The sequence below is a fragment of the Sapajus apella genome, unplaced genomic scaffold (genome assembly GCF_009761245.1).
Source record: "Sapajus apella isolate SASKATOON/1434 unplaced genomic scaffold, GSC_monkey_1.0 scaffold134, whole genome shotgun sequence".
In the NCBI taxonomy this organism is placed as follows: domain Eukaryota; kingdom Metazoa; phylum Chordata; class Mammalia; order Primates; family Cebidae; genus Sapajus; species Sapajus apella.
The window spans coordinates 526,347-670,525 of NW_022437074.1; the positions used below are offsets into that span (position 1 = coordinate 526,347).

General features: G+C 42.9%; 3 protein-coding genes across 5 annotated transcripts in view; 2 read left to right on the forward strand and 1 right to left on the reverse strand.

The window, feature by feature from the left end:
• ECRG4 (ECRG4 augurin precursor) overlaps nucleotides 1-2,172 on the forward strand; it is an 11,973-nt gene extending 9,801 nt beyond the window's left edge. Inside the window, exon 4 of the mRNA XM_032262989.1 lies at nucleotides 1,772-2,172. Within this exon, the coding sequence (XP_032118880.1) occupies nucleotides 1,772-1,933 (162 nt within the window). The 3' untranslated portion in view covers nucleotides 1,934-2,172. The remainder of the gene's footprint in view (nucleotides 1-1,771) is intronic.
• A 15,709-nt stretch (nucleotides 2,173-17,881) lies between these two features.
• On the reverse strand, nucleotides 17,882-109,780 carry UXS1 (UDP-glucuronate decarboxylase 1). Of its 3 annotated transcripts, none has more exons than XM_032262997.1 (15): nucleotides 109,541-109,741; nucleotides 83,935-83,962; nucleotides 82,619-82,682; nucleotides 81,554-81,597; nucleotides 74,887-74,947; nucleotides 62,550-62,730; nucleotides 53,527-53,631; nucleotides 49,534-49,593; nucleotides 46,828-46,949; nucleotides 36,759-36,878; nucleotides 29,258-29,301; nucleotides 25,474-25,534; nucleotides 23,173-23,230; nucleotides 21,250-21,353; nucleotides 17,882-18,729 (listed from the first exon to the last, which is right to left on the reverse strand). In XM_032262997.1, exons 1-15 carry the CDS (start codon nucleotides 109,632-109,634, stop codon nucleotides 18,598-18,600), a joined length of 1,278 nt encoding a protein of 425 aa, XP_032118888.1. In that variant the 5' UTR covers nucleotides 109,635-109,741; the 3' UTR covers nucleotides 17,882-18,597. The 3 variants fall into 3 exon arrangements, with proteins under 3 accessions (XP_032118888.1, XP_032118890.1, XP_032118889.1); XM_032262998.1 differs by having other exon boundaries at nucleotides 17,884-18,729; nucleotides 82,619-82,667; nucleotides 109,541-109,780; XM_032262999.1 differs by lacking the exons at nucleotides 21,250-21,353; nucleotides 23,173-23,230.
• Nucleotides 79,692-80,177, forward strand: LOC116539830 (ubiquitin-like). The gene has a single exon (XM_032263000.1). It carries the CDS (start codon nucleotides 79,788-79,790, stop codon nucleotides 80,019-80,021), a length of 234 nt encoding a protein of 77 aa, XP_032118891.1. The 5' UTR covers nucleotides 79,692-79,787; the 3' UTR covers nucleotides 80,022-80,177.
• Nucleotides 109,781-144,179: the final 34,399 nt, after the last annotated feature.

Below are 144,179 nucleotides of genomic sequence, written 5' to 3' on the forward strand. Positions count from 1 at the left end.
ATATTTAAGCTAAAACCTCAAATTTCTAAAATGAGAGGCCGGGCATGGTGGCTCACACCTGTAATCCTAGCATTTTGGGAGGCCAACGTGGGTGGATCACCTGAAGTCAGGAGTTAAGAGACCAGCCTAGCCGACATGGTGAAACCCTGTCTCTACTAAAAACACAAAAAAAAACATTAGCCAGGCGTGGTGGCGGATGGCTATAACCCCAGCTATTTGGGAGGCTGAGGCAGGAGAATCGCTTGGACATGGGTGGGGGCAAAGGTTGCGGTGAGCTGAAATTGCACCACTTCTCCAGCCTCGGTGAAAGAGTAAAACTCCCTCTTAAAAAAATAACATAAAGTGAGAAAAACCAAGAAGCAAGAATGTTTCACCATGGCCAAAAATGTTGTATAATGGGAGAAGCAAAACTAGAGATGGAGCCAAAGAAGTCAGTGTCCTCCTTCCCAAGGCAGAGGCTGAGGTGTGCTCAGATGATTCAGACCCCAGCTGTAGAGAATGACAGTGAGACACTGGAATCATGCTCCTTAGCCCAGCACTAGTTGGCCCACTAGCCACCAAGAGTGGATGACCACTGAGCCCCAGAGACCACAGTCATGGGCTAGGCTGGGGATTTCAGCCTCACAAAATTCTCATATGTCAATTAATGTTCACTGGCAGTTTTGATAAAATAAAAACAGGTTGCCGAGACCCAGACACCAGAAAGTTCCATGCAGGAGGCATGGAGCGGCTGGTGCCTGACAACCTGCATGTGTGATTTGGATGTAGGGGGTGCATGGGCCACGCACGGAGAAAAACTCCCCTGTACCCCACACTGCATGACCCGTTCACCCAGCCCATCTGTCATCTCCCTGCCTTTTTGCTCTCACACGAAATCTCTTGCCACGTCCTGAGCATCATGTGAGTCCTAGTCTAAATTAATCTTGCACCTTCACCATCACCAAAGAAAATTTAGCCTCTCCTTTAAAAAAAAAAAAATGTATGAATAGCAAAGATCAGTCGCCCAAACCAAAAACCTGAGCATCACTCTACACTTCTTACTTGGCTTTAGCTCCTCCATCCCTTTTATTAGCTGCAACTGTCTCTTCTCGTATCTGTCTCTCAGGAACAGTAGGCTTTTTGAAGGCAGATATCCTGTTTTTGGCAGTCCCCCCAGTGCCCAGCACAGGGCCAGGCCTGACACACGGTGCCCATCTCATAGTGTTTGTGGAATGAATAAGGACATCTGTATATACTCTAACCAACCACATACGTATAAGAGTCACCATCAACTATACCCCCAGTTCTCTGCCCTGGCACTGTAATAGGCCAGTGCGGTGGTTGATCTAACTTGGGCAACATTTATTAAGCATCTACTACATGCAATATAAAGAACCAGGCACAGGAATGGGGTAGGAAGATAAAACAGTATTTGCCACAATGAGATGTGGCCTGAGGGTCAGGCCAAGTTGTTACTCTATTTGGGCAGCTGTCCATTTGATTTACCAAGAAAGAAAAGTTTAAGTCTGGAGTATATTTAGCAAATATTTTACAAAACGTTGCAAAGGTATGCGCCTGTGCTCCTTTGGAAAAAGATAGCTTTTATCAGAGTGAATACTGCTGGCCATGTTGGCCACTGAGCACAAGAATACGGTAATGGAGAGTTATTCTCACTAAGGGTTGTTAATTATTGAAGAAAAACCACCATGGAGAAAAGCATAGGTAAGATTAGGTCTTAGGGGACTGTGTGTGCTTAAATCCGTCCTCTATCATTCTCTCTCTTTTTCTCCAGAAATTTGAAGATGATATCACCTATTGGCTTAACAGAGATCGAAATGGACATGAGTACTATGGTGATTACTACCAACGTCACTATGATGAAGACTCTGCAATTGGTCCCCGGAGCCCCTACAGTTTTAGGCATGGGGCCAGCGTCAACTATGATGACTACTAACCATGACCTGCCACATGCTGTACAAGAAGCCAATATTGATTCTCTTCATGTATCTCCTAATGCCTTACACTACTTGGTTTCTGGTTTGTTCTATTTCAGCAGATCTTTTCTACCTACTTTGTGTGATCAAAAAAGAAGAGTTAAAACGACACATGTAAATGCCTTTTGATATTTCATGGGAATGCCTAACAATGTATCTCATTTAAAGATAGAAATAAAGCATTTTGTTAAAAAGAAAAGTCTCAGAATTCATTTGGGTGCAAATTAAGCTGGTGACATTTCTTGTTCCCTTGATGTTTTGAAGTTTCATTTGAGAGGCATCTCTCTGTTACCACCCTGAGATTCTTCACCGCTACCCAGGCAGACCACGGGCCTGGTGAGAGGTCTTAGTTTGTTAAAATGCAGCCTATGTGAAATGCCAGACATACAATCAGCAAGAAAGGCTAGTTGAAAATGATTTGTGGTTACGGAACATGGTTTGGAGGATTCCAGTCATTCGACAGAGAACCTTTCTGGTTCTGAGCTAGAGCTGGACCTGTTTAACATTTCCATCGAGGAAATGAAGGGCAATAGAAAAAACCCCTGAAATGTGGTTGATTTCAGAGCCACAGTTATCTAAAAAATAAAAAATAAAACCTTGTTCCAGGAATTTAAGCATATTAAAGAATATTCTTTGCATTGTAAACAACCTGAGTGAATGAAAGAAAGGTGGCATTTGGGTGAGAAGAGGGAGAAGAGGAAGTGGGGGGGTGGGGGGTGCAGCTAAGTGAAGGATCTGAGCCTCTGCTGATAGGAGGGGGTCTGGTCTCAGCCTATGCAGAATTGCAGGGAATGAGATGGGGGAGGAGATTAACAGCATTAGAGGGGCCACTCGGAATGGGTCTTAGACTTTTGTGTGTCACAGACTCCTCTGACAGTCTGATGAAAGCTTTATGCTCTTTCCCTCGGAAAAATTACATGCAATTTTGCAGATAGCCTCTGAAACACCCTCCCATTCACAAACCCTATGTGATCAATAATCCTGCACCCAGTAGGAAGCACTGGATTGAGAGCAGCAGTGTTTACGGACAATCATAAACAAAGGCCATTCTTTTTTTCCTTGAGGATCCAAACAAATTAAAACTGTAGTAAAATATACACAAAAGTTACCATTTTAAGCATTTTTAGGTGTACAATTCAGTGGCTAAGTATATTCACATTGTTGTGCAACAATCACCAGCATCCATCTCTGGAACTTTTTTATCTTCCGAAATTGATATTGTATCTTTTAAACACTAACTGCTCATTCCTACCCCCAACTCCTAGCAACTCCCATTCTGCTATCTGTCTCTCCAGGAGAGACACTGAATGTCCACTTTAGGACTTCATATAAGTAGTCTAATACAGTATTTGCCTTTTTGTGTCTGGCGTATTTCACTTAGCATAATGACCTCCAGGTTCATCCATGTTGTAGCATGTGTCAGAATTTCCTTCCTATTTAAGGCAGAATAATATTCTATTGTATGGATTCACCACTTTTGCTTGTCCATTCAACCACCAATGGATACCTGGGCTGCTTCTCGGCTACTGTGAATAACACTGCTGTGAACGAGGGTGTGCAGGTATCTTTTTGTATCCCTGCTTTCAATTATCTTTGGAAATGCTGGATTATATATTAATCCTATATTTAATTTTTGAGGAATCGAGCCAGGCATGGTGGCTTATGCTTGTAATCCCAGCACTTTGGGAGGCCAAGGTGGACTAAAATACAAATATTGGCTGGGCATGGTGGCTGGCACCTGTAATCTCAGCTGCTAGGGAGGTTGAGGCAGGAGAATCGCTTGAACCCAGGAAGTAGAGGTTGCAGTAAGCCAAGATCATGCCACTGCACTCCAGCCTGGGCAACAGAGTGGGACTCTCTGTCTCAAAAAAAAAAAAAAAATTGAGGAACCCTCCATACTGTTTTCTACAGCAGCGTGCCATTTTACATTTCCACTCTTAAAATTTTTGTTTCTTTTTTTTTTTTTTTTTTTTGACTATACAGAGCTGGCTCAAATCCCAATGCAATCTTAAAGAGGAGTGAAGTGGATGATGGAGGACATCTTTGCTTCATTCCTTATCTTAAAGGGACTGCTTTCTATGTTTCTACTTAACTTCCTTAACTATGCTTGCTGGATTTTTTTTTTTTTTTTTTGTAGATCTCCTTTTTCAAGTTAAAAAAATTTCCTTCTAAAAATATGCTTAAACTTTTAAAAATGTCATACAGTATATGGATATTTAATTCTATTTTTTTTTCTTTATTGAGATGTTTTCCTTTTAAATCTGTTACTAAGGTGAATTTTATCGATAACAATTCTAATAGTAGTCAAGTCGCTGGAATAAACCTAACTTGATCATGATGTATCATCTTTTATTATTCATTGCTGGATCTGGGTTGGTGACTTTTGCTCAGAATTTTGCATCTTCATGTTCATAAAGATTGAATTGGCCTGTACTCCTCTTTCTGGTTGTGTTCTTACAGTTTGGCTGTCGAGATTATATTGGCCTCATAAATGAATTGAGAGTGTTTTGTTTTCTAGTCTCTGTGTAAGAATGGTGAGAATGAAACTGTTGTTTCCTGAATGTTTAGCAGCATTCAGATAGAGCTATTTCGACTTGGTTTCTTTATGGGAAAAATTTTGACTGTTGGTTGTATTTCTTTTACAGCAAAGGATGACTCTGATTTTGTGTTTCTCTTTGAGTTGGTTTTGCTAAGTTCTGTCTTTCTAGGAAGTCATCCACGATATTAAAGTTCTGAAGTGTGTTGAGAGCAGTTCTTATTCCCTCGTCTTTCTCTGCAGCATCTGCACTTACACTTTTTTGTTCCATTTGTGTGTGTTTTTTTAAACGAATCATGCCTTTTCAAATATATAGCTTTTGTCTTTTGTTTTGTTGATTTCTTCTTTTGTGTTTCTTTCACTAATTTCTGTCCTTTTAATTTCCTTCCTTCTACTTCTGTGGGTCTTTGATTCAATTAGAGCTTAGCTCCATTTTGAGCTTTTTTTTTTTAAGGCAAACACTTAGTGCTCTATATTTCCTTCCATGTATTGTATTCCACGTGTCTGATGTAAAAAACTAGATGGTGAAATCTTTTAATTTCAATTATGATTTCTCCTTTGACCCATACGTTGATGTGTTATTAAATTTCCAAGTGAGTGAACTTTTCTAATTATCTTACACGCTTTGTTTCCCAACTTAATTGCATTGCAGTAAGAAGTGTGGTCAGGAGTATTTCAATCCTTTGAAGTGTATTGGTCAAGCCTTATGATTAGGGTGTGTCAATCCCAGCAACGGTTCCACGTGTGTTTGAAAGAAGCATGTCTTTTCCAAATGTCAAAGGCAGTAAAAGCCCATTAATGTCAAAGGCAGTAAAAGCCCATTAATTCAAGCTCTGTAGTGTTACCGTTCACATTTTCTACTTTCTTACTGATTTTTGGCCTGTTTGATCTACTAATAACTGAGACGTGTGTTAAAATCTTCTACTGTGATGATGGATTTAAAATTTTTCCTTTTAATTCTGTCAGTCTAGTCTTATATATCATGAGGTTATACACACTTCATATATACGGACATTTAGAATCAATACCTTTTCCTAGTAAGTGGAATTATCATTATGTAGGAAATTTCTTGTAATATTTTTTGCCTAAATTATCCTTTACTATTAATATGACTATACTTGCCTGCTTTGGGTTATTTTCCTGGTTGATCTTTTCCATTGTTTGACTTTTAATCTTTCTGTATTTTAGGTGTTTCTGTTTAATAAGCACATAGCTGAATTTTGTTTTGTTTCTAAAATATAACAAAACCTTAACTGGAGAATTTAGTCCATTTACGCTTATTGTGATTAGTGACTTGGTTTTATTTATGACATCACATTTTGAGCATTTGATTTGCTCTAGTTTACTTGTTTTTTTCCCTTCTCTTCCTTCATTTGTACTCTTTTATTTTCTTTTGCTTATTGACTCTTTTCTCTCTACTTCTACTGACGATATACACTGAATCTATCCTATTAGTGTTTGCCTTATTTCATACATATTAATAAGTTAATATTGGGCCTTGCATTCCCCCTTCAAACTTATATGTGACTGAAACTTGGCATTTTACATCTAGCCTGCTTTATTTTTCCCCACAAATTATCTTTGTTTCATAATCAACGGTTTCTTTAGATTGTCACATAATTATCTTAGTTCACTGTTTCTCCTTATAACTCAGACCATGCGTCTGAGATTATTTTCCTTCGGTCTGAATCACATCTTTCAGAATCCATTTAGTGAGGGCCATTTGGTGATAAATTCTCAAGTTTGTTTGGCACTTTCCCTTGTTTTACTTGGCATAGAATTCTTTGTTATTTAATCAATACTTTGAATTATTTTACTGTCTCTGGTTTCCATTGCTGATGTTAAGAATTTCATTATTCATTTAATAGCCACTTCTGTAAGTGATACTGTCCTCTCCAATGGTTTTGATAGGTACTTTTTTTTTGTTATCTATATCTACGTCTATAAATATTAATATGTTTGAGGTTTGTTGGGCTTTATCTGAATATTGGAGTCTTTCAAACAATTTGGAAAACTCTCCATTTTTTCTTTGAATGGTGTCTCTTCCTCATTCTATTAGTTCTTTCTGGAATGTTTTATTCAAATATGTAAATTTCAATTATATTTTTCCTTTCTTATTAAAATATGCTTGATTCTATCTCTTGTTCCCTATACAGATTTTCAAGTTTCTTTTTTTAAAAATGTATAAAATACTTTTATATTTTTGTCACTTCCAGGATCTGAGGTCTTTGTGAATCTCTTTCAGCCTACCATCCATGGTTTCTCTCTCATAGTGATTGTCTCCTTGATTTTATGTAATTCCTAACGATGACTTGCTCATTCTCTTTGGAATGTTGTTTCTAAGAAACACTTGAAGGCTGAATTAAGTTGAATTTCTCCAGACAGCACTTGCATTTTCTTTTGCTAGTGGCTTGGGGTGCAATGGGTCTACCTAACTGGGACCACCTTAAATTCTGTGCTTGTGGATTTACAGACCACACCTTTTTTTACAGGGACACCTTGTACTTAAGGGTTCTCAGTCCACTCCCACCAAACTGAAATGTGAAATAAAGCATCCTCACTGCCCGCTTCTGTGTGATGGATTTATTTCTCATCGGCCCCTACACCAAGGTAGAGCCTTTTGGGAGCTCAGTGTGATGTAGAGTAATCTGACCTAAACTTTATTTCCTGTGCTGAGCCCTCTGCAGCCTTCAAAGATTCTCAAGCTCTGCATGATTCTGCAGACATTTTCAAGCAATAGTTGGTTTTCCCTGCCTTTTGGGACTCTGCAGATTCTTTATCATCTAAGGAAAGTGTATATAAAATCATATTCAGCATTTCATTTGCTCTCATTAGGGGATTTATTTACACTAATCTGTCATACTGCTGGAGATGAAACTCCTATTTGGTCATTTATTTCAAACCAAACATTCTTTACATTTTTTGTCTCTATTAAGAATAACATTTTTAAATGCATAAAATCAAGTACACAGGATTACAAAGAAAATAAATTATACTGAAAACGTTTCCAACCTTTTAAAAGACAAATGTATGAGATAGTAATAAATATGTTTCTTCATGCTGTAAGTAACAAGACTTACTGGTAGGTCTACAGCGATTGTGATTTCAAAGTAAATGACATTTTGAGACATCTATAACAACTATAATGTGATGATATATCTGATTTCTATATGTGGCAGAATCACAGCTAAGAGATGTTTCCATCACAGTTTGTTGCCTACATTTATAATTGAAGAAAAGGCTAAATTTGAGTTAGGGTTAGCAGAAACAAATAGGTCCATTTTTTTTCCCCTATTTAAGTTCATGAGATCTCTCATTTAAAGGGATATCCATTCCAGTTCCTGTAATACATCCAGAGTGAAAGTTTCCAGTTATTCTTAGGATTAAGATGAAAACCCTTCATGTGTTTTACGAGACCTGGCCCGCTCCCTACCTCTTAATATTCCTGTTTTCAATCTCCCTTGCTCTGCACTTATGCCAACCCTGCCAGACTGTGAACCCCAGGAAAAGCTCACACCTGTTTTTGCTCACTATAAAACCTTCAGAGCCTAGCACAGAGCCTGTCAGAGTGAGTGCACTTTAATACGTGTTGAATGGATCCTGACTACACAAAGGTAGGGAAAAATGGATCTCTTATTTTTACAAATGAAAAAGACGATGGCCAGAGAGGTTGAATGACAAACATCTCCTGGGATACAGGGTGAGTTAGGAACACAGCAGGGATCATGACTCCGATGTGGACGTCTTTCCCACACCACATTATTCCTCTCCCTTGTCCCCACCACCCATAAGCTTATTTATGCCCCATCACAGCAGGGTCTCAGCTCCTTCCTCCAAAGTATGCCTCTTGGACCTGGAGTTTCCTGAGCCTAAACTTGGCTTGGCAACAGCAAATTAACATTCTCCCACTCAACCACTGCCCTTGCAGCTAGCTGCCTCAGAACAGGAGTAAGCTGTGGCCACAGGAGAGATTTCAAGCCTGTCAGGTGTGAAGCTTGTTTCTGTTTGTTTTTTTTTTGACAGGGTGTCACTCTGTCACATAGGCTGAACAGACTGAAGTGCAGTGGTGCGATCATAATTCACTGGAGGCTCAAACGCCTGGGCTCGAGCCATCCTCTCACCTCAGTCTCCTGAGCAGCTGAGACGACAGGTGTGAGCCACCATCGCAGATAATTTATTTTTTGTAGAGACAGGATCTAGCTATGTTGACCTGGCTGGTCTTGAACTACTGGTCTCAAGTGATCCTCCTGCCTCAACCTCCACAGTGCTGGGATCACAGGTGTTAGCCATGGTGACTGGTAGTAGTTTAAGCTTGGCCAGAAACCCTTGGCCGTCAGCTTTTCAAATTATATCATCTGCTCCCCTAAGGGTCTATTTTCAACAAGCAGCACTGTCTTATTCTGTGGATCAGAATTACTCTCCAGGAGTTTATAAGCCAGACATTTTCTATAAAGCTGATTCTTCAAGAGGACAAAAGCCCCTACTGTAATATACTGACCAAGAGCTACAGATTAAAGACAGAAGGACGGTGTGTGGACAGGCATTGCTATCCCTACCCCCATCTTTTTAAAGAGAAGACTGAGTCCCGGGGAACCCATGCTGGGGACGTCATGCCTAGGAGAGCACAGTCCAAGGACTGGCCTGACTGCTCATCTTCAAACATCTGAAGGGCTGTCAAGAGGAAAGTCTTTGTCTCGTGCTTGCAGAGCCCCAAGGGCACAGCCAGGCCCCAGGAGTGGCTGCTCAGTGAGGCCAGTTTTTGCGCAGAATTCTGAAAATGGAATGGGCGACTTCACAAAGCTAAGTGCTTCCAGCAGGGTGAGTGAACAGTTGTAAAAACTGTTTATAGAAATTCCTGCATTTGAAGATGAAAGTTGCTTAAAGTCTGAAGCCTTGGGATGCCCAATGGTGATTTTAAAGTACAACAGCAACTCACTTTTCCATCCCTGCTGAGCCTTTATGAAGAGATCTAACCCCCGATTCCTCTGAAACTTTCATTAAAATAAAACTAGTAGTGTACAAACATAAGGAGCGGTGGCAAGGCTAGATACAGGAAGACCCACCCCCCCGCCTCAGGTTACAGACAAGTAAACAAAAGCTCCGGGAAGGCAGCTGACTTGCCTGTAAACCAGGCCAACACTTTCCTAGCAGTTTCCTGATATACCCTGCTTCTTCTGTCAGGTTACTGTGGCAAACAGGGAAACAGGTAAGTATAATTGGGAAATGGGATTTATAAAGAGTGTGTCTTTCCAATGAAGTACATTTTTTTCTGCCCGTGCCTAACACAGCTAACATAAGATGACCTGGAGAGAGAAAAACACAATACTATGTCATTGCACCTCCATCAGGGTTAAAGTGGAACAAGATGAAGCAGAGGTAGTATCTATGAAGAAAGCGTGGCGCAGACTCCACCGTAAATGACGTGTCATACCTTTGATGTGATTTGAGGCTTTGCTACTTACCGTTTCTGTTGTTTTTAAACTGAGTTCTCTCATTCTACTCTTTTCTGTTTTCAAGTTCCTTTTCTCTTCTTGCTGAGAAACAAATTTTGTGAAAATAAACTGGGACACAGTAAGCATCTGTTATTGAAGAAGCCCAAATGCACACAGGAACACCATTGAGTGGGTCCTTCCTGCACAGACAACAGATGGATTTTATCTCTTGCCGTTGTGGGAATAAAGAGCTTGGTTAACTGTCCAGGGTGGGTGACTTCTCCAGTTGCCCAGCATGCTCAGACACAGTTGTTCTGGGAAGTAGTGAAGAAACACCAAATCACTATTTCTGCCCCACATTTGCATATTATATCACTGCAACCTATCACCTGTCAAATGGGGAAAAGTCAGGTGTTCTCACCTTTACCTATATATTTGCATTTTCAATGACAAGCTTTTATTTCATTAACACTTAATGAACAAAATTCCATTTTTAGTGATTACTGATTCCTTAGTCCTTTTCAATGCCTTTTAAGTTTTCCTCCCTTTATTTAAACAAAATCTTTCAAATTCAAGCTTTGTCAGATAGACAACAGGTATAAAGCACAGACCATGATATAGGTGAAATAGTTAACATGATTTGATTTTTCAGCATCCCTTGCTATGATCATGAGATTTTTTTCTTTAGCCTATTAAAATGATGGATTATACTGATAAATGTTTTCAAATATTAAGCTAGTCCTTGCATCCCTTGAATAGTCCCCACTTGGTAATAATATATAATTATTTTTACATATTGCTGTATTCAATTTGCTAACTTATTAAAACTTTTTGCATCTGTATGGATTTGGGATACTGGTCTGTACTCTCTTATACTATTTGGTTTTAGTATCAGGGTGATATTGGCTTTATAAAGAGAGTTGGGTAATGTTCCTTTCTCGTCTAGTTTCTGAAAGGGAATGTATAAAGTTGGTGTGAATTCTTTTTTAAATGTTTGGCAAAATTCTCCAGTCAATCTTTCAGGGCCTGGAAATTTTTTTCTTCAGATTTTAAATTACGATTCCAATCTGATATAAGGCTATTCAAATTACAAATTTCATACTGGGAATTTCCCCTAGGAATGTTTCCCCTAGGATGTTCCCTAGGAATTTATCCATTTCATCTGAGTTGTCAAATTTATGTACATAGAGTTGTAGCTAGTATTTCCTAGTTATCCTTTCAATATCTATTGTGACATCCCTTGTTTCATTCTCATTAATGGTGTTTTCCGTTTTGCTCATTAGAGGTTTGTGGGTTTCATTGTTTAAGAAACCACTAATTTGTTTCATTGATATTCTCTATTGCTTTTTGTTTTCAATATTGATTTCTGCACTTATTTTCTTCCTTCTGCTTGCTTTGGGCTTACTTGGCTCTTCTTTTAAATTTCTTGAAGTAGCAGCTCAAATTACTGAGTTTTTTTTCCTCTACTGATAGAATTTTAGTCCTTCAAGTTTTCCTCTCAGCACAACTTTAGCTGCATCTCACAAATTTTGATTTTTTTTTTTTTTTTTTTGAGATGGAGTCTGTAGTGCTTTTCACGTGGTATGTGGCTACAGTAGAGCCATCTTTGTTGCCCAGGCTGGAGTGCAATGATGTGCTCTTGGCTCACTGCAACCTCCACCTCCCAGGTTCAAGTGATTCTCCTGCCTCAGCCTCCTGAGTAGCTTGGATTACAAGCGCCTGCCACCATGCCTGGCTAATTTTTGTATTTTTAGTAGAGATGGGGTTTCACCATGTTGGCCAGGCTAGTCTTGAACTCCCGAACTTGTGATTCGCCCACCTTGACCTCCCAAAGTGTTGGGATTTTATGAGCCACCACGCCTGGCAAATTTTGACATGTTTATTCAGTACAAGATATTTTCAACAATTATTATTCTTGAAACTCCCTCTTTGGCTCATGGCTTATTTAGAAGTGTGTTGCACTGTTTCCAAGTGTTAGGAGATTTTCCTGTTATCTTTCTGTTACTGATTTCAAGTTTGACCCCATAGTGGCCCCTTAGTATTATTCCAGTTCTTTTAAATGTGTTGAAGTTTGTTTTATGGCCAGAATAGAGTCTACCTTGGTATGTGTTCAGTGGGCACTTGCAAAGAATGTGTATTCTGCTACTGTTCTGTGGAAGAAGTGCTCTATCAATGCAAATTAGATCTTGTTGGTGGATGTTGAGTTCCATGTCCTTGCTGATTTACTGTCTACTTACCCTATACATTGTTAAGAATGGTGCTTAAGTCTCCACATATTATTTTGGATTATCCGTTTCTCTTCTAAGGTCTAACAGTTTTGCAGCTGTGTTACTTGCTGCACACGCCTTTATGATTGCTGGGTCTTTTTGGTGGACTATCCTTTTACTATAATGTCATGTTCCTCTCTGACCTTGGCGATTTTTTTCTTTTTGCTTATTTATCTTATTTAATATTAGTCACTCCTGCTTTCCTCTAATTTTTGCACAGTATATTATTTTCTATCCTTTTACTTTCAACCTACATATATTGTTTTAATGAAATTTCTCAGAGACAGCATATTGTTGGACAACCATTTAAAAAATATACCCTGCCAATCTTTTTTTTTTTTTTTTTGGAGACAGAATTTTGCTCTTGTTGCCCAGGCTGGAGTGCAATGGTACAATCTTGGCTCACTGTAACCTCCGCCTCCTGAGTAGCTGGGATTATAGGCATGTACCACCATGCTTGGCTAATTTTGTATTTTTAGTAGAGATGGGGTTTCTCCATGTTGGTCAGGGTGGTCTTGAACTCCCAACCTCAGGTGATCTGCCTGCCTCAGCCTCCTAAAGTGCTGGGATTACAGGCGTAAGCCACCCACACCTGGCCCTTTGCCAATCTCTTAATTGGTGCTGAGATCATTTACATTTAATGCAATTATTGTTAAGTTTAAATCTGCCATTTTACTTTGTTTTATATTTTTTATTTCCTCTTCCCTGCCTTCCTGCAAGTTATACTTTTTTTTTTTTTTTTTAACCATTCTGTGCATTTGAATACATTTCTTTCTATAGCTTTTTCGTGGTTGGTCTAGGTATTACATTACATATAGCTTATCAAAAATCTACTGTGTCAACTTTTGCCCATTTGGGTGAGGTGCAGAAATGTCACCTCCCTTTAACTTCTGGTACTTATAATATAGTTTACTATTTCCTCTACATAGATAATCACATGAGAATGTTACAATTTTTTGCTTCAAACATCAAACATAATTTGGAAAACTTACAAGGAGAAGGAAAGCCTATTGCTTTTGATATTTTCATTCCAAGTTCTTTCCTCCTGCTTGACGCTACAAGATTCCTTTATTGTTTCCTATTTAGATAATTGTCATTAGAGGTCTGCTCATTTAAATTCTAATAATTTTCCTTCATCTGAGAATGTCTTGATTTCCTCTTCATTCTTGAAGGACATTTTTGCTGGATATAGAATTCTGAGTTGACAGTTTTATTTCAGCACTTGTGTCACTTATTTCTGGTCTCTGTGGTTTCCACTGAGAAACCTGCTACCACTCTAATTGCTTTGCCCCTAGGGGTATGGTGTCATTCTCCTCTGGCTGCCTTAGGGACCATGTCTTTGCCTTAAATTTTCAGTTTAACCATGATACATCTGGGTGTAGATTTCTTTGGGTTTATCTTATTTGGTGTTTACTCAGCACTTTTTTTTTTTTTTTTTGTCAAATTTGGGAAATTGTCAGCCCTTCTTCCTTAAATTTTCTTCAACTCCGCCTTCTTTCTTCTTTCAAAGACCCCAACGAACAGGACAGTTGCTTTGTTCCACATATATCCAGGATTCTGTTCATTCTCTTTGTCAGTCTGTTTTCTATTTGTTAGACTGTGTAATTTTGATTGTTCTGTTTTCTGCTCTGTCCACTCTGCTGTTGAACTCATCCACAGAGCTTTATTTTTTCAGTTCTAAAAATTCCATTTAGTTCTTCTTATGTTCTCTTTGCTGAAATTTTCTATTTTTTCGTTTCAAACATGTTTATAATTGCAAATTGAAGTATTTTTACAATGGCTGCTTTAAAACTTAATTTGTCTGATAATTCTAATGTCTATGTGATCTTGGTGCTGGCAACTGTTATCTTTTCTCATTTACCTTGAGATCTTCTTGGTTTCTGGTGTGATGCATAATTTTTTATTTAAACCTCATCAGTTTTGAGTGCTTTAAAGACTCTGGGTCTGATTTAAATCTTGCATTTTAGCAGGCCTACTCTGACTGCCCCACGGAGTGAAGTGGGAAGCCTGCCTTCTTACTACCAGGTAGCAGGTGGAAGCCCAGGTTTCCCTCCAGGTCTCCACTGGTAACATTCAGGCTGTGCGTGGTGGGGAGCTTGTTACTGATCCCCATGTGGCCTTCACTGAGGTTGCCTTATTATTGCTGATTATTGTAAGTGCCCAAAGCCCTGACTCTCCACTAGGTAGCTGATGCCATGGGGGTGGGGTCATTACTACCCAGTGGAGATGCAAATCTCAGCTCAGGCCTTCTAGTACCAATCCCCTACAGGCCTTTGCTGACAGCACCAGAGCAAAGAGTGGGGCTGTGGGGGGAGGCTGAAGCTCCAGGCCTCACTTGGTCTTTGCTGAAAGGGATGGGGTGAGGCTGTAGTGTTTTTCACGTGGTGTTTGGCTAGAGCCATTTCTGTTTAAAAGAAGTTTTCCTTTTTACTAGGTTGCCCTTTCCCTTGCATGCTGGCAACAGCGAATAGGCTTCTACTGGGGTTTTTGACTGTCTGTTAGCACTCTTGGGTTAATGGCTTATTCAGCTCCAAGGCTGGTGTATAGAAGGCAAAAAGAAAATCCAGGGAACTCACGACTTGTATTAGTTTGCTAGGAGTGCCATGACCAAATACCACAGAGTAGGTGGCTTAAACAACAGAAATTCCTTTTTCTCACAGTTCTGGAAGCTAGAAGTCCAAGATCAATAGATGTCGACAGGTTTGGTTTCTCCGGCGGCCTCTCTTGTGGGCTAGGAGATGGCTGTTTTCTTGCTGTGTTCTCACATGGTCTCTCTGTGCATGCATACCTCTGGTGTCTAAATTTCCTCTTCTTATAAGGACACCAGTCAGACTGGATTAGGGCTTACCCTAAAAACCTTCTTTTAATGTATTCACCTTCAGAGGCCTAATCTCTACAGTTACAGTGTGTTAAGACGTCGACATAAATTTTAAGGCAACATGGTTCAGCCCATATCAGCACTGCATTCTTCCTCAGGTCCTGAGGTCCCTGGCTGATCTATTTTTTTCTATCTACTTTTAGCATCTTATGCTTGTTTTATATATAATGTCCAGAATTTTTTATTGTACTTAATAGGAAGATGAGGGAAAGTATGTCTATTCCATCTTCTAAAAATGATAATCTCTTCCTGGCATTTTTCTTTATATTTATTGAAAAACTGACCTTCCCTCATTAGGACATGGTAGAGCCCCTATATTGACTCTTATATTCTGAAATTCTATACCACATCACATTAGTTTAACTTCAAGTAAAATGTATATAAGATACAGACAATACTGCTAGGATTTCTCTTTAAAATTCAACAGCACCAAAATAACAAGACTTCTTAAAAACAGTGATGTTCTTGATAATAACATCTTTACTTTTTTCCTTCCCACAACACAGCTGTAGGTAAAAATGACTCTTGTTTTCCAAAGTGGCCAAGGTACAAGCAGCACACAATCAGGCAGGGCTTTTTAATATGGAGAAAACACGTGGGTTAGCCCTGGTGATTAGAACCAAGTGTTGCTGCTAACTCTGAAGCACAGTGCATTACAACCCAGATACTGTGGCATCGGTTCTCAGGGTAATATAACCTTTCAATTTCCTATCAAAGGTAACAACCAACCGCTGAGAAAAATCTGCATAAACAAACCACTTAAACAGACAAACTGAAATGTTGAAACTCACAACTCTTCTGCCTTAGGAAACTGCTGAGGATGTTCTAGATTTCCCAGTCGTAAGATACCAAACTATAGCTTCACAGTTATTACCGGACCAGCATTTCACTCAATACACCTTTTGGGTTGAAAACAAAGTCACATAACTAAGAACCATGAACCAGAACGGTGGCCCAGGCAGTGCCAGAGCTGTCATCAAAAACACCGTCAGGGCTGGCAGAGGCAATGCCACAAGTCACAAGAGTCTACCTGGGCCAGTGGGCTGGGCTCAGTGTCTAAGAGGGTGTAGTGGAAATCCAGTGTATTCACTCTCTAATTTGCACCTTGCTTAAGCCCACTATGACTGTCACTGAAGTTCATAAGAGCAGTTGTACCAGTCTCATCCCTGCAAGCAATAGCAGTGACGCCTCAACCGGAAGCCAATCCTGAGATGCAGGAGCACCACTGTGTTAGTCCGTTCAGGCTGCTGTAACAAATACTTCAGATTGGCAATTTATAAACAGCAGATATTTATTGCTGACAATTCTGGAAGCTGGTAAGCCCAGGATGTAAGTACTGGCAGATTTAGTGTCTGGTGAGGGCCTGCTCCTCATAGATGGCACGTTCTTGCTGTGTCCTTACACGGCAGAAAATGCAAAAAAAAGCTCCTTTGGGCTCCTTTTGTAGGCACTAAAGGGCTCTGCCCTCTTGGCCTAATCCTCTTAAAAACCCCAACTCTTAATGCTATTGCATTGGGAATTGGGTTTTAGCTCATGAATTATGGGGGGACACAAACATTCAGACCACAGTAACCATGCTCTGTCTACCCATTCATCCTTTCCAGGCCCCTCAACTCCACTTCCCTCTCTTCCCAGGACATTCATGGGAATCAACCTTACACTATATCCTTGACACATTACTTCTTTCTTTAGGGTGAATAAGATATAACTCCTCTTTCCCTTCCCCCTCCCTCCTCTGAAAATATTTTATGAAAATCACAGGGAAGAAAATCAAAAGAATGAATCCCATGGAAGAATTCCACATACTAACTAGCAAGTAACAAGGTAAGAGAATTCTGGACCCTGGTGCCTTTAGGTTCTCCCAAATTGCACTGCACAGCCTAGCCCCCCAAGATTCCCAGCTTTCCCGGTCTACACGCCTTCTTTGACACCTTGGCCACCATTAGCAGTTCCCGAATAAGCTTCCCAGCTCTGTTCATCCTATCTCAGTAAATGGCATATCACTTACTTCTGGCCAAAATAATTAAAATTATAAATAAGAAACTACCTTTGATTTCTCTTTCTCTCTCATACCACATCCAATCTAGCACTGGCCCTAGTTCCAGAATCTTCTAGAGAATTTAGCATGACAAAGAAACAAAACCACATCCTCTTCTGCCCTGTCCGAGATTGTGATTCCAGAAATATGTCTAAAGAAGAATCCCAAGGTGGGGATTCACAACCGTGAGGGACAAGCAAATCTAGCTTACACTGGTCCGGTATCTTAGGATCTCTCATTTGATACATAGAAACCTTTATCCTCTCAGTGCCTGCTCAGGTTTGTGCTGCTCTCAGGCAGAGCCAAGCTACTTGGAAAATGCGGAGCTTTAACTTATCGCATTGTCCTTCCCACTTATTAAAAAGAAAAAAAAAAATGCTAACACTAAACCTTGAAAGCGTTCTTATTGAAAACAAAAGCTCTCAAAAGTTTTCATTCAAGAAGCCTAGTTCACAAATCTCTCCAGGGAAGACAATTTGTATCTCTTTTTCTCCAGCTGGTCTATGTTGTCAAAGGACACAAAAATGATTCTAACCCGGGCTAAGACCTGAAAACTTCACATGGCAGTTAATACTGTATGCGTACACTCAGCCCAAGCAGCATAAAAATGTTTTCAATAGCCACATATCAAATTACATAGTGCACAAACCTGGATGTTTTCAGAATTTTCTTTTAAACAAAATTCCCCAATATTTTCCTTAGAAATCCAACAAGTCCTATGCAAAGCAGAAAGACAACCTTTAAAACTGAAAGTCCATGACTGGTGAGTTTCAATATTTTATTAAAATAGCATATTTAACCATGGTTAACCAAGAATATGTTAACTTTGTCCCCCCACCCCAACCTGCCCCAAATACGCAGCACAACACAGTAGTGATTTCAAATATCCTTGATCATGATAACCAACAGAAATATTTCAAAGTCAAGTCGGCAACTAAAAAGTAGGCCTTGGAAAAACTCTGAATTAAAAGAGAAACATAAAGCTCTCAAACAGAACTCTTTTATCTGCCCTAAAATCAATGCCGGTGCACCACCTACCTGACAATACTGCTGGGATTTCTCTTTATGCGTAGTATAATGACTCATTTATTAAGTACCCACTTTTATAAATAAAATCACCATTTTTCGTCCTGTTTAATGTTCCTTTTCAGCTTCACAAAGAAACCAGTAAATAAAACTGTCAACGACAGTCACAACATATGCTCTCACAGCAAGATAAAAAACTTGAAAATACGCAGAGATGCATTTACGCTATTTTACATAAAAAGAGAGATTCAAAAAGTGCAAGGCAAAATCTGCAGTTTTTTGAAGGGAGCTTTTAGGCACATCCATTTCATTAAAGCAAGCTTCAGAATGAAATTCCAGTTTGTTCTTCATGACACCTGTTAAAGTCTTTCTTTAAACAACAAAAAAAGCCAGAAATACATCCCATCAAGTGTACAATGGTAGTCTTGTGTCCTGAAAGTGAGGAGTTCAGTTGTGGCGAGTCCGTCCTTTCTTTATTCTGGCAGGCTTTGGTTTGGGGATGTACTGATTATTTGCCTGGTACTCAAGTTCTTTACGGAAGTAGTGAATTGCTTTGTTTAAACCTTCCTCCAGCGGGACCTGTTTAAAGGGAAGGTGAGAAAGAGACATGGTCATACTGACAGAAGGGCATCGCAGGAAGGAAGTGCCAACTTGCAGCCAGTCAGGTCTCCTTCAGGGGAACACTCACAGAACCACGTTTTGGTCGTGACAGAATCCAGCATCACCACCCATCGAGAGAAGCCAGAGGTCTTTCAGGGCTGCTTTCAGAATGTGCTGTGTGACTTATCAAGGGTGACTCTAACTGACGTAAAGTGAGCTTCACCCCACAAAAGACCCCAACTACCTCTTGCTGGTACAATGTCTACTCCAGTTTGAATCGACTGCCAAGATTGTTTTTCAGATAATGCCCATGTGCCCCATTCTTTCAGAAGAAATCCACCTTGGAGTAGAGGGAAGATGCTTTGGGAAGGTGATCTGCATCTGATCAACATGCCTGATTCTCCCACGTGACATCAACCCTTTGTACTGCCCAGCAGATCATGGCCCAATTGCACCCCCACCATCCTAAGAGGCTGAGTCTGAGAGGGCACCCAACACAGCCCAAGCCACAGAAAGCAATCTTCATCTGGAGCTGCCTTGCAGCCAACAGGAAACAAGTCAGATCAACTGCTGATTAAGAGCAGACAGAGCAAGGGTGAAGGGAGGCACTGCCAAGGGGTACTGGGGAACGCTGGGGAGGTCTGTCTGTCAGCTTGACTGTGGCGATGGTTTCACAGGTGTCAAAACAGATGAAAACTTATCAAACTGTATGTTCTAAATATGGGCCGTTTGCAGTATGCCAATTATATCTCAACAAGCTGTTAAACACACACACTTGGGACAATTAAGATGGATAATGCCTGTAAGTTTCTTTGGATCATATCCCTCAAAATGTATTATAAATTAAAACTACTACTAGAAAAGAAACCAGTGGTAGATGGCTCACATTCCAAGAATGTTAGAATATTGTAGGTCAAAATTCCAGAAAAATAAAGATACTGAGCATACACACACCTCACAAAAAAAGCAATAGTTAATACATAGTGAATGCACATTTAACTCTTCAAAAAATATTTTGTTTAAAATATAGGTTCTCGTTACAAAGGGACCAACAGCCCCTTACAAAGCTTCAAAAAACAAGAAACTACCTATGCTGCTGTAACTTGTTTTACACAGTTTGTGATTATTAGATTTTGTGAAGTCTGGGTCTAACTGTATTTTAATTTCATTCGACAAATTTCTGTGGCTTTTTAGCAGATCACTTAGACTTGTACATCACAGAATAAAATAAGGATCAGGCTGGAACTCTCATGTCCTTTTAAAGTTCAATATTCGAGGATCCTACTCAGCTCTTACTATGCACATTTCTTAAATGTACACTGAGCTCTCCACTGCATCCCTGCCTCTCTGACTGCGCCGCAACCCACCGGTCATGCCAAGATATTCCTACATTTGTTGAGCACCCAGTGTGTGTGTCAGGCTTGACAGCCACGGGGCTCCTGCTATGCACAGGAACACACGTTGTGCCTGAGGGGAGCCTGAGTTTCAGCGGCACACCTGAGGGTGGGAGAAGACAGAACGGCCAGGCAGAGCAGACAGTAAGCGAGGTGGGCTTGCTTCTGTAGATGCGGCCGGCCCAGCTGACCTCCCTACACAGGTGGTCTTCAAAGCACACAGACAGCCCTGGGGGTGAGCGTTCTCCAGCAGGGAGGAGCATACAGTCACCTGAGGCAGGAAGGGCGCCGCAGGCGCAGAGCAGAGGCGGGTGGGGATCAGGCTCAGCCCCGGAGAGAGTGAGGCAGCCCCGCCCCCTGCACAGGCCAGGCCAGGGTCTTTGTCTACAACAGGAAGGAACGCATGCAGTTTCCCTTCCTCCACACCCTTCAGCCTCACACACTTCCAACCAGGGGCTCTACTGCAGGGCTCATGTGAGCCACTCGCCCCTGACTTGGCCCCACACACTGAAGAGGCAGGCAGCTGGGGCTACACAGGGTTGTGAGCATGCGCTGCCAGTGCCCTCGGCACAGCGTTCACGGAGTCAGCTGTATATCTGTGTGTGTGTGTATGTGAGGAAGTCTATGTATATGGGGGCAGAAGTGTATGTGTGTGTGTGTATGAGTTTGCGTGTACACATGTGAGAGTGTATGAATGTGAGAATGTGTATGATAGTGTGAATGTGTATGTGTGAAAATGAGCATACATGTGTAAGTGTGTTTGTATGACAGTGTGTATATGATTGTGTGTGAGAGAGACTGTGTGTGTATGAGTGTTTGTATGACAGTATATGTGTATGAGAGAGTATAAGAATGTGTGTGACAGAGATTTTACAAAACCAGAGCCCAGAGCAGGGGCTTCCAGCTGCTTCCCAGGTAACATTCTCTGAGCTTCCTGATACAGGAGAAGCTATTTACCACTTAGAGAAACCCTTCTATCTGCCTGGATGCCAAGCCCGCCTTGCTTCCCCGGGAACTACCTGACAAGGGTCAGTGCCTACAGGACAGCTGACATGGGACACGGGAGGCCCCTCCCCACGAGGCAGCATTAACTCCCCACACTTACCACGGGCTCCCACCCCAGCATCAGCTTTGCTTTTTTGATGTCTGGTTTTCTTTTCTGTGGGTCATCCTGGGCTTCAGAGAGAAACTGAATTTCACTTCCGCTACCTGAGATGTTTAAAGAAAAAAAAGGTAAGAGAATCACAAAGCACAGGGAAGCATGGCCTTACCATCCACATCAAAGTCAAACCCATCTGCCATGTGAATAGGGTGCAGGCGGTAGAAATGCAGCTCCTAAGAAGCCCCAGATCTCCTGAGGGGCTCTCCTGCGTGCACGTACAGGAGCACTCCTGCAACTGCTTGGTGGGGGGTACGTTACTCTGCCTCAAGAGGCCTGAGTTACTGCCCCAGGCAGTAACTGTACCTGAGTACTGCTCCTAGATAGCCCACCCACACCAGGTAACAAGTACAGACGTCCCCACCAAGCATGACCCCAGTGTGAGACCACAAATGTATTGTGGGGCTGTCCCTGAGGTGGATGCCCCAAGTAGGCCACACCTGGGTGCACGGAGCCTAGACAGCCCGAGACTCAAGATGTGCAGCCACCCAGCTGGAGGGACCTCTCGGAGGACGGCAAAGCCTGGCCTGTTCTACATCTTTGCTGGGCCCAGGCCCCACTGGCCAGCAGAATACAGCCTCACCTGCGACTGTGGGCCAGATTGGCAGACGAAAGCCTGTGGAGGCTTTCCCTGCCTCCCTGTCCCTGAGGCCACATCACAGACTCTGCAGTGAATCACCACCATGGATGGTTTGGGATGCTGTGTCACAAAGCTACACACAGAAGCACAGCAGGGAAGCTGCGCCCCCACTTAGGTTTCAAACGAGTTTCTCATGCATCAGCATGCAAAGATCAACTGAAGAGCCTGTCAACATGCAGACCCTGATGTGGGGGACTGGGCTAGGGTGTGAGAGTATGAATTTCTAACACATGTCCTGATGATGCGGCCATGTTGGCCCATGCGCTTCACTCTGGGCAGTGAGGGTGTAAGGAGTAGATCTCACAGAACTGTGATCTGAGCCTGCCCCTTCCTCACACGGAAGGAACACGGATTCAGGATGGAAAGGCTGGGAAGTACATGGAAGTGGCTATGGGAACCACAGATGCTGAAGGCTACGTTTGAGGAAGACCACCGCCTCTACTGCCACAAGCAGTAGAGGATTCCAGCCATCATAGTTATTAGACCAATGCCAGTCAATGGCAGCCTGATGCCAGCAATTAACCCAGCCAAGTGGGATCTGAATGGTCACCTCAGGACACACTGTGGCAATGTTCCTCCCTGGCCTAGCCCTCCAGTCCAGTCAGGATATGTCTTCACTCCAATTTCTGGATCAACCCCAGACAACAGACATCCTCCAAAAGCCTGATGCTTCAGAGCCAGGATGAGGCCAAGGGCTCACCCACTCTATGTCTGCAATCCAGGGCTGGTCTGGAAGACCTGACCTTCCCATGGCCTAAGAGTCCACATTGATGGGGTGCTTCCAATGCTACACTGCCCCCAGTGGCTGGTGACCAGGATGGCCAGAACTGCAAACAATTTCAAACTTGCCTAAAGCACACAGCTGGTGGTTGCTGCCTCTTGCTGTCCGAAATTCTATGCCTGACATGCATGACCAATTTGGAAATCCAATAGCTGTCACCTGTGTAGGATGATCTAACACAATCCTGCCTCAAATACTGGAACAAATCTCCTCCTCCCTCCCACTCCATGCAAACCTGCAATGAAAAGTGTGAACGAAACCAGTCTTGCCCTCCTTTATCTTTTCATTACTTAAAGAATTAGAAAACACTTAAGTGTTCCTGATAAAAAGTTCTGCTTTGATCCAATTCAATTGGCTTGGATTAATTACCCACTTTCTAGTTAAGGTATTATCAACAGACAGGGCAGGCGCAGCCGATTCCACTCAAGAAGTGATTTATCCTACTTACCAACAAGGTTTTTAATTAACTGAGCAAATTCTAGGATTGTGTGTTCTTCTGGGTTCCCCTAAGGAAGAAATGGTTTCGGTTATAAGCGTCATGACAACAGCAGCGACCCGCCACACAGACCACATGCCTGTGTGCAGAGACGTCTGCTGGCCAAGTCTCACCTCCCTGCACTGCTTCAGCAAAGCTCCGTGTGCCAGCAGGTACTCTACTTCCAAGATGCCAGTTACTCACCTGGCAGTGCTAAACTGCACCATTTATACCTTCAGCTCCTAGGCTGCTGTGTACAAGGCTGGGCTTTGGCTAGGTCAAGAGTCTCAGATGAAGGCACACATTCACTCGCTGAGTATCAGGCAATTTCCGTATCTAACCCAACTTCAATGTCACTTTTACAAAAGCTTGGGTTTACAGAATTAGCTCTTCTAACACCATCCATTTCCCTCTGGGTGCGCTGTGTTAACCATGCCAACGATGAAGGACTTGCAATCTCACATCTGAAAGCTAAGGCAGAAATGGCGAGTGTCCTGGGCAAGCCAGAGGACAAACTCGATGCATTTCATCAAGTGGGAATATGTGTGGGGACTTTAAGGAAAACCACTTGCTCTTTTTCTCCCTTCCATCACATATCAGAGCACCTGTTACTCTTAATCTGCCGCCACTGCCCCCAAACATAAGAGACCACCATAAAGTCTGATAATTCTATATCCTAAAGCCTCTTCATACCCAGGTCTGAAGTTAGATGGTAAATGTGAAGGGAGGGGCCCTAGAACTCACTTGAGCACAGAGGGGACTGACTAGCAAAGTGGAGCAATGGGAATTTGGAAGAAAAGTGATTCTACTTTTATCGGGGCTCCTGGCAGACACACAATTCCAATTTTAGGAACTGTCCCTGTGCAAAGGCCTTCCACAAAGATGGTATCTTCAGAGAAGAGCCTGGCTGCCCAGGGAAGTCACAGACAACGCCCCTGCTAAAGGGCCTGCAGCAAAAACAGAGAGAGAAGGGGCGGCTCCCGCCTCTCCAGCTTACGCAGGAAAATACTGCAGGCAAAGTGAGGCTTTAAGTGAATGTTTTTTCAAAAGTGGCACACTGTATCTCTGAATTAGCAACAGTCCCAGGATAGAGTCAGAACTCCATGGCCCATTCTTTCCTATGTGATGAGACCTCCCTCTCACCCCAGGGAAAAATGTATGGTCTCCAGTGTCCTTGAGATGGCTGGTTACAAAGACATTCATAAGCAAAAGTGACAAGGTTTGCAAGACATAGGTCACATGGCCAACATTTTAGAGTTCCTCAAACTTTAAAATGTTGTGTAGAAAGCAGGAGAGGTACAGTTTGAGAGAAGCACCTGAAATGACCCCCAGGCTTCATCGAGGTGGGGTTATGGGAGCTCTCTAGTGAGCTAAGGGGTTCTTGTGTCCACTGCCATTGACAGAAGCAGAACATCTTGAATGCTGGACAGTCCACATTGGACACCCTACATTTTAAATGAGATGGAACAAAACTGTTCACAAAATCACTCAGTGATAGAAAGGGTAAGAGATCCTAGCATAACCCAGCCAAGGAGGAGAAGGCTTTGTTGGGAAGTAGGACCATGTCCTTCAAATCCTTGGAGAGCTACCACAAAGTAGAGGCATCACACTAGCCATGAATAGCCCCCAGGTGGAGAAGTGAGGTCAGTGGGTAGGCGTGCAGAAAGTGAGATTTTTCGTCCAATATAAGGAAGTGCTTTCTGCCAGCCAGAACTGTCCAAAGATAGAATGAACTGCTCTGAGCAAAAGCAAGTTCAACAGCACTGAAACTGCTCAAGGCTGGATGAACCCTCCAACTGGGAGGTTCTGGGGCCGTGGGCAGGCATGCAGGGAAGGCAAGAAGCCATGAAGATGGTCTGTCCGGCTAAATGGCAGACTTCATCAGCAACTAGAAAACTTTCTCTCTGAACAACCTCCATCTTCTAAAAAGTCAATCAGGTCTTAAATGAGGACCTGCCCGTTAAATAGAGAACAAGATACATCCACATGTCCACCTACTACCACAAAAAGACTTCACACATTTTTAGTCCTGGGCCCTTCAGAGGGTGGAGGGGCTGATTACATCACTCATCCATGTCTTGCAGATGCTTTACTTCTTTGTATACTGTTACTTTGTGTGTGTGTGTTTTTTTTCCTGAAGTATTTAGCAAGCAACAAACATGAATGCCTTATGTGTGCTGACAGCAAATGAAGCAAAGCCTGGTGCTGCTCATGGTTTCACAAATGAACAAAAGTCTGAGCTGTCCTGCAGAGTGGAGGGAGAGGAACACTCACCAGGTTGACTGGGCTGCTGACATTGCTGTTCATGAGAGCCACGAGGCCGTTCACCAGATCACTGGAAAAAAAGGGGAGGCGGGTGAGGCTCAGCCTGCTGGAACATGCTAGTGCCACGTGCCACGCGGAAGCCCTCCCAGAAGAAAAATTACCACCCCCAGAAGAAAATAAAAACCCAAATGGAAAACTGAATGTCAAAATAAAATCCTACAAACTAAGATGGTGTTTATAATGCGAAACTTTTATGGATGAAATGATATATTTGACGTCTGGGATTTGCTTTTTGTGGGTGTGGTGGAGATGATTAAATAGGATGGAAGCTGAGAGATGGGGTTGAGTTCGGCACAGTATTTCTGAAGTCCTTTAACAATTAAAAACTAAGCATAATTAAAACACGCACACACTAAAAAAAGATGGAGTTTACATAAGTTTCCAAAGAAAATTCATGTTTAATGTGAACCCAGTAGTTGACCTGTACGAAAGCACATGATTACTTTTAAAAACAAGATCCACAGAAATGAAGGAACTCCAGTATGTGATCCCCATACTGGCAAATCACAGATAAAGCCAAACAATACCGAGGGTTAAAATAAACGGAAACGTCACTCCCTATTCCCCCAACCTGGAATTTACCACCCCGAAAAACACCTCATATGAAACGGTCAGGGATATTTGGATGTTTCAAATGGATTGTGACCAGCTGGGCCATGAAGGTGAAGATAAGTAAGCAAACTTCCGCTTACCAAGGTTTGGTTCTTATTTTCAGAAGCTTTAAAGTGTGGCTCTGTTAAAAAAAAGTTACTTCGTAAAAATGACACCTCACTGCTAAGCACAAGTACTTTTTCTAAGCTGATTTTTCATGAGCTATAATTCTTAGAAGACTTTTAAAGCCCTGACCCTCCTCCTCCTCCTCTGTCAATACCAGTGAGAAGCAGGTCACTCTGGGTCAGGGTAAACTTCCAAAAGAAAACCCCAGATAGGTTTTGCTTTCCTTTCAATTGAAAAAAACTATTGGGGGTAGGGTATTTAGTTAATAAGATATTTCTGCGTTTTCCTTTACGACAAATGAATATTTCATATGAACATGCTTAAAATGTTCTATTCTCAAGGATCAAGCATAAATGCAAATCTCTGCTGACCTTGGATGATTTCTCTTTTATATAAACTGGCAAAAAGTCACTTCATCACTATGGCAGTATAGTTACAATTGTGCACTCATGACATACATCTGTGCATGTTTATAGAAAGACATTAAAAGCTGCCATTCCATTGCATCCACAATAGGTTTTAATATTGAAACTGGGGGTTGGGGTCTATTTGAGTTGGAAAAAGGCTGACTCTCAAGCAGTCATCCTCAGTGGGGCAGGTAGGAGTGCCATGCGCCTTTTACATGACAAACTGGCAACTTTTAAGGTCAAAATTGCATAGATCACACTCATTTAACCTGAAGTTCTTTAAGAGTGTCATTTTGACAAAGTGACTTTTAAAGAAAATATAGCATGCCTTTGTTATGTAAATGAGGACAAAACCCGGCCATGAGAATATTAAACACAGTCATGCCAAAATGTCGATGCAGATGGCCACCTAGACCTCAGAATCCCTGCAATGTTGTTTCGAGGCAATCGTGGATTTGGGGAGCGGTTAATTTGGTTCAGTAATGATGGATCCAGACATTGTGCATTACTAAAAGATGCTCAGTTCCTAAAAAATTGCTTCAGAAAAACATCAAACGAATGTTAATGAACTCGGCTGAGTCCTCAACAATGAAAATGTTTAAGTCGGGAAACCCTTGCCCAAGTGTGGCAAAGTCCCTGAAGCCTTGTCATCTCAGATTCTGCTAACGTGAAACCAGAGAGGATCACCAGAATGGGGAGTAAATACTACAAAAGTGTTACAAAACAGGGTTTTCTAAAAGGGTTAACAACCATGCGCCTAGGGGAACTGCTCAAGCCCTCTTTCCAAGTAGTCAAGTGGTATGGGAGAGGATGGCAGCTAGGCACGTGAGCCACGATAATCAAAGCAGGCATGGGACAGTGACCAGGACACGGAGAGAGCGACGGGGCAGAGACCCTTGCCCACCAGAGCGGGCCAGGCACCCTGGGCGCATTTTGTCCTGAGATGGGACAGCACATAGCACAGGCATCATCGAATGCTCAAAATATTTTAGTCCCTAGCAAAAAGAAAAATCTCTGAGGCTACGTAAAATGAATTTTGCAAGCAATGCCCTTGAGATAATCACAGCAGGAAGAAGAGTGGGCTCTGCCTGGTTTCCTTTTCATCGCATAACATCTCATCGATATTCCATGTGGTGTGGGTCTGGAGAAGCCTGGGGGTCACTGGTGAGGCAGCGCAAGGCAGGCCCACATAACCCAGGACAGCAAGCCTCCCTCGGGAAAGGGCACAGCTGGGTGGGTGGAGGATGGGATGAGAGTGAGTCACTATGGAAAGACGGTACTCAATCCACGGGAGGCCCACAATTTGGTCCCCATACAGAAGTGTGCCATGACGGTTTCCCCCTGGGACATAGTGCCTATGTTAAGTGCTTTGAAATGAACACGGTCCTGAAGTGGGGGCAAATGTCGTTTCCCTGTTAAATCGCTTTTTAGAATACGCATGCCTATTTGGGCAATGATGTTGGCTATAGTACACTTCTGGGCTTTTTGCCCCTTGTGGTTAAGATATTAATGGGTGGGGAGGGAAAAAAACCACTGACTGTATAAATGTTTACTCACAGCTTTCTTTTAGAGTAAATGGAAATTCACAAATACTTTCAGCAAAAATCTATAGTGGTTGTTTTGGATTCTTTTTAAAATTTTATTTTACTCCCAGTTCCATTTCTCCAAGGGACTCCTACTCTTACCTAAGGGTCCTGGGTAGACAGAAGTTGATGTGGTTGCTTTGGCTGAAGTGGGACTGGGGGGGGGGGGGCTTCCCTGACCTGCACCACAACAGCCACCATCTCACCCTAGTGCCCCTGGGATGGCCCCAAGACAGCAAGAACAGCACTTCCTGACTGACAGGCATACTGGGGTCTTTGCAATGAAGACTGAAAATATATGGGGTCAAAATTGAGAATTGGAGGATACAAGAAACTTTCAGAAAATGTACAATAGCCACATACTGTAGATACATTTTGGCATATGCAACTGCTTCTATCCTAACTACTCTCAGAACTCATACTGCCTTGTAAAATTAATCACCGATGGAATGGAACAACAGAACAGTGGATTTATAAGGATTGCCGAGAAAACAATAAATATCACCCCGTGAATCTATTAAAAAATATATTTTAATCTGCATTTAGTTTCAGCATGAAATTCAACATGCGAACACTATCTACCTTGTGACCTTCACAAGGGCTGTCTCCTCCAACCCATAAGCCATGCTTGCCATGGGTCAGATTCTGGCATTCGCAGGTTTGCTGGATACATATGGCCATCTAAACTCAGCAGGTTTGCTGGATTCATACGGCCATCTCAACTCAGCCTGCACTGAAGTCACCCAAGTCACTCTCTGAGCTGGGCAACTTCACCCACCCACCACTAGGTGGCAGTAAAAGATTAGCACATGAGTCACAACAGTCATGGAGATGAATGCAAATTTTAACTTTTAAACAGAGAACAGCAAGTTTTCCCATCGTAAAATTAAAAAATTGTAATCAATATATAGTGTTAGTGTTGTGGAAATGGTTAACATATACAAGACGCTGAACTGTCAAGTCTGCATGACCCCTACTCCAAAGCACTACTAAGTTTGGGGTCAGGCAGTAGTGGAATGCCCTTACCTGACGTACTGGAATGCCCTTGTCTGAGATCCGGATCCGTACACCTGGAAGAAAACCAACAGTTAGGCATCCTGAGAAAACCACATCAGAACTGGGTAGGTAGCTGTCCTTGAAATTACAGGGGACCCAGACTGGTCTTAAAACTGATTCCAGCGGGCAGTGACGCTGACTCAAAGCATCTAGTGCCACATCCCACACTCTATTTCGAGACCATGCCCCGACAGTGAGTCAGTGGCAGCAATACCTAAAGTATGCACCTGGAATACATGTGTAAAGTTTTCCCTCAAAAGACAGTGCCTGAAGGAATTAATTTCTGCTAGAGTTGTATGATGTGTCAGGCATCATGTGAGGCTCTGGGGACTGTGACCTCAGAGTCCAGCTGGGTGACTGATCTACACATAAACAGTAATGCATGTATTTAACTTGGGTTCCCCACTCTGACTGCCCAACAGCAGAGCTAGGAATGCAGCCCAGGCTGGTCCACAGGCTCTTTGGGATGAGGCTGGTATTGTTACAGCTAGCTCCTCAGGAGAGTCTAATGTAAGGCCAAGGTTGAGAATCACGCAGGAGACTCTTAAAGTGATGCAGAAGTGGCAGGAGGGAGGGTCACACTCCCCTTTCTGTCCACTGCGCATCTGCTCCACACTTCCATAGCTTGGCTTGTGTTCTTTGCTCTGCTGGCCAAGACCCTCTTGTCTACTTTCCACCTGGCAGAGGGCTACTCATCCTTTAGGGACAAGCTCTGGTGCTGTCTCCTGAGGAAGCTTCATCTGGCTCAGTCCCTAGAGAAAGCCCTTTGCCAACTCTTCCCAACTGTGAACTCCCCAGAAGGACTGGTGTCCAGCCCTCTGTGGCCCTGCTGGAGCCCAGCACAATGCATGGTGCAATACTAGTGTAGGATGAGGATCTGCAGAGCGCCACGGATCATGCCACTCACTGAGGAGGAGATGGCAACAGAGGCACTTGAGGAGATGCCCTTGGAGGTTTTGTTTGCTTGGATGCCTCCCTGTGGTGGAACTCAGGCAGCTGGGAGGAAGGGACTGCTTTTGGGAACAAGCCTGATTATAATAACCCTGGGGCCTCCTCCCACCTGACAGCAAAAAGGAGCCCCTGCCAGCAGCTCTGTGAACAGTCCCAACGGTCCCAGACACTCAGCATGGATTCCCTGAAGCTCTTCCCACAAGCTCTGAGAAGGAAAAGGAGAAGGAGCAGGTAGGGAAAAAAAAGCACATGCTTCAAACCCCCTGAATGCCTTTTTTTAAAGCAGGTTCAAATGCTATCTCTGTTTTCTTAATAAGCATTTACATATGCCAATTTCACAGGTATATTAGTTCCAACTACGTGGGTTCTGTTCTTGGAGGGAAGGCTTTCCACTGAGAAAAGGCTGGGGATACTGAGGAATAGAAATTTCTGTCAATATAGAAACTACAGCTGTAACAAATCTCAGTAAAGTAACATTAAGGAAAGATGGCAGTGGGCCTCTTGGAAGCACAGGGCAGTCCCTTGACAGTTTTGCCTGAACCAGATTCTCTGGCCTGGCTGATACTTCTGATACATGGGAGGAAGACAGGAAGCACTGGGCCTGATTTGGTAGGAAAGGAAGTCCACTCACGGCCAGCTCCGTCAGCGGGAAACTCCCCTCCACTCTAGTGCTATAGGTATATCTCTGTTTTTTGTTTTTGTTTGCTTTAAACAACCTTATTTTGGAGATGAGGTGATGGAAGGTCAAACCGCTGGAGTGACCTACACCCAGCAGAGTGAAATTTGTCTTGACCCCAAGTTCAGGATTCTTCCCCCCCCCCATTGTGTTCATAATTTCAGAACTGTATGTTCTGAAATTTTTTTGCACCCCCAAACTGTGGCTCTCAGACTGGCACCAGACCATTCTCCAATCTCGCCGTAGTGAGTACTGGATTTAGTCAAGTCCCACGTCACAGACGCTCCTCCACAGGTGGGTTTGGGGCTGTGCTGCTGTCCTGCCCGTTGCCTCTGCCTGCATCTGGGGCTCTGCCCTCAAAGCTGAGCACACAGACGCACCTCTGCTACTTGTTTTGCACCTTCCCACTGCACTCAGTCAGGGTCACTGTGATGGGCTCATTGGTCTGCTGGTGCATTCCAGCCACGTTCACAGAAATCCCACCTCTGTGCAGAGTGGCAATGGCCTTCAACAAGCTGGCTGAAGCCAGTCGTCAGTAATCTAGAGCCCAGGCTTGCCCATCAGAGCTGCAGTCTCTCAGAGGGGAGCCATGGAAACGTGCAGAAGTAGCTTTTGATTCCACCCAAACATGCTGACCCCAAGCCCTGGAGGGAACACAATCCAGGGCACTGCATGCTGGGTGAGTCCCCAGACCTAGACAGGTTAATCCAGGCTGCCAGCATCAGGATGTGAAGAACCACGCCAAGCACCTGCTCTGCCAAACTACAAGGGACTTATGATGGAGACACTCAGCAGCTTGAATGTCACTTAAGCCCAAAGGGAACCTTAGGGCTGCAGCCTGGGAAGTCCAAAAAGGCTCCTGAAATAACCTGCAGTCTGCTGGGTACTTTCCACTGTTGCCTCATTCAAAGCACACTGGACGGAGAGAGTTACGACTGTGGATGCATTTCCCTGCATGACTCGCCAGGGGCAGCTCCCCACCCAGCCAGCACCGACACAAGGTTCATCTGGAGGCACCATGGTCACCAGGTAAGCTCTGCTCCCTTCAGGTCTGGTGACACAAGCCCCTCAGCAGCACCCACCCTGAGGTCCCACCTGATGTCCACAAAGCAACCAGGCCTCAAGGAAATAGTCCCCAGGACAGGAGGAGGTACTTCTGCCTGGGCTGCAGTGGAAAGGTGTGGATGTCATGGGACGCCCACTGCACACCCCCACAGGCCTTGCTGATACAATCTTGAAGGTGTGTATGCTCCATTGGGTGCATCAGGCTAAGCTGCAATGTGAGTGGAGCCTGGAACCCTTCCTTCCTGGTATCTTTAACAGTCCTGCTGGATTTCAGTTTCTACGGCACATCACATCCATCATCTATACTTTGGTTTAAACTAGTCTCCTAGTACTGTGCAATATGGGGACTTATAATTCATATGTGTAATATTCACTGTGTGCTAATGTAAAAATGTAAAGTAAAAGAAAGGAGTGTGTGTGCAAGAGAGAAGATGCTACGTAATTATACCCCATCTAAAAACATCTGTCTTCCTTGGGCTCTAGCATGCACCCTGTGTACAGCCCTTACAGTGTGGTCTGAGGCCCTCCATCTCCCCCACTCTAAGATAAGGCCTGCAGGGACTTGTAACAAATTGGGTGTGCAGCAAAATCCAGGGCATGAGTATCACAGGGATCTGGTGTGGACACCTGGCATCAGCAGAGCTCCCTCAGCCTCCTCATTGTTCTCCTTACAGAAGACAGTGTGAGATTCGGTCCCTCCAGCTTCATTTCACAGAATAGGAGAGATGCAGGGAGATTCATGCAAGAGTGAAGACTGCTACTGGGGGCCGGGGAACAAAGGGCTGTGTGCAGGTCAAAGAAGCATGATGATCAAGGAGTCACCAACAGGGGAGAGGACCAGCCGGGGGTCAGGGGCAGCAAGGAGCTCTCTGATGATCACTTGGCAATGTCTCCAGCCACTGTGCTCTATGTGTTTAAGATGTAACAAAGATTCTTTGCTTGGCTGTACTTCACTCAGGCTCCTGTACCTTCTCCTAGGCCCATTTGTGCGCTTCCTTGTAAAATGTTCTTGTTCTTTTAACAAGAACCCTGTTAAGTCAGTTTAGCAAGAAACCCGTACCCTGGGTATCTGTTCACTGACATTCCTTACCCCCCACATCACCCTGGCCTGTCTTCAGGAAGAACCCTGTTAGGTTGATTTAGCTAGACTCCTCCTTATCCCTGATGCTTCCCTTAATGAATTTCCATTCACTCACGTCCTCCCTGCTCCTTGGCTATAAATTCTGCTTGCCTGTGCTGTATGTATTTGGAGTTGATCCCAGTCTCTCTCCCCCTGTGAAATCCCATTGCAGTGATCCGTATTCCTGTCATGATGGTCCTGAATAAAGTCTTCCCCACCATACTTTAACCAATACCATTGAATAACTGTTTAACAGATCCTGAGGCTTCCTGCCACAAACGAAGGCCCAATGCAAGGATCACTTAACACACCACAGTATCAGTAAAAGGGCTAAACATCATACTAGTTTTGAATTGGTCTTAGAAGTATAGTTTCCAAAATTTCCCTTTGGAAGAATAGCAACGCTTTAAAAATGACATAGAACTGGATTGAAGCCCCAATTCTGCCACGTCTGAACTGTCCTGGGCAAATTCCTCCTGGTGAAGTTGTTTTCCCCTCTGTAACCTGCGATAAATCATACGGGGTGGAAAGCAGAATGAACCCCTCCTGTGAATGTACATGCTGTAACTGAACTGAGAGCCGAAGCCTCTTCAAAAATAAACTTACCACACTAGCTCTACCTGAACCATACTCGTCTATTTTCTAAACTGAGACGCAAAATTTGCTGAACTCCTACGTGATTCCACTTAAAATACAACTTTGATGTATGATACACTTAACCCAGCGACATCCTCCATGAGCCTTCATCACAGGAAATCTGGTACAGCAGCGAGTGAGATGCTAAGACACGCATCAGCAATCTGCTCAAAAACACAGCTGCAAGGTAAGCAATCACACCCACCCAGCCTGGAAAGGGAGGACAAGACACTGAGCTGTTCCTGACCACCCTGGAAGAGGTCTTCATTTCGGAAGTGACTTCTTGGAAATGTGGCAGAAAAGGAACAAGATGGACACGCCTCCTTATTTCCCTTCCTCAGTAAGCCAAGTGTTTCTAAAGGTAGGCTGGCGGAAGCAGGCCTGCGAGTTTCTCTCCAGACCGCTCCACAGAGTCATCTGATGAGCAAAGGATGGTATCTCAATTGGACAGAAAAGAATGAAGTTAGCGACTTTATCAAATTCTTGCTGGGAAATAGAATTCTGTGTGACAAAGGTAACAAAACACATTCTGAAAGGCTTCCCTTGGGACTTCTGCCTCCCGCCACCAGAAGGCGCCTACAGAGAATGAAGTCCGCCATGTTCTGGATTAACTGCAGAGATCTTCTCCCTTCCATCTCTGGCACAAAAGCTTGCTCAGTGTGAAGGCAACACATGAGTTATCACCTCTGCCAACAATGCATGCATTCTTGGGGAGGGCAGCTAGGGGACAGCGGGGGCCCTGGCTGCTGCCAAGGAGGCACTAAATCAAGCTCCTTCTTGGAGGCTTTCACAGTTTATTCTGCAAACAAAGCAGCTCTCATCTCACAGCATGAGGGACTTTCTGAACACACTGGCTAAAAAGGCACTAGGCTGTCCCCAGATGTGGAATTCTCAACTGAGCAGGTGGACTGAGCTTGTTCGCAGGGCATGGCACGAGTTCCTCCGAACCCCAAGTAGCAGCAAGAGGGGAACATGGGATGACAGTTTCACTACTTTCACTTACTGTAAAGGAAAGTGGCCACTACAAACCCAATCATTAGTCCACCCAGCATCTCTCTCCTGCCACCCATGTGCCTAGGGGTCTTCTTTCTGGAAGCCAGGGACACAACCATGAATGAAATAAAGTTCCTTGTTTTGAAGAGCATACACTGTACTAACAGGGATTGGGGGCTGGAAAATTCGTATTTCAGTTGGTTGCAAGGGCAGTGAAGACAATTAACATGGTTATGGTAACCAGCCTGGTACCATGATGCAGAGAAGCGTCAAGAAGGTTCTCTTATGTAGAGGAAGAATGAATGAGGAGAATGCCCGGAAGAAAAGCAAGACGCTCCTGGAGCAGGCAGGAGCAAGGGAGCGAGGAAGCCTGGCCTGAGGGAGAGCACAGAGGCAAGAAGGCCATGTCCCGTGCTCTGCTGGGGCTGCAGAGCCACTCGAGTTTCTGACCTCTCTTTACAAGGCTCCCTCCAGCTGTGGGGGTGAGAGTACACAGGACAGGAGGAATGAGAGTGGCTCCAAGGCTACAGTAACAAATAGTGGTGGGGCAGTGGCAGTGTAGACCAGGGACTAGAGAATGGACCTACCTAGGTAAGGCAAGATCATTAGGATGTGCTGGTAGATCTGTGCATGAAGGAAGGAGAACAACCATGTGTGGCCACAGAGCCTCCATCCAAAGGCATCAACAAGACACCACTTAGTGACAAGGGGAGGCGGGAGAGCTGGCATGGGCTGTTGAGAGCCTAGAGCTGGGGTTTGAACTCACCTCTCCCCTGGAATGCGTTCGGCAAAACTCAGCTATACAGTGCAGCTGCTCCCGGGGAGTCATCTTACTGTGTAACAGGCTGAGCTTTTGGTTCTACACTGGTAGTGGAGCAGCTAATACAGACAAGGAGACACACACACCATGAAGAATGCTTACGAAGAGCAGGGGCTCTGGGTTCAAAATCAGGCTACACTGTGTGGCCACCTAAGCCTGGGCAACTCATATAACCTCTGTGCTCCAGCATCCTCACCCGAAAAAGGAGGGGAATAATGTCACCTGCAGATCATAGGAGAAGAGTGAGCTAACGTTATCAACTGATCAATGGGTAGGTGTATACGTACTACACAGATATACACATAGCTGTAACTTTTCCCCCTGGTATATACTCAATTGATAATAAACCATCTTGCAGGATTTTCAGAGCAACAGGATGCTTATCGACTCTTAAGTCCCGCCAAACACCATGCTGGAAAGGGCTCTAGGAGGCTATGGATCAGAAGAGCAAAGCAGCCTGGGCAGATGACCATGAAGAGGAGTGGTAAGAGAGGAGCAGGTGGGAGGATTAGCAAAACCAAAGATGCGGGCAGAGCCTCTCACCAGGCAGGCTTGGGGCGCTCCTCCCCAGGGAGGCCAGAGGGCTGTGGGGACAGGTAAGGAACGAGCAGCCCGCCCTGACCCGAGATGATATCTGAGGGTGTCAAGCAGTTAGCGTCAGCACAGACATCCCTGCCACACACTTGGACCACTGACCAAAGGTCACTGGGACCTCTGTTGGCTCCAATAAGTTTCCCTGGGTTGAGGGTGGCCAGTGGAGGACATCACTGAGGGCCTGCCAGCATTGTCAAGGTGACGGCCCAGCTTGAGCAGATGTGGCTCACCTCCCCACCATACCTGTCCAGGCTTCTTGGCACCCCCAAGGACAATGAATACAGGCACATCCCTGGCTACAGCCAGCAGGCCAAAAATGTCAGGGAAGGTCTTCACAGGCCAGCTGGCACAGGCAGGCAGACCAGGAGGCATGGGCAGGGGCCTCAGTGGCCATGGGGGGCAAGGTGACTCGAGTCAGGTGCAGCAGCTACTCGTCTGGGTTCTGTCCCCGTGGCTTGTCTTCCCCTTAGTGGAGGGCAGCAAGTATGTACACAAACACTACATGGCAGCTTCAGAAGTGTCACTCCCCAAGCCGAGATGCACTCATCCCTCATCCCTTGTGGGCAGACTCCAATTTGGTTTGCAAGGTGTTCCCTGCGCCGAGGCCAGCACCTACCGTGAGCGGCTCCCCCTGGAGTGCCTGCAGGATGAAGTTGCTGACCACCCGCCCATCATTCATGTGCATGCGTGGTCCGAAGGTGTTGAAGATTCTGGCCACTCGCACTTCCACGCCTTCCTGGAACAGAGAGAAGAGGAGGTCAGGCGTGCTCCCCGGCATGGTCCACGCGTCCACTTTGCATTTCCAGTGCCCTGCATGCAAAGTGTGTCAGGAAATGTTCTGCTTTCCATTCCAAAATAGAAATGGCTTTTTGTTCTGATTCCATAATGTGCTCATTATAAACCCATCAGGAGACTACACAGAGCTATACCAAAGAGAGTCAAAGCTGTCCCAGGTCTTGCCACTGAAAGGCCACCAGCATTAATATTTTGGCAGAAAACCAGCTAGATTAACAGTGCAAGGAGAAAAAAAAGTATGCTTATATAAAGTTTTTCCCAGTTGAATATGTATTTTCCAAATGTGATTATGTTATGAATATGCTTTTCTAATCTTTTTCACATAATATATTGTGCAAGTTTATCACTTAACAGAGATTTAAATGTCAATGAATATTTGATAGCTAGAGAGACATACAAGGAAAATCTCTATTTTGGGAAAAGGAGACATAGACATGTTCTTACTGAGTGACCCCGCACCTACACTCCCAATCTGTTTTACTGAAAAACATCTGTTTTAGTGAAAAACTAAATACAACTTAGTGCCCAGTTAATGGTTATTAGCTAATGGCCTGGAAAGAGAAACAGACTGACGCTGTTTAAAGCAGTCATTCCTCCTGTTCATTTTCATCTCTATGATCATTTTCTTCTATGTATTTTTTAATGCTTCTATTTTTACTACAATAAACATGTATTACTTTTGTAATCCAGAAAAGCCTGTTTTCAAATATGCAATCAGGGAAGTGCATATTTGAATCACAAAAGCCTTCTCTAAATGATCTTGTTTAATTATTAATTTCACACACTGCTTTGCCATGGATGGAAAAGTTAAATGTTTTTATCAGAAACTCTGAATTAGTGGGCATTTACAGTGTACATGTATCTAATGTTTGATCCGTTACAGAACAAATATGCACTTTCTGGGCATCTGAGGGCAGTGAGGACCTGGGGCTCGCACCTCTCACTGCGCCCACATGTCGTGTCTGCTGTTCCTGCCCCACCATTCATTGCCCAGGCCAGCCACTGGCTCAGTTGCAGCGAGACTGGGAAAGGAGCGCTACTTACCTGATCGCCTCAGTGTTCTAAGACCGAAGCACAGGCCCAGTGGCTGTATTGAGTGCCAGTTACCACTATCAGCTGAAACAGGTCTTTTTTCAATTTCTACCAACACCTTAGGCTGGCAAGGGCTGGGAATAGGAATCCAATGGATCCTTAGCTAACAAGGCTTACTTAGCACAGAATTTCTCCACGAGTATAGTGAGTCAAAGGGCATGAGCTGCGAGCTCCAGAAGCCCCATCAGCCCTCTCAGTAGCTGGAGTGACACAGCTGCCACCTCTGCCCACAGCAGCCCCGTCAATTTTCCCCAGTGTTCCACAAACCCGGGCGGGTTTTTATGTGTGCTGTGATATGACAAGAGGTGGGGGGCATAGAAGCGCACAGTTATCTTTTAGAAGCCAGAGTGCTTTATTTGTGCTAATTCTTCCCAGCAATACACTATAATGTTCTCACATGAGCCATTCAGACACTCACGACAAAGATATGCGCTAAGTCCAAGAATAAATCAACTCTTTTCTCTATTGAACTAATGAGTGTATTAAAAAGGGTAGGGGAACAAAGATGCTGTTCTCAACAGGAAATAACTCAGAAGTACCCACTTGCATTTAATTGATAAGAGGAGGAAGGAATCAAAGTGAATGGATGTGGCTTTATTCTAGGAAGAGTCGGGAAAAACCTCAACAAATTTACAATAATCAACCCAATGAGCCTGGTAGGGAAAAAGCTGAATGGGTTAGGCAAAGTTTGCAGCAAATCAAATGCTTTTATCTTGACCTTCCCTTTCCACAAAACAACATTCCAGAACATGGCCTCATTAGGACCAGCAAACATTAACTGGCCAGCCCATCAACAAGCTTGCTTGCTATAGCTTTTCTATTTGAGTCTGTAATGGTTCAGCAACAGAGGGCAGCCCTTCTACACAGGTGCAACAGCTGTGAATGCAACAACACTTTCAAGGATGCGAGCTCTCAAGGCCAGTCTACACCAGTAAGATGAGCTACTCGTGAAGCCTAAACTTACATGACATAGAAACTCGGGACTCAGTCCAGTTAAGACCTGCTCTCCTCTGGGATGATGGTGTTTTCTGGAGTTTGTATGCCCATCTATCCCTTTCTAGATAGCATTAGGAAACACTTGGTCTTCACACAAAGGCGACCTCTAGTCAATATGTATAGTCCACTGGCTGCTGGATCCTTATCCCACTGGTCCTCACGGTGAGACAACATGGACAGGAGGGAGGACAGTCAGTGGGTATGGACACCACTATTTATGGTGGCAGCTCAGTCACCACCCACATGGCATGGCTTACAGGAAGTTATAGTTATTCCTCAGAGGTCCAGGGACTGACCCAAAGTCACCTCCCTAAGAAGGGAAGAGCCAGGCTAAAAACCCAGGAAGTGCATACCAGGCAACACTGTCTCATTTAAGGGAGAGCCCACTTCTGAAGGACCAAGAAGCAAACACATTAATGAACTCCTGACTCCCACGCAATGTTCTGCCTGTGAGTGGTCAGGCCCTGCTGACACTGAGCTGGTGCCCTGGAGCATAGACAAGGCTGTCAGTCAGAACACTAACTGTTGACTCATCCTAGGCATGGCTGGGTTTCACTTTATGCTCTGTGGTTCTGTCCCTTGTGGTGACCCATGAGTCATGGACAGCTCCAAGCATCAGGAAAGTCAAGACAACTCCTACAAGCTGAGCTGCACCAGCGTAGAACCAACAAAAACTTAGAGAGGATGGATGCTGAAGACCTTGCACAGGGTGGAGGCCGGAATACCTGGATGGCCTCACTATGCCAAGAAAGTCACTTCAGTTTCTAAGGCTTAAGATCCTAATCTTTGAGATGAGGACAATAATATCTACTCTACCTACAACACTGGGATTAAAAGAAAACACTGAAACTGTTTTGAAAACTGCCATCATTATTATCTACCTCCAAGGAATGGTTCTCAACCCAGTAATTGTCCTTGACCACTCTCCTCAGTGTTCTGATGACACTAACTTACCTTGAAGTAACGGTGACCACGTTGGGAATAGTTCACACACACTATCACCAGGACACTAAGATTGCAAGGCACAGGCTGAGGCTCCCAAAGGCCTTTGGAAATACCAACTAGGCTGGAACAGTGTGAGCTGGCTTCAAATGCCTCCTTGCCCCATTCGTAGCAGCTGAGAGACGGGTGAGGGCTTGGGTGTGCAGGTCCTGAGACCTGGAGCCAGCTCACAGCAGGCCTGACAGGCAAGATGTGATCCAAGAGGAATAATGAAGGGACAGGGATTCCTCCCTTCCCAAATATCTCCCAGGGACAGAAACATTACCAGCAGGGATTACACGGTGTACAGAGCACCTCTGACATCAGTGATTTTATCTTAGAAAATGACTCCATTTCACATTTCAAAAGGCATCAGCCAATACGGTCCAGAAGTTTGCGTAATCAAGAGAGACAATGCCCAACTAGATTAAGGGCAGAACCCTTACTGCTAGTCCTCACCAGAGGGCTCAAGGGTCATAATGAGGAAGACTTCTACAGCTCAAGATGGCCATCTTGACAGACCCTGCCCTGCTGTCACTCATGGTCAGCACCCAGCATCTGCCACCAAACACTGCCCAAATCAAGGGCTCTTCCATGCAAAATGTTGCTGTGTGTCCAGATCAGTCCAGGACCCTCTCCTTGTCCATATCACTGTCCTTGGACTGGTTCATCAACTCCTTTTCCTCTCGATGTTAAATGTTACTGTTTGATGTGGAATGTTTAATCTAAACATTTACATATTAAGTATACTACTAGGTATGGTTTGCAGTGCTGACTGACCTGTGGAGTGGCTTGAGCCTATGTGCCCACAGCTCTGACTACCGAGTGAATGGAAAATACTAAGAAATCCCTCCTTGGAAACTCCATGGAGCAAGTGGATTTTATGACTGAAACAGCATCAGTAAAAGCCTGACCCTGTAGAAAGACACAAACATTCATAAACCTGATTATGTCTGACTTTGTCCTACTCACGACACGTGGGTTCTCCCTCAAAATTTCTTTAAAATGAGTTCATTCAGTGGAGAGTACAACAGGTCCCCCAGATAATATCATTTCATTATAACACTGATGAGATAAAAATCACTTCCTGGCTGGGGCTACTGTCTGCATGCAGGTGGCATGTTCTCCTCTCTCGTCTGCGTGGGTTTTCTCTGGGTATTCTGGTTTTCTCTCACATCCCAAAGCTGTGCATGTCAGACCAGACAAGTGGGCTGTGGTCCCAGTGTGAGTGAGCGTCGGTGTGTGTGAGTGTGCCCTGTGAGAGGGTGGCACCCTGTCCACGGTAGGCTCATGTCTGGAACCCGGAACTGCTGGGATAGGCTCTGGCCACCTGAGGTCCCATAAATAACTATCTTGTTCTTATTAATCTTCCTTAAGTGTACAGCTCACGTTTGTTTCAAATGCTTAATACTAGAAGTGTTTTAGTCTTTATTTAGAATTTTGGTGATGTTTTTGTGACCAGAAATATGCCTAGGAACTTAACTCTTGTTTATAGCAATTAGCCTATGGTACTGCTGATTTTGTTCTATGTCCGTCTGCTTAAAGTCACAGTTTCCAAGAACAGACTGATGATGTTAAGAAATAATTTACTGTGCTACAGCAAGCCACTGAACACTGTGACATAATCACTATCTTCACTGACGGAAGGCACTATTGATAGAAAGTGGAGGAACAAAGCCCTGCATAGTGGGAGCAGGTTCTGAAGTGCACCCAGGTACAGCAGCCCAGGCTCTGATGCTTCCCTCAGAAGTATGTGCACATCCCTAAGGCAACAGGGTCAGGCTGTGAGGGCCGAACCTTTTAACTCCCCTAGGGCCTCTCATGCATAAATCTCAATGGGTTCTGCTCCCTACTTGGGGATAAGACTAAGGCCACTGCAGAATGCAGAACTCACTGTGCTGAAGCAAGATTCTTAAAGGTGCCAAAAGGTTCAAGTTCACTCTAGGGGCTGACCGAGGAAGGGGGTCCGGAAGGGATGTGTCTGCATCTGCCTGGCCATCTTCCTCAGCAGTCCTGCTTCGCATCAACACTCAGCTGACCTTCTGAAGGTTTGTTCTGCAGCAGACCAGGAGAGGCGGGTATCACTCTGCCACTGTCCAGGTGGGACACATGGAATGTGGCCACTGGGTACTCTGAGCGAGTCACAGGGCCAGGAAGCCAAGCTGCTATTGGGCAGGTCCAGAGGACAGGACAGGCCCCCTGGGGTGTGAGTCCTACCCATGGAACACTGCACCTGGTTTGGCTGCTTATTCAATTTTTATTTTTTCAACTCAGGTAGAATATACATACCAACTCTCTGACTTTTTCAAAAATACTCTGATGCCAGGAACGAAAACAAAACCATACCTTCAGGGCCATTAGACTAGGTGACTTCTGAGTTTCCTTTTTTCCACTATGCCATTTGCTGGCTTTATGAATGATGGCCTGTTTTGCAGATCCAACCCAGCGGGTGGGCCGCAGACTTCAGAGTCAGACTCATGAGGGGGCGATGAACTCAAAGGCCCAGTAAGCGCTGACCACAGCCTACGGGGGAGGCCCCACATTTATCAAGCCATCGCGTCCAAATGCACGCGGAAGCAGCAATTTAATTCCTCCCTAGCAAGTTCAAACTATTTGGGAGAGGCTCTGTCCTTTGATCCCCAACCTCCCTTGCATTCCATCCCACGAAAAAAAATTCCAGGGAGCTTCTCTTTTTCTAAGGGATGTGTGGTAGATTTTTCTGGAAAATAAAACTCCATTTTGAATACATTAGGACATTTCATTCATTAAAAGAAACTCAGATGAGAATCCTTGGGAAAACGAAAATTTTTCTATAAAAAATTATTCATACCTCTATCTTGTTTATATTTTCAATCTTTACATATTATTCAGAGTAAGATCCACATACTATATAGGATCTTGCGAACAAAATGACAATTCATACTTAAGAGGGGATATGTTATTATGTATAAGAAATTAATTAAAGTTGTTAAAATAATGAATTTTAAATATGCCAGACGTACTAGTCCACCTGGTTCATCCTCCTTGATTTTTTCGTTTGTTTCCAGATAGCAAAACAATCTCAAAAGGTTGCACATGTAGAGCTATAAACTGACAACATCACAGTGCAGCTCCTGCTGCTGAATCTCCCAGCTGGGAGGAGCAAGGGTGACACTGGCGCAAGGTGTGTGAACCACTGGTTCCGGGCACTGTCCCACGACTATGCAAGCTGCAAAGGAGCCTTGGCGCCCTTGGACTTGGAGCTGCGTGGTCTCCTCTTGCTCACTCATGCTTCCTTACCTGCTTCAGCCTGCAGGGACAGCCAGGGGGTGTGGGGAGGAGCAGGCCCCACAGGCAGCCAGCTGAGGGTTCCAGGCCCACTTATGGTCTGTGGAGCTGGAAACCCGTTTTGGAGCCCATCCTCCCATCTGTGAGATGGGCTGAACACTCCCACCTCACAGTGGGCTACAGGGAATTAACTGAGATTAAATGGACTGACCCCTAACAGAGGCTGAGCACACAGCAAGCACTCCAGCCCCCAGTTCCTGCTCTTTCGCAACACCCACAGCAGGCACACAGAGCATCCTCAAACAATATCACCTCCAGACAGCAGCACATTCAGAAAGGCACAACACAACACCCTGCAGGGTCACTGTGCTCAGAACACAGTCACGGTCCCAGAAAATAACAATCACTTTGGAGTTGGGGGCCCCAAAGGGGTCCAGTGATTTGCCCCAGATCGGGTCACGGACAGAGGGCAGACCCAACATGGTAGGAGGTGCTTGCGCCCACCCTTGCTGCCAGCTGTCACAAAATCCTGAGTTAAAGAATCATCTCAACGTCTTCATCTCAGCATTTTATATCCCGTACAATCTTTACATAGTAGCATTTGTTTTATTTTATTTTTAGCAATTTTTCTTTCTTCTTGCTAAATCAGTGTTTTCTTATTTTTCAATACCTGACAAAATATCCTGCGGTAACAGGAACCCAAACCTGTCTCAGCTGTGAGGTGTCTGCTCCTATGGGGAGAGAGGAAAGGCACCATTTTCCTCCCTCCTCAGCACCCATTCAGACAAAAGTGGTAGTAAGTATTCGAGTACCAATCTTAGGTCCCAGAGGGGCTTGTGGCCGTGGACCCGTGGTTCTTCCTTACAAGTGAGCACAATATTCACAACATGAACGACAGGATGGGAGGTGGAAAGAACACACTGTGCCTTCTTCAGAGGCCTCCTGGAACTCAGTCAAGACCATAGTGACCCTTGCAGGCCACGTCGTTCCTTCCTCATCAGAAAACTACAACCTCCACCTGTCTGCCTCTCAGCCACCAGAACTGGACAGGGCCCTAGCACCCCTAGGGTCAAGGGCACAGTCACCCCCTGACATAATGACCACACAGTGGGAACGGGCAGGGGCCACGGGGAAGGGTGGCAACATCACACCTGCTTACATGCCCCCTGCAATGTGCCACCAGAGGTGGGCCTTCCTCAGTGCCATTTCTCACCTGGGCAGATGCAAGCCCTCAGCACATGTGCTAGAGGCCCCAAGTTCCACAGTCTCCTTCCCAGAAAGTGCAGCACTTGTCTTCCACGGGGCAATTCTCAAGCATCCCAGTGTGATGGAAAGCAGCAAGCGTGGTTCCCACATGCAGAACCCATGGCACGCCTGTGTGAAGTACACTGTGAACTTGGCCACAGAAATGACTCTTGCAGCCATTCTGCAACTGTTTGTTGGGGACTCCAGGGTCGGAGGCACATGCCTGGTGACTCCATACAAGGCACATCATGCCAAGTGAGTGACAGGGACACCCTCCCAACAAGGTTCACGTCAGAGATGCTACCTTGGGCAGGAGGAACCAGCTGACCACATGGGGGCTTCTAACAGGTGCATTATTCATAGTTTTCAGGGCAACACTGCCCATGCCATCAAGCTCCTGAGACCTATGTGAGCAGGAATTTAAATGCTGATGTTCCAGAGTTACTAGGTGCTACCTTTCTGAACCCCCAGGCACGGAAGACAAGAACAGATTCAATGTTAGCATGTGTGCGAAATGCAGACCCTGGCTGGAGTCCAGGCCCCTAGAACTGTGCCTGGCATACAGTCAAGGTTCAAGAAATGCTCCCTCTATTATTACCAAATAGCAGAACTATCATGAGCATATACTTAAGGTAATATGTATACTCACAAAGTTATCAACCACATTAGCCAAATAATCATTTAATTCAAACTAAAAGCTCAATCAAAATGTCCCATTTGCCCACCAATTTTACCTATATAAAAATTCACTAGGTAAGAAATACAAGCATAGGACTGAAAGCAAAAAGACTTGAGAATCATGTCACTGCTGAAAACATATTCTAGAATAAAATGCAATTATGTGCTCCTGACACTCTAGTCAGTACTCCTAAGTACCCATGCACACAGAGGTGGTCCTGTGTATCTGGGAGATCATCTGAAACTTTTGAGTCAAGATATTCTGGGCCCCAAAATGATGAAAGCATGTTCCTACTAAAACTGATCAGCATTTCTTAGAGTAAGTAAATAATAATATGCCAATAGACTAAAGTAGCTTAGAAGGCAATTAGTTCTGCTTCTGGCTAAGAAATAAAGCAGAAAAGTTTAAATATCTACAACAGCTAAGGTTAACTTATGGGTCTTTAATGCTGGCATTTCATTAAGCACATGATAAGAAAGAGAGTCCTCGGCATTCTCTTCAACCCCTCAGAGAGCCTACGTGGCTTCACACTGCCCTGTCCTCTGTGATACCATGGGAAGGGGAGGCAATTTAAGTCTCAACCAGAGGTCAGAAGCAGGCGACTTGGCCCTTGGCACATGTCTGACTGGGGGCTCTGCCGAGGCCTGAGGCAGATGGTCAGGAAGACTCCTGGACACGGGCATGCTGACAACACTATGCCCTCCCAAAGAGCACACAGCCGACTGTTCCCTGAGCTCACCTGCAGACTGGACCCTGGGCCTGAGAGTACTGCTCCCGGGGACAGACACTGCATCTACCAACAGCCTGTCCTGGACCAATGTTCCACAGCCACGTTGATTTACCTGCATGTCCCACTATACCAGAGGGCATTTTCATGAGGATGTAGAAGTTCAGACTCAAGTCCAAGGACACATTCAGTGAGCATGAATGGGATATCCTGCGCCCTGGTCTATACCCTTGGGGCCCCTCTCTGCACAGTTCATTGGCTCCTGCACTGCAGGGCAAGCTACACGAACTCTGTGTCAGAGATAAGAACAGAGAGACTGACGGGTCATGTCTTGAAGTCACACGGCAGCATAGCCAGTGTGGCAACCTCGGCCTCTTGGTCTGTGAGCAATTTCTGCTACATGTGGGTGACCAAATCTGTGACATAAAATATCCTGGCAAAAGCACCTCAGCACAATGAATAATGAAGACAGCATAAAATAACAGTAAATAAATATCAATAATAATTCCTAAAGAGGTTCAAATTACAGCAATAACGAATCCATTTTTACACTTAATTCATAGAAAAGTAAAAAAAGAAGATCCATTGATTTGAAGGCTTTAGGAAAAGAGGCACTTCTTAGCTGCTGGTGAGCAACTAGCAACAAAGAAGCATTCTGTTCACTGTCATAAAACAGTATTCCAAACCCAAGAATTCACCTCCAGGAAATCATTTTTTAAATAAGGAGACAAATGGAAAAAGCGGTTGATAATACCATTAACTTAAACTATTGGGAAACTGGGCTTCCCAAACACCCATGCCCGGACAAAATCAGTCATGGCATTCATTCCTTTACAGCACTTTACATCTTAGGGTGGAGTGCTCTGCATGTCTAAACCACAAGCCCAGCCCCTGGTGAAATACCTGCTTCATGTAGGCATAGCACATGGTCTCTGCGACACGTTTGCCTTCATCATAGCAGGCCCGAGGTCCTATTGGATTCACGTGGCCCCAGTAATCTTCACTTTGAGGGTGGACTTCAGGATCTAAGATGGGAGAAAAGTGAGACTGTTTTCATCTTTCCTTTTTCCAGTTCACATCAACGATGCATATTTATGATGCAAAAGGGAACTTTGGAAGGACCCATTTAGAGATGGAGCAATGTATTCAAGAGGCAACCTCAGGTTTCCAGTCCATTCTCTGAATTCCAGTAGGACATGATGGTCTTACTTCTGATATTAAGCAATGACAACATTTTACTTACAGGAAAAAAAAAGATCAAGTCTCCCAATTTTAAGTCTTCCCTCTCTTCCGCAAATTGTTTTTAACTTTTAGAGTGCTACACAAATTACAATGAAATAGAATCTATGTGAAGAGCTACACGGTTTTGTTTTATACTTATAAAACTGGTAACTGGAGCAAAACATGTATTTATTGAAAAAATAAAAAACGCAGCATCTCTGGAACACTATGACTTTCACATGTGCCATCAGCAGAACAAATCTGGGACCCGTGATGAGACAACGTGGAGGCTCTTGTAGGGCAGGTGGAGGGATGGGGTGTCCCCTGGCAAATGGCTGCCTGTTCTTCTAGCACACATTTTACACTTCCAATTCCTGTTTCTCCAGCTTGTACATCAATCACACTTTAAGAAGTACCAGGGGAACACACTATTGAAAGAAAACACGTAACAAATTCTTTTTTTCACACAAGTATATTTCTGGAATGTGAATAAACACCTAATTATATTTAGTAACCAAGAATTTTATACATACTTGAGTACAACTATGATACAAAATGTTTAAGTCTTTGCCATGAAATCTGGACCAAAAAAAAGAAAGCATTGTTACAAATTCCCATCTTGTTTATCTTACCCCTGAGGTCTGACTTGGGACTCAGTGGGCCTGAGCAGGTGCAGGGAGGTAAACAGACAGGTATCCTGCCAGATATCTGCTCGGCCAATCCTTCCAGGTCAGCATAGCCTCTGTGGCAATGCAGAAGCGTGCTGCAAAGAAAGGGCTCTGTATCTGCTGCTGTGGTTTAAAATTCCCTTTAGAAAGGCAAACTTCTCACTGCTCAGTGAGAGAAGAGTTCTAAGGAAAATACTTTCTGAGAGAAGGGAACCATTGACTTAAATGCACAGAGATGTATCAGATGATTGATCTCAGACCTTTTTCTGAGGATCTTTGACAAGAGCTGGGCAAGCTACACTCCAAAAGAGACAGTCATAAATTTGTCAAAGGACAAGAAAGAAAAGGCTGGGTACGCCCATCTGTCCCTGGACTGGCACCGTCTGGACTGAAATGCCCAGGATGCCAAGCTTCTAAATAAGCTCCCTCACAAATCATTGTGGAGAAAAAACAGGGAAAACTTACATTGTTAATACAAAAATAATTTTCGATCATCTCCCCTTTCTAGCATTCTGTGAGGCTAAGACATTAAGCAAATGCTCCATGAAAGTTTACTTTGGTTATTCAAGGTCAGAGGAGAACACCTGTGACTTCCACAAATTACACTCTACAATTATTTAGGAAGCCTAAGGAACACAGGCTCCTGTCAGACATGCAGATAATAAATGAGACAAGTAGGGGAAGCAGTGTGGGAAATGTCACTGTGCCCCTCTCAACAGATACCACAAGTAGGGAGGGGCACACTCTGCTTTTTTATTAACAACTGCCCAGGACTTCAAAAAAGTAGACTATGATATAAAATATATAATCTCTATGTAACCTTTTCATAGAGATTACAAAGAATATAGCAGAATTTTTCTGTTGCTATGATTTTTTTATTCAGTTTTCTTAAAATACATATACACACACAGACACACACACACACACACACACACACACACACACACACACACACACACCCTCTTCCAATTTTACCCTCTTATTTCCTTCTCTTGTCCACAACAATAATGTAAAATAGAAAAATTACACCATGCCAGGATTTGGCTTCCACTGCATCAGCTAAGCAGTTCTACTAACCTTGCACACCCAGCTGGTTTGGGGCTGAAGAGAAATCAGTACAAATTGAAAATATAGCCCCTGGTCCCCACTCCTCAACTTCTTTCCAGGCAGTGGGAGAGAGGAAGGCTGCATCATGGTAAAACAAGCTCATGAGTTTTCTGACACTACCTGCTTAAAGTTCTTCCACAACTCGTTATACAACAGGGGAGGCAGTCAGTGCATGTCTCTTCTCCCAGGAAGCTTTAAAGGTCAGTCTAAAGGCTGGCCCATGAGCTCTCAGGAGGTCAGGCATACAGCATGCATGACTTACACAAAAGAAAGACGTGCTAGCCAAACAGGTAAAAAGATCCGCAGAGAGAATGATTTCTGGGGTGCTTTCAGAGCAGAGTGGCAGAAACGCTTCTGTAGAGTCATTAAATGGTGGGTCTTTATTGGCCAGGTGACAGGGTACAGTCCTCCAACAGTGTGTGATCAAACAAGAGAAGTTGTCTCACCCAGAGGAGGAGCTCAGCGACCCAGGAGGCTGACAGGCAGCCTCTTGAGCACAGGAGGAGGATGGGCAGGCTGGGCCTCCTCAGAAATGAACCTTAGACTCATCTGAGACAGGATGAGAACAGTCCAAGGGCTGGAGTGTGCATCCCCTGAGAGAGCCCCCACTCACCTCCATACACCTCAGATGTGGAAGCCAGGAGCAGGCGGGCGCCGACTCGTTTTGCCAGCCCTATAGAAAGCAAAGACAAGATAAAAGAGACTCAATTTACATGTGCAGGCACATTTTTTGCTGGCCAATTTAACCAATGTTTTAGTATTAAAGACATTTAATTATCTATCCAATTATCTGCTCTTATTGCATCTGCTTTGGCACCAAAATAAAAAACAAATGCAGTAAGAAAAACACAAATGGATTCTCAGAAGGCTAGTATTTTGTTGAATACTTGTTGTAAGCGAGGCCAGATACAGAATCTGTTAGTTTCATAAAGTGTGATTTGAGGAGTTTTGTAAAGACTCCTCTGCCACAGAATATTACCCAATATATTATTGGGTAACTTTACCTTGGTTGGCAGAGGCAAGGCCCTTCTCTCCTTAACTTCCACAATGGTCCACCTGCCACTTCCTGAACATGTCCTGGGCTCTTGTAACTGCCCATGCCACCCTGTCTGGGTAACTCTCCACCCATTCCCCTTCCTCCTTTGAGGTTCAGCTTAAACAGCACCTTCTCCAAAGCAATTGCCACATTCCTGAATGCTGCTCTGAGCCCCTTTCCTGGACTGACAACTCACATATAACTGACTAGAACATCCTTATCTATGGTGGTCAAGTAAGTACACAAAGTCTTCCAAACTCATTCACAGAGTCCCAGTATGCAGTGGTTCATTTGAGGCTCCAAGAGGCCCCCTGACCTTCACTAACCCTGTACAGGGGGACATACTCCTTTCCCAATTGCCACTACACTACAGGGGGGCTGTGCTGGACACCCCTCGGCTCTGCCCCCTACACAAAGCAGGGGCCAACACATGCCCACAAAGCACTGCTAGGAGAGCAAGATGAGGCAGGCAGATGCAACCAATACGCACTTCTAGGTGAGGCTGGGTGGGGTGGAACAATTCTAGTGTGAGGGCACCAGGGGTATTAGCATGTCTGACAATGTGGTAACAACAAAATGAAGGATGCTGAAATCTTTTTTCCTGATTGAATTCTTTATTTTGAGATATTTGTACATTCAAATTTAACTGTACAAAGTAATACAGGGACCTCATGTATCTTTTATACAGTTTCCCCCAATGATAGAACTTGCGAAACTAGATTATGTCACAACCAGGACATTGACGTAGATCTGATCAGAGAATATTTCCACTGAAACAGACATCCCACTGATACAAGTGATAGAGCATTTCCATCTCCACCAGGATCTCTCACATAGCCCTTCTATAGCCTCTCCTCTCTGCCTCCCCGCCGTCACTGACCCCTGGCAACCACTAATCCATTCTCCATGTCTATAATGTCATTTCAAGAATGATACATAATTGGAACATGACCTCTTGGGACTGAATTTTTTCACTGGGCACATTCCTCTCAAAATCTATCCAAGCTGTAGTGTCTATCAACAGTTCCTTCCTAATCCCTTGCTGTGTAAAATTCCAGAGGATATATGCACTGCTATGAACCATTCACCTAATACAGGACATTCTGGTTGTTACTAGTTTTTGACCACTACAAATAAAGCTGCTATGAACATTCATACAGGTTTCTGTGTGAACATAAATTTTCATTTCTCTGGGAGAAATGCCCAAAAATACAATTACTGAGTCATATGATAAGTGTGTAGTTTTTTTAAGAAAGTGTCAAACGGTTTTCCAGAGTAACTGTGCATTTTATATTCCTCTACCTGAGGTCTTCCTAGTTGTCTTCTCTGAACTTTGGTCAAATGCACACATCACAAATGCAATGTATTGTATTTCAAAAACAACTGAGTTTAAAGATTTTGAAACCAGGAATATTTCTGTATCATTTTCATAGAATGATTTAGGCAGGATCCAAGGAGGCAACTGTCAGAGAGTGAAGCCAAGGAAGCTATCCTGCTGCTGTAGTATCTGTGTGTTACGAAAAGCTTTTATTAGAGGAAGAAGTCCAGCACAGGGTCTGCGAGATGGGCAAGTTACATAGGGGAAAGAAGAAGCCAGGCAAAGTTCATGGCATCACAAGATGGTTAATGAAAGCTCCTCTCAGTTCCGAATACAAAGTCCCATTTGGATTTCTTTCCAGCCTACCAATGGTCTCCCTTCACCTTTTGTCAACATCATTCCTGGAAGACTCTTTACCACTCCTGTGAGGCCTCCACATTCAATCTCAGTTATAGTTCAAGCCGTAGCTCGAGTCATGTTTGCCTTTAATAGCATTTTGCTGAGGCCTCTCTTTGGAAGCCTTTCCTACCAGGTATCACTGATGCCTGTGCCCATTCAGCAGTCCCTGTCTCCATGGGGCGCCGAGTGCAGAACAGCCTGAGTGTAACCCCATCTGAATCTGCCCCACAGTGACAAGACCCACGGGAACAGTGACTGCATCCCCTAAATCGGAAGAATAAATGGAATCTCTTTAAACACCAAGTGCATGATGGGCTTTTCCTCTATGGTCTAGTTTTGGTATGATGGAGGGGGGCAGGGCAGAGAGTGTAGGGAGGGGTGGGCACTTGTGATGGCAAGAAGAAGGCATCACACTTCTGAGCAGAAGCAGCAGCACCCTGTTCTGTCTAGTGACCAGATCAGGGGACAGTAACAAAAAAGATAAAGCTCTTTCCAGATTGGAAGAATGAATCATCTTACTCCAAACATTCTTGTGACCCATGTGATGGTTCATTTTATGTGTCAACTGAGGCCATGGGATGCCCAGATAGCTGGCTGAACATTATGTCTGGGGGCGTCTGTGAGGGTGTTTCTGGAAGAGATGAGCATTTGAATCTGTAGATTGTGAAGAACAGACAGCCCTCCAGAATGTGGGTGCATCATACAGTCCCTTTGAGGCTTGACTAGAACACAAAGATGGAGGAAGGCCAACTACTTATGTAGACCATCGATCTTCTGTCCTTGGCTCTCCACTTCTCAGGCCTTTGATCTACACCCCCAGCTTTCCAGGGTCTCCAGCTTGCAGAAGGAAGATGGCGGGACTTCTCGACCTCCATCTTCATGTGAGCCAATCCCTTGTAACAAATCTCTTTAAATCTCTACACATCCCATCGGTTCTGTTCTTCTGTGGAACCTTGACTAGTACAACACCCTAAAATATTTGGCCTAAGAGATAAACCAATCTCTGGCTGTCCTTTCACTCCCTTGACTCCATGCTTTGTTCAAATTAAACTTTAGTGCTGTCTTTCCCAAGTCTATTTGTAGAACCTGTATTAAATGTTTCTATACTTAAATCTATCATTTACTTGCCATTTTAAAAAGTGGTTCCTTTCTTCCACTTTGCAAATAATCAGAACCCCTAGATTTTTTTTTTAATAAACTGTGCCAAATTTAAGCACACCTCTAATTTTAAACATTAATATGTGCATATTACCCACAGCTATAAATCTAAGGTATGTCATTTGTGAATATACACATATGGCCACCCTTAACAATGCTCTCTCTTCTATCTTTCATGAATGCGAAACCTGAGGTCCAATCTAGGACAGGTACTCAGTCTTGATAACACCCCATACAGACATCTCCACCCACTTCTTCAAGGAGCGCTACTGAATCACCCCTGTGTGTAAGGTCATGCCAACCCAACCTCGGGATCAGAGTCACCAGTGCCTCTTTCCAGCATGAGGCATGCCACTTATCCTCGGCATTCAACTGGTTTCAGAGGCGAGGAGTGGGGAAGGCTGGGTGGTTGGTCACATGAAGAGCCTGTGGTCACTCCCAGGGGATCTACACCAGGGTGCTGCAGCCTGATTACTACAATGCATGAAAGTTAGACCATCTCTTTTATGGCATATTCTGCTGACAAATAAAGTCACACTGAAATAACACTGCAAAACTGCCAATACCACAGGCAGGGTAATAAGGGAGGGGGGCAACACCCAGATCAAACTCTAGTAGAACATTCAATGGCCTATGCTTGCAATCGTCTAAAATATCTCCAACAAGAGCCAAAAAACAAGAAAATGACAACTTACCCAACATGTTTAATGTCCCAATCGTATTGGTCTTTAATGTCTTGATAGGATTATACATGTAGTTTGGTGGGGAGGCTGGAGACGCCAGATGGTATATCTGGTCAACTAAAGGAGACAAAACAGAAGGCTATTACCTAAAAGAAAAAAGTGCTAAAAAGAATTCTGACCTCCTAGGAGTTATACTGTATAATAAAGTTATTAGTATATCTTTCACTGACATCAAGTTATCTTATTCTTTATATAAACTAATTTACATTTGTAATTAGAAACGTGTTAAACAAAAATAGTCTAATTATCTGGAAACAAAAACATGTGCTGGGTCAGTCATTTCAGTATGTTCTCATGTAATCAGAGTCAATTCAATTACTGAGTTGATTGTTTTCTGAAATATTTGTCCCAGATAAAACATTCAAATCAGAAGGAAGACTGTTTTTTTCAGACACAGAATTAAGCATGATTTTTTTTTTTTAGGTCTGTGAGGCAAATATGACTTAAAAGCAAAGACACAAAACAATGGGAGAAAGTAGCCTTTCCTTTTGTTTTTATGCATCCTATATATATAAAACCAGACCCTTCGACGAATGGGGAGGTAGGGAAGGAGGTGTTTAAAGTCATGCATGGCAAAGCAATTCAGATTCCACACAAGCCCTAGCCCCTCCTGCACAGGCATTCACTTTAATGTCACTATCCACAGCCCTCCAGCACTGATCCAGGTCAGGTTAACACTTGCACACAGCAGAGAAATCCTCAGGGACCAACCTTTCATTGTGGAATGGCAGCAACAGACAAACACACAGAAGGAATGCCATCCTTCCAGACAAAGTCCACATCATGCCATCCTACTTTAGCCACAGGTGGGGAAACAGATCCACCATCCATAGGAGAGTAAGGAACAGGGATCTGAAAGCTCTGCTGCCAAAATGAGTCCTCCCTTGCACATGGATGTGTAAGAAGACCTGCAGGTGCCCCTCTGCCGGGCCTTCCGGGCTCCTCCTGACCAGCGGACTGCTGCTGTCCTCCCTTTCCCAGTCCTGGGAATGCAAGAGCTGAACGTCAAGCCCTTGAGCCACAGCAGGTCAGTCTGGAGGTTCTCAATCAATCCTGATTGTGCACTAGTCACCCAGTGAGGCAATGCCTGGGTCCTCAACACCCTGAAGCAGGCTGGGAGACACTGGACCTTCATGTACATATTACATATATATATATATATATATAAACATTTGAAAGCCAAGTCTGAAAACTAGTGAGTTTATTTAAAAATAGAACCAATGCGTATGGAAAGAAAAATCTTTTTGTAAAGAGAACCAAGAAAACACAAAATCTTTAAAATTATTGATGGTCTGTCAAGATTCAAGTTCACTGAAAGGATCTGTCCAAGTAAAAGGAAATCCTGTGACTGCTGTTCTTACCCCCACAAGTTATTCTGAGCTAATAAACAGCTAAAAATAAAAGATAAACTAACATTCTACTATACAAATTGTAATTTAACATGATAGTTTTTAAAAATCGGTTCTCACAAAATCCCATAATTCTAAAGCCAAGCTATCTTTTGCAGCTTCCAGCTAGGACCAGCACAGACCGGGTCAGTTTCCATACACCTGCTTCCAAGCTCAAGGGCTGCAGGTATAAGCAGCAGACCATTAACCCCAGAAACACCTTCATCTGAAGATGCCTTCTCACACCCACTGCCACCCTGGAGCAGGACCGTGCCAAATTCAAAACCAAATGAGGGCCGGGTGCGGTGGGTCATGCCTGTAATCTTAGCACTTTGGGAGGCTTAGGCAGGTGGATCACTTGAGGTCAGGAGTTTGAAACCAGCCTGGCCAACATGGTGAAACCCCGTATCTACTAAAAATATATATAAAAAAAGCTGGGCGTGGTAGTGGCTGCCTATAATCTCAGCTACTTGGGAGGCTGAGCCAGGAGAATCACTTGAACCTGGGAGGTGGAGGCTGCAGTGAGTCAATACTGCGCCACTGCAGGGCAGCCTGAGCAACAAGAGCGAAACTCCATCTCAAACAAACAAAACAAAAGAGCCTAGCCAGACCTTTGGAATTGAGTATGATACCACGGAGCCCACTCAGGTGTGCTAGACCTGGGGCCTGCTGCCACCTGACTCATACTCACAGACATTTCTGCTTACATAGACGGGGTCATCCTACGTTCCTCAGAGAGAGTGTAAACAACTCTGTATGGGTTCTGATCTTATAAAACAAACTATTCATCACTATTTTTATTCTTGAGGTGACAAGGGATGCAGGGAAAGACAGGAAACAGCATTAAAGGCTAGGAGGGAAAAAGTGTGCCTTGAGAGTACAGGATACCTCCCTGACATCAAACAGAAAGCCACTACCATTAACCCTGCACTCTTCCATCCTCCTCACTTGCTCCAGTCCTGGCTTTCTTCTTCAAAGCTCAATGCAGAGGAGGGGGGAAGGCTGTCTGTGGGAAACCTTCTCCCTGTCCCTGGTCAGAAAAAATCCCTTGTCTGCACCGCTAGTCCTCCATGGCTCAGCGCTGCCTTGTCTGGAGATTCACACATGCCTTTCTCACTAGACGATGAGCTGGCTGAGCACAAGACACAGGCCTTTCCCTTCCTAACGCTCTCCACACAGTGTGGCCTCTGCAGGGAGGGGAGGCCCCCTCGGTCACCTTGGGCACCCACAAATAGAGACTTCTGAGCCCACTGCAGGTCTCACGCTTCAGGATTTCCAGGAGGGCCTGGAAACCTTCCATTTATAACAAACATCCCTCCACAGTGCTCTGGCCCAGGCCAGTCTGGGAACAGGGCTCCACAAAAGTTAGCTGAGAGAAGAGTAAACAGGGGTTTTTCCATCCTCATTGGACAGGTCGGCCCCACTGCTGCTCTGGAAGGCTGAGGGCTGCCCTATTAAACTGTCGAGATGTTCAGTTAAGTAGCGGCATTGCTGCATCCTCCCATTTGAGAGTAACCTGAAAACCCTATGAAAATCAGTTTCCCACCACCACTCTCTCCTCTGAGAACGCATTTGTCCTATAACATTAACAATAACTCCAGTTCCTATCCTAAAAAGGGCACTGCATGAGAGTCTTTTGGTTAAATAATCTGGAGAGAAATTCTGACAGGCAGAGAAAAGGGGAAATTCAGAGCAGGGACAAACAACCGGCAATGAGAGGTGCCAGGTAAACACTAAGTAACATTAATAACAACCGGCTTTGGAATGTAAATAAAGCAGCAAAGTTAACCCTCACAGCCCAGGACAAAGGCCCTCAGAACGTTATCAGCTGTGCAGTTCAGAGTACACCAAGAATGAACTTGACGTTTCAAAATCCAAGCTGAGGTGGGGAGAGGAAGTCAAAGGGGGACAGAATGGCAGCCCATTAATGGATGCCTACACAGCCGCTCCATGCTGACCGCTAAGAGACCCTGCCACAACCTTTCACACATTTACAAGGCCATGTGCCAGGAGCTCAGCTAGAAAAATAGAAGTCTCAAGAAATGAGGCTAAAAGAGCTCCAATTAATGATGAGCAGCATTCCTACCAGAATTCTATGTTGGGAAGAGGCCGGGTGAGGGGACAGCTGTGACTTACTCCACCCTTCTGTGAATTCTGACCAGAAAAACCCAGCCAGTCAAACCACAAATGAACTCCCTTATAGGGTCTTAGGTTGAATTTCACTGTGCTTGAAACCCACATAAATGACACATAAATAGGGAAGAAAAAAAATCACTGTAGGACGAGAACAACTCAGGATAACCCAAAACCGCTGTTCAGAATGCATCGGAGAAATCAAGCATTTTCTTCTACCAAAGGGGACAAAGGGGAAATCCACATAAAAACTGACTGCAGCTTCCACTCCTTTGCTGATTTGCTTTTTAAATTTTGTCTTAAGTTTGTGACATAGTCTGTGTCAAGCCTCCTTCTGTACAGCGCCCACGCTCTACGAAACTGCCAAGGGCCAGTTAAGGATTTACACCGTGAAACTCAAGACTGTGGAAACACTAAAATGCAAAACAACGGGTTAGTTCTTTCTGTGAACTCACTTGATTATTTAGCATATATTAAATTCCCAACATAAAAGACACTTGCAGTAGAATTCTCTTTTGCTACACTCCGAGACAGAGGCCTTGCAGAAATTCTCCCCAACAAGATGTCCCCCTCTGCAATGTGAAGTCCCACAGCATGGCCCTAGCCTTTGTCTCCAGCAGCAGTATTTAGGATGGAAAACAGGAATGAAGAAGACACAGAACTTCTCAAAGTATAAAGACCAAATTTCTCTCAGCACAAAGAAGCAAAAGAGCAAGATTTTGCCTTGAGTTCATGTCAAATGTATTTACTTAGGACAAAGGCTGCACACGCTAGAGACTGGCTCAGCCCCCGGGAGCTGGGGTTGCCTGCCAGTGCTGCTGGCTTCTGACAGAGGGACTCACCTTCCCTGTGAAGCCACAGCAGGGGAAAGCATTTCCAGCATCCTGGGCTGCTCCATAGGCAGCCGCCACAGGTCCAAATTAAACAGAGGGCGGTCTCCAAGAGACACCACTGCCGTTTTATTTACGTTTGCAATATAAACTGAAAGTTGAGAAAAAAAAAAATTCTAAATGATACTTCAACAAAAATATTCTAATCAGAGCTGCATGCTTTAAATGTGTACATCAACACTGACTCAATCCCCTTGGCAAACCCTGTTTCTACCCCACCTCTCTAGGGTGGGTGCCCAGGGTTGATGGCTCAGCTCTCCTGTCTTCCCTCTCCTGGTGCCCCCTCACCCTCTACAGGAACTGAGCATCCAGGTAAAACGCAGGTAATGGAAAGGGCTCCATGCACTGGTTCCCTCACCTATAAAATGAGGAAAACAGCTGCTTATCTCACACCAGTACTGAGATAATTAAACTTCCGAACCATAAACAGGGATTAGAATAGCACTTGGAATATAGTTAAGTGTTAGCTATAGTCACTTTCTTTTATTTTCCTGGACCTCTTCACCAGAGATACCACAAGTTCCCAGTACTGGTCTTCCCATGACACAATGCACATTTCTGCCTTTTCCTGTTCCCCATGGAAATGCTGCTCTCAGGATCCCCGTTTACACAGATGGTAGAAAAGTAAATTGCGACAGCATTTCAGGGAACCACAGGTGCTCTACAGCAGGACCCTGGGAAAGCCAGTGTCCTATGAAAATGATGACAGAGACACAGATGTGTGGCTTTCTGAAGCATGGTTTACGATGACTCCAAACTGCAATCAACCTAGAGATCCAACAGCACGGGACTAAGGAAATTACAATGTATTCATAAGAAGGCAACTTGCTAACAAGTAATGCTGAGGGGGAAAAATCCGTGTGTTTGCAAAGAGGTCTAGCTAGCATAGCAACAAAACAGAACACTAAGCAGCTGCCAAAAAAGCTCTCTGTAAGATATAGAAAGATCACCAGGACACAGTAAGTGGGAGAAAATAAGACGAAGGACAATATATAATAAATTTATAAAAAGGGAGAACTACAAATACCTATCTGTATTAGCTGGGTCACATACAGACCCTGCATATGAATACAAAGAAAGGACCAACAGCTGTGTCCTGAGGACAGCTGAGAACTGGCAAGAGGGAGACTTTACAGTTTTATCTTTTCCATGATTATGTTTATCATTTATGTATTGATTTTTGAGACAAGGTCTTCCTTTGCCCAGGCTGGAATGCAGTGCAGTCATGGTTCAGTGCAGTCATGGCTCACCGGGCTCAAGTGATCTTCCCATCTCAGCCCCCTGGGTAGCTGAGACTACAGGTGCACGCCACCATGCCTGGCTAATTTTTGTAGAGACAGAGTTTTGCCATGTTGCCCAGGCTGGTCTGGAACTCCTGGGCTGAAGCAATCTGCCTGCCTCAGCCTCCCAAGGTACTCGGATTACAGACATGAGCCACCACGCCTGGCCATCTCTTATTTATTTTTTAAAATAATGGAACCATATAACCATATTGCCTAGCAAGCATGTTTTTAATTTGAAAAATATCACATTTAGGAAAACAACTGGATGTTAGCTTCAACAGTTTTTTGTTTTTCTTTTTTGAGATGAGGTCTTATTCTGTCACCCAGGCTGGAGTACAATGGCACTATCTTGGCTCACTGCAACCTCCTCTTCCTGGGTTCAAGTAATTTTCATGCCTCAGCCTCCTGAATAGCTGGGACCACAGGTATGCACAACCACACCTGGCTAACTTTTTGGAGTTTTGGCAAAGACCGGGTTTCACTGTGTTGCCCAGGCTGGACTCAAACTCCTGAGATCAAGTGATCTACGTGCCTCAGCCTCCCAACGAGCTGGGACTATAGGTGTGAGCCACCGTGCCCACCCAACTTCCTCAACAGTTTATAGAAAAATTAAAAATAATTTTCTATTTGCTTTGCAAAATAGTTTTCTACATTTTCTTTAACATGTATGTATTATTTTCTTCAATAGGAAAAAAGATTCTTTTGAAAAGAGAAAAATATTTCAGATTCTCTTCCATCTTATTCTTTATCAAATATATAAACAAGAAACATAATTCTTTCATTTAGTTCAAAGTATTTTTAATTTCTCTTGAGATTTCTCCTTTGTCCCATATGGTACGTAGAAGTCTGTTGCTTTGTCACTAAATATTTTTGTAATTTTCCAGATATCTTTCTGTTACTAATTTCTAGTGTAAGTCCACCCTGGTCTGAGAGGACACTTTATAGGATTCTATTCTTTCAAGTTGGTTGAGATGTATTTTATAGCTCAGAATGTGATCAATCTTGAAGAATGTTCCATATGAGCTTAAAAGGAAGGTACCTTCTGGCATTGTTGGATGAAGTGGGCATTGTGGGGGGGGGGGCAGGAAGAGTGAAGAGATGGAGGGGGAGCAAGGGGAAATTATCAAGCACACAGAAGACCTGATGCTACGGTTGAGGACCCACTGAAGGAGAAAGTAAAAAACAGGCTTCAAACTGTGGAGGCAGAGAAGCATCTCATGCTCTCCCAACATAAATGTCAACTGAGGGAACGCAATACTCCGAGCAAAGGACCAAGCAACAGTCATTTATTGTATGACTTCATTCAGTGTGTGGGTGTGCATGTTATTTGTATGTATGTGTGCATGTTCTACACACAGTCACAGAATTGGTGGAAATGGCCTACTGCAGCTTTGGTATCAAACCTCGCAGTTAAAGAAGATAATTTACTTATTAAAACACCATTTTTACTAAGTTCTGGCTTCTCAGTAGCACTGAAATTCATAAACAATAGTGTCATAAAATAAATGTTTCTTGCCATGTGCAAAAAAAGATAAGAGAGTAATAATATTAAAAGGTAGCATTTGGAGAGCACTTAGTGAAATGAGGGCCCAGTACTGTGTTAAGCCCACATGGTAGTTTTCTATTGCTGCCTAATCAAATTTACAGGCTCAAAAAATAACCATTCACAACCTGACAGGTCTACAGGACCAGGCACAGTGGCTCAGCTGGTTTTAGCTGGTTCTCAGCTCTGCCTCTCCCCAAGAAGAAATCAAGGTGCCAGCAGGGCTGTGTTGCTGTCTTCAGAGGATAATGGCAAAATTCAGTTCCCTGAGGCTGTAGGACTGAGGTCGCCTTATAGGCTCTCAGCAGGGAGCCGTTCTTAGCTTCCAGAGGCTGCCAACACTCTCTGGTTCATGGCTCCTTCAAAGCCAGCGAGGGTAGGTCAGGTAGCTCACACATTCTCCGGCTTCCCTTCTGTCTGGTCTCCCCATGATATCTCTTCTATCCAATCTCTCTACCCGACTCTTCCATTCTCTGTTGCTGCCTTTGACAGCTCAAGTGACTATATTGGGGCCCACCCAGATAATCCGGGATCATCTGCATTTTAAAGCCAGCTGGTTCATAACCATGATTCCATCAGCAAACTCCCGTCACAGCAGCACTTAGCATCTTTGGTTGAACATTGGGAAGGGGCATCTTGGCAGGGCACTGTGAGAATCCCACCCTGTCACATGCATGACTTCAGTTAACCACACAGAGATCCCAGGAGGAAGTCCAAGAGGAGAGTGAGCCCACTGATCTATAATCTACATAGCTTGTTACACTTTATAAAATTACCGTACAAAAACTACAGCTTCACCCCAAAATGAATCCCAAATATATTACATAATTGAATGTTTAAAAATGAGGCAAAAAACAAACCAACAAAAGAACACCATGGCTGTTTTCTAAATATGCAATTAAATATTTATCTAATCTTGGAATGGTTACAGCATAAAGAGAACAGAAGAAATAGCAAAAGGGATATGAACAGATGATACTATGTTACACAATTTCAATCAAACAAAAAGGTAAAAACTACATTGTGGGAAAAATGCTAAATACAAGCCCAACAGTTAACATTCCTATTACAAAGAATGCATACTAAAAGAATATTTTCAAAATGGATTAATAAAACCATTCATGTTTCTTTGATGAATTAACATGTAAAAGTCTAACCATATTTAGTAACCAAAGAAATGTACATTGAACCACTGGTTTTCTATCAAATGAGCAAGATCAAGGTGTTGGCAGACTGGGTGCTGGTGAGAATCTGCTTCCTGGTTCATATATGCATCTTCTCGCCATGTTCTCACACAGTGGAAAGGGCAAGGGGGCTCCCGGAGGCCTCTTTTATAAGAACACTACTCCCATTTGTGAAGGCTCTGAACTAATCACCTCCAAAGGTCCCCACCTCCTAATACCATCACCGTGGTGCTTGGGATGCCAACATACGAATTTGCGGGGACACAAACAGTCAGACCATAGCAGATGTGTACTACGGGAAGGCACTTTGATAGGTCCACGAGGCTCAGGACCAAGGGTGCCATGTAGGAGAGAAGACAGCTATTCACACTGTTATAACCACTCCTTATCACAAAGACTAGGACAGCACTTCATACACTGTGAGACATTTCAAAAATAAAACCCAACATAGCATTCAACATGCTGAGTCAGACAGCTTACCCTTGGGGATCCCATGGCTCTGGTGAGGCCACCTGCAGAGCTCTGAATGATAAAAAGGTGCTGTTTTCACTCACCCTCGATGTAGAGGGGCTCCACCACGTCGTGGTTAATCAGCTCGAAGTTCTCATGTCCAATCCAGTGCTCTACATTTCTCTTCCTGCCCGTGAAGAAATTGTCCACCACCGTCACCTCGTGGCCATCCATCATGAGTTTGTCAGTTAGATGGGAGCCCACGAACCCTGCACCTCCGGTTATCTGCATCCGGACAGCATGTGCAGAACATTCCCAGAAAAAGCACATGAGAACGCAATAAGGACCAGCTCCACGGAGAGACATCTCTGGTGCAGCCACCACTTAAAACTCAGGAGCAAGGTGGGGAAGGAAGACAGCAAAGGTTTTAAAGTAGCATCTTGACTCTTACTGCAGAACAAAGAGGCCACACTATCTGTAAACTCCTAAGCAGCCTTAAATTTCAAACTACCACTCTGGGAAGAAACAGAAAAATCGCAGTTACAAATTTCAAAATGTTTTCATTGACAGAGAATTTCCCATTAGTCAAAGGTTCTTGTTTTATAACAAATGGGATGCTAGACATAGCTTACATGGCTTTAATATTACTGCCGAGAACTTTAAAAATTACTTTATAGAAAAAACGGTTAGCAAAGTGCAGAGATTTGGTGAACTACCAAAAAAAAAAAAAAAACCTTAATATTTAAGTTAGATTAAAAAACCTCATGAAAAATGAGTATCTTTTAAATTGTTTACGAGAAGGAATTAATAAGGAATACATGCTGTTTGTAGACTAAAGCCCTAAACGCGTAAGTCCATCGTATGGTTAATTTCTGAGTGCTGATGTGAACACTTCGTGGTGTCCACTCCTACCCACAGAGTGTGGTGAGGCAGCTGTGATGGGTCTTGACAGGAACTCAGTAACAAAAAAACCTAGATCACTGCAAAGGTGAAAAGTCAACTACGCTTGAAAAATACTTTTAAGTTGAACACAAGTATTTTATTCAAATGAAATGGTGTTAACTAGAGGAAGATAAAAGGGAATTTCATCTGGGGGAAGGTTATGGGCAGTGGGAGTGAAAAGAATAGGCTCAGAAAACAGACTTGCCATGTGCAACTCAATTCTCTAACCTGCTCTATCTTGTTCTCCACTCTGCCTTCTCTTCACCAAAATTCTTGTTCATTTCGCCCTTCTGTTTCAAACCGAAAGAATTAATGGGAAAACAGCAATCCTTTCTACCTAAAATAAAAAGTACATGAACTCCCAGGTCTACGGTTTTAAAATATGTAATTCACCATGAAACTCCTATTTAAAATAAATAAAATCTCACACGTGATGAAATATTCATCACGGGTGAGAGTAAAGCCACCTGGATTTGTCTGGAAAGGTAGTTCACACCTGTAATCCCAGCACTTTGTGGGGGTCCAAGACAGGTGGATCACTTGAGATCAGGAGTTCGAGACCAGTCTGGCTGACATGGTGAAATCCTGTCTCTACTAAAAATACAAAAAATTAGCTGGACAGGATGGCACACTCCTGTAATCCCAGCTACTTGGGAGGCTGAGGCAGGAGAGTCACTTGAACCCAGGAGGTGGAGGTTGCAGTGAGCTGAGATCACACCACTGCACTCCAGCCTGGGTGACAGAGTAAGGCTCCATCTCAAAAAAAAGAAGCCACCTGGATGAAAAAGATCAGGGATAGCAGAGGAGAAGGGGAGGCTATAACGAAAAATGAAATCTGGGCTGGGTGCAATGGCTCAAGCCTATAATTCCAGCACTTTGGGAAGCCAAGGTAGTGGATCATTTGAGGCCACGCATTTGAGATTAGCCTAGGTGACATGGTGAAACTCTGTCTCTACTAAAAATACAAAAATTAGCCAAGTGTGGTGGCACACGCCTGTAATCCCAGCTACCAGGGTGGCTGAAGCACAAGAATCACTTGAACCCAGGAGGTAGAGGTTATAGTGAGTTGAGACAGCACCACTGCACTCAGGTCTGGGCAACAGAATGAGACTCTATCTCATAAATATATAAATATCCTAAGTCCCCCTAACTGAGTAGACCCCCTCTTGGCCAAATGAGACCCCAGAGAAACCTGAGAGTTGAGTTCCCCGCCATGATGGGAAGGGAGATTGGACACACCTCACTACACTTTCTCTTCTGGAGTTCAGACATAACTGACCAATGTTAATGCTAGAACAGAGATCATAAGCAGGACCTAGCGTTGTGCCAGACAGGAGGAAAGTCACATCCCTCTGGGTTGCTCTGACCCAGTATACTGGTGAACCGACTTCCTTGTCATAACTTAAACATTTCTTTCTGCTGACTCCAAAGTTTTAGGCAAAGATTAACTCCTTTAACTAATTACAAAGTAAAAAAAAATCTCTGACCCAGGGAAGTCGAGGCTGCAGTGAGCCACAATTATGCCATTGTGCCTGGGTGACAGAGAGAGAACCTGTCTCAAAATAAATAAAATAATAAAATAAAATAAACAATCTCTGAACCCACCTATACCTGTCAGCCCCATTTCAAAACAGCCTTTTTGAGCCAAATAAATGTAAAAGCCCCATATATTGATTAATGCCTCCTTGTAACTTCTGCCTCCCTAAAATGCATAAAACTAAACTGTAACCCGACTGCGTCAGGCACACTTACTCAAGGCTTCTTGGTTTTGTGTTTCCCAGGGCTGCAGTCATACTGGCTCATAATAAACCTCTAAAATATTTTACAGTTTTGTTTTACGGTTAACAAAGCCAACCTCAAGAATAACCATCCCTCAACCATCACCTAAATATTTACATATACTCTGAGGAAATGCAAATAAAATGGTTAAAACAGGATGGGTGAGAGCAGGCAACCTCATGCTTGATAGCTTTCATTTAGCTTTACCAACAGCACCATTTTCCAAATCCCCTTTGCCTTAGGGATAAGAAACAGACTCCCAGAGAAGTTATGCCTTTGACTAAAATCCTCAGAGATCACTAGCTGGGACAGACTAAAGCTACAGTCTTTCTAATTATACGCTCTCTACCACTTGTTAAGTTGTCTAGTTGGTGTTTCATCTTAAGAGCTCCCACATTCTACCACTATACCTGAACAATGACTATGAAAAAGGATTTTCCAGAAAAATAATTGAAATTCAAAGTTGACTCACCACTAGAGCTTAACTCACAGGATGAGATTTCATTTTCTCTTCATGTTATTGCATTTTCCTAAGTTTTCCATGATTTTTACATTTTATAAAAACTGCAACTTTTAAAAAGAAATTTAGCCCCTTTGGGCTGGGCGCGGTGGCTCACACCTGTAATCCCAGCACTTTCGGAAGCTGAGGCTGATAAATCACGAGGTCAAGAGATTGAGACCATCCTGTTCAACATGATGAAACCCTGTCTCTACTAAAAATGTAAAAATTAGCTGAACATGGTGGCACGTGCTGGTAGTCCCAGCTACTCAGGAGGCTGAGACAGGAGAATCGCCTTAACCCGGGAGGCAGAGGTTGCAGTGAGCTGAGATCATGCCACTGCACTCCAGCCTGGCAACACAGCGAGACTCCATCTTGGGTGGGGGAAGGGGGTGTGGAATTAACCCCTTTTAATGTAACTATTTATGTGCAAATATTCCTGAAAACAAACTGTTCAGTGGCATTCTAACATAATCTCTGTGCCCAAAATACCTGGCGGACAGTTCTGAGATAACAGAGGTGCAGCATACTAAATTATACACAATCACCTCCAACATCACACTAGTCTTAGTACTAATGTAAAATTGTTAGAAGCACCTTGGCTTGACTAGAATGCATTGGAATTGTTTTTCTGTAGTAATTTCCTTCTACTTAAAATACTTAAGATTTATATAACATAGCTGGATGATTATACAATGTTTTTATCCTAATCAATGTGAGCTCATAAGGCAAGTGTTTCAAGTAGAAACAAATCTGGTGAAAGCTTAGCACTTACAAAGCTTCATCAGGAACATTAATCGCCAAACCCAAGGATACTCTTTGAATAACAAAGAGCTAATATTCAAAAGAGAGTAGGAGAAAAGAAGTAAGGCCTCTTACACTGAGATGGATTAGAACTTACACAGCTTTGCATGGCTTTCCAGAGTAGGGGTTTATCTCAGTGTGCTTTCTTGCTCACTTTTGTGGGTACCAATAGGCAGCTGAAGTGGTCTAGTTCAAGGTCAGCATTCAAACTCATGATGCCTGGCAAATTAGCAAAAACGATGTATTTCAAAGCAAGCCTCCTCTTTCTGATGAAGCTGTCCTAAGGCTTACCAATTACTGAAAAGGCTTTAAAAGTTATAGCAACAATATGTCAGACCTCATATGCCAAATGCCTCTGAAATGTTTAACCTATGAGATGATAGATGAGGGGAAAAAAACTGAGTCTGCTTGCTGTGGTGATGTGTAAAGCAAAATAAATTCCATAATCCTCAGCACTGACAGGAAGATCATTCCATGTGCACATAATAAAAATCATGGCAAGATTTTGCAGCATTCATGGATCAGTGCTGCTGTGCTTTTAATGTGTTGACCAAAAGCATGTTTTGGTAACAATCCCCAATGCAACAGTGTTAAAAGGGGTGATTAGGTCATAAGGTGAAGTAAATGGATTAATGCCATTATCAGAGGAGTGAGTTTGCTATTGTGGGAGTATGTTCCACACAGAAGCACGAGTTCAGTCCCCTTGGTCTCTCTCTTGTCCTCTCTTTGCCCATCTACTGTGTGATGACATAGACATAGCAGGAAGACTCTCACCAGACCACAATCCCTTGATCTTGGACTCCCAGCCTCCAGAACCATGAGCCAATAAATTTCTGTTATAAATTACCCAGTCTTAGATACTCTGTCATAGCGGCACAAAAAGGACTAGGACAGAAAAAGGGCACCAGAGAAATGGGTTGTTGCTTATACAAATACCTGAAAATGTGGAAAAAGCTTTGGAACTAGGTAACGAGCAGGGCTGGAAAAAGCCTAGACTTCTGTGAATGGAGTGTTAAAGAGACGGTGGTGAGGGCTCAGAGAAGAGCTGTAGGGGAAGTCTTGAACTTCTTAGAGATTACTTGTAATATGATTGTCATCAGAAAAACTGTGGAAATATGGACAGTAAAGGCCATTCTGATGAGGTCTCAGATGGAAATGAGGAACACATCACTGGAAACTAGGGTAAAGGCTATCATTATTACAAAGTGGCAAAGAAATTTGGCTGAAATGTGTCTGTGTCCCCTGGCTTTATAAAGGCAAAATTTACAAGCCATGAGCTAAGATATCGGGTGGAAGAAATTTCTAAGCAAAATATTAAAAGAATAGTATGGCTTCTTTTAACTACATAGAGTAAAATAAGAGAAGAATGATTTAAAGGCAGACTGTATAACTAAAAGGGAAATAGAACAAAAAAATTTTTTTAATCCCCAGCCTTGCCATGTAAAGAATGAAAAAGTGCACAAGAGTGCAGACAACTGACCCTTTGATACACAGATTAGCATGGATAGAAGGAAGTCAAATTCTGTTATGGGAAAATTACCCTGAAGGCACTTCAGAAATCCTCCAGGCAAGCAGGAACCTTGAGGTTTCCAAAGAGGTGCTCGAGGTCAGTATTCATCGCCTTGTGCTGCTACAAGTCTCTGCTTCCCTTAGCACTCCTCAGCCACCACAGCTGTGGCTCCAGCTACCACTCCAGAAGACATAGGCTTGGTGAAGACACCTTGGTGACGTGCACATGGTACTCTAAGTCTGCAAGTGTGCAGAATGCAAGAGCCATGAGAACATGGCTTCTTCCACCTAGTTTTCAAAGGATGTCACAAGTAGCCCAGGAGCGGGTGGGAGGTGGCAGGAGGTAGGCAGACTCATTACAGTGATATAGCTGTCATCAAGACCCCAGAGCTGTAAAGTTACCAGCATGTAACACCAGCATGGGGAAGCTACAAGCACAGAACTCCAACTTGTGAGAGCTGCCAGGTGGACTGAGCCCAGCAAAGCCACAAGGTTGGGGTTCCTCAAGCCCTTGGAGGTCCAACCCCCACCCCAGTGTATCCAGGACTCGGGCCACGGAGTCAAGATTATCGGGAGCATTACAATCAGATCTTGTTTGCCCTGTTGAGTTTTGGGCTTACTTGGGACCAGTTACCCTGTTCTTTCCTATTTCTCTCTTTTGGAATGCGAATGTTTATCCTATGCCTGTTCCACCATTGTATTTTACAAGTAGGTAACTTGTTTTGATTTCACAGGCTCAAAGCTGGAGGGAAATTTGCCTTAGGATGAATCATGCCTTGAATTTACCCAAATGATGTTTAGATGGGACTTTGGACTTTCGCGCTGGTGCTGGAACAAGTTAAAATGCTGGGTTATTGAGATGAAGTTAATATATTTTGCATGTGAGAAGGACATAAATTCGAGAGACCATAGCCAGAGTGCTCTATGGGTTTGAATGTGTCCCCCAAAAAAGCATGTGCTGGAAATTTAATTCCCAATAGCATTGGGAGGTGAGAAGTTATTAGGCTATGAGGTCCCCACCCTCATGAATGAATTTCTCATTATTGTGGCAGTGGGTTATGTGTAAAAGGATGAGTTGGTTCCCTTTGTCTCTCTCATCCTCTCTCTGCCCTTCTGCCATGGGATGATACAACAAGAAGTCCCCTTGATATTGGACCTGCCAGCCTCCAAACCGTAAGCCAGTGGTAAATTTTTACAGCAGCACAAAACAAACCTAGAAAAGCAGACTATAAGATTTGTGATCAATCTGACAACACAGCAACAAAAGATTAGAAAAATTAACTTTTCTATGCTACTTGTGACACTAATATATTTCCAAATTCATACTCACATGCAAATATCTTTTTGATGCAATAGAAATAACCTCAAAAGAGGGACATAGAAGAATTAATAGACTTCAGAGTCTGCTCACAGCGAGAGTTATGTAAGCCATCTCAAAAAGGCAAGAGGCTTCTATAACTTCTAGAAGAACAGAGAGATTATATGGGGCAACAGTCTAATATCAATTCAGGGCTGACAGTAACGTTTTACGGATTCACAGTCCTACAGCCTAGGTGATGGGTAAAAGAACAAAGCAACCTGTGTACTAGTCATTTCAACATCAAGGTCATATGTAAAACATTGCTTCTTGAATTGCAGTGTAAAGTGTTCCACAGACCTGTTCCCCAAAGAAACAACCAGAAATGGTCCAAATTGTTTTTTTAAATTACCATTAAAAGTCTCTGGAAATTGCACTAAGCATGTACAGCAAATGAAGTAGCATGTATTCAAGAAAATGTAAAATTCACTGCCAAGGAGGGTAGATAACCTGAGGTCAGGAGTTTGAGACCAGCCTGGCCAACATGGTGAAACCCCATCTCTACTAAAAATACAAAAATTAGCTGGGCGTGGTGGCACACGCTTCTAATCCCAGCTACTTGGGAGGTTGAAGCAGGAGAATCACTTGAACCTAGGAGATGGAGATTGCAGTGACCCAAGATCATGCCACTGAACTCCAGCCTGGGTGACAAAGCAAGACTCTTTCTCAAAAAAATAAAATAAAACATAAAATTGAGTAAAAACAGCAAGATTCTGCAACACTTGAGTCCATTCCCCACAGTTTAGAGTGGGGAATGTGCTGCGTATGGTCAAGAAAATGAGAACCCCAGTCAAAAGATATGGTCTCTCACCAGAAGGGCCACTTGGCAGTACTTCCCAGACAGGGAAGGCTGAGAATAACAGGATTCCAGTCACTGTTGCCCCATTTTGCTTAGAAGGGAGAAAGTTCCATGCCAAGAGAGACAAGGGAAAAAAACCAGGAGCTACAGCACCCTGATTATAAAACAGAGGTGTTGCTCCCACCCCAGCTCCAGGGCAGTGGCTCAGAGGTTTTCCTGGGAAACAGAGGTGGTGAAAATAGCGCACTCAAAAGCTCTTCCTAAAAGAGCTGACTTTATTTAAAAGAGAAAGTGGGGAAGTTCAAGCATAAGGGTGCTCTCAAGAACAATGGAGAAGTAGACGGTAAGCAATAAACAGAAGGCAGTAGATCTATGAGAATAAAAAGCTAAATCTGAGGCCATCTTGTCTAACAGAGAGAACCAGGGAGAGGACACTTAAGAAACCTTCTGGCATCAGAACAAACCTCAAAGACTGGTCTCAAAATCTGCCTCTGCCAAGGGGACAGAGTTTAACTGGGTCAGGCTGAAGAGCAATTTAAAACCCACAACAATGATAAAAAATAAAGCAACTAGTGAGCAACCACTGCAGCTTAACAGCTGGGTGAGATACTGCACAGGCTTAACAGGGAAATCGGGGAAGGAGACTGTCAACACAAGCCTGTTAGAAGCACCATGATCCGAGGGGGCGTGGCCAAGGCTACATCCCTCCGAGAAACAACAGTTAAAGCTTCACGCTGGAGTGGCAGGGGAGGGAATAGGAAACACTTTACTAAAACAGACCAGACAAGTCACTAAATAAATAAATAAGCAAATAAAAGAAAAACAAGTTGGGGAAGGTGGGGGTTGGGATGAGGGCACAATATCCAGAAGTGCTACAATATACTACCTAAAATGCCCTGTTTTCTACAATAAATTACAAGACATGCAAAGAAACAGAAATGTGTGACCCATAAACAAAAAACAACAAACAAACAAACAAAAAACAAGCAACAAAAACTGTCTATGTGAAGGCCCAGATGTTGGATATAGTAAAGACACCAAAGAAACCACTGAAAATAGTGGGTTCCGGCAAAAGTCATTGCGGTTTTTGCCATTAAAACTAATGGCAAGTGTTCAAAGAACCAAAGGAAACCATGCCTAAAGAAGTACAGAGATAATAATGAGAGATTACAAAATAGAAACAAATTGAAATTATGGGGTTGAAAAATATCATAATTGAAAATTAAAAATTAAACAGAAGGATTCAACAGTCGATTGGAACTAGGCTAAAGAATCAGCAAACTTAGATTGAAAAGGGTTATGGAACCCAAAGATCAAAGAAAATACAGGAAACTAAACAGTCTCAGACAAATACAGGACACCAATAAGTGCATCAACACGCAGGCTGCACTGGGTGTGCAAGAAAAAAGAAAGGAATACAAACTATATTCAAAGAAATAATGACTGAAAACTCCCCAGAAGTGATGAACATTAATATACATATTCAAGATGTTCAATGAACCACAAGTAGGATGAGCACAAACAAAAATAGATGCACACAGATACATCATTCTAGAAATGCCACAAACCAAAGACAAGATAAAATTTTGAAAGCAGCTACGCTAGGTTGAATATTGTCCTAAAAATTTGTCTGTCCCAGAGCTTCAGAATGTGACCTTATTTGAAAATAGAGCCTTTGTAGATGTATTTAGTTAAGATAAGGTTATACTGGCTGAGGGTGGAAATTTAATCCAATATAGAGTCATGCAAGGACCCATGTGCTGCTGGAGGCAGAGACCAGAGTGATGTCTCTACAAGCCAAAGAACATGAAGGCAATACAAGAAGCTGGAAGAAAGCACAGAAAAAAAATTCCCCTCAGCCTTCAGAGGGGGATGGGTATGGCCTTGGTGACACCCTGATTTCAGACTTGTAGCTTCTAGAACTGTGAGGGATTAAATTTCTGTTGTTTTAAACCACTCAGATGGTGGTAACTGTTACACCAGTCCTAGGAAATTCATACAGCAGAAAAAGAAAAATGACTTGTCACATATAAGGGAACCCCAATATGATTAACAGCTGGCTCACTGCAACAAATAATGGAGAAAGCAGTGGATGGCGTATGTATTAGTTCATTTTGCGCTGCCATAAAGGAATGCCTGAAGCAGGGTGATTTATAAAACAAAGAGGTTTATTTGGCACATGGTCCTGCAGGCTGTACATGAAGCATGGCTCCAGCACCTGCTTCCAGTGAGGGCTTCAGAGAGCTTTCAATCATAGTAGAAGGCTAAGGGGGAGCATGTATGTCACATGGCAAGAGAGGGAGGAGAAGAGGGTCCCATACTCTTTTTTAATAATCAGATCTCATGTGAACTCATTACAGTGGGATGTGCACCAAGCCATTCATGAGGATCTGTCCCCGTTACCCAAATGATTCCCACTAGGCCCCACCTCCAACACTGGAGATCAAATTTCAGCATGGGATTAGGAGACTGGAACAAATATCCAAACTCTATCAACATATTTAAAGTGTAAAAATAAACTGGCAGTCAATATACAACTGACTTATATTCAACCAAAGAATCTTATATACAACCAAAAATAACTTTCAAAAATAAGACATCCCTAGCTAAACAAAAAATGAGATAGTTCATTGCTAGCAGACCTACTGCACAAGAAATACTAAAGGATGTTCTTCAGACTGAAAGTAGTAACTGGATTCCACAGGAAATAAGAATAGTAGCTAGATTCCACAGGGAAAAAGAAGGGAAAGGTACCAAATACAAAATTAGTTAAGTACAAGGCATTTACTTAATGACCCACCTAGACACCCAAGTACAAGCAGCAGAAGAGAATAAAACAGACTTCATCAGTATCTAAAACCTTTGTGCTTCAAAGAACACCATGAAGAAAGTAAAAAGACAATCCACAGAATGAGAAAAAATATTTGCAAATAATATAACTGATAAGAAACTTGAATCAAGAATATATAAAGAACTCAATAATTAAAAGCAAAATAACCCAATTAAAGACCAGGTTAAGTAATAGAAATGACCAATAAGCACACAAAAACATGCTCCACACCATGAGCTACCAGAGAAATGCAACTCCAAACCACAAAGATATCACTTCACACCTAGTAGAAAGGCTACAATAAAAAAGACAGTAAGAAGTGGTGCTGAGGATGTGGAGAAACTGCAACCCTCATACACTGCTGGTGGAATGCACAATGGTGCAGCTGCTCTGGCAAACAGCAGTTCCTCAAAAGGTTAAACAGCGTCACCCTATGACACATATAACAAACGTACAGTTGTCCCTCAGTATCCACAAGAATTGCTTCCAGGACCACACCCCACTCCCCATACCTAAATGCAAGGATGTATTTCCTCATATAAAATAGTGTAGTATTCGCATATAACCTACACACATCCTCCTCTACACTTTAAATGATCTCTAGATAACTTATAATACCTAATACAATGTAAATGCTATGTAAAAATGTTATAGTGTGTTGTTTAGGGAAAAATAGCAAGACAAAACTCCGCACATGTTCAGTACAGACCTAACTATTGTGGGCCTAACTACATTTTCAATTTGTGGTTAGTGGAATCCACAGATATGGAGGGCCCACTGAATAAGTAAAATGTGGTACATTCATATAACAGATTATTTGGTAATAAAAATATATGAAATGCTGATACAAGATACAACATGAATGAAACCTAGAAACATGCTAAGTGAGAAAAGCTAGTCACAAAAGGACAAATATTGCATTATCCCATCTATAAAAATATCCAGAACTGGCAAATCTACATGGACAGGAAACAGATTGATGGTTGTCTAGGGATTGGGGTATGGAAGGCCTTAGGGAAAATAGAGAGTGACTGCTAATGGGCACAGGCCTTCTTTGGGGGGTTCTAAAATTGGATGTGGTAACGGCTGCACAACTCCGTGAATACATTAAAAACTACTGAATTATAAATTTTAAGAGTGAATTGTATGGTATGTAAATTCATCTCAATAAAGCTGTTACTTAAAAAGAAACACAACGAGCAATCTTTTTGGACATAATTTGTTACCTAACAGTTAAAAGGGTTTCTTTCATTGGTAAGTTTATACTGATGTTTAACAAGAGCACTATGAGCCAAGGAAGCCCCCTGGGTATTTGTCTAAAAGGTTAAAAACCATTGCTCTAGAGTTTCATACTTCCTCAAAAAGTTAAACACAGGGTTTCCACACAATCCAATAATCCCACCCCTACGTATACCTAAAAGAACTGAAAATCCTATGTCCACACAAGAACTTACACACATGCATTTATAGCAACATTATTCATGACAGCTTCAAGGTAGAAACAACTACGCCAAACATCCCATCAGTTGAGAAACAGGTAAACAGTATGTGGCACATCCATACAATGGACTATTGTTCAGCCATGGAAAGGAATGAAAAGTACTGATTCATGCTACAGCTGAGACTTGAAGACAGACCAAATATCGCATCATTTCATTCATATGAAATGTTCAAAAAAGGCAGATTCAAAGAGATAGAAAATAGTTTTAGTGGTTTCCCAGAGCTGGTGGGAGGGGGCTGGGAATGGGAAGTGACTGCTAATGGGTGCAGGGCTTCTTTTTGGGGTGATGAAAATATTGTGGAATCAGGATGTGGTGCTAACTCTGTGGACATACTATAAGTCACTGAATATGTGAATTCTCTCTCAATGAAAAAAGAAAGTTTCTTAACATTACAAATACTAATCAGGTGTACAAACTTACCAAAATTCTTTTCCGATCCTTTTCTGATAAAAACTTCACTGGTGGGTATTTCTGGGTAAAGCTGTATAAGACAAAGAAATTCAAAAGGATAAAGTCAAATATTTCATTTGAATATTTTCTCCGTTTACTGTCAAAGCATATGCTAGGTTTTGGGACTGTTATTGTTTGTTCCTTCTCTCTACTCTTGAATGAGTGCTGGAGAAACCAAGGAGTTACAGGTTAATTTGAGGTCAAGTGCTATCTAACCTGCTCCTTTTTTTTTCTTTCTTTTTTTTTTTTTTAAGACAGTCTCACACTGTCGCCCAGCTGTGGTGCAGTGGCGTGATCTTGGCTCACAGCAATCTCTGCCTCCTGGGTTCAAGCAATTCTCCTGCCTCAGCCTCTCGAGTAGCTGGGACTACAGGTGTGTGCCACCACACCCAGCTATTTTTTTTTGTTTTGTTTTGTTATTTTTTTAATAGAGATGGGGTTTTACTATGTTGGCCAGGATGGTCTCGACCTCCTGACCTCGTGATCCGCCTGCCTCAGCTTCCCAAAGTGCTAGGATTACAGGCGCAAGCCACCGCGCACAGCCTGCTCTTTGTTTAGAATCAAGCTAAGGATATGACTCGAGATTCTGTCTCTGAGAAGCGAAAGCTTAAGAAGCTACAGACCTCCAGCAGCTGCTAAAGCAGGGCAGGCACTACCTCTAGCAGTCCAGGTAAAACCACACCATGAGGAAGATGGCCATGAAACTGCCTTTGCAGAATTGTAAGTAATGAGAGAAACCTAATATGACTGGCTCCATCTTGCTTCTAACCTCACAGTCTAAAGTTTTGTTTTTATTGTTTTTGCTTATTTTAGAGGAGAGGCCAAGATAACTAGGTGAGGAATTTATAGTTAAACGTTGAAGCAAGGAAAACTGACCCTCCTCCTTGTTTCGAGATTGAAGCCACACTTCTAAGCCGAGGTTAGAGTTATGCTAGGGTCTGAACTTTGCTAAAGAATAAGCATAGTTCAACTAGGACCTGCATTGCTTAGCTGAGCTTGCTTTTCTATATGTTCCTTACTGCCCCAGAGTCACGCAAACAGAGGTTGCAAGACTTATAACTTCTCCAACAGCTTCTATAGGTGACATCACTATCGTGAATCCTAAAGAAAGGGTCTTTTCAGATAGCTTTCAGATTTAGCATCTGGCAGACAGACAAAGAGATGTCACCTGGTCACCTGGTCCTCAGACTCTGCTTCCAATAACTGTGAGAAGACAGCTTAGACACCCCTGTGATTTCACACCCAGCCAATTGTTTCAGCTCCCCAGCCCCCACCCACCAAACTACCCTTAAAAATCCTTGAGTTCTCAGGGAGGAAGATTTGAGAAACCTCTCCCATTCTCACACAAGGCTGGCCCTGAGATTTAACTCTTTCTTGGCTGTTAACACTTCCTGTTCTCAGTGCCTTGGTTGTCTCAGGGAAGTGAGTGAGAAGAACCCATCAGGCTATAACTATGGCATTCTCCAGATGCTGTATGGGGCCCAGATGGAAGACAGCAGTTTCGTGAAGTCACAGGCCCAGGCAGGAGCACCACCCCAGAAGAGAAAAGATATTAATGAAACTTTGTCTCCTGTTCCCGGAATTTCCACAATCACAGCAACCTCTTTCTGACCTGTGTCCCTGTTAAAACAATTGGGCATCAGCACCATCTGTCTCTGTGGGTCAGTTCTGACCCTGTTTAAGTCTCACTTATCTTTTGATGCCCTCTTGCCGCTCTAAGGTGCCATGCATTCCCAGTCCACACTGATGTCCCAGGAGTCGGGCAGTGTGATCAGAATATAAAACGTCCAGTGAGAGGTGATAAACACAGAACTGAAATATTCATTTTTAAGTTGATTCAGTTAAGAACAAAAGTGCTTTAAATAAAATCTGAAACATCAGCTTTATGGTCGTTATACTAATTGGAGAGGTGTTGGGCCAGGTGGCACTGTCTCCATCCCCATCCTGTCCCAGCACCGACATAGCACTAGGATACCAAATGCACTTCCTTAATGGTTGCTCAACTGAACAGAATATGACAGGTCATTAGACAGAAGCCTCTGAAATAGGGGTTTCTCATCTCCAGAAGGCCTGGAAGAGTGCTTAAATTGATATGAAAGGGTTTTCTATTACAATGCAGACGAATTCCCCTATTAAGAACTTCCAGAGTCTCAAAAGGTCAAGTTCCCCTTGCAGTCTACAAAATCAGATGGGAGAGTCTGAGGGCATGGGTGGGAACCCTGGCATTCCCCCTGTGAGCTCACAGACTGTTTTTAGCACTTGCCGCCCATAGGAAGTGCCTTGGGAATGGTATCCAAGCAGCTGCAGAGCAGGAGCAAGTTCTGCCTTCAGTCAGGAGCGATGCTGTTAGACTGGTAGGAACAGGACAGATGTCTTGTTTGCCAAGTAACACTTCTTGTCATTCTGTTTCTTCTCACCAATTCAGCTGGGAGACTGCATTGTAAATCTGAGTTATCTGTGTGCACCTCTGACACCGTTCCAATTTTCCCCATTTCCCTGAACTCACAATATCCTGGTCTTCAGCCTCAATCCCCGAGTGGCACACCCAGTGCCGTGGCACAGCTGAGACCCTCTTTCCTTCCTATGACTGCTCACAAGCACTGTGGCTCCTCCGCACTGTCTGTCGTGAAAACACAGGTGCCGTCTCTGACGCATCACTTCCCATCACTCACCTTTGGTGCTCTTTCTCTGCCATGTATATGATTTTAGAGTCAGGACTGCTCGGGAATGGGAGTACAGCTACACACAGGAAAACGAGAGGCAGGGAGAGAAATCAATTCAGTGAGGAGCGGAGGCACAGGACTGTGGTGTGTGCATCCAGGGCCACAGAAACAAATGTTAATCCAAGCTGTCGGCTTAGAATAGTCCCTGTATGAAAGCTTAAAATGAAATGTGGTGTGCTACTTACACCGAGAGGAACAGGGCAAACTGTTTTATTACAGTAAATGCTACTTCAAAGAAATTGAACTGAATCAAAGGCATGGCTGCCTGACACATGCAGCGACGGGTGCAAGACGGACTAAAAAATACTTCAAACGTAGTGTGCTGAAACCCTTAATTTAAAAAACGAAAAATACTTTGAGTTTCTTGCTTTGTTTTTCTTCAGTATGTAGATGCCAAGTTTTAGCTTTCATATGTATACGCTCAAGTAATTAAACTCTTAAAAAACTATCTCATAGTCCTAACTTCTTCCGCTGAGGCAAAGCTGAAAGTAACAGGAAGGGGTGAGTTCCTGTGGGGTCCTCCTCAGTATGAGTCGTCCTGTTTTCCGCCTTGCAGTCATGGGTGACAGAGCACAGTGACTGATAAGAGTGCGGTGACCATGTGGATGCTGTTGGCTGGGCCACATGCTGAGCCAGCTGCCCAGTATTCCCAAGCACCTGCTGGACTGGCCCAGGGCTGGGCAGGGGCACAAGTCCTTTTTTTTTCTTTGAAACAAGGTCTCACACTCTTGTCGCCCCAGATGGAATGCAGTGGCACGATCACAGCTCACGGTAGCCTTGCATTTTTCTTAGGGATGATATTTCAACACGTTGCCCAGGCTAGGCTCGAACTCCTGGGGTCAAGCGATCTGCTTGCCGAGGCTTCCCAAAGTGCAAGTATTACACCGTGCCCAGCCCACAAAGCTTCTTAAAGACCTGTAGGAGGTGAAACACCTACCCAGTGTATGGGCTCATCCACTTATTTAGGAACTTTGCATTAAGCGCCTGTTCTACACTAGGCCCTGGGGGTTAAGCAGCAAAATGCGGCAGAGGCATGAGGCCTGCGTTCCTGCATTAAGCGCCTGTTCTACACTAGGCCCTGGGGGTTAAGCAGCAAAATGCGGCAGAGGCATGAGGCCTGCGTTCCTGAGTGAGAGAGAAACCAGCAAGCAGAGACAAGAGGAGGGATGAACTAGGTAACAAGTCTTTTCTTACAGCCCCAAATTAATCCTTTACTAATTATTAATATTTTATGCCATTCCAGACTAACCTTACAGTTTAGTAAGATAGCCGGTAAGTAGTATTTTTACTTAGAATTTAAATTATCATCATTTGCCATCTATTCAAAGAACATTTAAAGATACAGAATTAAAATTAAACAAATGGCAAATAATCAAAGTATTAAGAAATGAGAGTGTGGTAAAAAAGAGAAAAAGCTCACATACAATCCCTACTCAGGCTTCTAGAATGACACTGCCTTCTTTCTCTCCCTGTATAAATATAACCTGTAACTTCCAAAAATATCCTTAGTTCTTGGGGGCCACTTTGCTCAAAGTGACAAGCACGTCAAGTAAACCTATTTCCAGTTACATTCTTATCTTGTCTGCGTCAAGATGGTTGATCATCTTTATCACACAATTAAGTCAGCAAAAGTAAAGCTAGACAGAATTCCATCAATTTCCACCGTCACGCTTTTTTAGCCAGACCTGCACTTGACCTTCTGAAATAGTAATGCAGGAATGTGGGTCATGTGACTTGCTGAACAACCTGAAGGACGGAACCATCACAGAATGAGTCACCTGCAAGCAGCCTAAGAGGCAAATGTTTGCCTTCTGCACCTATTTTCAAGGTGGCCTCACAGGTTGACAAAATAAATTATCAGTAAATTCTTAGGATTAAATTATTATTTGTGCTTCTCTGTCCAGTTTAAAAGCACACACGCACGCGCACGCACACACACACACACACACACACACACACACAAATTGACAAGAATAAATTATCAGTAAATTCTTAGGATTAAATTCTTATTTGTGCTTCTCTGTCCAGTTTAAAAGTAGACACACAGTTTAGGGGGAGACTGGCTTTGTCAGGTAAATGTGTGTCAGAGTTCGGTGGCTGGATGTGATTGGCGATTCGCAGCATCGTCGTATCCGCTAACAGGTCAAAATGCAGATCGTCATGAAGACCCTGACCGGCAAGACCATCACCCTGGAGGTGGAGCCCAGTGACACCACTGAAAATGTGAAGGCCAAGATCCAGGATAAGGAAGGCATCCCCGCCGACCACCAGAGGCTCATCTTTGCAGGAAAGCAGCTGGAAGATGGCCGCACTCTTTCTGACTACAACATCCAGAAAGAGTCGACCCTGCACCTGGTCCTGTGTCTGAGGGGTGCCTGTTAATTCTTCAGTCTTGCATTACCAGTGCCCAGTGATGGCATTACTCTGCACTATAGCCATTTGCCTCAACTTAAGTTTAGAAATTACAAGTTTCAGTAATAGCTGAAGCTGTTCAAAATGTTAATAAAGGTTTTGTTGCATGGTAAAAAAAAAAAAAAAGTGCACACACACACACACACACACACACATAAAATCACAAAAGCATCAAACGGATTGCTTAACTCTCACATGTTGAGAGGTCTTGTTTGTAAGCTATTTATTGCCTTAGGGAAGTTATCTAATTAAGACATTTTTCTTTTCATAAGTGAATATTATTGTCTAAAGAAAATAATCACTAGTGGACAAGTTTTTTTTTCTTTTTTTTTTTTGGACCAATATACAGAACGTGTGGTAGGTTATTTCTTATCGTTCCAATTTTTCTTAAAAAAAAAAAAAAAAAAGTCTTCAATTAAAATCTCTCAATTCTGTTGTCTTATCAAAGGCAGATTTCCTGGCTCCCAACCAAGGAAATATTAAAAGCTGTATAACTGAAACACAAAATCATGCCAAAAAAAAATTTAAAGCACAAATACCAACCTTATATTACCAAAGGAATCTGTTAAAAATTACTGACAACTTTTATTCTGATAAGTTTTGAAATTAACAGTTTGGTTGACTGCTCAGTTGAGGATAAGAAGAAAGTGAATGACACATTTTGTTTAATGACTCTTTTCCAATCTTATTTCCCTTTGATCATTTTATAAAAATCAAAGAAAAACTGCTCATTTCTTCATTTTTGTTCTGGACTTGGTAAAAGGCTCATTCGATGCTGACACACATCATACAAACTTCCCAAGAAAGGGGGAAAACATCACATCAACTTTAACAAATGCTGTCATTTTTCTTTTTAAAATTTCTAAAGACTCAACTGCTACTCTAGACCATGTTTTCTGTATACAGCATATGCAAGCAGAAAGTCCCGGAGCCTGAGGCTTAGCTGCCTCAGGAGTCCCAAACGGTGAGGAGGGGTTCTCTCTGGAATCTGATTCAAATAACCGTTTGTATCATATTACATAAATCTTCCCTCCCAGCTACTTCATCTGGACTAAATTCTGGAAACCTCCTTATGAACTTTGGTGACAAAAGCAGCTAATGACTAAACATGATATACCACAGGCTCCACATCCTTAATTCGCGGTGTTTGTACATGATACTATGTTTTAGGCCCACCAGATTGTCCTCCTGTTTTGGAATTCTATCCAACTGATCAATACATGCAGAAGTTAAATGAAAGTGTGAGGCTTGGCCACAACTTCTATGTAATAAATTTGCAGAAATTCAGATGTTCAGAGTTTGAACAAGGAAGATCTTAACACATCCAGATTGATTCTTCTCCCAATGTTCCATGTGGGTATTACACTCAAAGTAGGGGAAATACGTATGTAGACATTTATTTAGGTGGCAGTTTGGAGAGAGATAATTAATTCTCAGAATTAATTATTCACTTGAGGCGAACTTATTTTAACTATTGACCTTACGACAAAAAGTACACATACCTTTTTTCTAAATCTCTGATTTTCTCTCTTAGTGGTTCAACAATCTAGAACAATAATAACAAAAATCAGTTTTAAAGCAAAAACATAGTCCTCAACCCCTTTCACCCCATTCTGATGTTTAAGCAGGACGTAATGCAACACAGGTTTTAATTTCTTCTACAAATAAACTTTCAGTTTGAAATTAAGATATACCACTTGAGTCACAATGCTATAATTGAGTAGATAAACTATCCATTTGAACTCTTACTCCATAAATGCCTCCGTTTTTGAGACAATTAACATTTTTGCTCACCCATCTTACCAGGAAGAATGTAAAAGGTGTTTCTGGCTCATAAAAACAGAACACTATCCATCTATTTTTAGGAAGAATCCCCAAAGTGTGGCCCACAAAAGGGTAACGTCTTGTTTCTGTAATTATTGTGTATATTTATGTTATCAGCTGCAGCACATAAACTGCAGGCTGCAACCCACATCCACGTCTGTAGACACTGTGGGCTCAGGCAGAAAGGGAGCAACCCAAGGGCTTCCCAGAACTCCCACAATTGGCTGCTTATCCAAAGTAACCTCCCATCTCCTCTCCCACAGCCCATGTTACAACAGTCTGGCTGTATCTTTATGTATTTAAACAGGAGGTGTATAAACTAGCACAGGTGCTAGTCTTCAGCTGGGTGGCAGTACAACGTACCCATCTGTGCACATGGACACTCTACATTTGTGGCCAAGCATCCGATCGGGGGCCATTTTTCTTTTCGGCATCTGTGCTCGTGAGAGGATGTTGGTACTCGTTTCTGTCTCCCAAAGATAATCACTTCCCTTTCTCTAAAAAGGCTTACCTGAAAAGTCATGTAAAAGTCTAAATCCATTTTGTCTTTAAGGTAGAACTTGTTTTATTTGGTCAAAAATGGACCAACAGTAACAGATTGCACGTCCTCTTAAATAACAAGAGATGGTTTCAAATCACAGAATAGCACCAAGCTGCCATAATAAGGATGACGGCATGAGCAAAGGATGTGAAATTGACAAGTATACAGGCAAAATAGATACAAAAATGGAAAAGAGACTAACCTCTTCAATCTTGCTTTCAATTTTTAGTTCGCCGTTTTCCTGGATAGACCTGTTGAGTAGAAAACTATAAACTGAAATCAACTGAAAGGCTTTGTGGCTTCAAGATTGTTTCTGAATCAACTACCCTAACACAACCTTGAAGGCTGCAGACCACCTCTATCTCCTGCCCAAGTATCAGTCACGTGTGCAATTCCCTCCAGAAGGGATGCACCAGAGGAAAAGAAGACAACCAAGGGAGGGGATCCCCTTAAATCCATCTATGAATATGCTCAGTATTACTGAATGAATTATTTCCACTAAACTAAAATAATCTCGCTGCCACGCTACATCCAACACAGGATTTTAAATTAGAAGCAGGAAGTGTGTCTATAGGAGTACAGGTTTACCTGCTGGGCTTTCCTGGGGATTTAATATAAAATGGAGGCTTTTAAGTAAAACCACAGAGCTCCTTTAAATGGGATCTGAGCACCCCACCTAGTCACACACAGCAGCCTTTGTCAGTAGACACACACATGCCCTAGTGGTAGGATTCGGATTAACACCATCCTACCTACCTTGCAAAACACAACTCCACATGAAAAGCCTCCTGAGGGCATAGTAACCTTTTACCCTAGTAGACATGTGCAGCCTCATTACATTCCAATACCAACCTAATCATTACAATAGCAATTCTCACAACATAACAAAGTGGAGCAAATTTTTCTTTAAATGGAAAACTATTAACAGTGCCAAATGTGTTTTTACAATAAATGCTTATTTCTTTTCGCTGATTTTTAAAGACTATTTTTATAATTTGGTAAAGAGATAACACAAAAGTTTTATTTTTACAAGAGATCCTCCTGCCCTAGGAAGAAGTACATATGATGCATATGGGCCTAACCGTGGACTAAATAGGTGGTCTCAGCATCCACATCCACTAGCTGGCCCCTCTGGGGTCATGGGCCAGCCATGGCTGCCCTAAGACGGCTCCCTTCTCAAAAGGCTTTGCAAAAGCCCCTCAGTGTTCTTGCTCAAGCCACCCAGAAATGCAATGTACATAAGCTAGGGTCAACCCTTTATTATCTACACAAGGATAAAAGGGAAGAGTGGCTGACCATTGCTTTACTTGTGGGCTTTACTAGGTAATTGTTAAAATCGGTTGCACTCCTTGAGAATACCCACAGGAGAAAAGAAATAGCCCAGATATGTGATTAGCAAGAACCTGGTTTTGTGTTTAAAATATTTTTCAATTAACCTATGACATCCGTGGTATATATGTACCAACTGAAATGTGTCTAAAACCCGACCACAATACGAAAGTAATTAAAAATCATTACCTCATATTAACGAAGTTGCCCCAAACAGCTGTAAGAGAAAGTAAAAAAAAAAAAAAAAGTCAATATTTAAGTCCATAACTTTTAGGGATTCCAGTGGACAGAATCTTAAATTTTAAGCAATATTTTAAAGTTTATGAAGAAAATTAACTTATCTCAGGAAGACAATAAAATGCACACTTTATTTTGAAAACAATTAAGTCTTACTACATAGTAAGTAAAAACAGGATTGGCAGAATTTATTCATGCCAAGTTTGAGAATTGTAACCAGGAAGATTGACTCAAGTTGCCCTGAATATATGCTCCCAACAGCAGCAGTGACAAGTGGACTTTTAAAGGAAGAGGTAGTTTCTAAGTTATCAAGAATTTACATTAAAATGACATAAGCTACTGACAGGCTATACATTGTTTTTTTTTTTTTTTGTATCAAAAATTCCAGGAAAAAAATATTGGGTGAGGCAGCTGGGCAGAAACAAAATGGCTTTAAAGAACTGGCCCTGGGCATGGCAGGGCATGACTTTTGTCCCATGTTAATGACCCTCTGGGCCTGATAAATTCTGCATACCTCACATGGCTCACTCACATTGCTCTGAGCTATTTTTATTTTCTATCTATCCCCATACTTTTGGAACACCTCTTTTGGGGTCTGGAGATCCCACTTGGAGAGCGCATGTAGAGCTTTTTTTTTTTAAGTGACAGATCTCTTTTGTTAACCAGGATGGTCTCTAGCAATCCTCCCTCCTTGGCCTCCTGAGCAAGTGGGACTATAGGCATGTGCCACCACATCTAGCTAAAGGATGCATGTGTTCTGATAAACAGTATGTTCTCAACCTTTGAGGAAGAGCTAGCCACAAAAATCAATCACAAGTCTGAAAGAAGTCCGAAGGTACCATTTAACGGCCATCTCTCGTACAATGATGACGAAAGCAATCCCAGAGAGGTTTGACAGCGGCCTGCAGTGCAGCTTAACTCCAAGAACAGTGCATCCTTTCTCAGCACTTGGCACATCTCCCTTCTATACTCTAGGCACCTGGTGGGCAGGCTCTCCCGTGCCTGTATACAGCGGGCCTTCAGTAAATGTGTATAAATCAGCCCTGAATCAACAGCAGATGACTTTGAAACATAATACTAGACCATGAGCACTCACTTTAAGTTACTGAGCAGGAGATTCTTTCTAAAGAAGCCTTTTCTGTGAATGAAGGGTCCTAATATTTTGTACACACTCCTATTTGGCCCTCATTTGGCCTCTCAGCAGATACCGAAGGCATCTTAAGTGCCAGGTGCATTTAGGTGCTTCCAGGTGCTGAGGAGGAACAGAGAGAGTAAATACAAACATACTCCCTGTCCAGGGCTGTTAATTTTGTGAGCTTGGGAAAGCCCTGAGGTTAGAATCTCATAATCCCAGGCATCTTCCCATTGCCATACTCTTGTGTATAGAAGGAGTTTAATAGCTACTCATTAAATAGGATTCAGTATCCAAACCACACCCCACAAGAAATTCTCACTCTCAAGAAGGGGAATGTTGCTGATTCCATAAAAGCACATTTCTCTTCAAACAGAGGAGGAAACTTGATTTAAAAAAAAAAAAAAGACAGCAATATATGGCAAAATAAATAAAAGTGGCAAGAAAGCAGGAAAATGGGAGACATTAAAATAAATATTAACTAGATTCATTATTCATTAAAAAAAATAAAAACTTTGGCTGGGCATGGTGGCTCACGCCTGTAATCCCAGCACTTTGGGAGGCTGAGGAAGGAGAATTGCTTGAACCAAGGGGGCAGAGGGTGCAGTGAGCCAAGATCACGCCACTGCACTCCAGCCTGGCACCTGGAGACAGAGCGAGACTCTGTCTCAAACAAACAAAAAAACTGCTAATGTCAGAGGCACTGGAACCAGATAGAGTAACTCTATCTTGAATAGGAGCTGGGAAAAATGAGGCTGAGACCTACTGTGCTGCATTCCCAGACAGTTAAGGCATTCTAAGTCACAGGATGAGACAGAAAGTCAGCACAAGATACAGCTAATGGGCTGGGCACACCTGTAATCCCAGCACTGTGGGAGGCCAAGGCAGGCAGATCATCTGAGGTTAAGAGTTCGAGGCCAGCCTGACCAACATGATGAATCCCCTGTCTCTACTAAAAATAGAAAATTAGCTGGGTGTGGTGGCACGTGCCTGTAATCCCAGCTACTTGGGAGGCTGAGGCAGGAGAATCACTTGAGCCCTGCCTGGAGATGGAGGGTACAGTGGGCAGAGACTGGGCCGTTGCACTTCAGCCTGGGCACTGACAGCGAAACTCCATCTTAAAAAAGAAAAAAAAAAAAAAAAAAAAAGGATACAGGTCATAAAGTCCTTGCTGATGAAACAGTTTGCAGTAAAGAAGCCAACTAAAACCCACCAATATCAAGATGGCCACGAGAGTCACCTGTGGTCACCTCGCTGCTACACTCTCACAAGCACCGTGACAGTTTATAAATGCCATGGCAACATCAGAAGTTACCCTATATGGTCTAAAAAGAGGAAGCAAGAATAATCCACCTCTTGCTTAGCACACCATCAAGAAATAACCAGAAAAATGGGCAAACAGCAGCCCTCAGAACTGCCCTCTATCGGAGTAGCCATTTTTAATTCTTCGCTTTCTTAATAAACTTGCTTTCACTTTAAGGACTCGCTCTGAATTCCTTCTTACTCAAGATCCAAGAACCCTCTCTTGGGGTCCAGATCAAGACCCCTTTCCTGTAACACTTATACCTTTGGACCACGTGATTTTGCTTTTATCTTATTCTCAGGAAATAAGTAAACATACAGGAAAAGTGCTCTCACAAATGTCATGGCTTTATTTATAATCACACACACACACACACACACACACACACACACACACACAATAAGCCAAAATATCCCACAATTAGAGAACTGCTGTATAAATAGTGATATAGCCATTTGATGAAATCAGAAAGCCATTAAATATAACTATGGAACTACACCATAACATCATGATGCAGTTATGACAGTACCAGATGAAAAATATATACATAGTTGTGACTTTCACTTCTAAAAAATGCTTTGGGGAAAAAAATGTGAAATTTCCAAAATACTGAGTTTAAATGGTGACATGAGTAAAGCGTTTACTTACTTTTAAAAAAGGAGGGAAGAGATTTTAACCCTTACTAAACTCCATGTCCCTGTTGTCCTGTTTTTGCCTCTTTCTAGACACCTGGTGAACACCTGGGTCAGTCCTCAGCTCAGATACCAGGCACTGCTGCTACCAGAGTTCACAAAGATCACCCGTGAGTCACCAGTTGCCAAAACCATGTGCATTTTTCTTTACTGTGCTATATCTCGAGTAAGTTATACGTCTCATTTTGGCTGTAGAATTAAGCTGCTGATCAAAGTAGACCCTTTCATAGAAAACAAGTATTCTATGCTATGGAAGCATCCGTTCTCATATTGCCTATGGAAGCATCACTTATTGACTTTTCTTATTGCCTTCTGGGTGGGTAGCACCTTTTGACAGGCTTTTCAGATCATTCCATGGCTATTTGCTTTTGCAGTTTTTTCTTTCCAACCTTTTTTCGAGTCAGTTTAAAATGATTTCAGGCTGGTGCGGTGGCTCACGCCCGTAATTCTAACACTTTAGGAGGCCAAGGCAGGCGGACTGCTTGAGCTCAGAAGTTCGAGATCAGCCTGGGCAAATTGGTGAAAACCCAATCTCAACAAAAAATACAAACAAATTAGCCAGGTGTGGTGGCCTGCGCCTGTAGTCCCAGCTACATGGTGGGGCTGAAGCAGGAAAATCACTTGAGCCCAGGAGGTCGAGGCTGCAGTGAGCTAAGATCGCGCCACTACACTCTAGCCTGAGTGACAAACGTGAGACCCTGTCTCAGAAAAAAAGAAGTTGATTTCACAGAAATCTCTCAATCTTTCTAACCTCAGTCCATTTCAGAGCATCGAAGGCTGCCACCCGTCCCAGACACCTTCTGTTTCCTTGACCATAATGTCCTGAGCCCTTTCCCTTTGCCCACTGGTCCTCCTTAATCATCTCTTCCTGGGGAAGCAGGTGACACCCATGCTTCCCAGGATTAGCCCTGGGGAGTGATGTCCAAGTTACAACCACAGCTTTACCACCCTTCATAAATGGATAAGAATGCATATAAGCAGATATGGACCAGATCCACTTCTGTGCCTTAGACCTCTTCCACTGCCCCTGGAGGCTGGAGATGAACCTGGAGACGTGCCCTCTCCTCCCCTGCTGTACTTTCTGATTTCACCTTGCAAAGGAAGGCTTCCTGAATCCCTTCCTTCCCCACTCAGACCTCCAGAGCAGCCCGCTACAAGCAGCCCCCTGCATGGGACTCTCCACTCGTCCTAAGCCAATTGCTGTCCGCAACCCTTCAGTTCTGTCTACAGGTGGTATCCTGGGCACGTGCACCTCCAAGCCTCATCTGAGCATTTTATTTTCCAGAAAGTAACTTTAACCTTCCCTCCTGCTCCAGGAGACACTGGTGGCCCCGCTGTGTGGCCAAGGCCTGCTATATGTTTTGGTCTAGTTGGTGCCTTACAGGTAGGTTTCTCTGAAATACGAGGTATTTTCATATTTACATTTGCTACACCAGCCATACATGGTCCAAGCACTAAAACTGGTTGAATGCAGGCCAAGTAATTTTTCCCTTTTGTTACCACGTTTATCCTTTGCTTATTACTTTTTATCTTCAGATGCGCTATAACCAATTAATCTTTACAGTGTTTTTATGTCAAGTGTTCTGGTCTCCTTTCAAATTATCAAAAGCTCTACCTGCTTTGTTCCAGAGAGAATTCAATACCCAGCCTAGACCTAAGAACAGACACACATGGCAAGCAGAACAAACCCCCGCATTGCTGCACACATTCCAAACGGAAAGACACAAGCAATTTCCAACAATTACGGAGCCTTAGTTTTGCATAGTTTTGTGTACAGTAGCCAGGAAGGTTGCAGGGCATAGACCTTAAAAGTTAAACACTGCTTTAAATTAATGTTGCTTTTAAGTTTTTGCAACCTGCTTGAGTTATTGTGACCCACCTTACAGTGCTTCAAACAGAGAGCTAGGCATTACTAATAGATGCACTCTATAAATATCTGAATTGAATTAAACCCATTTATATAGTACCAGGATTCAATACAAGAAAAGTAAGTATTTTAAGAAAGATAATTATTCAGTTATTGACAAAGGGCTTAAAAACTGAACTCTCTCACACAGCTTTCAAGATATTTTAATTTATTCTAATTTTTAATGTAAATTTTAAAAATACTTTGCATGTAAACTGAGGCACATCAGCTTCATAGTTCTCATTATGTCCATATCCAGACTTCAAGCTATGCAGGGAAACCCAGTTCAAGAAAATCTAACTCATACAAATTTTCATTTAGAGTGAAAAACTGGGTTTTTTAAAGGGTATGGTTAAAATGAGTATCCTTTTCCAACAAAGAAAAAAATCAAAACACTAACCCAACATTTTCGTAATCTCTATGAGTCTAACTTGGTTCCTTAAATAGTCATCAGCTATCATGAGATCAATCCTTTTAGAACACAGTCTCCCAATCTCCATGGCTCCCTGAATGGGTTTCAGGGAGACTAGAGGGGAAAAATACCTTGCAAGCACATGTGAAATTTTGTGTTCACAGGTCTGAATACTCCTCCAATGAATTCAAGACCCCAAACAAATGAAAAACCACCAATTCAGAATCCATAAAGGCCTGGAATTTTAAGAGGCACATTTGTTTTAGAATAGGGATACAGCCTGAGTCCCTGAATGCCAGGCCACACAGAAAGTACAGATTCTTCACCAGGAATCCAGATCTGGGTAGCAATTTCAATGGCCCTTTTTCAAGTAATGTTACAAGGCTGGATCAGGCAAAATCACCATTTCCATTTTATACCTGTCCATTTTAAACGGCTACAGTATGCTTTAGCACGCTTTTCTCAGCCATTCCAATCACTATTTTAAACTGGACTCACACTAGGTCATAGGAAGAAAGTGTGATTTAGGGAGAGACTGTTCTCCTACCCTATGCTACCTATGTAGCACTGTACATAAGGCACATCCTTCTTTACAGTATGACACATACAAAGCAGCCTGCTGGATGCTCAGTGAAATCAGGGAGCCCCCGGCTGTGAGGACCTCATGTAGGCTTTCCCTTCCTTTTCCAGTGTTTCCTAAAATCTTTCCTTGCTCATCCATCCACCATTCATTCAACAAACTCAGTGACTGCGGATGTACAAGTAAGACCCCACACACATTGCTTTTATATTATTCCAAAAAAAGCTGGGCTCCAGACAGCAGGCAATGAACAGGTGTTCAGAGCATGATGAGGCAGTGAGGTGCTGTAGCCCAAGCAAACCTGGAAGCACGGGTGTGAGAGACAGATGGGCAAGAGAGGAGGTGGGCAGAGAGTACATGATGCGGAAGGCAGAGCCCATAGGTCCTAGGGGTGAGGACACTAATGTCACAAGATAAAAGCACCAGAGGCAGACAGCTGGGGCAGGGGGGGATAGTCTGAGATAAGCACATGTTCTGCTCAGGGCATCCTGTGATAACCTCACGAAGATGTCCAACAGGCAAACAGAACCTGGACCTTTTATGCTGGTTCTAATCACAAAGTAATGGTATCACCACTATCCCACAGTGGAAGACAGACACCAAGAGGCATCCTGCGACTTAATCAAGGCCATACAGCAAGCGTCCACCCACCCCAGGCCACCTTTCCAAAGGTGAGGCCTCAGTCCAAGGCCTGCATGACCTGTCAAAGGTGCCAGAGTCCTTCCCATCTACATGGAAGAAAGGTGTCTTATTCATTTCCAAACACATCCTCTAAGCTAATCCCCCATCCTTGAGGCCACATGGCATGTGCTCAAACAAAAACTGAGAGACATCAACCTCCATGAAGTCCTCGGGGGGCAGCAAAGCCTCCTGGTATGTGAAAGATGTCCCCCATGTGAGGCGAATGAATAGTGATTTCCAACCTTCCAGTGCTCAGAGCAGGAACACTTTAATTTAGAGAGGTATTCAAAATGGAAACCTTGTGCAAACAGAGGGCTCCTTAAGCACACTGAAAGTATTACTGGCAGAGAAAGCTCCAGAATGATGCTGCTGCAAGCACTCTGATGCTGGACTGTTTGCTGTTCCTCTCCAGCTTTTCTGAACATGTGACCTGTACCGAAAAGCCTTATTTGAGCCATAACCCAGTTTGTCTGCCAAGTGCTTGCAATAAAGCTACGTGAAGTCTTTGTGTATTATACACAAAGGGAGCCTCCAAAGTGACACTTTCAAAGGCTGTCCCAAAATTATTTGGCACGCCTTGCACAGGGGGACAGGAAGAGTGTCTCTGTGATCTTCCTTTAAACCTGGGGGACTTGGGCTACTTGGACCACAGGAAAGAGCAGAAAATACACTATATGACGTCTTTAGATGGTCACGGAGGGTCAGTGCTTCTGCCACATTTGCTGGGACACCTGGTCTCAGAGTCCTGAACCACCATGCATGAAGTCTGACCACCCGAGACCGGACAGCTTGCCTGTGAGCACTCCAATAGCCAAGCCTGAGTCTGTCCTCAAGGATAAGACCTGCCAGTGAAGAAGGTGCCCCCAAATGGATGCTCTAACCTGGGTGCGGTCTCAGGCATCATGAAATAGAGAAGAGCCACCCCCATCTCAAATGCCTGACCCACCAAACCCAGGGGTATAAATAACAACAGTAACTGTTTTCTGCCACTAAATGGTTGGTTAAGCAGTGAAACATAACCAGAACCACAACAGAGCCAGATCTGTCACCACCTTTAATCTATTGATGCTCATATGCCCAGGTCACAGCCCTCAAATCAAGCCAAGTATAGGCTAAATCCCTCCCGACCCTCAGCATGCCCTACCAAGTGCATCTGCGCCCTCCTCCAGTCAGAGACACAGCTGTCCATTGGGACTGGCCTGCCTGGGTAGAAGTCAAGCGCCAAATCTGAAGTGCTCGGAAAATTCTGATACCCCCAACCCAAGCTGCTCTCGCAACCTGGCTGTAGTCCTCCCACCACCCCCACAATCCAAACAAAACATCAAGTGTACACAGGAAAGAAGCGTCCTTACTCACCTCCCAAGAACTCCAATCACCCTAGCACTCTGCAAAAGGACAAATCTTTGACTTGCCTTGGATAAACCCTGAGGTGGCACAACTGAAATGTTTTCTTAAAGCAGATAAGAATATGCACCATTCTTCTAAGAAGAAAAGCATTCAACGTTTTGCTTAAGCTGACCAGAAAGTTCAAATTAGAAGATACTGCTCTGTGTTTAATTCTTCGAATAAGAAAGGGGGATGTGTTCCTGGGGTGAGGGAGCTTCCCAGTTGCTAGTTCCCACCAAAAGAATGAGTTGTTCAAACATCAGGCATCATGATATGCCGGAGTATCACAGTTGCTGGATGGGGAACCATGCCTACTTCTGAATCTGAAGAAGCCTTAGCCCTAAACCCTGGAGCATGCCCAGCTTAGAGAAGCCTCTGCCATTGCCCTCAGCCTTCCATGCCTGCGCGTATCCTAAGCGGTTACGCGAGATCAAAAGTGGCCCAAATAAAAAGGCAATTTGGGGTGCCTGTGCAGGCTCTAGCAACCAGCATGTTCCAAACCTAAAGCAGAGGGCACTTGCTTGTCAGACCTCCCTGTGGTCCTCGCCCTGCTCTCAGCCCTCCAGGAAGGCATAACTCCAATTTCTTGCCTTCAGAAGCAGGCAAGAGAGCAGCCCTCTGCAGCCCCAGCTGGCAGGCTCTGAAATCCAGCTATAAAACCCTTGTTTGTGACTCATACCTTCCCACAGACTTACCTAATAAAATCCTACCAATATTTCCAGGGGAAAAAATTTTGCCCTAAGATGTCACTTTTTTAAAAATATAGGACACAGTAGGTTTTGCAGAATATCTACACCTTTAAAAAGTCTTTACACATAAAATGCCAATGCCAACGTTACGTGAAAAGGACAACTTGGAGACTTAGAGGGTAATACACACAGCAGGGTCAATGCTTTTGCTTTTTAAAGCTACATGCTTTTTTTTTTCCAGAGACAGAGTCTTGCTCTGTCACCCAGGCTGGAATGCAATGGCATGGTCTTGCCTCACTGCTATCTCCACCTCCCGGGTTCAAGCAATTCTCCTGTCTCAGCCTCCTTAGTAGCTGGGATTACAGGTAGCTGCTACCACACCTGACTAATTTTTGTATTTAAGACAGGGTTTCATCACGTTGGCCAGGCTGGTCTCGAACTCCAGACCTCAGATGATCTACCTGCCTCAGCCTCCCAAAGTGCCAGGATTATAGGCATGAGCCACTGAGCCTGGCCTAGCTACATGCATTTTAAAATGTATGTTGTTTATACATGCGTGTATTTGTTTATTTTAGAAGTCTGGGGACATCAGGTAATACAACCTTCCTATACTTTTTTATTACTTTAATTTCTGCAACTCACAGGAAGAAACTTTTAAACATCTTTTCTAACTCTGGAGAGGATGCTGTATAGTCCAGGTAGGGTAATATCATGGTTTTCAAAGCACACTGCGAAATCCCCGAAATTGTAAATTAAATGATAAATTAAAAGCCTATAAACTTGTAAGTCAGAAGAGCCAGAAATTCAAATCCATTTACTTAAGTACCTCAAGAAAATTTACTACTTTGTTTTAAAAGTCTGGATAAAAGAAACTCACTTCCACAGGGAACCCTCTAATGGAGAATAGCACAAATGCTTGTTTAAACCAGAGCTATGCAAAGTGTCTTCTCAAACTGTACCAGCAGCTCATCATATGGATTCTCAGGTCCCACCCACGGCTCCTGTTATGGTCTGAATATTTGTGTCTCCTTAAAATTCACATGCTGAAATCCTAATCCTCAATGTACTGGCATTAGGAGGTGGGAACTGTGGGAGGTGACTGGGTTGGGAAAGCAGAGCTCTCATGAATGGGGTCAGTGCCCTCATAAGAGGGACCCCGGAGAGCTCCCTTATTCCTTTGCCATGTGAGGACACTGCAAGAAGGCGCCATCTGTGAACCAGGAAGTGAGCCCTCACCAGACACTGAATCTACTGGGGCCTTCATCTTGGACTTCCCAGCCTCCAGGACTGTGGGAAATAAATTTCTGTTGTTTATAAGCCACTCAGTTTGTGGTATTTTGTTATTACAGCTGTAGGACAGCTCCCAAAGCAGAAACTCTGGGGTGTGTCCTGGCCATCTGGGCTTAGCAAGGCTTCAGGTGATGCTGATGTGGCCCAAATCTGAGACCCTCTGCTATGGGCACCCACCTGTGTTATCAATTGCTCAGTTCCTCTTAAGACATCCCACATTTTAGAAGTTTGAGGACATCAGATAATATGACCTTCCTATACTTTTGTATTATTTTATTTTGTATTATTTTAATACAAAAGTATAAATTAAGTTAAATTTAATTCCACATTTTAGTAAGACAAAAACAGAGTCAAATGCCAGAAGAACCACTCTGCACACACCTCCTGCGTCACAGGCGCTACTAAATTCTAACTGCCGCTTCCCCCTCTTCACTGCTCTTCCATGGTGGTTGGCAGATGCTGACAACGTATTCTTCCACATGTCCCCCATTTCTCTGTGCCTGCCGCATGGGGGCCCTGGCCACTGCATCACCAGGTCACCTACTTCTGGGCCCTTCAGTGTACGCCATCCCCACGTGGCACTTCTCCCTTCTTTAGATGGTTTGTCCAAAAAGTCTTTGTCCTTCTCCTGCTCAAGATTTCCGAGTTCTCCCGAACAATCAGATCACCTGCTTCCAATTATCAGTCTTGAGCGTACACCCCACATATATGTATATGTACCACTGTATTATGTTCATTATAACAACAGAAATAAACAGTGTAAAAGGGTGAGGCAAAAAGTGTATCTATATGTAAATGTATGTGTGTGCCTATACATACAAGTGTGTGCACGTGTGTAGATATATACAAGTTATGTGTACGTATATATACAAGTGTGTGTATATGTATGAGTGTAAATATATACAAGTGTGTGTATGTGTGCATATATACAAGTATGTGTACATGTATGTATATATGTGTATGTGTGCACATATGTGTATGTGTGCATGTAAATATGCGTACATGTGTGTATATATAGCAGTTCCACAACCTCTTTCACAATACCCCATGTGGAGTAGGGCCCACGGAGCACAACCTACCCGACCCTAGTGGATTCCTGGCGCTGCCCCCCACTCCCAGCCCCCTTGCCCCCCCAGCCCTGTGTCCACTCCTCCATCACCTGCTGCAAGCTGGGCAGTGTAATTCTGACCACACCCAGTGCTCCCCAGATTTCCTGAACCATAGAATGCCTTCCAGCTTCTTCCATCACATTCGTACTTCCTTACTAGGAAATAATCAGCACCTGATAATTAATGGGCCTTTTCTCTAAAGAACAGCAGGGTGGTGCCGATTAAGCTCGCTCAGCGCCAGGTCCCTGTGGGCTGGACTGGGCACAGCTTGGGAGCAGGGCTTCATGTTACCTTTGCTCTATGCACCAAAGCCTGGCATGTTCACTGGCATCTGGCTCTCTCCTCCACCTGAGGGTGCCCAGTCTCCCCCTGTGGCTCCGTGATGCATCAGGCACAGGTGGGGCACCCTCTCCAAGCCCAGGCCAATCCCAGGGCTCCCTGCCCATGTTCCTGGACAGGATGCCCAAGGGACCCTTTGTGATGAGGCTTCCACAGTCTCCCCCACCCAACTCCTAAACTCCCACTCTTGCTCAGACTTCAAACCCTGGCCCTTCCCTGAGCCTCTGCACAAAGGCCCTGCCCTGCACTTCTCCTGGTCTGTGGCTCTGTCATCTTTCCTGACCCTATGTGGCCTCACTCCGTCTCAGATGCCCGCCCAGACCCTTTGTTTGTACCACTGCAGAGTCTTCTGCCTGCTCCTGTCTCCAACTTCACAATGAGGACAAGGTTTCTGTATGATTCATTCTCTACATTACTCTGCAAGTTCAACATTACAAATTACAAGATTACAATGAGAACTTTAACATGACTGACCTTCAAATCCCAAGACAGGCTTGAAGGTAAAGCTTTAAAGTTCTAAATATTGCATTCTATCCTTAAGGGGTTTCACTCTTATTCAAGAAGGCTGTAAGAACAACTGTTTGAAGGAATAGGATTTTCCACTAGAAGCCCCCACTCATGCAAAGCCGCCTTTTTGCTTAAATGAGAACACACTACAGTATATAAATCTACCAATGAGTTCTGTGCAACCACGGATTCATGAGATAGATCTCTGCACTGAAAGAGTTCCTCCATATCTAAAGTAAAAAAGCAAAGCACACACACACAAAAATCAACACATAAAACCATTTACATTTTAAAAGCACCTAAGATATTCTACAAACATACGACGCAAAGGAAACAAGCAGTAATCCACAGGAAGGTGAACAGGATCAGCTGGAAGGGAGCAATGCTTTCCATAGGCTTCCAGGCTGTTAAAATTATGAATTAAAACTAAGCCCCAGAAAGGTATGTAAAATATCAATGACCTTTGCATCTCACTGTCCAAATTATAAACCACCTTAAACACCAAGTACCTTCCCAGGTTCTCCAACTTAGCACTTGGCCACAACAATACGACAGAGAGAAAGCTAGCTGCAATAACTACTTCAGAAACAATTACGTGACTAATTCTTAGAGCTGGAAATAAGATACACTGTCTGCAAATCTCCACCTGGGAAAATCAGGTCCTTGGAAACGTTGCACTCACACACAACACTCAAGGCTCTAGTCTAGTGTCACTGTTTAACAAGTGCACATTCAAACATCTCTTCATCTGAAATACCAGAGGATAGCATCAAATTTGGGGAACAGAATAGGGAGGAAGAAATCGGAAGAAAAATTCCAGACCACTTCTGATCTCCAGAAAGTAAAAATGGACTTTGATCCTGTAAATTACTACACACAAATATCAAACGACAAAGTGGACTCTCCTTCCTCTTCTTCTCCCAACTTCGAAAAATACCAACGAGGCCTGGTGTGGCACAGTAGAAAATGTTGCCTTGCCATTTCTTTTGCCCTTTTCTACTTAAAGAGATGTAGGCTCCACCTAAGGAACTGTGACAATATTTTATCTCAAATAATAACAACAGAAAATGAAACATACTTCCCTAAGGTTATAAAATGAATAAATCTCCTTAGCTTTCTGATGGAAAAAACAGAGTCATTAAAGAAAAAGAGGGCAACCAATAAGGGGAATCCCTCCTAGCTCATGAGGGCTCTCACAAGGTGGACTGCGGAGAGGTCACTAGAGTTTCATCCTTCCCACGCCCGTCACCAGTGAGGCTAAATAGCATCAGCGCCCTTCTCCTTACAGGCACATGCAGCAGTAGCAGCCCTGTACTCTTCCTCCCCTCTGCCAATCACATCCCTGGCTCCTGGCAGGGCTCTGGAACCTCACTGCCGAGTGCCGACACCTCTCTGAAACTGCTGACAGGCCCCAGCTCCCGGCACACGCTTCCTCCTTCTCAGCAGGTTCCAGTGAGCACCACCGATTAGGTTTGAGAATAACCATTCATAATCTATTTCTAGAATGCCTAAGGCAAAGAAAGCTGGGGCAGTTGGGGTGCAGTGGCTCACACCTGTAATCCCAGCACTCTGCGAGGTCAAGGCGGGAGGAGTGCCTGAGCTCAGGAGTTCGAGACTTCCCTAGGCAACATGGTGAAACCCTGCCTCTACTAAAATACAAAAAACTAGCTGGGAGTGGTGGAATGCGCCTGTAGTCCCAGCTACTTGGGAGACTGAGGCACCAGAACCACTTGAGTCCAGGAGGCGGAGGCTGCAGTGAGCCGATATGGTACCACTGCACTCCAGCTTGGGCAACAGAGTGAGATTCTGTCTCAAAAAAAAAAAAAAAAAGCCATACTAGTTAGGAAGAAAAAGTAAATTCAGACTTCTCACAACTTCTAGGAGGAAGTACTATGATCTAAGCAACACTGGAGTGCTGAAGATCCGACATAACATGTAAAGCTCTATTATTTCTTTCAGAAAGTAGGGTACTTCCTAAAAGTTAAGAACAAGATGGGAAAAATGTATACAACTTAAGGATTAATGCAAAAGGCAAAGGAGAAATTTTTTTTTAAAGACAGATAATGACTTCAGGGCTCATTTTATTGCTCACTGTTAAAAACTTTTGTTAGTAATGTATTTGATACTTGATCTTGATGTAGAATGAATGCTAAAGAGAAATTGATGGAAATACACTTCACTAAAGAAATTACAAAACTTTTCTGAGGGCCAAAAGAAAGGTCTGTCTAAATAGGGGTGTCCAATCTTTTGGCTTCCTTGGGCCACAGTGGAAAAATAATTGTCTTGGGCCACAAGTAACATTCACAAGAGCCAATGAGCAAAAAAAGCAAAAACAAAAAAAACAAAAACAACCTCATAATGTTTTAAGAAGGTTTATGAATTTGTCTTCGGCTGCATTCAAAGCCGTCCTGGGTTGCATGCAGCCCTCGGGGTGCACTGAGCAAGCTTGGTAAAGAAAAGCTAGGTGCTATTTCTGGATGGGAAGGCAATTTAATATGCAGATATGAGGATTGGGATTTTTCTCTTCTTTGCACTTTATTCTCTCAGTTTTCTACATTGACCACCTTATTTTCTTATTTCTCCTGTATTTTATAATTTTCAAATGGGAGTTTAAAAAATCTTAATAATGGTTTTAACTGAGACTTTTCATTTTGTATTCGAAAGGGGCAGAGAGGGAAAGAAAGTGAGGGAGGAATCTAGGAGGACCACCTGCAAACCACAGGACTCACGGGCATGACCCTCACTCATTCTCTGTGCCTCAGTCTCCCCATCTATGTAATGGAGAGAATATCTCCCCTCTTCACACCTCACTGCAGGATAGTCGGATGCCACTTCTCTTCCCTAAAGTAAGGGCTGTATTTCAGCATCTGCAGTGGTGGGTCGGGTGTGAAGGGAGGCAAGGTGAAGCCTAAGGAAGGCAGAGAGCGCCTTCCTCAGGGGAGTGGAGTCCTCTCATTGTATTAAGAACCTAGCAAAGAAATTTTATCTTTTAAATAATTAGGATACATTGGGGTAAGGGAGCGGGAAATCAGAATTAAATTCTACACAACAGCAAAAAAAGAAAAAAAGAGAAAGATCTTGATTTGGCAATATACAAGTTTTGCTGAGAAGCCCTGTTTATGAGGACACATTATTCACAACTAATGGCCATTTCCACGAGAGCCATCACTAGCCCCAGCCCCCTTGATGGGTGTCAGAATAACTTGGTTCTTTCTCTTGGTTACAATCGAGCCATCCTATACCACCAATGTTCTGTTGCTGAAAAACCGCAGCTGCCTGCTGGCATTTTAGGAAAAAAAAAAAAAAAAAAAAAAAAAAAAAAGGCAAGGTCACCCACAGTATATACGTTCAACCAGATTCTAACTTAGAACCAGCATGCTTTGCTTTCAATTTCTAAAAATACTATAAAAATATTCAAAGATACTAAGAATAACATTCCAAGATCTCACCACCCTAACAAAATTGTTTTCCTTTTCTAGCACATCCAGACTCCTTCAGAAAAAGACTGCTTTGAAGTTCAAATGTTTTCTGCTGTTGCTTTACTTCACTTATTTATTTTGGTTACAGCAACTCTAAAAAGCTTAACCAAAAAGAAACTGATGGATTATCTCCAAATTCACTCTTTGCTCTTCTAAATGCAGGGTGATGAGGAAACCCTAGGGCCCCTCGAGGAAAAGTTCCCACTTGCTGGCCGTCACTGCCCTTCCTGCCTGGAAAGAGTCTCTCCTTGTTACAGGTTACTTTACAACACCCACACCTTTATTTCCCTTGGGGCTCATCATGTGAAGCTATCATCTCTTTGGAGAAATCCCTTCTATTCCTCACAGTATTTAAAACAAATTAGTTTTACCTGCAAGGTAAAAGAAAACAGAGTATTTTCATTTTACAAGTGGAAAAAAAAAAAAAGAAACAGAAGGTTAGATAGCTTTCCCCAAGCAATAGGGTAAGCTGAATCAGGGTGAGACCACTTTATTCAGAAAAGGGATGACCTGGCCAGGCACAGTGGCTCAGGCCTGTAATCCCAGCACTTTGGGAGGCCCAGGTGTGTGGATCACCGGAGGTCAGGAGTTCGAGACCAGTCTGGCCAACATGATGAAACTCTATCTCTACTAAAAATACAAAAATTCGCCTGGCATGGAGGAACACATTTGTAATCCCAGCTACTTGGGAGGCTGGGGCAGGAGAATCACTTGAACCCAGAGACAGAAGTTGCAGTGAGCCAAAATCACACCATGGCACTCCAGCCTGGGCAACAAAGCGAGACTCCATCTCAGAAAAAATAAATAAATAAAAAGGAAAAGAAATGGGCTGACCCTGAATCACTCGTCTCCACATTTACCCTTCAGGTAATTCCAGTACCCATTACATTTGTAAGAAAAAAAGTAAGACAAGAAATTTGCAGTAGGTATTAATGTGGGTTCCATATACATGGAGAATCTGGTAACTGGCCTCACCTATTCAACATCTATTTGTGAAAGCTCTCCAAACTTCACATCAGATACGTTCTTGAATTCTCATCTGTCTTAGTCTGTGTTCAGGCTGCTATCACAAATATACTACACACGGGGTGGCTGATAAACAGGAATTTGTTTCTCACAGTTCTAAAGACTGGTAAGTCCGAGATCAAGGCATTGGCGGTGAGGGCTTACTTCCTGGTTCACAGACGGTTATCTTCTTGCTGTATACTCACATGGTGGAAGGGAGGAATGAACTCCCTTGGAACTCTTTTATAAAGACACTAATCCCATACATGAGGGATCTGCCCCCTGACCTAATCACCTCCCAAGTACCCCACCTCTTAATGCCATCATTTCAGGAATTAGGTTCCAACATATGAATTCCAGGGGACACAAACATTCAGATCACAGCACTGGCCTGTACATAAGTACCATACCTATCACATACCAGGACTAGAATCCAGCCACATACCTACAAAAGGTAGGCAGCACAGGAGAGATGCATATCACAAAGTACATTTCAGACCACAGCGCCAACCCCAAAATGCAAAACTGATTACACTTTGCCCTGCCCTAATATCTAAACACTTCAGGCATGTTCATCAAAATCTCTCTCATGCTCCACAAATTCTTGTGGAAGGCTTACTCATCTCATTAAATCAAGTTTATGTCAGGTCAGACTTCCACATTCTGCCTTTACAAGCCACAAAGACTCCTGCTACTGGCACTGTGCCACTCCGGCCTCTGCTCATTCCCTCACTTTCACCTTCAACTCTACTGCCCAAACTGTATCCCTCTGCTAAATGCCAACTCAATGCCCTCGGTCTTAAGGACATCCTGTTCTCTTCAAGTCCCAGGTCTCGTTTCTCTCATGGTACTCAGCACTTTACCTTTACCACTTTACCTTGTCCATTTTCTTAGAAACTATGGTGGAAAATGGGAAAACTGTTGAAAATAAAGATGCCCAAGTCCTAAACCCTGTTTCTACCCACAGAACACTTCTGATGCCACATGTGTGTGCTTTTCCCATATTACCAACCAATTCTCCCAGTCTCTAGACACCAAGCAGGTGGCCAATGATTCCACTCAATTCTGGCTCCTTGGAGAGATGGCTGATTCCAAGTTTGGGGCAAGGGAAGAACAGGATGAGCCTGAAACAGCCTGACATCAAAGAAGTGCTCAAAGACTAAAAGAAGCTATGGGTCCACAGTGACAAAAAAAAAAAAAAAAAAAAAAGAAAAAAAAAAGATCACTATAAGTTTAATGGTGTCCCCCAAAATATGTCCACATTCCAATTCTTAGATTTTGCGCTTGTTATCTTACTTGGGAAAAAGGTCTTTGCAGATGTAATTAAAGATCTCAAGACAAGATTATCCAGTTGGGCTCTACATCTAGTGACAAATGTTCTTATAAGAAACACCCGGAAGAGATTGACCAGGCAGAAGAGGAGGAGGTCACAGAACCACAAAGGCTGGAACAGTGCAGGCAAAAGACAAGAAACCCTGGAGCCACAAAGATGCCTTCTGAGGCAGCTCAGCCATGCCAGCACCTTGATTTCAGACTTCTGGCCATCAGACTGAAAAGTAAAAAAACTTCTCTTGTTTCAAAGCCACCAAATTTGAGGTAATTTGTTATAGCAGCCACAGGAAACTAATAGAGTAAGAGAAGAAAGAGGGAGGAAAAGTTATTTTCAAAACAACACCAGTTAATAAATATTAAAAGATTTACAAAATTAGAAAATCACTAATTGCAATCCCCAACATAAAAACTGGTCCAGGCAAGGATTGCCAATGGACAAGAAATGCACTGGCTAGAATTAGCACAGGCTCTAAGAATCACTCCACAGATTGCATACTGCAAAAATATACCTTTAAAATGAAGAAACATAGAGGCCATTCCTTCCAGGGGTCAAGTGGGACCAGCCCAGATACTACATGTTCCTAAACTGTTATAAAAATGTTTAACTGGACTTGATTATAAGGAAACAATCAGGTAAACCCAGAATGTAGGACATTTACAGGACAACTTGGGCTGTTCTATGTATACATACATACATACATACACATATATATGTGTATACATGTATACACATAAATATATATACACACGCACACACACACATATATAAGTTAATGTCATGATAAACAATCAAACAAAAAAAAAAATCAGGCTATCATGGCTCCAGAAATTTAGAGACATAAAACCAAATGCAACATGTAAATCTTAACTGGATCCTAGATTTTAAACTAAACCAAAAAAGTGTTTTTAATTAGCTGGGCATGGTGGTGCATACCTGTAGTCCCAGCTACTCAGGAGTCTGAGGATTTCAAGACTTGAGCCCAGGATTTCAAGGCTGCAGTGAGCTAAGATTGTGCCACTGCCTTCTAGCCTGGGCAACAGATTGAAACCTCATGTCAAAAAAACAGACGCAAAAAAAAAAAAAAAAAAAAAATCTCAGAAAGGCTATGAAAGTCATTTATGGTAGAATGGGGGAAAATTTAAATACAGACTACATCTTAGACGATATTATTTTCTTCTTTATGGCATTATAATGGTAATGAGATTACATAGATTAATACCTTTATTCTAAGGAGATATATGCAAAGTACTTGAAAATGAAGTACTGTTATGTCTGCACCTTTCAAATATTTCAACAAAAAATGTGTATATAAAATACATACAAAAAGAGTGAGACAAAGACAAATGTGGAAAAAATGTAGACAACTGGTGAATCTGGGCAGAGAGTATTTGGGTGTTTGTTAAATTATTCTTTTAGTAGAAAAGATAGAAAATCTGCATAGATATTTTGAAAATGTTGAAAATTCACAATTTCCAGGGTGTGCCTTCAACCCCCAGGCTCCTATAGGCCTAGGAGGATCCTAGGAACTTGCATTTGACAAGCCCAAGTTAATCTCACGCTCAGGCCAGTCTGGGAATGCCACCGGTACTAGCTTGTTTGCTTTTAGCTGTCTGCTTTCCCCCAGGGCCCTCTGGCGTCACAGTGATATCTAACTTGCTGCACATCCTCCAAGGCGGAGGCCAACAATTGGATTCCAAATGAATTTATGAGGGCAATTCCCAATCATGCAGGAGCTGATTACATTAAGGACAAAACTGTACTATAATCAAAGGCCAAACCTCAGAGAAGTCTGAAGTCTCTTACCATAAACACAAAGCTAAGGCATAACACACTCTTTTATATGGTTTTCAGGCTTTATCTCTTTTAAGTAACACTGAAAGGAAAGAAAGGTACCACAACTAAAATGTCACTACAACAAAATCCTTGATACACCAAAATTACATAAATGTTACTAGATGTCACAACTTGAATTTCCTTTTTTTTTTGAAAGGGAGTTTCACTTTTGTTGCCCAGGCTGAAGTACAATGGCACGATCTTGGCTCACTGCAACTTCCGCCTTTGTATTTCTAGTAGAGATGGGGTTTCACTATGTTGACCAGGCTGGTCTCGAACTCCTGACCTCAGGAGATCCACCAGCCTTGGCCTCCCAAAATGCTGGGATTACAGGCGTGAGCCACCACACCCAGCCTTAACTCTGATTTTCAAAGTCTAAAGGTGAAATGATAATGGTTCCTAAACCCCATTAAAATATCAGAAAATGTCTTTTGTCTTTGATTTATTTTCTTTTCTTGAATACGGGCAATCTATTTTCCTCCCTGCCTCTCCCTCCATGTCCCTCCTCCCTGATTTCTTTTTTGTTCTTGGTGTATAAGAAATCAATCCATGTGGAAAGGGAGAAGGGGAAGGAAGAACAGGCACCAACATGCTGCTGGATGGGGGAAAGAAGATGGGTAAATGTGGGGGCATGGAGAAGGCACAGACATGGTGGGCAGTGGAACAGCCCACTTATACCTAGACAGGGTCAAGAACTGGCCAGGTCTGGTAAATCTGCAATGGGTGGGGAGGCAGCAGAAACAGGACGTCTGATTTTCAAAGATGTCTAAGAAACAGGACAACTGCCAGCTTCTGTCCTGCCCTGCCAGAAGACAGGTGGCTCCATTCTCGGCAAAGGGTGGAATCGGGGTTTCTGATAGGGGAACCCACATCCCCCAGGACAATCAGGTTACTGATTAGGCTGCAGCTCTGCACCTCCCCATCACTGGGCTCCAGGATGCAGGCAGCCAAGCCTTCCCTTCTAGCAGGGACCAGGGAGAGTCTTGTGACAGAGCCCAGGAGGACTGACCTGCAGCACTGAGGTCAGAAGACCCCAACAAGGAAAGGTTCAGCTCACAGCGGGCACTGTCCATCCCCACTGAGTCCCCCACTCTTAAACATGGGCAAGCCATCTGAGGAGAGCTTTACACAGAAATGGGAAGACAGCCTAGAGGTAAGAGATCCTTCAGTGAGGAGAAAAGAAACAAAATTTGTTAAAATCAAGAGAATGTACCATGAAATGAAGGCCACGTTTTAGTTTTTAATAAAAGTTCACAGAACAAAAAAGAATTCTTGTACATGAAAAAGTATGGCAAAAATAAAGTGTGAAAAAAATCACTAGAAGAGTATAAACATGAAAATAAGGAGGTTTCCCAAAAGCAAAACAACTTTAAAATGGCAAAAAACAGGAAATAAGAGGATTGGTCCAGACAATCCTATTATCAGAATAGCAGTAGTTCCAGAAAGAGATAAAATAGAAAAATGTGAGGGGAGAAAATCACCAAAGAACAATTCAAGAAAATTCCCAGAACTGAAGAATAAGTGTTTCTGGATTGCCAGGGCACAAAAATGCCCAATATGCTGGATAAAATACACCAAGGCCCAGCACTGTGGATCTCAGAACACCATGGAATTTATGTATCACTCAGGGCAGGCGCTGTTAAACTGCAGCAATGAGTAGCGCAAAAGCCCTCAGAGGCTTAAAACAATAAAGATTTATTCTTTAAGTTTATTTTAATCAAACAGGGTCATGGAGTGGGTGGAAAGAGGCTCTGCAAGCTGAGCATCATCATCGTCAAGCTGAATTCAGAACCAAACTAGAGGAAAGGAAACTCTGGCGGCAACTTACACTAGCAGGTAAGTGCAGGCCCAGAAGTGGATGCAGCACTCCTGTTCAGCTCCCGGGCAGGCCACTGGCACAACAACCGTGTCAGGCCATCAAGCTCAGGGAGTGAGGAAGAGAGGGCAGGGAGTCCTACGAAGAGCCTGGGGATCAGAGGGTTGGACAAGTGTGGTGAACACTGACTCTACCATCTTCAGAAAGAGAAGGACTTGAAACTCTTCAAAAATACTGGAAGCCAAAAAGGATTGGATCAATGATTCAAAAATTCTCAAGGAACTTTTTCTCTATAATTCTACATTATCAATTTATCAGACATGAAGGTAGAAAATATACTTAAGGGTAAAGTCTCAAAATTCACCTCCTAACACATCCAAACCAGGGAGTGAAACAGGAGGGAATCAGGAAGAGGAAGTCAGGAAACAGGAGCCCTGCAGTGGACAGGTCCAGGGTGATGTGTGTGCAGGTGGTGAGGCTGGCACCTGGTCGCCAGGTACACGCACCAGTTGCAGTAGAAGGCTCTGGGGCCCTTCTTCAGGAAAGGCTGCTGACAGAGGGCTATCCTGATGCTCGTGAACATGGTGGGGGAAGACGTGACAACTGGCAAAAAGTCTGGAGTTGGATCAGTCATGCTACGCAGAAAGCAAGCAAATTGAAACACCAGCCAATTATTTGCTGGAGAAAACAAAAAGTAACATACAACATGACTCACTAGGAACAGTATTTACACAGCCATGCTTGTAAACAATGCATGTCGGTCTCCGTGAGATTATACCACATCTACATAGGAGGGTGGAGAGCCTGTATGGGGGCAAAGAGAACAAAAAGTCATCTCCCGAAGAACAAAGTCACTAGGTAATATCTACAATTGAAAAATCAGTCCAGTGATTCAAAGACACAAAAATAAAATACCAAAATAATCAGCTAGTAGAAGTGAAGTGCCTGCTTCTGGGGAGAGGGAAATGGTGGCAGGGGATACTGTTTGGCCCTGCAGAGGCTATTTAACTTTTAAAACTATATGCATGTTAAAAAATAATAATACATTAAAGGTAATTCAGGCTAAGTCTGCCCAGGAGCTACCTAGTAGGTTGGCCTGATTTTTGATTCAGTACAAAGGGTAGTCACAGCTCTTTCAATGAGCCATTAGCACTGCTATAAGTGCTACAGGAGCTGAAACACATAACACAATCCCTGTCCTCAGAATCAGGATTTCATTGAGGAAAAAAAACCAACATATGAATGGAAACGAACTCAAGTACGATGCATGGAAAAGAACTCAAGTACAATGCAAGGTGGCAGATGGTCAACCCCAAGACATGGAGAAGAGTTATGTGGTAGTAAGAAAAAGACTCAGGGCCAGAGTAGGTAACAAAGACTGGGAAGATGAAAGGGGTAGAAGGAGAAAGGCTAACAGAACTTGAGTTCTGTTTCTGGAACAGGGAGTGCATTTCTGCAACTGAGACTGGCTAACACTGAGGTGTTTATAATTGGGAAGTATGGACAGTTTTTTCAAACAGTGGTGAGATTTTACTTGTAACAGGGAGGGCAAGATTATGAATCAGGAAAAGCAGAGATTAGAAAACACAGGCATCACTGTTGAGGGACTACATTTTCAGCATCCTTGTGTGTTATCAATCACAAGTATCAGTCACAAGCCCTGTAACATTTTTCCCTGCAGAGTGGCTCAGACTTAGCATATCTGCTCCTTGTTCACACTGCCTCCACGCTGTCTTAAGCCCCTCGTAGCTAAAATCATCCACATCAAGGGCTGCACCCCAGGTCTGCCTCCCTGCTCTGGCCCATCTATCTGGGCAGCCTCATGGTTGTACTTTTATTTTCACACTCCAACGACACCATCCTTCTTTGCCTTCCTAGAATACTCCCTGCTCTTGGCTGCCGCAGGACCTCTGCACTCATTGCTCCTCCTAGAACACCCTCCCTCCTGTGACTTCCCTGTTAACTCCTACATAAGCCTTCGATTCTCAGCTCACTTTTTGATTCCTCAAGAAAACAAACGTCCCTGATTGCTCTCACTCAGGAGTTCCTGCCACAGTTCCCAAGCATTCCTTTCCCTCAGACCCGTTTGTAATTTAACCTGTATTTGGGTGTTTACCCAATTCATGCCCACCTCACCATCTTGGCCAGTGGTTCTCAAAGTGGGGTCATGCTACAGCAACAGCATACAGAAGAACCTATTAGCAATGAGATTCTCAGGCCACATTCCAGACCGACTGAATCAAAAACTTGAGGTGGGAGACAAGCAGTCTGTGCTTTTAAAACCCCCCTTAAGTCATTCCGATGCATGCTTAAGTGTGAGAACCAATGTGCTAGATTATGTGGTCCATGGTCTGTATTATCACAGCACAGAACAGGTGTTTTTGTACCCCATGGTGTCCCCTGGTGCCATGTTCAGCGACAACAGTAAGGACTCGGTAAGATTTCCTTGTCAAATGAATGACTGCTTAAAAAAATCTTTGCATGGCTCCATAAATCCCCTACTTTATTCATTGTAAACCCTTACCTCTAACTTTAGAATGCCCCAAAATAAACACTGAAACTGCTGACCAAAGACCTGGGTCAGCACCCATCCTAGCTCCTGCACCCAGGTCTTTCAGGGTTCAAATTTTGGCCCTCCATCTCTTACTATCTGTGTGATCATCCATAAACTTCCTAATCTCTCTTGGCCTTAACTTCCTCACCTCTAAAATAGTAATCATTATTGCATCCATATCCCAGAGCTGCGGAATGATTGAGACAATGGCACTAAGAATCATGGCTGCGCATACACAGTTAAGCACTCAACAAATGTAGGTAGTATTATTGCCATAATAATAGTTATTCAACTTTAAATGCTCTTTCCTCTTGGGTCTCAGCTTTCTTACTCAAGATTGACCACACACACTTCAGACTAGTTCTTCCTCCCTTGCAAAAGTACTCACATCTAACACCCATTCCGGGCCTGAAACCTCTGCTAGCAACCGGGAGTCCTAATGGGGCTTTCTGGCTCCACCTCCTGAACAGCTGGGCTGCAGCAGACAGGCTGGATCTACTCTTACTTGCTTTCCTAGAGTTCAACTGAAGTCACTGCAGCCAAGTGAAGTCCCCACTTACCTTGGGAATCAGATCTTGGTAACTCGACAGGTTACAGGTGGATTTCAGTGTGTGTGTCTGGGTGGTTAGCACTCAAACGCGGCTCACATTGGGAGCTATTTCTAGTCCAATTTTGGTACTTGGTAACGTATTAATAGCAGCAATTAAAACATATTCCCAACGAACAGATCTTAAAAACGACGGTTTCTGACTTCCCTAATATGCAGAGGGTCCACCACCTGCCTGTGAAGTGACGACCCTCCTGCCCTGTCTCTAGGCAGCACGCTGCGAGTGATGACAGAAACGAGACCCACACACAGAGAAGCCGCGGGCACGCCCCGCCCGGCCACCGAGCTGCCTGCCTGCTGGGCCCCGCCGCCCAGCCCCGGGGATAACACCTGGAATGGGGGTGCCCCTGCGCCCCGACACCTGGGCACAGCCGCGGGCCGGGGGGACACCCACACTTGGCTCCCCAAGAGTTAAACGCTGAGTAATTTTCCCGAGGAGCAAACAGTCGGAGCGGGGGCTCTGCCAACCGCCACAGTATTTTTATCCGACTTAACCAGCACCGCGGCGCGACCGCGGGTGCCCCCAAAGGTGTCCCCGAGCGGCACGCTCCGGTGTCGGCGACAGGGACCCTCGCCGGCTCTCAGAGCAACGTGGACGACCGTGCCGCCGCCGAGTCCCTCGCGCCCGAGCAGGAGGCAGGGACCGGGGGCCGCCCGAGGACCGCCAGGGGCCCCTGAGCTCGAGGTCCGAGCCCAGGCCTACGCGGTCGGGGTGTGCGCCCAAGTTGGCCCACCGATTTGCTGCAAAGGTGGAAAGCGGTGGGAGCAGAAAGCGCCTGTCCCACCGGGGCAGGGAGCAACGCGGGCTGCAGGGCCGCCCCAGGGCCCCGCACCGCCGCCACCCGGCCCACCGAGGCGCCAGGGAATGAATGGAGCTCCCCAGCCGGCCGCGGGCGCGCACTCACAGGCGACGTAGGCGAGCAAGGCGATGCCCAGCAGCAGCTTCATCCTCCTGCGGTTGACGGCAGACACGAGGCGCACTAGCGCCTTGCTCACCATCCCAGGGAGCCGCGCCGGTCCAGGGCCCTGCCGCGCGGGGGCCCGCCTGCTGCACAATGCGCCGCGGCGGCGGCGGCGGCGGCCCGGAGAGCCCCGCCCCCTGCCGCCGCGCGACCCCGCCTCCGCACGCCGGGCTTCCTGCCGGTGGGATCACCGCGCATGCGCACCTCCACCCCCTCCTCCGGCTCCGCCCCCGCCCAGCCGGCCTCTCTTCCCGCAGGCGCAGTTGCAGCCTTCACGCCTGGGTTTTCGAAGAATGTGGCCTGCAGGTCTGGTGGGCGGGCGCGGTGCGGCGCATGCGCGTTCCAGTGTCTTTTCCCCGGACGAGGGCGCGCCGGCGCGGTTCCGGAGTTGCTGCGGGGTATGTTTCGCTGAGGTTCGTCCCCGACCCGAGGGTGCGACCGCAGAGGCCAGTTTCCGAGCCCCGCCCGGCGGGGGGCACGCGGTGGGCATTCCGGTGTTGCCATGAAACGAAACTTATTTGCTAAACTTGGTCGAGACTTTGAAGATGTTGAATGCCTGCCTCAGAAAGTTGCCTCGTTCTCTGGGCTGTTTGGATGGCTTTTTTTAGTTAGAATATCGGCAGCGAAAATGATAAATCCCCTAAACCTTGCCCAAGTAAGAACTGGCTGCATTTTTTTCCCCTCTGCTGTGATCAACTGGGGTGCCTTTCTTTTAAAAATAAAGAGTCTTATTACTTTAAAAAGCAGTGCTAAGTATATTAATTTAGGATAGACTAGGAAAAGAAAAGATGAAATCGCGCTGTCTCTCCTTAGAGAAAAACCCTGAACATTTTTTCATCGTGTGTGTTTCATTCAGTCTTTTTGTTGAGTGTATCTGTTCTGTGGGCGCTGTACTGATTGCATAGGAGGTACCTGTGTTTATTTCTTTAAAAAGCATTTATTGAATGACTATAAGTAAGAAGGTGTATCAAAAGATTCACAGATAATCAGAAGCTTGTGGTTGGATCTGCAGAGAGCTGGTCCCGTGGAAGAAGAAAGACAGGCACACACAGATGTGTGTGATGCCACGTCAAGAGAGATCCCGGATTTGGGAGCTGCAGGCTTCAAGAGCTCATATGCAGCTATAGGGAGAAATTGAAGTCAGCAGCAGCCCTCCTACCTGTTGGAACCTCAGGCCATTTTACACTCAATAGAACACCCTCCTTTAGATATATTAGAAACCTACAATAAAAAGAAATATGGCAGCTGGTACTAAAGCAGCAGCTTTATGTTACATCTTTCAAACTATATAGTGCAAATGCTGTGATTCTGATAAAACTTCCCTCCATCCTATACCTTTCACCTAAACCTACTGAGAATCCCGGACTAGGAGGAAACAGGCTGAGCGGTTTGCTAAGGGCGGAGCACCTCTGCTATCCATTCTGCCCATAGATGGAGTGGGCTGCTTTCGAGAAGCCCAGCTCCCTGACTCTGACGTGTCCAAGGAGGCTGCCAAGTGACAAACACCTGGGATGGGAGCCTGAGCCCTGGGTTCCCAGAGGGTCCAGGCCCCCAGAGCACACCGGTTTGGAACAAATCGATTTTGTAAGTCTGCGTTTCCTCATAGCTGACTTTTTGGGTTTGCCTTAGATCTATGGTTTTTTGAAAAAGGAAGTAACTAGAGCCAGTGGGGCTCTAGGCTTTTCCCATTCCATGACTCTGTGGTTTTTAGATTAAAGATGAGGAGCAGAAATGAAAGAAAAAAGAGTTCATTAACACCTGACCTATGAGCAAAATGAAATTGAAGCTTCTTGGCAGATTTCAAACATTTTAGGTTTTAGGTGGGGTTTAGCTGATAACCTATCAGAAGAAAAAGGTCAGAAATTGTGGGGTATTTGCCATTTCTGTAGTAAACTCCTTAAGCCCAGCTTTCCTAGTTGAGCATTTTTTTTTCCTGAGGCCGGATACTATTGCCAACTTCTGCCCCATGGGATTAAGTAAATGGAAATAGCATTAGCAGCTGCAGTTGAAATAGCTGCTGCTGTCATTATTGCCACCCAGAAGGCAGTTGGTGTCCCAGGACCCTGGTGTCCAGCTGAGCCACAGCCAGAATTAAAGAGTAAGCAGTAGTAAGTGTGCACCCAGTGGAGGTAAGAAGGCCTGAGGGAGGGAAATGCCAGAGGAGCCCTCCAAGCTCTTCTGGGGACCCTGGGCGTAGGCAACACCATTTCTCTGTACTTCTTGCCTCCCTTGTCTCTTCCCAGCCCATCCCCATTTCCCCAGCAGGCTCTGGGATCATCCTTCCCTGCCCACTCCCTTACTGTGAAGCCCCTCATATTTCTAGTGAATAGGTTAACAACAATATTTTTGAGCAGTTACATATTTTTGAACAATTACAAGTTACAAGATAGTGTTTTTGACACTTAGGGTAATTAAAAAATGAATAATAATACGGCTTCTCTCCTAGAGTGTTCAAAGCCTAAGGAGAGGAGAAAATTAACATTTATTAAACTTCTACAGTGTGCCAGGGACTGTTATGCAGTGCACTTTCATTGTTATCTCATTGTTATGGTTTGGTTCTAAATCCCCACCCAAATCTCATCTCCATTTGTAATCCCCACATGTCAAGGGAGGGACCTGGTGAGAGGTGACTGGATCATGGGGTGGTTTTCCCCATGCTGTTCTCGTGTTAGTAAGGGAGTTCTAACAAGAACCAATGGTTTTTGTTTTTGTTTTTGAGACAGTCTCGCTGTGTTGCCCAGGCTGGAGTGCAATGGCACAATCTCAGCTCACTGCAACCTCCACCTCCTGGGTGCGAGTGACTCTCCTGCCTCAGCCTCCTTAGTAGCTGGATTACAGGTGCTGGCTACCACGCCTGGCTAATTTTTGTATTTTTAGTAGAGAATAAAAAATGTTGGTCTGGCTGTTGTCAAACTTCTGACCTCAGGTGATCCATCCACCTCGACTTTCCCAGAGTCCCGGGATTACAGACATGAGCCACCATGCCTGGCCAGTTTTAAAAGTGTTTGGAAGCTCGCCCTTCGCAGCCTTTCTCTCCTCTCCCCTGCCGCCATATGAAGAAGGTCCTTGCTTCCCCTTCACCTTCTGCCGTGATTGTAAGTTTCTTGAGGAGTCCCCAGCCATGCTGAACTGTGAGTCTATTAAATCTCTTTCCTTTATAAATTACCCAGTCTTTATCAGTTCTTTATAGCAGTGTGAAAACTGACAAGTATACTCATTTAATTCTTGTAACAGCCCTGTGGGGCAGGGTTGGCATTGGCTGCTCTTTAAAATACAAACAACTTTTTTAAATTAATTTTTTAATAAAAAAAATGGTGTATATTCATAATGTATCATATGTATATGTATATATGGTGGAATATCTAAAACTAGTAATTAACATATCCATTTACTCACATGCTTATTTTTTGTAAGAACATTTAAAATCTCTGCAGCTTTCAACTTTACAGTACGTAGTTATTAACTACAGTCGCTATGTTGCACAGTGGATCTCTTTAACTAATTCCTTCTATCTAACTGGAATTTTGTAGCTTTTAACCAACATTTCCTCAAACCCCTTCTTGCCCTAGCTTCTCTCCACAGCCTCTCTGGTAAGCACCAGTCTGCTCTCTGCTCTATGAGTTTGACTTTTTTAGATTCTACACATAAGTGAGATCATACAGTATTTGTCTTTCTGTGCCTAGCTTATTTCACTTAATATAATGTCCTCCAGGCTCATTCATATTGTCTCATGTGATAGGATTTTCTTCATTTTTGAAGAGTAAATAATGTTTCCTTGTATATGTTTACCACATTATCTTTATCTGTTTGTCCATTGATAGGCACCTGGGTTGCTTCCACCTTTTGGGTATTGTCAATAATGCTGCTGTGAACACAGGTGTAAAAATATCTCTTTAAGACTCCAGTTTTAGTTCTTTTGGGTACACACCCAGAAGCGGTATTGCTGGATCCTAAGGTCGTTCTATGTTTAATTTTTTTGAGGAAGCTCTATACCATTTTCCTTAATGGCTATATTGATATACGTTGCTGCTGTCTTTAAGAAATGAGGAAACTGAGGCTCTGAACGTTTGATTAGTATCTCAACACTTGATAGGTGTCAGGGTTACCAGTTACTTGGCTTGGTAAGTAACAGGGTTACCAATCACAGCTGGGAGTGTAGGGCTGGAATTCTAAGCTGTGATTTTTCTCTACATGAGGATGCTTTTCTGGAGTCGAGTGCAGACATGCACAGAAATAACTATCACTCACAGAGTATGTCCTGAGTGCTTACTCTGGGACGAGGTCACATGAATGGCTGAGGAATTTCACAAGAGGAATATATGCTTCCAGGTCGTGAACTGTGGTTTGCCATGCAGGGACCGCTGACAGGCTCACAAGAACTGACAGTCTGCAGCTCTTCCTCTGAGATTATTTGCACCATGAAAATATGCAGTTGCTAAAAACCAGGGATTCTTTTAAAAAAAAAAAAAAAACAAAGTGAGAGAGAGAAAGCTTTGCAGAGCAGGAGCTACATGAGCTGAATTTGAAAGGATGTAGTATAGGATTTGCACTCACACCTCTTGGGCAGAGGCATCCCTCGGGAAGTAGCAAAGGCAAGGATTCTGGGGAGGGAAAGGTTTCCATAGGAAATAGTGGGGATCTCTGACTGGAGGAGCAGAGGACAAGTATATTGGCCGGAAGCAGTGGTTTCTGCCTGTAATCCTAGCACTTTGGGAGGCCAAGGCGAGTGGATCACTTGGGGTCAGAAGTTTGAGACCAGCCTGGCCAACATGGTGAAACCCCATCTCTACTAAAAATACAAAAATTAGCAGGGCATGTGGTGGGCACCTGTAATCCCAGCTACTTGGGAGGCTAAGGCAGGAGAATTGCTTGAACCCAGGAGGCAGAGGTTGCGCTGAGCTGAGATCGTGCCACTGCACTTCAGCCTTGGTGATAGAGTGAGAGTTCATTGCAAAAAAAAAAGAAGAAAAAGAAGCGAAGGTATAAATTATGTTGGAAAGGAAAGCCTTGAGGGTTGGAACAAACTAGGCATTAATCACACCCTCATCAAGTGTTACTTTCTTTCCTGGCTACTCACTAGCAGTCTCAGCCTCTGAGACTGCATCTTTAGACTCTATTCTGCACCTTTGGACTCTACCCTGAATACTGCTGGACCTTGAGTGTGCACACTGCATCTTGCAGGCTTCCCATTAGGCTCTGCTAAGAGAGGGCCCTGGAGGAAGATCAATAGGCAGAGGAGAGATGCTTCTGTGTCAGCCCTTCTAGCAAGGCCATTGCTAGTGGCTGCTGGCACTTGCTGCAGCGAGGGTGGGGTGATTCTGGACTCAGCAGCCCCAAGGAGGCAGCATCTTTTCAGAAGTTTACCCCTGTAATCAAGGCCGCTCTTCTCAGCTGATCTGGAGCTACAGCTTTTGATCTCTGGGCATCACTTCTTTCATTGTGGCTTCTTCAGAATCTTTCTTCTCCCTTTGGTGCTTCTTAACCGTGCCAACATCTTTGGAACCAAACCCCTATATTAAATTTCTCCTGTTTGAAATACTTAGCAACAGTTTTCCTGACTAGATATCAACTGATACATCGTCCTCTAATGAGGTGAGAAAGAAGGCTTGGCCTCAGACCTCCTCCTGAGCTGCCTGCCATGAAGCTGCTCTTCCCCGCCATGCAGCTGTGCCACGGCCACAGAAGTTTTCCTGTTGGTAGTGACCACCCTGCCTGGATGGGAGTCCCTTTCTAGAGCGTATGTCTCCCTTTCCTAGGGTCTTAGGAGAAGGATAGATGTGAGGTAGGCTTTGCTGCCCTATTGTTTTATTTCCCATCGTGCCGCCACCCCAGGATGTGTGAGTGCACTAGATCTTACTGGTTTAGGCAGACAGATGGGTTTAATATCACAGCATCATGAGTAGCTTGAAATTGCTTATCTAACATTTCCATTCCTGAGTCTTTTTAAAAAATATATTTTATTTTTTTAGAACAGCTTTAGATTAGGGAAAAATTGAGAAGATGGTACAGAGAATTCCCACATACCCCACACCTTTTCCCCCTATTATTAATCTCTTGCATTTGTATGGGATTTTTATGACTTCCTATCAAGGGTTCACCTGTCAACGTGATTTGTGACTGCTGATGTTGACCTTGATCAGGTCAAGTTCAACTGAGGTAGTATTTATCAAGTTTCTCCACTGGAAGGTTACTTTTTTTTACCCCTTTCCGTACTGAACTCTTTGGAAGGAAGTCACTCTATGCAGCCCACACTCAGGGAGTGGGCCATTTTACTTTCTTCCTTGAGGGTGGAGAATCTGTATAAATTCCTTGGAATTCTGCTGCACAAGAGTTTGTCTCTTCTCTCCCTTTATTAATTTGCTTAATCATTTATTTATATCAGTATAGACTCATGGATATTTCTTTTATACTTGGAGTTGTAATACAGCACTATTTGATTAATTTTATCACTCAAATCCTGCCAGCGTATGTTATAGGGAGCTCTTTTGGTTGCTTCTGTGCCCCTTTGATATACTTCCAATATTGTGGAGTTTCTAGGTTTTTGTTTTAGCATTATTTTACTTCCTGGCACTGCAAGAAACTCCAAACTCATCTTGTACATTTCCTGCCCCAGTCCTAGGATCAGCCATTTCTCTAAGAATTCCTGTTTTCTTTTATTGGAGAATAGTACTAGAAACCAAGATTGGGGTACTAGGTGTGCTAGTACTACAGGAGTGTTGTTGCTTCTAGATGTTCGTAGCTCACAGAGCAAAGAAATATGTGTGTATGTGCACTAACCTTTGTATATACACATAGCGATAAATATTTCTATAGATAATTTATATCTATAAACAGGAGTTCCTACTGAGGTCTCCAACTCTTAATACATTGCCTCATAGATCATTTTAAGATCATCTCCCTAAACCTGGTTCCCAACATCTGCCATCCATTTACTAAATCATTTGATTCCAGTACACATGTATAGCAGTGTCACTTGTTTCTTTGACCTCTTTACCACTGGGATGGCATCTATGCGTATTTCTATCCTTTCCCTTTACACACACACACACGCACACACACACACCACTTTCCTCCCCTCTGCTCTCCGCACAACCTTGCATCCCACCCCAACTCTGGAATTCCTGTTCATTCCTGTGCTGTGAAGTTTGTCTTTTGTCTTCCCTCATTTTGTCCATACCCATGAAGGCCTTATCTTCTTCATCTATATCTGCTAATAAAAGCATTTTCTAAGAAAATCCAGTTCCCTTCCTAAGATGTACTTGGTTGTTACCCTTAAAATATTTTCTTAAACCTAACCAGGATAAGAGTCTGGTCTTTTGTCTACAGACAGTGGGGTATGACTGTCTCAAGCAGCAGCTTCCATCATCCAGGCAGGTTTTCCGGCAGCATTGGCTGGAGTGGGAGCAGTCTCAGGAGAAGCTCGTGCCTAGAAGGCTGCTGCAACAGTTCAGGTGGACAGGAGTGAGGAAAGCTGGGAGTGGTGGTGGAAAGGGCATAGAAATAACTTTGAGAGTTCTTTTGGAAGTTGAGCGACAGATGTAATGGCCGATTGTATAGATCAGTGGGGAGAAAGAGTCATCAAATGAGACTCTCATGTCATATGCTGGGGTGACAGGTCCTCCTGAGGTGTTAGTGAAGACTGAAGGTGTTTTTCCTTCCAGGTGTTTGTATTTTAATGAGTCTCCTGGACTAGAATTCAATGCTGACAAATAGGTTTTATATGCATGCCCACACCAGTAGAAATGTGGGGTTACCTGAACCCCTGGGTTAGGAAGGGCATCCAGACACAATGGAAAAGTGCTGTGATATTGGTAATGCCTGCATGGTTGAGACAGGGTGGGACAAGAACTGTGGGACCTATGACTCTTGGTTTTCATGGTTCTATCAGAAAGTTCACTCCAGTTCAGTAATTTTATTGTGAACTTTACATACTAAAACTGCCAATGGAGGAGATAGTTTTGAACAGAAGCCTCCATATTATATCATGTAGGCAATTCCTTCCTTGTCTAGTCTAAGGCTGGTCTTGTATTCTAGACTAACCAATGAGCTGGGTGAAAGCCCAATAATAGTAAGTTATTATTATTACTTATTATTATACAGTGGTTGAGCAATAGTGAATTAATTATAGCGATAATAGTAATAATAAATAGTGATAATAATAAGTAATAATACATATGATAAGGCAATAGTGAATTAATCAGTTAATTGTGAATTAGGTATCAGCCAGTACTAAGTCATGCTTTTTAGACCTTATGATATCTTAAGGTATACAAGCATGGGATCTTTAAAGGCAGAGCTGCTCCTAGGCCATTATGACATTTTGATTGGAAGCAGCAAAAGGCTCGCTGTCCTCAATGCACCTTCTTTATTTCTTTCTGGAAATTGTTATGATAGAGATCTGTATATCTACCCATGCATGTGTGTGTGTGCATATATATATATTTTGATATTATGCCTTTGGCCAGTGCACAACCTGCACAACTATACATGGTATATATAGTCAGCAGTAAAGGTAGGATATATTGATGCAATGAGAAGGTAGGGGAAAAGATAGAAAGAAATGGCTTTCTTGTATGCATCTGGGGCTATGGAGTTACAGCAATTAGATTTGCTGTGACTGGGGTTTCTGGTGCACAACCAATTCTAACTTACAAAAGTACTTTGAATAGACAAGCAGCTGGTACATGAAAAAGACTGACATGAAATAGTCCTCTTCCTCATGTCCTCCACTTCCACTTCTCTGTCTGGTCCTACGGTCAAGGACAGGATCAGAGAAGGTGGGATGTGTCCAAATTGAGTCAAAAAGCAGCGCAGGTAATCAACCACGAAAGCACCCTGAGACTGTAAAGTAATAAAACTCATAAAATAGATGTGAAGACAGTTCCACTGACATTGTAAGAAGGTGCTAATTCTGAAGGACAACATTCATTAGACATAGGTACAAAAGTCAGTTCCTTTACTGTCATACTTCATATGCAGCCTTATAATTGCTTTTAAATTACAAATATAAGGGAAAAGCAGAACTCTTGTGATGGTAGCAAATCTCCATCATAAGGTAATGTGTAGGTGTCAGGGCTGAGATGGGAAAAATTTTAAATGTTAATAGGACGAAACTAAAGAAAGCATTTTAGCAGGATAAAATATATAGTGGGGAGAGAAAAAGGACAGAAGAATCAGCGTAAGTGAATGTCAGTTTGTTCATTTTAAAGACAGGTAAGCCTACTTTAACATACAGGTTCAAGGGGACAAGAAATACTGATAAAATACCAAATCAAAAGCCAAAGGCCTTTCCCCCTTCAAAAGCCAGAAGAAGCTAGTCCCCAGAGCTGAATTTGCTAGAGGAAAATTTACACTAGAAAAAAGAATTTCAAAAGAGATATCCCTAGGTGGATTTCTAAATAAAATTAAAATTAAATAACATTACTCAAGTGTTCTTCAATGGTTGAATGGATAAACAAAATGTAGTATAAACATACAATGGAATATTATTTGGCCTTAAAATTATGGCACATAGTACAACATGGATGAGCCTTGGGGACGCTATACTAAGTGGAATAAGCCAGTCACCAAAGGAAAAATATTGTCTGATTCTACTTATATGAGGTACCCGGAGTTGTCAGATTCATAGCAACAGAAAGTAGAACGGTGGCTGTGAGTGGGAAGAGGGGGAAATAGAGAGCTGTTGTTTAATGGGTGTGGCATTTCAATTTGGGAAGACGCAAAAGTTCTGGGCATGGATAGTGGTGATGGTTGCACAATGTTAGTGTACTTAATGCCACTGAGTTGTTTACTCAAAAATGGTTAAAATGGTACATTTCATGCCATATATAATTTACCACAATAAGAAAAAGGAGAATCGCTCTTGCTTTCTATGCTCACTATAAAGTAATAGAAGGCTAAACTCCTGTAATAACAATGTTAATTTGATTTGGTATTCCCTCTTGCTGCACTGAATGTATTTTCACAATTAAAAATAAAGTAATACTAAAAATATCCACCTAAGCCTTTTCAAAGATGTCTGTCAAAATCTCCAGGCTGGGCATGGTGGCTCATGCCTGTAATCCCAGCTACTTGGGAGACTGAGGCACACGAATTGCTTGAATCACTGCAGAGGTTGCAGTGAGCCAAGGTAGTGCCACTGCACATCAGCCTGGGCAACGGAGTAAGAGTCTGTCTCAAAATAAAACAAACCAAACATACATACATACATACATACATACATACGTGTGTGTGTGTGTGTGTGTGTGTGTGTGTGTATTCTCCCCCAAAAGAAATTCCTCTGAATTAGTTTATCCAACAGAAGTGGTCATTTATTTTGTGATTTGCTGAAATGAAAGCAATGCCATAACATAAGGAAATAAGAGCCTTGTATTGTAGATTAACACCGTAGCATCCCACTTGCAATTTGAGCTGTTACTTAGAATTTCAGTTTAATTGGCTTAATAGCCTTGATGAAGCTTTATAGAATGTAAAGGTATGTATATCTGACTCAGTTGATGAATTGTGGCTGCATTTATGAGAAGTTCAACATCAGTCCCTTGGTTTATGCTTATTAAGCATCCTTCTTTGGAAAAAGAGGCAAGACATATGATTGTGACTTATGCATGTTGTCCAAAATAAAACAAGTGATAGGTATGAAGCCTGACTGCACTGAGGACAGCCTGCAACACTCAAGGAATTTTCCGACCCCCACATTCTTGTGTCTTCTTCTGCTGAGAAGAGAGAGGTATATATTCATTAGCAGGAGAAAATAAGTTTAAGCCTTCTTTAGTAATTTAGATTAATATCTCATATAACAAAGACCTCTGCATTATTATACCGAAGGATGCCATACTGCTGGATGAGGAGCAAATGACTCCAGATTCCAGTTCTGGCCAACTGATATGACTGTGTACATATTATTTAGCCTCCTTGAACCTACATCTGTAAAATGGGTTAAATAACACATACATTTCAGGGCTGCTGTGAGGATTAGAGATAATAAATACAAAACAGTGTAATCCCTGTCATGTAATGGACACTCAGTAAACACTATTCGTTATTACTGTTGTTAGTGTTATCGTTATTGGAATTTTTGCTAAGAATAGCTGACTCATGACAATAAATCTGTACTAGCCAAAGGTGTGCTTTTTCAAAACTTTGCGATTAATACTGGATTGAAAGCAATGATAAGGCTAGCAATAGCATTGTTGGTTGATTTCAATAAAATCTTTCACATCTGGGTGATGGGAAAATTAATGAAATTCATAATTCCATGTCTGGGAAGTATTATTGGAACATAACCATGATCATTCGCTTGGCTGCTTTTGCTCTGTCAGGGCAGAGTCAAGTCAATGTAACAGAGACTGTATGTGGCTCTCTTGTCACTTTGCATTGTTGCCCCACACACTGCAAAGAGCAGTGACACAGTCTTAAATCTATGGCATATCAATTATCACAGAAATCACTATACCATGACTTTGCTGTTGGTGGTGGTGGTGTTGAAACACAGTCTCACTCTGTTGCCAGGCTGGAAATGCAGTGGCACTGTCTTGGCTCACTGCAACCTCCGCCTCCATGTTTCAAGGGATTCTCCTGCCTCAGCCTTCCTGAGTAGTTGGGACTACAGGGGTGTGCCACCACGCCCAGCTAATTTTTGTATTTTTAGTAGAGACGGGGTTTTACCGTGTTGGCCAGGTTGGTCTCGATTTCTTGACCTTGTGATCCACCCCCCTTGGCCTCCCAAAGTGCTGAGATTACAGGTGTGAGCCACCACACCCAGCTGACACTTCATTTCTTATTATATATGCATCCCCGTTATAACAAAGAAAAAAGAAAAGCAGGCTTTGAGTGTCACACTTTTAAAGCACAGTAGAGTGTAGATTATTTTATTGGATTAGATGGCAAACCATTATCTTTATTATGCAATGACACTACAGCTGTGCTAAATGTATACTACATGGAATGACACTACCGGACTAAGCACTCACAGCAATATCCCCAATTCACAGGAAAGTGAGTCAGAAAAATTAGCACCTTTAAAATAGAATGTTTCATCAAGCAGAATTTCTTCACAAAAATGAAAATGAGGCTGCAAAGTACATTTTAATATGACTCATTTGTTTGTTAAGCAAGGACAACCATTTATCAACAGTGAGTTAATAAAATCATATTTTATGGCAGCAGCCAAAGAAATATGTCCAGTGATAATAAGCTTGCTTAAAAACTATTAGTCTTGGGGGCCAGGCGCGGTGGCTCAAGCCTGTAATCCCAGCACTTTGGGAGGCCGAGGCGGGTGGATCACAAGGTCAAGAGATCGAGACCATCCTGGTCAACATGGTGAAACCCCGTCTCTACTAAAACTACAGAAAATTAGCTGGGCGTGGTGGCACGTGTCTGTAGTCCCAGCTACTCAGGAGGCTGAGGCAGGAGAATTGCCTGAACCCAGGAGTCAGAGGTTGCGGTGAGCCGAGATCGCACCATCGCACTCCAGCCTGGGTAACGAGTGAAACTCCGTCTCAAAAAAAAAAAACAAAAAAAAACTATTAGTCTTTCGGTGAGAAACAGTTTCTTACAAAATTGGAGAAATTGGGAGCAATATTAATAATCAATGTTAAAACAAGGCAAATGTGTTTTTTCTTGGCTTTTGATGAGTCAATAAATGTAACTGATACTGCTCAGCTGTTATTTATTTGAAAAGTTAGCGGTAAATTTAAAGAAACTGAAGAATTGACTTCTATATTTCATCTATGTGGAAGAACTATGGGTGAGAATATTTTCAAAGAGGTTGGGAAAAGCACACATTCAGTACAACCTGAAGTGCCATCTAGTAAGATGTGTTTCATCTGATGGTGGTAAAAATATATGTAGAGTACAGAAACAGTTGGACAAATTTACGAAGCTTGTGAAAGTGCAAGGTACTTAAAACCTTTGTTTATTATATGACTCATCAGCAGGTTCTTTGTGGAAAACATTTGAATATATCGTATTATTGAACGAATTGTTTCAACAATGGGCTTGATGCACTCTACTGGGCATAGCCATTCTCAGTTCCATGAATTTTCGTCATAAACAGAAGCTGAATATCCAGACTTGCCCTCCCATACAGTAGTTCAATGACTTATCAGTGGTAAAGTTTTATTGCAATTTTTTTTAGCTCTAGGGTGAAATTTGTTGGGAGAAGTAGCAAAGGAGAAAGGACTTACAGAGTGCCTACATAAATGGGTTATGATTGAATTTCCGAACAAAAATAACTACATTTAACTCCTGTTATTAAACATTAAATAGCTTTGGAAATTAGCTTCTGCTACAGACTCAAGAATGTTTCTTAATGAATTCATTCTAAAATTGCAAGGTAAAACAACTTTTTTATTTACTTGTTTGTTTTTAGGAGACAGGATCTTGCTATGTTTCCCAGGCTAGTTTCAAACTCCTGGCCTCTAGTTATCCTCCAGCCTCAGCCTCTGAAGTAGCTAAAATTATAGGCATAAGCCACCATGCACAGCAGGTAATACAACTCTTATACGCAAAATTTAAACTGTGATAAAGTCATTCAACAACAACTAATGTTTAAATCACAGTAATGTCAAACTGCTTTGTATGTATACATCTCATGCTGTCATGCTTAAAATAAGAAATAATGTTAATATCTCCATTCCCACACAAATTTGTAGCAGATATACTTTTTGATTTCAAACTATGGTTCTAGCAGTGTTTATCAGATCATAAACACAAATGCAAAGGAAATTTCCATATTCTAAAATCTCTTTGTGCAGTTGTGGAGCTTCCGTCTAACCTTCAATTAGAAGTAATTAATCTGAAATGTAATATTATGCTAAATAGCAAATATCAAGAGAAGAATCTAGCAGAATTCTACAAATGCCTCCCAAACAATAAATATTCTCAGTAAAATCATATGCTAATGGGTTTATGTCAGTATCTGGCAACATATAGATATTGTGTGAAAATATATTTTCACTGATGAAATATGTCACATTTCTTTGCAGATCGACATTAACAGATGAACATTTGCAATTGATTTTGATGATAAGAACACTATCTTTGACCACCAAAGCGGCAAAATGTTATCCCACAAAAAAGAATTATATTGTTCTCATTAGTAAACCTATTCGACTAAGAAAGTGCTCAGCTATTACTATATTTTGAATTTTGTCCATAAAATTATTCCAGAAATGTGTTTTATCTCTTGTTTTATAAATACCTACATCATATCTTCAATTTTGCCTCTTGACCTGCAAAGTCTTAAATATTTACTATTTTGAACCAACCTTCCTTCCTTCCCTTCCTCCCTCCCTCTCTCCTTCCTTCCTTCCTTCCTTCCTTCCTTCCTTGCTTCCTTCCTTCCTTCCTTCCTCCTTCTCTCCCTCCCTCCCTCCCTCCCTTCCTCCCTTCATTCCTTTCTTTATTCCTTCCCCGTCCCTTCCTTCTTTTTTGTCATTCTTTTTGAGACATGGTCTCACTTCGTCACTGAGGCTGGAGTGCAGTGGCATGATCACAGTTCACTGCAGCCTTGACCTCCTGGGCTCTGGTGATCCTCCCACCTCAGCCTCCCAAGTAGCTGGAACTACAGGCATGTGCCCCCATGCCTGGCTAATTTTTGTATTTTTTGTAAAGACAGGGTTTCTCTATGTTTCCCAGGCTAGTTTCGAAATCCTGGTATCAAGCAATCTGCCCACCTCAACCTCCCAAAGTGCTGGGATTACAAGTGTGAGCCATTGTGTCCAGCTATTTGGTTCTTTAAAGAAAAAGTTTGTCAACCCATTTCCAGAAAGAAAGGGAGCTTTTACAACTTACTCCACTTAGAAAAGTAGTGAAGAATTAGCCCAGCTTTAGTCATGAGCTCATCTCTGCACCAATTACTGTGGCCAGTGGGAGCAGGAGCTGTGATTGCATTGGCCTGGGCCACATGCCAATCCCTGCAGCCAAGGGGACGTGACAATGATGGAACAGCCCCACATCTTTGAATAAAATGGAAAGAGAGACATTCTCCAAAAGAATTAGGGAAGATTGTTGCTGGGAAGTCTGAAATGGAGTACATTAGTTTAAAAAGCATAGAGAAGCAGGTTAGGACCTCATTATAAGTGATGTCAATGCCATGACAGCATCCTTCCCAACATAGATAGTTTAGAAATAAAAAAATATATAGGAATTGTATCATTGGATTTTGAGTTGATGAGAACTGGGGTTGAGAATATTTTCTCTCTGTGTTATAAGAAAACACAGAGGTGTGGAAAATATAAAATGAAAGGTAAAACACATGGAATAAATAATGAGAAAATCCAACATATTACTAAAAGTTTTCCGGAAAGAGGAAATAGTGAGAAATGAGTAGAAGCAAAGTTTGAAAAAAATCATGTCTCAGTTTTTCAGAATGGAAAAAAATTATAGGTCTCAGATATAAACAAATACAAAAAAATAAAAATTCATAGCAGAGAAATTGCAAAACATCAAACTCAAAAGATAAACTCCTAGAATTGACCCAAAGGAAATGACAGATTAACTTAAAGGAGTAACAATTAGGTTGAGAGTTAAGAACCACTGAGAATCTAGACTTTTTTTTTTTTTTTTTTTTTTAATAGAAGGAACAAACTACATGGTCTCATGAGTTGTCTAGCCTTTACAGGTAAGAGAAATGGAGTCTGGTGTCTCCTTAGGTTCAGATCGGTACAGATTACCTAGTTTCTCAGTTTCCTCTTATTTTAAATAAAATCAGTAATGGTATCTAACAACATATAAGGTTGTTATATGGATTAAATGAGTTAACACATGTTAAACACTTAGAAAAGTGTTTGGCCCATTATAAATGCTCAATAATATTAGATATTATTCCAATTCTTGGGTCTTAAGATAGCATAACGTCTCTAGTTACTGCTAGGAACCTCCTGGCTATCTGTATCTAACAAGCCTGAAAGAACCTTAAAGAATGCCCGGTTTGTGCTTATAGAAGTCACCCAAGAAATAATTCATTAGGCCAGGCATGGTGGCTCACGCCTGTAATCCCAGCACTTTGGGAGGCTGAGGCAGGCAGATCACGAGATCAGGAGACGAGACCATCCTGACCAATATGGTGAAACCCCATCTCTATTAAAATATAAGAAGTTAGCCAGGCATGGTGGTACACGCCTGTAATCCCAACTACTTGGGAGGCTGAGGCAGGGGAATTGCTTGAACCCAGGAGGTGGAGGTTGCCCTGAACCGAGATTGCACCACTGCACTCCAGCCTGGAGACAGAGTAAGACTCCATCTCAAAAAAGAAAGAAAAGAAAAGAATCCATTAAGGAAAAGAGGTCAGGTGTGGTGGCTCACACTTATAATCTGAGCACTTTGGGAGGCCAACGTGGGCAGATCACTTGAGGTCAGAAGTTTAAAACAGCCTGGCCAACATGGTAAACCCTTGTCTCTACTAAAAATACAAAAAATTAACCAGGCGTGGTAGCATGTGTCTATAATCCCAGCTACTCGGGAGGCTGAGACAGGAGAATCACTTGAACCCAGGAGGTGGAGGTTGCAGTGAGCTAAGATAGTGCCACTGCACTCCAACCTGGGTGACAGAGTGAGACTCTATCTCAAAAAAAAAAAAAAAAAAAAAGGAAAAGAGGAAGACATTTGACGAAGTTTTAATAATTAGCATGCAGCTGTCAAATGTCATTGTACACAGATTTTTTTTTAAGATCAACTAAGAAAAGAATAATCAAATTATGCAGGTCATGCACAGGATACATAAACACAATCAACTATTCTAGTTAATTATAAAAATGGAATAGTTGTGATTTGGGCACAATTTTCCACCGGAAACTTATTGACTCAAATTATATATCTCAATTTAGTCAAAAACTAAAAGTAAACTGCTCTAGAAAATTGTGTTACAGACTCAAAATTCGCTCTAGTAATGATAAAGCCACATGTCAAATATTCACATGAAGAGTTAAAACAGGAAATAAGAGTACAAAAATTAATATTTTAAGTGTATATATTATTGCATGTGTTTTATAACATGTATTGCAGCTAAATTAATAAATATTGCAACTAGGCCTTTGATCAAATGTACATTTACATCCCTAAAATTTTCCTTTCTCAAGTTGTCTACAAAAGGAAAAGATACGGGATAAATAAATATTAAAAGTACTAAGCACAGGGCTTGATTCTTAGCAAGTGGCAATAAATGTTTTCTTGACTTTGGACAGAAATCTAGCTTCATCAGCCCCGCACATATCCTGGCTTTTGAAAAGAGAGAAAAATTGGACAGCTGCTTCCTGCCTTTCCAGGTCTGCTGCCTCTGGCTGCCTCTTGTGTCTGTGAGTAGTGATTAGTTACTGTTCACAGAGGGGCTCCACCGTGAGGCCTCCCAGCCTATGTCTGCAGGAAGAACGTGAGGAAAAAACAAAAAGCAAAAAAAGAAGGTGTTTTTTTTTTAACTGCTCCAATTCTGCCCTCTTTTTCCCAGGGCAACTTCCCTCTGAGCAGAGGGCTGGTCTGGGTCTATGGGTAGGGGTTGAAAGTCAGGGGCAAGAGGAGGAAGGGGGCTTGGGGAACACTATTTGACTCTATGCTCCTTCCCGTCTGACCACATGTGGATCAGGCTGATTGGCCTTGGTGTTCATGGGTCTTCCTCTAGCATCTTCTCACTATATCCTTAATAGCTGGCATGGGAAGGAGTTAACAATCAGTATATTATTTTTTGGAAATTGTTGAAGAGGTGACAATAGTGAGGAATATTCTCAGGGTGCAGTTGTACCCCAACTCCCCAAGGATGCCCACAAGTCCCTTACTATGGGAACATGGAGCAGGGCTTGAGGATGGGCTTCCATGGAACTAGCATTAGTTGAGAAGGAGTCTATTTTGCTCAAGACAATGGAGGAACACCAGATAACTGAAGGGCTGAGTGGGACTGAGACCCCAAAGTCCAGACAAAAAAGTCCAGGGATTGGTTCTAATCAAAGGGGATTAATGGAGAAGCTGCTGACAGAGCCAGGGATCCTGGGTCAGAGAAGGCCAAGCCTGTGCATGTGTGTTGGGGGTATAAGACAGTTCGTTCTAGGGTGGTCGCCTCTGTTTTCTGCTAGTGTTTGGGTTTATCTTTATGGGCAAGCTGAGTCACTGGAGAGTAGGGCCAAGGACCTTCAAGGTGATTGCCATGTAGCTTTTCTAATCAATACCTCCCTGGCCCTCCTTGCTGTCTTTCTCAGGAACATTAGAACAGGGGATTTTTCTGCAATAGACAGAAACCAAGTTTAAGAGGAGGTCACTCCTGTGTTACTAGCAACTTGATAAAATGCTTCATTCCAAACTTCTGTAGAATTTGGAAAATTTACAAGAAGATCGTACAGAGATCTGTGTGCTAAACAACTTGTTAGTGAGGAGCGAAGTAGTAACATCCTGAATTTATTCCTTAAGGTTTTCCCTCTTGTGTTCTTTTGCACCATGAAAAGTGTGAATGATGATTTGTATGTCTGACTGCTAACAGTGGCTCTCCATTAGGGGAAGGTTTCTGATGAGATTTCTGATTATGGTAAATCCTGGTCTTCAGTGTGCATGCCAACTGAAGTTTGTTGTGGATGCTCAATGAATATTTCTTGACCATTTGACTCCAAGGAAGTGCATTTTATAGGTAACTTTTTTTCCCCCAATTTGTTATTTTGTGAAGTTTGCTTTAGCCATTAAAGAGCATGATTTCTCTTGGGGTGCATTAAGTGATTAACTTCATGTCAGTGAAGAAAAAAGCAGCTGTCAGATGTACAACAGTATGATTTACAAACTCTGCTTTTGAAAATAGTTATTGTCATCAAGTTTAGAGGCAGGTTCCTTGCCTTTTAAGTAGTCACCTTTATCTACTATAAATCTGTTCATTATTAGAAGTCCAATTAATTTTTAAGTACTCTAATTACATGATTATATAGTGATACTGACAATTTTAAGAGTGAAAACTCGTAAGACTTGCACAAAAGTGTTAAGAGACCATCTTTGGTTTTTTTTTTCTTCCTTCTCTCTCCCTTTTTTTTTTTTTTTTTTTTTTTTGAGATGGGGTCTCACTCTGTCACCCAGGCTGGAGTGCAATGGCACCATCTTCACTCACTGCAACCTCCACCTCCTGGGTTCAAGCGATTCCCCTGCCCTAGCCTCCCAAGTAGCTGAGATTATAGGTATCTGCCACCACACCCGGCTGATTTTTTGTGTTTTTACGGGAGACAGGGTTTCACCATGTTGGCCAGGCTGGTCTTGAACTCCTGACCTCAGGTGATCCACCTGCCTCAGCCTCCTAAAATGCCGGGATTACAGGCATGAGCCATTGCACAGGCCACATACTCTCTCCCTTCTTTCCTGGGAGGAGAGGTGAAACCTATTCAAGATGGAAAGGAAGGCTTCATAGCTGTTTGGAAAAGATGGTCCATTACCTAGCCACTTTAATGAGTGCCTAAATTGCAAATTGGCATTATGTATTTCCCTTTGCGTGGGAGGACAGTCTTGTAAAATATGTTTATTCCATCAGGTTTGCGTAATATCCTGTGCTCTGCTTTTCTTTAGCCAAAGTACCAATTATGTTCTGAGTGGGTTCCTGAAAATGTGCTTTGGAACTTAACTTTGGCACACCTAGAAACCACACTACATTTTAAATTAAAACAGTGAAGGCTGTGCACGGTGGCTCATGCCTGTAATCCCAGCACTTTGGGAGACTGAGGCAGGTGGATCCCCTGAGATCAAGAGTTTGAGACCAGCCTGGCCAACATGGCAAAACCCTGTCTCTACTACAAATACAAAAATATTAGCTGGGTATAGTGGCATGCACCTGTAGTGCCAGCTACCTGGCTGAGGTAGGAGAATTGCTAGAACCCTGGGGGTGGAGGTTGCAGTGAGCTAAGATTGAGCCACTGCACACCAGCCTGGGCAATAACACTTCATCTAAAAAAAAAAAAGTACAAGCTATGTTACAAAAAAGAAAAGTGTTAGGAAGTTTACTGTGCATAGTACAAAACTGTCCCCAGGATCAGTTTGAAGGAATACCTGGGTTGTCTTGAATTATCTTCTCATCATTTTAAAGAAATGTGTAGCCCGTTGATGGGCAACCGGAAATCAGACAGGTGCTGGCGTCAGAACTGCCTTTTCAGTTGTGTCTTCTAATATGTCCTAGACTTAGCGAAGCAGTCCCAGAGAAAGCAAACTTCTCTCCAGGAATGGCACATATTTTTGGACAGGTTCAACTGGAAAAATCACCAAATCTCAACAAGGGGAAATAAGCTAAGTGGAAGTGAGGCATCTGAGAACTAGAAGGGAAGGCATGCTGAGTCATCCCGGAGAAGTGATTAACCTAGAAAGGTCAGGCCTACCAGGCTTCCCTTGGGAGATGAGTTTTCAGTTGGAATAAAAAAAAAAATTAGGGGAGATTATCTGGCTGGAAGAATAAGCGGAAGAAGGTGTAGGTAGAGTAGAAGGGAATGCTAAGTTGTGCAGCTCTGGAGTGTACATCGGCATTAATTTTCCTAGGATCTTTGCATAAGAACAACAACCTTGCATTCTAATGTATAAGGACTAAGGCAAATGATTTTAGACATTTTAATAAACAACAATTTAATTTAAAAAATTATAGTCCAGAGATCTTCAACTCCCAGGAAAAATCCAGTCTGCATACCCAGTGGGCTTCCCTCTGTGTTCTCTTATATGGAGGCTGACAGTCATAAGTGTGTTTTGTGGCTGTTGTTGGTTTGTTCCTACCCACTTTTCCTTTGGGCTCAGAAGGATACTTTGTCCCTTGGTTTGTTGTCAATGTTTTCCATGGGTTTCTTTCTTTTGATATCTAGTTGCTATGCCTTTATGTGGAGATTTGGGAAGACCCAAAACTATCTGCTATTGCCACCACCATCTTCCTAGGTTTGTCCCAAGTGTGTGTGCATGCATATGTGCACGTGTGTGTGTGCTGCAATGATTTTTAAGAGACAACTTGGCCAGGTGCGGTGACTCATGCCTGTAATCCCAGCACTTTGGGAAGCTGAGGTGGGCGTATCAACTGAGGCCATGTGTTCGAGACCAGCCTGAGCAACATGGAGAAACCCTGTCTCTACTAAAAATACAAAAAATTAGCTGGGCATGGTGGGATTACATGCCTGTAATCCCAGCTACTCAGGAGGCTGAGGCAGAAGAATCACTTGAATCCCAACCTTTGGGAGGCAGAGGTTGTGGTGAGCCAGGATCACGCCATTGCATTCCAGCCTGGGTAACAAAAGTGAAACTCTGTCTCAATAAATAAATAAATAAAATAAGAATAAAAAAGAAAAGACAACTTTATTGAATTGTAGTTCATATACTATACAGTTCACATATTTAAAGTACATTATACAGTTCAGTGGTTTTTGTGTGTTCACAGATGCATGACCATTACCACAGTCAGTTTTAAAACATTTTTATCACCGCCAATATGTAAAACATGTTTGCACCCTATTGTAAATGGAAAACAAATCCTTACCTTTTAGGTCCCCTTACCCAATAAATACATTCTCCCCCGAGTCCTAGGCAACCACAAATCTCCTTTCTGTCTCTGTAGATTTCCCTGTTCTGGGCATTTCATACAAACAGAAGAATATAATGTGGTCTTTCGTGACTGACTTCTTTCACTTAGCACAATGTTTTCGAGGTTCATCTATGTTGTAGCATGTGTTGGTACTTCATTTCTTGTTATGGTCAAATAATCCTGCATTGTATGACCAAACCATATTTTGCATATCTGTTCTTCAGCTGATGGATATTTGGGTACTTTCCATCTTTGGACTATTACGAACATCACTATGGCACTATGAACATTTGTGTACAGGACATTGTGTGGACATAGGTTTTCATTTCTCTTGGGTATAAACCTAGGAATTAAATTGCTGGGTTAAATTGCAACTCTGTTTAATAGGATGGTCTTGGCACCCTTGTTGAAATCAGTTGAACTTAGATGTATGGATTCATTTCTGGATTCCCAAGTTTATTAAATTGGTCTGTGTGTCTATTCTCGTGCTCCAACCACACTGTCTTGATTACTATTACTCTGTAGTAAGTTTTAAAATCAGGAAGTGTGAGTCCTTCAACTTTGTTCCTCCTTATCAAGATTGTTTTGACTATTCTATCCCTCGCAGCTCCATATGAATTTTAGAATCAGTTTGACAATTTCTACAATGAAGCCTGCTGGGTTTCTGATTAAAGATTGCATTTAATCTGTACATCAGTTTGGGGAATATTGTCTTCTTAACAATGTTAAATCTTTTGATCCATGGAAAAGGTATGTTTTTCCAATTTTCTTAGATCTTTTTTTTAATTGTTGTCAGTCTGTTTTGTACTTCTTTTAAAAAATTTATTCCTGAATATTTTATTCTGTTTGATGCTATTGCAAATGGGATTATTTTCTTTATTTCATTTATGGATTGTCCCAAGTTTATCAAAAGTGCTTTTTATTGTTGAAAAAATTTAAACACATGCAAAACTTCCTCATCAGCTTCAGCGATTATCTACTCACGGCCAATCTTGTTTCACTTTTTTTTTTTGAGACGAATTCTCACTTTGTCCCCAGGCTGGAGTGCAGTGGTGCAATCTTGGCTCACTGTAACCTCTGCCTTCTGGGCTAACGCAATTCTCCTGCCTCAGCCTCCCAAGTAACTGGGACTACAGACGCACGCCACCACGCCCAGCTAATTTTTGTATTTTTAGTAGAGACAGGGTTTCACCATGTTGGCCAGGAGGTTCTCAATCTCTTGACCTCGTGATCTGCCTGTCTCAGCCTCCTAAAGTGCTGGGATTACAGGTGTGAGCCACTACGCCTGGCCTCTTGTTTCATTTTTATCGCACCAATTCTATCTATTCCAAATTATTTTAAAGCAAATTTCAGACCTGGTATTATTTTATTTATAAATATTTGAGAATATGTCTTTAAAAGACAAGGAACTTTAAAGATCACTGTGATACTATTATCATGCTTAAGACACTAATATTAATCTTTTAATATCATCATATATCCAAGTAGTTATTACTCTCTCCCTGAGAGTACTCACCACCTTCATCCTGATATGTAAATTTTTTGCTTCATTTACACATTTAATTGGAAGCTGATGAAGGTGAGATATTATACTACATTATTCTTTGTGAATAAATGTCTGTTTAAAGAATGCATGATGTTTCATAGAGTTTCATTCATTTCTGAAAGTTTGCTTAGAATTACCAACTAATCAACCAACAACCTACATATCCTATATATAGAGAAAGAAAATAATTACAGAAATAAACTTTTATTTCAATTTGATATACTTTGTATTAGAAACTTTATCAGACTAACTGCTCAAAATATATAGAAAGTTCTCAGGCTGTTTACAGCGGGGTGTGCGTTTACATGATTTTGAAAAATAATTTTTTTCTAAATTCTGTAAGGTAGTTTATCCCAGATGAAAATATAATTTTATCTTGGTACATGTCTTTGTCCATTTGTGTTGCTCTAGAGGAATACTTGAGGCTGGGTAATTTATAAAGAAAAAAGGTGTATTTGGCTCACAGTTCTATAGGCTTTACAAGCAGCATGGCACCAGCATCTGTATCTTGTCGGAGCTTCAGGCTGCTTCACTCATGGCAGAAGAGGAAGGGGAGCCAGTGTGTAGAGATCACATGGGAAAGAGGATGAGATAGAAAGAGAGGAGGGAGGTGCCAGACTTTTTAAAACAACTAACTCTCAGAGGAACTAATAGAGTAAGAACTCATTACCACAAGGAAGTCACCAAGCCATTCATTAGAGATCTGCCCCCATGATACAAACACTTTCCCCTAGACCCTGCCTCCAACATTGGTGATTAAATTTCTTTCTTTCTTTTTTTTTTTTTTTTTTTGAGAGCGTCTCCCTCTGTCACCCAGGCTGGAGTGCAGTTGTGTGATCTTGGCTCACTGCAACCTCCGCCTCCCAAGGTTCAAGCAATTTTCCTGCCTCAGACTCCCCAGTAGCTGGAACTACAGGTGTACACCACCACGACTGGTTAACTTTTGTATTTTTAGTAGAGATGGGGTTTGCCATGTTGGCCAGGCTGGTCTCAAACTATCTACCTGAGGTGATCCGCCCACCTCGGCCTTCCAAGCTGCTGGGATTACAGGCAGGAGCTACCACGCCTGACCAGGGATTAAATTTCAACATGAGATTTGAAGGGGACAAATCCCCAAACCATAGCAGTATAGTTTCTATAGATTTAAATAGATTCTTATTACTTACTAGGGCCTGTGAAGTCTAGGACTTTAACTCCTGACCTCCCTTTGTTTATTTTGACAGTGAATGAGAATCTGAGTTCCAAAAGCTTGTTTGTAGGTTTTCATTTCTTCCACTTTCCTGTCTTGTTCCTGCATCAGACACAATCAAATTATATCTAGACAGACTTCAGCATTTAACTTGGCTTCCTGTGGCCCCTGCCCTATCTAAGGTACATGTACATTGTCACGACAAGATTGCACTAAAAATTATGTGGATTGAACATCCCTAATCCCAAAATCTAAAATTCAAAATGCTCTAAAATCCAAATTTTTTGAGCAATGACACAAGTGGAAAATACCACACCAACCCTCCTGTGACAGGTCACAATCAAAATGCAGGCACACAGCACACTTTATTCAGCATCTTCCAGGGGAAAAAGACCTTCTCAGCTCCCTTTAGCTGCAACATATATTTTCTGTGCATGCCAGATATGTAGGTCATATTTTTTACTGTTAAGTCTACTTACATGTGAATATGTGTAATAAAATAACTGCTTATCAGTAGTGTGTAATTTCAGAGTCTAGAATGATGATAATGCCAAAAAAAAACACAGATTGCCCATATGGGTGGCTGAGTAGCGACACTTTTGCTTTCTGATGGTTCAGTATACACAAACTTTGTTTCACATACAGAATTATAAAACTGTGGTATAAAATTACCTTTGGTTTATGTGTATAGGATGTATATGAAATGTAACTGAATTTCATGTTTAGACTTGGGTCTCACCCCAAAGATATTAATATTTCATTATGCATCTGCAAATATTTCAAAATATAAAAAAAGTCTGACAACCAGAACACTTAAGCTCCCAAGCATTATGGATAGGGAATACTCAGCCTGTGTAAACGCCTACTTAGATTTGTAGAGCACCCCTTTTCTAAGCATTTGCCACGAGAGCATAGGAACTGTAGAAATGTTTTGCTGGTAGGGAGAAATGTTTTGCTCTGGGGAGCAACACTGCTGAGGCTACTGATTAGATACTAACAGAGCTCTGGTTTTACCTCATTCTGTGAACATTTCTTAGAACCAAAGATATCTTTTTCAAATATGAGAAAAATCAAATTCAGCATTCCTACTGGTAGTTGAAATTTGGGGTGATCTTATCTTCCCCTTGTATAGAAAAATGGAAAAGATAATTTCAGTCTGAGGTGAGGGAGATATAGTTAACTGGGTGGGTCTTTCTTTGGGATAGATCCACACCACTCTGTGAATCTCCTACTCTGAATGTCCAGGACTCACAGAACAGAGAATAAGACAAAATTTACCAATTCTATGTTTCCTTCTAGTCTCTGATTATTTGTATTTGTTTGTTCATTTATTTATTGCATCTTCCCAACTTGTTGGTACTGCGCTAACTTATGCTGGCCTTATATTATAGGTCTATGTAACTGTAAAGGTCTATGTAACAAAACCCCAAATTGCCCTCTAAACCGTGAGCAGAGTTTCTAAAAGGAAATATCCAGTTGACACATCTGTACATGACCCTGAGTCCTACAACCTTGGTTCTTTCTATCCCTGGAGTCCTTTCTTCTGATAATACTGTGGCTCTAATGAGTGCCAAATTTTGACACAGAAGACCTGGGTTCAAATCCTGACATTGGCATTTTGAGTGGTCTGGCTTTGGCCAATTTATTACATGTTTCTGTGCTTTAACTCTGGTTCTCTGAGGGTTGTTGAGAAGATTAAGGGGCATATGCATCTGAAGATGGGCAGTGCCCTGGGCATGGTACACAGGAAGCACTCAGGCAAGGATGAACAGCAGGAAGTCTTCACTCCATATCCTGACTCACTTATTTCTGGTGCAGCAGACACACCAGATTATACCCCTGCAACCCTTGGGTTGCCTGGTTCATGCCTGGCATGCAAGGCAGACACTCATTAAATAACTACTAAAGGGACACAGCTGTAAAACTAGCTGTTGGATGCCAAGTGACCACCTAGCAGTGCTACCAGTTTTGGAGGGCAAACCCTTGACCTGTTCTGTGCCAGCCATGGCACACCCATGACAGTGGCATTTGTCAAGCTTCTTCCTCTGCCCCTAGGTATAATAGCAGCCAGGCTTCCCATTTGTAAATGATGTGGAAAGCATTTTTGTGGATTGTGTTATGGGCTGAATTGTATTCCACCAAATTCATATGTTGAAGCCCTAATCCCCAGTACCTTAGAATGTGACTATATTTAGAGATAGAACCTTTAAAGAGGTAATTTAAGTTAAAATGAACCCATTAGGGTAGGGACCTAACAGAATCTGGCTGGTATCCTTATAAAAAGAGGAAATTCAGGCATACAAAGAGAAAACCAGGGATGTGCCCACACAGAGAAAAAACTACATGAGGACTCAGTGAGAAGGTGGCCATCTACAAGCCAAGGAGAAAGGCCGGAAAAGAAGCCAAGTGGGCTCACACCTTGACCTTGGACTTTAGCCTTCACAACTGTGGGAGACTAAATGGCTGTGGTTTAAGTCACCCAGTCTGTGGTACTTTTTAAATGAAAGTACTAGCGAACTAATACAGGTATTCTTTTATTTGATCCTTAAAACAATCCTTTGAGGCAAGTATTGTGATCCCAGATTTACAAATAGAGAAACCGAGGTGTAGAGAGAGTATAAGATCAGCTTAACATCACACAGTTGAGCAGAACTTGGACTTTCTGGCTCCAAATCCAGTGCTTTTTCTGCTGCATCTGAGCTGTCTCTTCTGTTAGGGCTTGTTCTTCCCTCTGCTCACCCTATCTTCTCCTGGAGAAGGTTCAGGCCAGTCCACAAAGGGAGAATCCACTCAAGGCATGTTTGATTTTAAGCAGTCCTAGATCTACTTAAAGCAATGCCATTACTGTAGTATGCCTCTTACAGAGATCTCATTTTTGCTGCCAGTTTTTTTTTCTTTGAAAATCTAAAAAAATAAGACATTAAGTTTTTGATTGTGAAGAAGTTGGACAATGTTTGGATCTCTAGAATATGAACAGAAATACACAAAATGACACGCCCAGCCTAAAATCCCTGGAGACCCTTGAGTCTCATATTGAGTGCCATTGAACTGTTTGATAGACCAATAGATTTTAGAACTGGAGGCTGGGCACAGTGGCTCATGTCTGTGGTCCCAGCATTTTGGGAGGCTGAGGTGGGCAGATCACTTGAGGCCAGGAGTTTGAGACCAGCTTGGCCAACATAGAGAAACCTGATCTTTACTAAACAGACAAAAAATTAGTTGGGTCTGGTGGCACATACCTATAATCCCAGCTACTTAGAAGGCTGAGGCAGGAGAATCGCTTAAACCCTGGAGGTGGAGGTTGCAGTAAGCAGAGATTGCACCACTGTACTCCAGCCTATATAACAGATCGAGAGTCTGTCTCAAAAAAGATGAACACATATTTTAGAGCTGGAAACTTCAAGATTTTCTGAACAAACAGGGAACTGAGGCTGAGACAGTTTGAATGCACTGATCAATGTCAGAATGCAGTTGTAAGAGTTGAAAGGTTCTATGTCTCAGCTCATAGACAATTAGAAATAGGAAATTATAGGAAGAGGTAGGGATGACCAGGCCAAGCACATTGACAGCCATGACAAGTCACAGCTTGACAGCAAAGGAAGAAACAGGGGAACTGAATACCAGACCCAGCACTCGCCATGCCTTGCATTCTGGGGTGGTTTTATGCAAAGACCAACAATTCCGTGGTCCCTAGTCACTCTCAAGACATCCTTGTACTCACAGCTCCATTAAATAATTAATGTTTATGATAACCTTTGGCCATGAACAGAAGTCGAAGTGTGTTATATTAACTCTGATTTCTAAGGCAGGGACATACATAATACATTTCATTAACAACAAAAATAATGTTTATTGAGTGCTATGTGCCAGGGTCTATAGGGATTATCTCATTTTGAAAATACTTCCATCCCAAATGGGTTTAACTAAAAATATTTTGATATTTGAAACTGCAGTTGGCTGAAAATCCATTTATATGGAAAAACTCATTCACTAAGACGGATTTGGTTAAATGATGACTTTTATGTACTCTGTCTTCTTCCTCTCTCCGTAACTGTGTGTGTATGTACATATACATGTATATGAAGAAAAACTTCTTTCATATATAAATGTTCTATATATATGATACAAATATGTTCTCTATATATGTTCTTTTGTATGTAATTGACCTTTGAACAACTTGCGGGTTAAGAGTGGCACCTGCCACTCTGCCCCACCCCTTGCACAGTTGAAAATTCACATGATTTTTGAATCCCTAAAAACTTAACTACTACTAACCTACTGTTGACCGGAAGCCTTGATAACATAAACAATTGATTAACACATATTTTTATTGTTTTTGTTTTGAGACAGAGTCTCGCTCTGTGGCCCAGGCTGGAGTGCAATGGTGCAATCTCAGCTCACTGCAACCTCTGCCTCCCAAGTTCAAGTGATTCTCCTGTCTCAGCCTCCTGAGTAGCTGGAACTACAGATGCCTGCCACCATGCCTGGCTAATTTTTGTGTTTTTAGTAGAGACCAGGTTTCACCATGTTGGCCAGGCTGATCTCCAACTCCTGACCTCAAGTGATCTGCCTCACTTAGCCTTCCAGAGTACTGGAATTACAGGCATGAGCCACCATGCCTGGGCTGAATAACACATATTTTGTAAGTTGTTTGTATTATATACTATGTTCTTACAATAAGGTAGAATGCAGTATATAATACACACAACATACAAAATATGGTATTAAGAGAAAATGCTATTAAGAAATCATAAGGAAGAGAAAGTATATTTTTACTATTCATTAAATGGAAGTGGATCTTGATAAAGGTCTCCATCCTCATCGTCTTCATGTTGAGTAGGTTGAGGAGGAGGAGGAAGGGAAGGATTGGTCTTGCTGTATCAGGAGTGGCAGAGGTGGAAGAAAATCTGGGTATCTCTCTCTCTCTCTCTCTCTCTCTCTCTCACACACACACACACACACACACACACACGCAGCCGGATGTGGTGGCTCACGTCTGTAATCCTAGCACTTTGGGAGGCCGAGGCAGTTGGATCACGAGGTCAGGAGATCGAGATCATCCTGGCCAATATGGTGAAACGCTGTCTTTACTAAAAATACAAAAATTAGCTGGGTGTAGTGGCGCGTGCCTGTAATTCCAGCTACTTGGGGAGGCTGAGGCAGGAGAATCGCTTGAACGCAGGAGGGAGAGGTTGCAGTGAGCCGAGATGGCACCACTGCACTCCAGCCTGGCAACAGAGCAAGACTCTGCCTAAAGAAAACCCACAAAACAAATAAAACCACACAGCAAAACAAAACACACAGAAGCTAGACACCTGAGGCTGATTCCTCTTCTGAACCAGTTTCTGTCAATTCCCCATTCTTCTTTTTTTTTTTTAAGACGGAGTCTTACTCTGTCGCCCAGGCTGGAGTGCAATGGCAGGATCTCTGTGCACTGCAACCTCTGCCTCCCAGGTTCAAGTGATTCTCCTGCCCCAGCCTCCTGAGTAGCTGGGACTACAGGTGTGGGCCACCACGCCCAGCTAATTTTTTTTTTTTTTTTGTATTTTTAGTAGAGATGGGATTTCACTATGTTGGCCAGGATAGTCTCAATCTCTTGACCTTGTGATCCGCCCACCTCAGCCTCCCAAAGTGCTGGGATAACAGGTGTGAGGCACCACACTCGGCCTTCCTTCCCCATTCTGTTTAGTCTTGCAGTTGATTTATGTCTTGTATATCCTTCAAGGGCCACTGGAGCTCAGCCTCCTTGGGCTCATCTTTCTCAACTTCTGGTTGAGACTGGTTCCTAGTCTTCCCCTTCTCTGTGCTCCTGGAGCTCTCGATTCCTGTCCAGATCATTCAGTACACATCAGTGCAACCTAGTTTTGCCACTCATTTCATTTGTATAGAGGGAGCTGCTGATGCCATTGCCAAATCCTTTGAACGATCAGCGCTTAGTGCTCCGAATCCCTCCCAGCTCCAGGGATGTTTGCTACTGTTAAAGATGATAATTACTCATGTCGCCATATGTCATTCATTCTTCCATCCTCCGAGAGCTGCAGTTTTCTCGTCTGCACAGCAGAGATGATATCACCTATTTCATGGGTGGTGTTTTAGCCCTTAACAAGAATAACTTGTGAAAAAAGTTTTTTTTAACTTCAGCGTTATATCAATGTTATTTATTTGTGGTGCATTTGAAACAGGACTCAATGTATCCAAATGTGGTTTGCACACAACTTTTCAGAAACATACCTCCACTGGATGGTTAGGAGGGAATCTGCCCAGCTTGGGGCCCCACCTGCTGCCACTGGACTTGAACTAGAACTAACTAACACTCAAGACAGCTCGCTCCTTCCTTCCTTTGTTTGTATCTTCCCAAAATACACATGTTGAAACCAAATCCCTTCATTCATTCATATTGGCTACTCTCACATGAAAATATTTTCATTCACACAGAAGGTCTTTTTTTTCCATTTCCAGACTTTTTCTTTTTGTATTGACCAATAAGAGTTATACATATTTATGGGCACGTGATATTTTGATACATACATATAATATGTAATGATACATGCATATAATATGTAATGTGTAATGACCAAATCAGAATCTGAATCACCTCAATCATTTTTCAAGCGTATTGTGAACATTTCAAATTTTCTCTTCTAGCTATTTTGAAATATACAGTAAATTATTGTTAGCTATAGTCACATTAAAGTGATTATAGTTACAGTAAATAAGTCCTATCATTCTACCAAACAATATAACTTATTTTTTCTATCTAATTGTGTGTTTGTATCTTTTAACCAACCTGCCTTCGTCCCCACTCCCCCACTTCCCCACCTTCCCAGCCTCTGGTGACCACTATTCCACTGTCTACCTCCATGAGACCTGCTGTTTTAGTGCCCACATATGAATGAAAACATGTGATATTTGTCTTGCTGTGCCTGGCTTATTTCACTAAACCATAGTGCCAAACAGTCTTTATCTCAATGAATTCTCCTTTGCTGAATTCTTAAATGTAGGTTTTCTTTCTTTTTTATTCTCTTTTTCTCCCAGGTCCTCTCCTAGGAGAAGAGGGAACAAATCACGTTGTTCCCATGCTCAGGAATTTTTAAATGACTCATTGTAGCCTACAAGTAGAAATCTAAGCTGTTTACCATGGAATTCAAGGCCCTTCAAGGTCTCAGCGTGGGGTTTTTCCACTTTCCAACCACATTTTCTACTCCACACACACTCTGCCCCTCCATGCTGGGTTGCATGCCTGCCTGGAGCCTGCCCCTCTTGTCATGTCACATCTTCTTTTGTCCTCTCTTCTCTTCCTGGATTGACTTTCCCCTTCTCTTTGGCCATTGTAATACTCTGGGAAGCCTGGTGCTCTCTGTTGGATTTAATGGTACTCCTTGTTGGCTTCCCCGTTTCTATTCTTGCACTACAAACATGGTCTTTGTTTCTTTCTGCTTCATATTAGAGCTGCTTGTCACTGCTACCTTCCTTTTTAGGTTGTTAGCTCTTACTTGGAAAAGGGGTACCTCGTATTTTTATCCTCCCCTCATCTGAGCATTGTTTTGTTAAGTAACAGGTGTTCAATACACAGTTGCTGAATGTTGAGGATGTTGAATGTAGTCGTTAAAAGAACTAGGCCCTGAAATCAGACTACAGAGGATTGGAAGCCAGCTCTATTCTGTACTCAGTGTGTGACCTCAAATGCTATGCATCTGTGATATAAGAATAATAATAATTCTCTGTGAGATGAGTTATTACGATTCTCATCCTAGGACTGCTGTCCTAGGCTGTTGGGGTATTAAATGAGATAATAGAAGATGTAGTACAGAGCCTGACACATAAACAATGTTCCGTGTTTGTCTTATTATTATAAATTAACCTAAGTGCTTAGGGCATTATTGAAAACTAAGTCCCAAAGTATTTGACCCCAGGGGAGTTTACATAGAAGGGAAGGGTATTTTTTAAAATTTCTTTTACCTCGGAGAGGGCTTGGGTGCTTATAGACTGATTTCCAGCTATCATATTTGCAGTTTTGTTTTTTCAGGATCTGTCTATACCAGCTATTTCTGTCCTGCTTATTTCCTCCTTGAGTCAGAACCCATCCATTATTAATTACAGAGGTTCTTAAACTTGAATGAGCAGCAGGATTCCTTAAGGGGGCGGGGGCTGCTAAAGCACAGATGGCTGGGTCCTACCCCTGAGTTTCTGACTCCATAGGTCTGGGCTGGCACTTGAGAATCCGCATTTTGAACAGGTTCCCAGTGGTACTGGTGCTGCTGATCCAGGGACCCCACTTTGAGAACCACTGCACTCTCAGGACTCAGCTCCCCAACCCAACAGCCTTTTTTGTAGTATTTTAGGGTAGGGTACTCAAGAAAACATGCTTTATGATTTCATGTAGAGGAAAAATCAGCAGATCCTTTGATCTTCAGACTTGATTGAATGATTCTGTTAATAATTTGTAAGTTATTAACTTGCCAGTTTCTCAACTTCCTAAATTATTCAAGTTGACATCTCAGGTGGAAATTTCAGTGTCATATTAGACAGGTGCTGAGTTGAGGATTCTCAGGTTACCATCCTTATTAGCTTGATGCTGTGATGTTGCCTCTGTTGGCCAGGTTAGCATTACCAAAGGTGTGTCCTCCTGGTGTAGATGTTTGCTGCCCCTACTAGAGTGTGGTCCTTGCAAATAATCTCAAATCAATTGACTTAAAGCAAGGGACACTGAGTGTCAAAAGTCCCTAGATGTCCAGAGAAAAGGGCTCTGTGATTTGGTCAGGTGCCAGGTTCCTATGTCTTCTCCCTGTGCACCCTTTAGGTTGGGCTTTGTCCCAAGGTTGCTTCCCAAACAGAATTCAAGATGACAACAAGTGGTAACAGACATTGCATCCAGACATGACAAGGTCTGATTGGGAAGAAGCGTTGATTTCCCCTGTGGCCCTTTCTGTGAGCAGGGAAAACCTTTCCAAGAAGTTTCGCAGACCCTCAAGGCTCAGTTGGCCTCTCCTAAACTGTTTCCTGATAAGGGCTTCCCAGGCTTGGGTTAGATCAATTTACCTGAGTCTCAGAGCAAAACTGGGGCTTTGCCAGCATGAAAGGCAAGCGGCTGTTGCAGGCAATAAATGTGCCTGCCTGAGTGCTATAAAATGTAGGCTTCCCCAAAGAAGTATAATGCAAAATGGCATGTACAGTAAATGGGCCTGAGGGTAAACCCTTTGTGCATTTCTTACTTTGAAAGAAAATAGCAAATGAAGTCTATTGCATTTCTTTGCCTTGTAAATCACTATGATAGGCATATACAATCTTCTGCATATAGCTGACATTGGCTTTCATCGATCCATTTGAATAGATGCCCACCAATTTGCCGGAATTCGTTTCTGTTCAAATGAAAATTTAAAAGATGTTAATTAACAGGATCTGCAGTCACATTTTCAGTAATTGTGTCAAAAGCTGTTTCTCCCAGGTGGATTTTCAATGTGGGATTGTATGAATTCTGGGAATTATGTATATGATAATATTATTCAGTGGAAGCTGCAATGTCCCCACATTCAAACCATAACAATATCTATATGGTAAAAAATTAAGAAAAGCACTAAGTCTGTGGCTACATTGCTTATTGTTAACGTGGCATCATCAACCCCATCCCATCTGAGTTTAAGGATCATTTCCCTACTTGGGTTAGAATTGGCCAATGAGAAAACTTACAAGATTTGGAAGGTAAAGTCCATCAGAGGCCATCGCCCTTGAGAAGTGAAAAAGGTCAAGCATGTAGGTTCCAGGACCCCTGGGGTTACCAAAATCCTCAAGTCTCTTATATAAAATGGCATAGTGGTTGCATATAACCTATTCATATCTTTCCATATACTTTAAATTATCTCTGGATCATTATAATGAATACAAGCTAAATGCTGTGTAAATAGTTATTATACTGTATTTTTTGAATCATTTTTATTGTTATTTTTTATTATCAGTTTAAATATTTTCCATTTGTAGTTAGTTGAATCCAGGGCTGACTGTGTTATTGTAAGGTCTTTATATTACAAGTAAAGTAACATCATATTTATTCAAAGATAGATTCTGATTAATTAAAGACATACACTGTAAAAACTACGGCAACTACCAAAGTTTTTGAAAAACAGTTATGTTCTTTCATCTTGGGCGCTGACATGCCATCCAGACTGAGGAACATTTGAAATCTTTGGGGCCACAGGAGTCTCTTGCTGCAACAACAAACATTGAAATTACCTGAGAGGCCAATATCCTACCGGCCACTTCCACAAATATCAATTCAATTCAAAATTCAATTCAATGAGTAAATTCAATTTATCTATTCATGATAAAAATAAAACTCTGCAAAAGCTAAGAA

What these genes read in the sequence shown, in the direction of transcription:
- UXS1 (XM_032262997.1), bottom strand. Translation starts at nt 109,634, where the DNA reads ATGGTGAGCAAGGCGCTAGTGCGCCTCGTGTCTGCCGTCAACCGCAGG. An exon ending in AGGATCGGAAAAGAATTTTG is followed by an intron (nt 62,731 to 74,886) that starts GTAAGTTTGTAC and finishes GTCCGGATGCAG; the next exon opens with ATAACCGGAGGTGCAGGGTT. An exon ending in TGCTGGGGTGGGAGCCCGTG is followed by an intron (nt 18,730 to 21,249) that starts GTAAGTGTGGGG and finishes CCCTTTAAACAG; the next exon opens with GTCCCGCTGGAGGAAGGTTT.
- LOC116539830 (XM_032263000.1), top strand. Translation starts at nt 79,788, where the DNA reads ATGCAGATCGTCATGAAGACCCTGACCGGCAAGACCATCACCCTGGAG.